This window comes from Chelon labrosus (assembly GCF_963514085.1).
Source record: "Chelon labrosus genome assembly, chromosome: 17".
NCBI classification, from domain to species: Eukaryota; Metazoa; Chordata; class Actinopteri; order Mugiliformes; family Mugilidae; genus Chelon; species Chelon labrosus.
In genome coordinates this window covers 15,444,734-15,584,905 of record NC_140350.1, presented here as the reverse complement: position 1 = coordinate 15,584,905, position 140,172 = coordinate 15,444,734, and the positions used below count along the sequence as shown (strand labels likewise).

Sequence of the window (140,172 nt, the reverse complement as noted above, 5' to 3'; positions counted from 1 at the left end):
TAGTTTCTTTCCATATCCCCCATCATGGTAATAATGAGCCATAGTCAATGTCATTTCGTCTGGAATTTAGAGATCGATCTTCAGCGTCTCCTAGTAGATCCTTTTTAAGCGTGGGGAGCCGCCCCACTAGGTGAAGCGGTCATCTGGGCTCGATCCAGATGCTCTGGACGTACCTCCCTTCCATCAATGATGACACGGGTACCTGCAAAGTGCGCCTTCTTTCCTTCTCTCTTTGCAGCTTCAATCATGGGCCACAGCTTGTTTCGCAGTGCTTTGTCACCAGCAGTTAGATCTTCAGCAAATCTCAGCTTATTGCTTTTGAGATATTCACTTTTTTTTGCCGCTCTCCACAGAAGGTCTCTTGTGGATCTATTTGTGAAGCGGATGTTTGGGATCCCTTGGTGTCTCCCTAGGCGGTGGACGATGTCGATGTCATCTGCAATTTTCTGCTGAGAGCCAGGTATGACAGCACAGCAGATGTTGATAACCTTGATCTTGATGTCTTCTGGGTTGCCTTCAGGGATACCATGGAGTCTGAGGTTCCACCTCCGACCATATCTTTCAGCCTCGTTGACCTTAAGTAGCAGGTCTGCTATTTGTTGTTCATGGCTTTCACAGGCAGTTTTGACTTTTTCCATATCAGTCTTTAATGATTCTACTTCTGCAAAGGCGAAATCAACTGACTTCTTCAGGGCCTCAATGCTCACTGCGTTCCTGGTGATCATGCCTTCCAAGTTATCTGCACGCACATTGATTGCGGTGACAATATTGTCCTGCAAGTCTGCTAGAGACATCTCAGCCTTTTGTTTTTTACCTTTTGGCTTAACAGGTGTATCAGGGGCAGATACAGGCGGAGGAATAAGGTTAGCATCTTGGTTGCAAGCGTGAGCTTCAGAGAAGGCATAGTCGTGGTCGGTGGAGGCTGAAGTAGCATCAGTAGAAGCAGGAATAGCTGAGGAGCTTTCTGGTGTCTTGTTATTATTTACTGGTACTCCGAAAATCATACCTTCATTGTAGATTGGAGGTTCTTTTTCTTTGCGTTTCTTTCCTTGCTCGTTTTGCGTCATGTTGACGGAGAAGGCAGCACACACAGGAGCAATGTAGCGTCTTTTCTTTTTTTTAGTTAGCTTAGCAGAGCTTGTGTGGTCCGGTCGGCAAAACGGGGAATTAACTTCGCGTTAACTGAAGGACGAGTATATAAAAAGTTGGGAGATTGTCTACACACTGTTCATAAGTGTCTAGAGCGCCATGTTAAGAGTTGCAGGGTAAAGGCAAGGGATAAAGATCTGAAAATCCGCTCAGCCACTGAAACATGCGTCTACCGCGGTCGCCATCTCGTGCCCGTCATCACCCATTCTGTCCCGTCCGACTTGAGTCAGACGGGGAGGGACTTACCACTACGTCACCATGTCACATGACCTTAAAATATCGCGGGAGTCTTCGCCTGCAGACAGATCTTGCAGTTGCTCTCCACGAACTGCACGACCGGAAACCCGCCCTCATGACGTCAGTTCAAAGACGTGATTGGGCAGTTTGGGAGGAATCTCCTCATGACGATTTTGACGTTTCTCGCTTCGTTATGTTGGAATATGCGAAAATGAACAGAAATCGAAGGGATACCTTCTTATATGTGATTTCTGCAACAATGGTAGGCTGGCCTACTGAAAACGTTGTACATCTGACTGCAGTTCAATGCAGTGTTCATTTCTTCGATTAAACAGTAAAAAGGCATTTTTAACATGTTGGTAACAGTAGAATAAGAGAGATAATGGACTTCACTCCATTAGACTATAAAATAAAATATAAAAATAACCTGGACTATTGGCTCAACTGTCAGCACGCTCGCCTCCCGATCCGAGGTGCTGCTGGTTCAAGTCCGGGCGTGTGCAGAACTCAACACAACGCAGGTTACATTCTAAGGCTTCGCGTTGGGCCGTTTTACCATCTAGAACGCGTGCATTCAATTTGTAGAAGTGTCGTCCATTATCCTTTACTTATATCGTAGTACTGCTTCTTCACTATCATCCTAAATTGGTTTAGTGGGTAACGCGTCAGTCTGGCGATCGGCCGTCCGTAGTTCAAATCTTGTTAACGGTTAGTAGATTTTTGGGGTTCTTCTTCACACCTGTCTGTCCAAAAATGAAAACAAATGGCATTTAATCTCTATCTCAATATCTTTCTGTGAATTCGTTTCATGGTTGAGTTACAGGTGCTAAACGACTTTGGGTGTAAAAGTAAATATTCAAATAAGTAGCCTAATCAGCAGTTCATTTTCGCCAAGATTGGAGACCAAAGCACTATGCTACTTAATCCTTATTCAGTAGATTTGCTGCTATTCACAATCCTTTGCATGCAGCATGCTTGTTGTAACACGGGTATAAATTCCGGTAACTCCAAAGCTTTATTTCGTCGGCAACAGCGAATGCAAACACCGCGAGATCCGCCATTGTTTACACGAAGTTGACCGTGTCCGACTTGTCTGCAGCCGTTTTATGCTCCACCCCTACAGTCGGCGTAAGATCACGCTGACGTAAGCAAGTCAGACTCAAGCTTGATTTATGCTCGTGCGAAAAATCGTCTGCGTCGGTACGCAGAGAGTCTGCGTCGCCGCGAACCCCCTTCGCAGAGAGTCTGCGTCACTTGACGCGCACCTCCAAAAAATCCTGACTACGCGTCGAAACGACGCCGACAGCAGGGACATGCGACGCAGACCTCAAGGGCTGTGATTGGTCCGCTTTACGTCATTTCCGGTTCTCAGCTTTTCCGGTTCGTTCTGTATACAAGGGCGCCATTTTTAAAATTCTTGGAGCTGCACTTCGAGTTCAAGATGGACCAAGCTGAAGAAAGACTGATCGAAGAAGTGAGGAAGTATGAGCATCTGTACAACTCATCTTCTTCGAACTACAAGGACAGCCAGATGTCAAGTAATTCTTGGAGGGAGATTGCGCAGAACCTCGGTTCGGACTCTGCGGACTGCATGAAGAGGTGGAAGAACTTGCGGGACAAGTTCGTCCGCCACCGCAAGAAGATGGCTTCCAGGAGCGGGGACCCAGGTGGCAAGAAGGTCCCAGCCTTCTACATTTTCATGTCCTGGCTGGAACCGCACGTAAAACATCGTGAGACAGAGTCTAATTTTGGATCTGAGGTAAATATCTCTTCGTGCTTTTTCATGAGCCTTGTGCAGGTGAGCTAGCTAGCTCGCTAGCAAGCTAACCGATTGTAAACACTCGTGGCACAGTGCTTGCAGTTTGCATGTTCCTTTGTTTAAAATAAAATAAAATACGATGTAAAATGACTGGATGGAAGCTGTACTAGCTTTGGTGAAGGGCTGCTACTACACGGTTGGTTAGCTTTATCTGCAGCCTTTGTTCTAGCTAACGTTAGCAGTGACTGTAAACACTCGTGCCACCCAGTGCTTGCAGGTTGTGCAAACAAAATAATAGGTTCGTTATTGCTATATATGACACCAATACTTGTTTTTTTTGGCGTTTTAGTTAGAAATACAGTGTACATGATTAGATAAGAATCTCTGTATAACCTATACCAGTGTAGTTTCTTAACAATGTCTGCCTTTTCTTAACCACAGGAAAATACCACATTCCTCAATTCAGAGACCGATTCAACATTGCAGTCTCTGTCAGAGTCATCAGAGTCACCTTCGCCAGAGACACCCACTCCAGAAGAATTTGCCTCCCCCCAGCCTCAGACTTCATCCATGTCGGACAGCTTTCTGTCTCCCACCTCACCTTCTCCTTCTGCCAGACTGAAAAGAAGAAGGTGCATGGACCAGGGAGACACGATAAACAAGCACTTGGCACGTCTTGATGAACGTCGGCTGGAACTTCAACAGAGGCTGGTGCAGGACAGTGATGAGTGCTCTCGGTTTGCGCAGACGGTGGCAGACATGCTACGTAGGGTGCCAGAGAGCAAGAGGGCTGATCTCATGTATGACATTTATACAAAACTGTATGAAAACAGGGAATAGCGGTGAACACTAAACTGACTCCCTTCCATTGCACATTAACATTTTGCCGATTTGCTGGTTTGCTGTTGTACTTGTTGTAAATAGTTCCATTTTTTTACTTGTCTATTCTAGTTTAAATTGTATATTACAGTTAATATTTATTTAACATTGTTGCTGCGCTTAAGATTGTTAACCAGTTACTGCACCTTATTTTTTGAATAATAAAAACTCAGTTTGTCTGGAAACAGTTGAATTTTCATTTCTCTTACCCCTTTAATGCACAACATGCGTCACAAGTGACCTGCATGATTTTAAATCTTCAATATCTTTGCAATTAATTGATATATCCATTCAGGACTCCATAAATCCCTCAATTAACTTGGTTTGAATTATGAGCTTCATAAAGAAATGGCATGGCATGACATGAAAGATGTACATGCAGTAATCAGAAACAAGATATGTAATGAATGAGAAGTTTATTGGCAAAATAAGTCACTTGTGCATTACAAGTTTACATCGCATCACTGTTCAAGTGTGCCACGAGAAACAATGTCATTCTGCCATGGCACAGAACCATGTGCTGACTGAAAGAAAGACTTGAGGTCATTTCTAACAGCCATGGCAGCTCTGGTGGATCGGGCTCTGCTCATCTGAGATGGAGGGATAGGGTCCAAAAGGTTGTCCCCGGTCACTTCTCTTCGCCACTCACCAGGCCTGAAAGACCCAGCACTTTCCGTGTCTGCAAAACTGGGTGGTATGTAGCGGCACTGTGGGCTGGCCACCTCATCTGTGTAGGCAAGGTAGTTGTGCAGCACCACACAAGCCTTCACCACATCCACAACTTTGTCAGGCCGAAACTCAATTGGTCTTCCAAGAATCCGCCAGCGTGCTGCTAGGATGCCAAAGGAGTTCTCAATGACCCGCCTGGCCCTGGAGTGGCGGTAATTGTAGATCTGCTTGTCTCTTGTCAGATTCACTCCTACATAGAAAACAATATTAAAAATTGTTACTCTTCAATCACGGTTTAACTAAATATCTAGTACAAATTAAATACGACTATTTAATTTTTAATTAAATACTACAACTGTATCTGCACAATACCTGGGAAGGGGCGCATCAGGTTGCAGTGTAGAGGGAAGGCAGCGTCGCCAACAACGACGTGTGGAATCGTGACCGTGGTCCCAGGAAGGCCAGCTGGTGGGGGCAGATTCAGCTTGTGGTCAAGCAGCATCGACCCAAATCTGCTTTCCTTAAAAACGCCACCATCGCTTTCACGTCCATAGGCTCCCACGTCCACCATTGTGAAGCGGTACCTGGCATCGCACAGTGCCATCAAAACAATGGAGTGAGCACCCTTGTAATTGAAGTAGTCGCTGCCTGCCCGTGGCGGTGCCTTGATGTTTACATGTTTTCCATCTACACACCCAACACAGTTCGGGAAGTTCCAGAGTCTCCAGAAATCACCTGCTATGTTTTCCCACTGGTTTGTTGAAGGGCAGGGCAGAAATTCTGGCTGCAGAACTGTCCACAACGCTTTGCACACCTCCGACACAATGGACGACACAGTGCTGGAAGCTAGCTTGTAGCTTGCGGCTACAGCCTGTTGGCTTGAACCTGAAGCTAAAACTCGAAGCGTCACTGAAAGTCTTTGTGCTACATCAACAGGCATACTGTGTGTCGTCTGATGGTGGATGAGAGGTTGCAGACGACGAACAAGATCATCAAATCGACTTGTAGACATCCTGAAATACCTGAAGTGCATCTCATCGTCCAGGTCCTTCAGTGGTCGAACAAGTGTGGCAAATTCTCCTGTCCTTTGCCTTGACTCGTTCAAAGGGCGTACAGACCACCTCCTCACACGTCTTCTCTTTCGTTTAGTTTTAAGCATTTCCACGAGAAGCATTTGTTCTTCAATATCGATCAGCTCCAGCTCCAAAAGTGTCCTCTCTCGCTCAGTCGCCATTGTTCACTGTGCTGTTCACTCTGCCGCAACCATAGAAAAAAGCCGGAACCGGAAATGAAACACTCCACGCACGAATTCAGGAGATTTCGCGACTCAGCGCCCCCTAGCGTTGTGGCTGTAAATTACCACGCACTGCAAAGAAACCGACGCACAAGCATAAATGCCAAGTGACGGCGATCATGTTCGCCGAAGCTTCGCAGACAAATCGGCGCAGAACCCTAAATCAAGCTTCAGACAGGCGCAGACAAGTCGAACGCGCCTATTTACAGGTTTATCTACGCATACAGATCGATGTACGCATTCGCAGATTTTTTTTTACACTTTTGCAAATCTAGTTATAGACACAGATGTTTTTTACACATTTGCAAATCCAGTTACACACACGGATTTTTTTTTACACATTTGCAAATCTGGTTACACACACGGATTTTTTTCACACATTTGCAAATCCAGTTACACACACACAGATTTTTTTTACACATTTGCAAATGTAGTTACACACACACGGATTGAAATACACATTTGTAGATAGTTTTGCTACAATAATGGCCCCATAAGAGTCTGCTGTATAGCTACATCATCATATATCAATATACCACCTGTAACCATGGTATAGAAGCACAGATCCGCTTTACCCACTCTGAATAAAGTTTGTGTTTCTGTGATTTAAAAAAAAAAAAAAAAAATGTTCTTCATGTGTCAGACCACACTGTGATTGTTTTATAATTAATATTAAATCATGTTTTAGTTTTGGATCAGATTTTTACTAACAGACTCAAATCTTATTATTTGTAGAATCATATTCTCACCTCTCTCCACACTCAGATCCATGTGAGATTTCTGATCATTAAATGGTCCAGCTATTAACACTCTACATCCATATCTTCCAGCGTCGTTTTCAGTGATCTTCACTATCGTCAGAGAAACGTCTCCTTGGTCCAGTCGTCCCAGCAGCTGATACCTGCTAGAACGTCTTTCTGTCACTTTATATCCATCTGTGTAGATCAACTGATCGTTGCAGCCGTAGTTTGGTATATCTCCTCGACCCCAACAAACTGTCAGAGCTCCATGTTTCTTTACATCATATGTACAGTTCAGAGTGATGTCCTGACCAGGATGACCAACAACTCTGCTGCTGCATCGAGACACTGTAGGTAAAAGAAGGACAGGAAGTTAAAATTCAACTCAGTTATTGTCTCATTATTGTCTGAGAGCAACTATTTGTTTCATATGGGATTTATTAAAATCACCAGCTGAAGATCTGATAATTAAACTACATAAAATCTGAGCTGCAACATTGATTCAGAAAAAGGGAAGTGTTTTTATATAATTCTGACAATTCAAACACAATATTATATTATATTATTAATCTCAGCAGTAACAGATAGAGAGGCGTCTTTAAACTAACCTGAGAGCAGAGCGAGCAGCAGTACGATCTTCATGATGAACACTGAGCACTGAGTGTGAGTGTGAATACTCAACAACAAATTTCAACACGTCACCACACACTCACTCCTCTTTCTAGCTCTGTGAGGACCCTCCATTAAAACGTGCAAGTTGCCTCCTCAACTTAATAAAAACTTGAAGCACCTGCTGCAGAAAGAAGGAAACCCACAAACAGGATGGGACTCTGTTCTCATGAAAACCACTGAGATGCTGCTGCTTCTCGCTGAGGACCCGTAATCTCTGCTGCTTATTTCTTTGAAGGCCAGAGTCAGAGAGGTGTTTTTATGGTTTCAAATTGAGACAGAAAGTGATTTTATTTCTAACTTTATTAGACTCACCTGTGTTGCTGCTGATCCATCACATCATGGAGACAAGATGTTCACCTTCCTCTACAGGACGCCCAAGGTAAGGAAAGAAATGGAAAAGCAGGCTATGCAACATCTGGGACATCTGCATCATCTCAACTATTCTGAACATCTGAATTTCTTTGAAGATCTGAAATAGCTTGAATGTATGAAGATTTGTAACATCTCAAACATTTCAATCTCCTTTAACATCAGGGGAGTCCCTGTTGTTGTTCTGATGTGAATATATATTAATTCCTTAGAAACCACTCCAAACTACCTAGCTACCAGGTGTCACTATGACAACAAGATGCTCTACATACATTATAATTTAATGTAATGAGAATCCCTAAAAAAAATGACAACACAAGGGAATCTAGAACATTGTCTGACGAGCATTGACTTGAATATGTAGTGATATTATTACCATCAGGGTGTAGTCGGCTGGCCACATGGTTTCAGATCACAATGAACTTGTGACTTCCTGTTTGTAACATTTGCTGTCAACTGCTTGCTGTTTCAGAATCCAATAACTATCTCAAGTTCGTGAAAAAACAAAGAAAGACAGCAATTCTTTAGTTGCACTAGATTATGTTAATAAATCTTATTTTCTGCAACAAGTTAAAAAGACTCAAAGGCTGCAATACCACCTTATTATTCATTTATTTATTTGATGGAGACAGTGCACAGTAGGTGACACAGTCAGACAGTAAAACACGTAAATATGCCGGATTAGCAGAAAAACATGGTAAGACATAGGACCGGACAGGTAGCATCCCCGGCTGAATGATGGTCAGAGGCCTTGACTGATGTTCATAGTGTTTTATTTTATTGAACCTTTTCCATTTATGAACTCATAGTAAGAGCTACAAAATGGGAACAAACAAAAAACATCACTATCCCTTTGTAGACCAATGAGCTTAATAAATCATACCCTTAAATAATCCATACAAACTAAAATCATGAATTGTTTAGTTATTGCAATCACGAAAATCAACCTTTTATAACTCATTTTAAATCACTGACAATCTCTGATAGCAGTTGTTTTTAATTCAAAATTTTAACCTGTCATTTTTATATCAAATAAGCAGTTTTAACACATATCAAATATAGCATAAGGCACACAAGTACGTCTTCCTTTTTGAGATTAATAAAACCACTTGAATGAACTGAATAAACACCTGAATTAAGCACGGAACCGACGAGGTAGCTCAGCTAATGTTGATTAGCATTTACGCTAGCAAAATAGTCGCATTAATAACACCTTGAAAAACTATAAAAAGCACCACGACATGAATTCAGTGTTAAAACTTACATTAAATTAAATTATCACGAACCTTGTGGCATATCAGCCAGGACATCATTGAACATAAATGACGCTTTCTTCTCACTCAATGGACGCGCTTCTCTGCACACAGGTACACTTCCTTACATGCCGACACACGGCACCGGATGTTTATACGAGCGAGGCACTTTCAAAATAAGGGTCCCCTTTTTTCGCGTCTAGTATAAATAATTACAGTTTTTTCTGAATGCTTAAGCGCTAATCGTGATTCTTGTAGCACAATTTCTAAAACTATTAATACGTATAGCAAAACCACTCACTGAGTTTGCAAAACCAAAAGCACAAACACTGCTTTGCACTCTGTTTGCAATTTTGTAGCAGACACTTTGCAAAACTGTAGGCACAATTCACTGCACAACACTCTTTTTGCGGAACTTTAAACACAACTCACTGCTTACACTCAATTACCAAATTTCCAACACACTCCTAGCAAAATTATACACATGTATGGCTATCATTAACACTGTTTTGCCAACTGTCTGGCACACTTTCACATGTGAAAACTGTTTTAGATAATTAGTTCACTTTGCAATCAGCCTAAGCACTATAAATAAGCCACAGGTAAGCTGTCTGTGTGGAGTACAATGGAAGGAGCAGGAAGAGTGAGAAGAGTGAGAATCAGAGGAGGCCGAGGAGGCCGAGGGAGAGGACATGGAGGTGAAGAAGCGAGAGGGTTAGAGGAAGTTAGAGGAAGAGGACAAGGAGGAGCAAGAAGAGCAGGAGGAGGGGAAAGAGGAAGGGTAAGAAGAGTAAGAAATAGAATAACTGATGACATCAGAGCTACAATAGTGGACCATGTCATCAACCATGGGATGACCCTGAGGGAAGCTGGCCAACGGGTTCAGCCTAATTTGAGCCGCTACACTGTGGCAAGCATCATTAGGACATTTCGAAATGAGAATCGGTAAGTACTTTGTAGCACTGCCATATTCTAATGACAAACACAACAGCACCATACATGCAGAAATACTGAACATTGTCTGACGAGCATTGACTTGAATATGTAGTGATATTATTACCATCAGGGTGTAGTCGGCTGGCCACATGGTTTCAGATCACAATGAACTTGTGACTTCCTGTTTGTAACATTTGCTGTCAACTGCTTGCTGTTTCAGAATCCAATAACTATCTCAAGTTCGTGAAAAAACAAAGAAAGACAGCAATTCTTTAGTTGCACTAGATTATGTTAATAAATCTTATTTTCTGCAACAAGTTAAAAAGACTCAAAGGCTGCAATACCACCTTATTATTCATTTATTTATTTGATGGAGACAGTGCACAGTAGGTGACACAGTCAGACAGTAAAACACGTAAATATGCCGGATTAGCAGAAAAACATGGTAAGACATAGGACGGGACAGGTAGCATCCCCGGCTGAATGATGGTCAGAGGCCTTGACTGATGTTCATAGTGTTTTATTTTATTGAACCTTTTCCATTTATGAACTCACAGTAAGAGCTACAAAATGAGAACAAACAAAAAACATGACTATCCCTTTGTAGACCAATGAGCTTAATAAATCATAGCCTTAAATAATCCATACAAACTAAAATCATGAATTGTTTAGTTATTGCAATCACGAAAATCAACCTTTTATAACTCATTTTAAATCACTGACAATCTCTGATAGCAGTTGTTTTTAATTCAAAATTTTAACCTGTCATTTTTATATCAAATAAGCAGTTTTAACACATATCAAATATAGCATAAGGCACACAAGTACGTCTTCCTTTTTGAGATTAATAAAACCACTTGAATGAACTGAATAAACACCTGAATTAAGCACGGAACCGACGAGGTAGCTCAGCTAATGTTGATTAGCATTTACGCTAGCAAAATAGTCGCATTAATAACACCTTGAAAAACTATAAAAAGCACCACGACATGAATTCAGTGTTAAAACTTACATTAAATTAAATTATCACGAACCTTGTGGCATATCAGCCAGGACATCATTGAACATAAATGACGCTTTCTTCTCACTCAATGGACGCGCTTCTCTGCACACAGGTACACTTCCTTACATGCCGACACACGGCACCGGATGTTTATACGAGCGAGGCACTTTCAAAATAAAGGTCCCCTTTTTTCGCGTCTAGTATAAATAATTACAGTTTTTTCTGAATGCTTAAGCGCTAATCGTGATTCTTGTAGCACAATTTCTAAAACTATTAATACGTATAGCAAAACCACTCACTGAGTTTGCAAAACTAAAAGCACAAACACTGCTTTGCACTCAGTTTGCAATTTTGTAGCAGACACTTTGCAAAACTGTAGGCACAATTCACTGCACAACACTCTTTTTGCGGAACTTTAAACACAACTCACTGCTTACACTCAATTACCAAATTTCCAACACACTCCTAGCAAAATTATACACATGTATGGCTATCATTAACACTGTTTTGCCAACTGTCTGGCACACTTTCACATGTGAAAACTGTTTTAGATAATTAGTTCACTTTGCAATCAGCCTAAGCACTATAAATAAGCCACAGGTAAGCTGTCTGTGTGGAGTACAATGGAAGGAGCAGGAAGAGTGAGAAGAGTGAGAATCAGAGGAGGCCGAGGAGGCCGAGGAGGCCTAGGGAGAGGACATGGAGGTGAAGAAGCGAGAGGGTTAGAGGAAGTTAGAGGAAGAGGACAAGGAGGAGCAAGAAGAGGATGAGGAGGGGAAAGAGGAAGGGTAAGAAGAGTAAGAAATAGAATAACTGATGACATCAGAGCTACAATAGTGGACCATGTCATCAACCATGGGATGACCCTGAGGGAAGCTGGCCAACGGGTTCAGCCTAATTTGAGCCGCTACACTGTGGCAAGCATCATTAGGACATTTCGAAATTAGAATCGGTAAGTACTTTGTAGCACTGCCATATTCTAATGAGAAACACAACAGTACCATACATGCAGAAATACTGAAATTGTTACTTTACAGAATTGCTAGACGTCCAGATGTTGGGGGCAGAGGAAGAATGTTCACTCCAGAGCAAGAGACCCATATAGTGAACATGGTGATTGCCAATACAGTTTTTTCTGATAGCTTAGATGCAATTTTTTAAACTTTTGGCTTTTTTTGCAAAACTCTACACACAAATCACAAAACCTTTCACCCAAATAGCAAAACACATTAGATTACTTGCAAAAGCACGTTTTTGCACTAATTGCATAAACACTTTTTGCTAAACTGTTCACACTCTTTCAAAAATAGTATTTTTGTATCCGATGGTGCACACAAGCCATAATATCAGTAAGCACACAAAGCAGCCACTGCACACTGGCAGTAACAATGAAAAACTCATTTGGCTTTTGCTTATCCTGTGTGCAGGGCATATCGGTTTTCAGTACCTTATACAGTAACACACAGGGGTCAAAGTGTATGGATATTTATTTACACACATCAAAATACGTAAACATAAAGTGTGTTTTTCAAGTCAAGGCACAAAAAAAAACATATAATGGAGAATATCACTGAGGAAAAAAAAAATCAGTCTTGTCTTCTTACGGGGTCTGGCCACAAAATTTCATCAACATCACATGCAATGTCTTCCATTGCTAGGCAGCGGGGATAATATCTCCTCGAGTGTCGTATCCAGGCCTGACATGATACCTGGTCAATGTCTACGCATGCCTCCTCCATTGCCTCTAGAAGGGCTATGCGCTGATGGGGGCGACGGTCATAGACCTTCCAGCGCCAAGAAGAGAAGAACTCTTCAATTGGATTCAGGAATGGAGAGTAAGGGGGGAGGTAGACCGCAATGAAGAGCGGGTGATCGCTAAACCAGTTGCGGACCAGAACAGCGTGATGGAAACTAACATTGTCCCATATGACGACATACCTGGTCTGCTCTGGTCTCTGAATGAGAGTGAATATTTCATGCAGGGTGTCCAGGAATGTAAGAATGTGTGCAGTGTTGTATGGGCCCAGATTTGCATGATGGTGAACAACACCGTTTTGGCTGATGGCTGCACACATGGTAATGTTTCCACCACGCTGTCCTGGGACATTGATTATGGCACGTTGTCCAATAATGTTCCTTCCCCGTCTTCTTGTTTTGCTGAGGTTAAAGCCTGCCTCATCCACAAAAATCAGCTCATGACCCATGGCATCTGCCTCTAGCTCCATCACTCTCTGGAAAAGACAAAACAAATGCAGCACAGCAGGCCCATGCACAGCACACAGTATGCACTTCCAGATTCAGTACCAATGATAAGCTTACCTGCACAAATTCATACCGCAGTTGTTTTACACGTTCACTGTTTCTTTGAAATGGGACCCTATAGATCTGCTTCATCTTTATTTGGTTGCGTGCCAGTAAGCGAGATAATGCAGAGATGCTCACATTATTTATGTCCTCGAATGTTGTGTCATCCTCTAGTATGTGCTGCTGTATTTCTCGTAGCCTTATTGAGTTGTTTGCCAACACCATATTCACTATGTAGGTCTCTTGTTCAGCCGTGAATAGTCTTCTTCTGCCCCCAGCTACAGGTCGTCTAACAATTCTACAAAGTAACAATATCAGTATTTTTACAGTAAATGTACAGTATTGTTTCTCAAAAGAATATGACACTACTGTATTACAGTATACATAATGTAAAACTTAGTATGAAGAAGATACTGTACTAACCGATTCTCATTTCGAAATGTTCTTATGATGCCTGCTACAGTGTAGCGGCTCAGGTTGGGTTGAACCCGTTGGCCAGCTTCCCTTAGGCTCATGCCATGGTTTATGACATGGTCCACTATTGTAGCTCTGATGACATCAGTGATTCTATTTCTTACTCGTACTCCTTGCCCTTCCTCTCCTCTTTCTCCTTGTGCTTCTGCACCTCCTCGTCCTCTTCCTCTAAGCACACCTCCTCGTCCTCTTCCTCTAAGCACACCTCGTTGTCCTCTTCCTCTAAGTGCTCCTCCGCGTCCTTGCTGTCCTCCTCTCCCTCTTGCTTCTGCACCTCCTCCTCCTCTTCCTCCAAATTCATTTCCTTGTCCACGTCCTCGTCCTCCTGCTTCTTCACCTCCACGTCCTCTTCCTCGCCCTCCTCTTACTCTCACTCCTCTTACTCTTCTTTCTCCTTCCATTGTTCTCCACACAAAAGGCTTACCTGTGGCTTATTTATAGTGCTCAGGCTGATTGCAAAGTCAAATAATTATAGATAATAGTTTTCACATGTGACAATGTGGCCTGACAGTTGGCAAAATTGTGTAAATAATAGCCATAAATATGTATAGTTTTGACAGGAGTGTGTAGATCATCTGGAAATTGAGTGTAAAGCAGTGAGCAGTGTTTACAGTTTTGCAAAAAGAGTGCTGTGCAGTAAATTGTATTTACACATACACAAAGTGTTTGTTACGAAATTGCAAACTAAGTGCAAAGCAGCGTTTGTGCTTTCAGTTTTGCAAACTCGGTGAAAGGTTTTGTGATAAATATTAATAGTTTTAGAAATTGTGCTATAAGAATCAATGTAAGTGTTTAAGCCATCAGAAAAAAACTGTAATGCAATAAAACTGCGCGAAATACAGCAGCGTATAACTGATAATGAAAACATCTTCCAAAATATACACAGTGTAAGCATTTCTGCACTAAGTCGTGTACTTGCGCGCCACAGAATAAGAATGAAGCAAATTTACAGAGTTCCTTTCGAGAGAAACACAGAACGTGCAAAGCAACTGCGATATGACTATGTGCAGGTAAGCTATAGTGTCATTGGTTCTGAATTTGGAAGTGCATACTGTAGTGCTGTGCATGGGCCTGATGTGTTGCATTTGTTTTGTCTTGTCCAGAGAGTGATGGAACTAGAAGCAGATGCTATTGGACATGAGCTACTTTTTGTAGACGAGGCCGGTTTTAACCTCAGTAAAACCAGGAGACGTGGCAGGAACATTATTGGACACCGTGCCATCCTCAATGTCCCAGGACAACGTGGTGGTAACATAACCATGTGTGCAGCTATAAGCCAAAATGGTGTTGTTCACCATCATGCAACCATAGGCCCATACAACACTGCACACATTATTGCATTCCTGGACACCTTACATGACATGCTCACTGTTCAGAGACCAGAGCATACCCGATATGTCATCATATGGGACAATGTTAGTTTCCATAGGGCTGCTTTGGTCCGCAACTGGTTTACAGACCACCCATCCTTCATGGCACTCAACCTCCCTCAATACTCTCCATTCTTAAATCCCATCGAAGAGTTCTTCTCTGCCTGGCGCTGGAAAGTGTACGACCGTCATCCTCATCAACAGGTAGCCCTTTTACAGGCAATGGAGGAGGCATGTGGAGATATTGACCAGGCATCATGTCAGGCCTGGATACGGCATTCAAGGAGATATTTTCCCCTGTGCCTTGGACTGGAGGATATCGCATGCGATGTGGACGAAATTTTGTGGCCGGACCCAGAAAGACGACATGATGTAGGCTGATTGTCTTTTTTTTCTTTTTTTTTTTTGTGAAATCACTATTTTGTGTTTTGACTTTGTCTTGGTTTTGATGAGTGTGAATAAACACCAATACTTGAAGTTTGGATCCTTGTATGTTTACATGACACTATGACAAAAGTATGACCTCAAATTGACATCTATACACAGAGAAAGCAAAAGCCAGATGTGTTTTGTATTCATACCATCAGTGTGTAGTTGGCACATTGTGTGCTTAGTATATGATGGCTTGTGTTTACTGTTTGATACGAAAACACCATTTTTACGAAGGTGTGAAGAGTTAATCTAGCTGTGTTCGCTTTTGCAAGAGAACTACAATGTTGTGATAATTTGGTGAAAGGTTTTCTTATTTGTGTGTAGAGTTTTGCAAAAATAGCCAATAGTTACAAAAAATGTGCTTAAGCAATCAGAAAAAACTGTAAATAATAACCTGGCTTAAAAGGATATCCGTAAACAAAATTAAAACAGCACACTTATAGACTATTATCACATTCAAGGTAATTTACAGGATAATAGATCACAATAAGAGCACATCACAAGACAGTACATTACTGAGAAAATAAAAGTGGTTACAAGACTGATTTGCTTTCAGTCACTGCTTGAGGTTAGTTTTGAAGGTTTGTCATGTGGAACACTCCCTTATGGAGGGTGGAAGACTGTTCCAGATCTTACTGGCCTTTACAGAAAGCACATTTTATCCAAAGGCTGTTTTTCTGTGTGGGACCTCACAGTCCCCTCTAGAGGAGGCCCTGGTCCTAAGACTGCTGTGAGCCCTTTTTTAAGAAAGTCAGACATGGGAGGTGGGGCAAGTCCATGTAACACTTGTACCTTAGACTTAGACTTAGATAAACTTTATTCATCCACAAGTTAAATTGCTTGGTCACAGTAGCTTAGTTGTACATAAAAAAACACTCTTAAGAACCTCAGATAAAAGAACATTAAATAAAATAGAAATAAAAATAAGTAAAATAAAATCTAGTTAAATAAAATAAAAATAGTATAAGCAAAAGTGTACAACTTAGCATATTAGCATATGGAATCCTTAGGCCACAGTATGTAACTCTAGATAACGGCGCTGTTTCACCATTTTAGCTCATCTGAGTGAGTAAGTACTGTAACTCGGCCAGACGTTTCTTCCATAAAAAATTTAGATTAACTAACCAGATTTCTATTTATTTAACGTAAACTTGTGTTATGGTTCTAGTTTCTATTCTTTATTCAGAAGACTGTATCTAAACATGAATTTAAAAACTAATATGAATGTAGGTTATTAATCTACAGTGTTTAATCAGTATCATCATGTTGGTAAAAATAAATGTAGAATATTGTAGGCCTTCTGTTTCACTAAGTAATTTCAAACTATTCAGAGCGGGAATAACAGTTGAGTTGCGCATGCTCAGTCTCATTCAGAAAACAACCAATCGTTGTCAAGCAACAGCACAGCATGATTTACATGTAGTGGATATAAATTGAGCGCCATGCGCCTCTTCACTATACTTTTTGAGGAAGTACAAGCAGTAATTATGCCTGATCCAGTTAAAGCGCCCAAGAAGGGCTCCAAGAAAGCCGTGACCAAGACCGCCGCTAAAGGCGGAAAGAAAAGGAGAAAGTCCAGGAAGGAGAGCTATGCCATCTATGTGTACAAGGTCCTGAAACAGGTGCACCCCGATACCGGTATCTCCTCCAAGGCCATGAGCATCATGAACTCGTTCGTCAGCGACATCTTCGAGCGGATCGCCGGTGAGGCCTCCCGTCTGGCTCATTACAACAAGCGCTCCACCATCACCTCCAGGGAGATCCAGACCGCCGTCCGCCTGCTGCTCCCCGGAGAGCTGGCTAAGCACGCTGTGTCTGAGGGTACAAAGGCTGTCACCAAGTACACCAGCTCCAAGTAAACTACTTCTGACACCAACAACACAAAGGCTCTTTTAAGAGCCACTCACTACAACTCCAGAGAATCTCTCCTTTTTTTTTTTTTGTTAAAGATGAAGTAAGGGACTGGATGAAGATGCTATATACAATACGCTTTATGTAGAGTTTATTAAATGACATGTTTTACAGTTAGCCCCCCACAGAAAATAAACGCAATATGCTTATTTTATAGTCATATTGCAGGCAGCATGTTTAATCGCACTGAAATGACCAGAACACACAAAACAATCACGTTCACAACAATGCGCTCCCACATTTAAAACAAACACGAACGTTTTAAATATAATAAAACTGGTTAGCGCTTTGGGCTTGTGACCGGAGGGTTGCCGGTTCGAACCCCCGACCGGTAGAAAGCGGCTGAAGTGCCCTTGAGCAAGGCACCTAACCCCTCACTGCTCCCCGAGCGCCGCTGTAGCATGGTAGCTCACTGCTCCGGGTTAGTGTGTGCTTCACCTCACTGTGTGCTTTGTGTGTGTTCACTAATTCACTAATTCACGGGTGCAGAGACCAAATTCCTTGTATACACAAGTATACTTGGCCGACAGACACTTAATTCTAATTCTAATTCTAATTCTAAAACAAAGTTACGCACAAGCTTCTATTTTTAAGAGCCAAGAGGATGGATGACGGGCTCGGAGGCAGAAAGCAGATATGTTGGGAAATGTTATAGTATTATCAGCCGCGTTAAACAAAAAATGCAGCAACTTTTAATTACCATAGAGTTAACACAATCCCCTCATAATAGCACAGTGGTTATGAAAATAAAATTAGAACGCTAGTAATTTGAATTAAATTGCAATTAAGTTACACGCGACCCACAACATAAATAACAAAGGAGGAACAGAAAAAGACGACATATTCGAGAACTTTTCATGATAATAAATCAGCATTAAATACAGAAAAAAGGCGGCAAATTTCAAATTGCTGCGTTCAAAAAATAATCAATATTCAGGATTAAATATACCGAAATCTGTAACGTTTCATTTTGAAAATCTTGTCACGTAAGAAAGACGTCTTGTAGTAAAGACACACGGTTTACCAGAGCTCTCTTCTGATTGGACGATGAAGTTAACGCTCACTGTGACCAATCAACGAGCAGCTCAGTTTCTATATAAAGCTGGTGTGCAGCAGTTGCACTCTCACACTTCTCTTCTCGTTTAATCAACGAAGTCAGAAACTACAAAATGTCTGGACGCGGAAAGACCGGTGGAAAAGCCAGAGCAAAGGCAAAGACTCGCTCCTCCAGGGCCGGGCTTCAGTTCCCCGTCGGCCGTGTCCACAGGCTGCTGAGGAAGGGCAACTACGCTCAGCGTGTCGGTGCCGGCGCTCCCGTCTATCTGGCCGCCGTGCTGGAGTATCTGACCGCTGAGATCCTGGAGCTGGCTGGAAACGCTGCCCGCGACAACAAGAAGACCAGGATCATCCCTCGTCACCTGCAGCTAGCTGTCCGCAACGACGAGGAGCTTAACAAGCTGCTTGGCGGAGTCACTATCGCTCAGGGCGGTGTGCTGCCCAACATCCAGGCGGTGCTGTTGCCCAAGAAGACCGAGAAGGCTGCCAAGAAGTAAACGACTACTAAGAAACTCAAACAACGGCTCTTTTAAGAGCCACCCACTACTACTGGAAGAGCTCACGTTTCTATTATGTTATGTCTATTACAATTAACCACAAAGTCAAGTTTCTATAAAATATGCTACAAAACTTCAAATTTCACCTGCAATAGAACACCACATCTTGCCAGGTAGTTATAGTAAACCAACCACTTTAAGTGTCTTCCTTAAAATAAACTAATTTGTAACACATTTAACTTTCTCAACATTGTTTACTTGCACACATTAAAATTAATGGTTGACAATTATTTTTATGTCTGGGTCCATTGTCAACACTTGTTTGACGCTTTAATGACACATGCATGGACATTTATGGAAAAAAAAAAAGAGAAGATGTAGCTCCCTGTACTTGCAGAAAGAGTAACTTCCCAGACCGTAATCTCACTCTGAATTTGTGGTAAATCCTCAAGAGGTGAGTGGACAAACAAAAAAAAAAAAAAAAAACTAAACTCTGGCAAGCTCCAAGTGTTGATTCTGGAAGAATGAGCTGCCATCAGTCAGGATTTATTTCTTTATTTGATAGGGACAGTGCACATTAATGAACATCTATTCGGACAGCAATAGACGTAAATATGACGGATTATAGCAACATTGCTAATTTGCATCCGCAGTCCCACAGGACAATAAGAGCACATCACAAGACAGTACATTACTAAGAAGATAAAAGTCAATGGTTACAAGACTGGTTTGCTTTCAACCGCTGCTTGAGGTGAATTTTGATGTAACTCAGAATGACTGACAGCATGCCAGGGTGAAGTGCAGAGATTTTAAAAAAGAAGGTCAACACTACAATATTGAGTCTTGCATGAACTTAATGAAATTGACAGTTAAATCATTGATTGTAATTATAATTCTGTTTACCATAGACCAGAAGATCTAGAAACACTTAATCAAAAAACAAAACTCTGTACAAACAAAATGGCTGTATGTTCATCTACTGACTGGTGAGTCTTGTTGCACCGTTTTATCTCAGCTGAGTGAGTAATAAGTAGTAATGGAGAAACCAAACCACTGAATCAATCTGAAGCAATTGTGTTGAAATGGTTCAGTGTTTTGAAGCATTTGATACAATTAGCAGCTGTGTAGCCTTAAGAAAACCACTAATCAGCAAGGCTAATTGGGAAAAAAAGGCTTCAATTTGTTAGGGAACATAAAGATTGGTCTCATGGAGGTCATGTGGTCTGATGAGTCCAGATTTACCCTGTTCCAGAGTGATGGGCGCATCAGCGTAAGAAGAGGGGCAGATGAAGTGATGCACCCATCATGCCTAGTGCCTACTGTACAATCCTGTGGGGGCAGTGCTATGATTTGGGGTTGCTGCAGTTGTGTGACTTTTTTTTTTTTTATTTTATTTTTTTTGGTGGCAACATTTTTTTCAGCCAGGCAGTGTAAAATAATAATAATAAAAAAAAAATCTTTTGATTTGGTAATCATTTTGGCTGCATTACAGCTTGTGGCATGAATTTCTCCAGGAACTTTTCTTTTGAGTCAAATTTTTGAAATCCAGTGTCTTTTACTCTCACATGTCATTTATTCTCCAGTGATGCATTTTGCACCTTCTGGGCACCTTTGATTCAAAAATGTACACGCGCAAAAAAACAGCCATAAAATTCTCATATATCAATGCTTGTTAGGCTAATTGGTGATTCTAATTGGTGATTGGTGATTGTGCATGTGAGTGTGAATGGTTGTCTGTCTCTCTGTGCTAACCCTGCGATAGACTGGCGACCTGTACAGGGTGTACCCCACCTCTTACCCGATGACCCATGACCCGTGACCCGTGACCCTTCACAGGACAAGCGGTTACAGAAGATGAATGAATGGATGAAAAAGGAAATAAGATCATCATCTAAAATTCTAAACTGAACTTTTATTTTTTGTGTTGATGTCTTTATTGTTGTTTAATTTCTTTATCTAGTTATTATGTCTTATTACCATGGACTGCATATAAAAAGGTTTCATGTTCATAATACAGACACTTTATCTTCAGATCTTCTGTTACTGATCACAACAGCTAACATGCCAACATGGCTGTCCCTGTCATGTAACCCAGCTCCTATAGGTGAAAGTCATTCAACATTAAAACACCAGAACTACTGTATATGACCTGAAGGTTCTTGTTCTGGACAACCTAAAGATTGTTAGAGCTTCTAGATGTTATGGATCTTCTGAAGATTTTCCAGGGGAGTTTGTAAGATCATCTGTAAAACTTCTGAGATGATACTAACCATCAATAAATCTGGGGCAGGACGGGGACATAAATCAAAGTGTCTCTATCTGCATAGAAACTGATGCCTAAAAATGTGATCATGTACAGTTAATAAAGCAAAGGTCCTTGTATGAACCCTTGTGTTACTCCACCTACTGAATATGTTTGACATGTTTATGCTTTACTTTAAAATCATCTGACTGATGAACTCTAGCGTGGTCAAAACGAGGAAAAGCTTCAGTAATGAGGACCGATCTTAGAATCAAAATTGGGTCCAGTCCTCCCCCTCTGACTGGTCTGTCCTCCTGTCCATCTCTGATCTCCGTCTAGACCTCCAAACCCCTGGAACACAAAAAAAAAGAGTTCACTTTGAATCTCTAATGTTCTGGATTTATTGAGGGTTTTATGGTTCTGGTCCTCACAGAGATAGAAACATGAGTGTGTGTACTGACTGTAAACAGCAGTCATCAGAGCAGGGATGAAGATGATGAAGGACAATCTCAGTGTGTTTCCAACAAACATCTCCAGAGTGTCTCTGTGCTGCTGGACAGAAGACTGTCAACAAACAAACAATCAGATGAGTCAACAAACAAACAAACCCAGAGCTATGACTGTTCCACTGTTTTGTGTGGAGCTGATGATCATGTTGAATCACCGCTGTGCAGCAGTGCATTGTGGGAAATGTGTTAGTTTGTTTGCAGGCATCTGTGACTGACAAACAAATTCTCAGAGTTCAGACAAAATGGACAACAGTGAATAAAGATGGAAAACAGGAAGTCAGCTACCTGAACCTGAGACAGCACTGGATCTGTGACATCACTTCTTCTTGACTCTGTGGCATCATAGCCTGCTGGCTCTGTGACGTAATTTCTTCTCTGCTCAGTAACGTCACTTCCTCTCGGCTCTATAACGTCACTTTCTTTTTGCTCCGTGACATCACCTGACACATTACATCACAAACAGATGAGAGAGACTCAAAACAAAGCACTCCTTTAATTAACAGCCTCTTTGTGTTTATTGATCTTGGATGACAGCACATATTGATCACTTATGATTCGTCTGTTGATGTCTAATCAATAAGTCTTGTCCATGTTCATCATCATTGATCAGTACCATGCTCCATCCGTTGTTAATCAAAATATAAACAAAGCTGTATTTTGTAAATGTTTTATTTACATGGAATCTGATATGCGAACACTACTGAGCATGTGCAGTAACCTAAAGTAAACCTGGTAGAGATGGATGAAAACTGTAGGTACTCACTAGTTGATTTTTCTGATGAGGACACATCACGTGCTGCAGGACAAAGTTAAGAACAAAATAAAACATGAGCAAAATCTCTCACATGAGCTCAACGGAAACAGGAAGAAGAAGCTGAATGAAGGACATACGGCTGCTGATGATGAGGAGGACAGAGGATGTCTGGTCGTTGAAGAGTCCGGGCACCTGAACTCTGCAGTGATAAAAACCAGAGTCTGACGGCTGAGAGCTGAGGATGATTAGAGAGGAGGAGGAGGACACAGAGTACCTGCAGAAGAAGACTGGTTTCAGTGTGAAGCAGTTTGATTCAGAGGTCAGAGGTCAGAGGTCAGAGGTCAGCGTTACCTGTGAGACTTCCTATAGGTGACTCTGTCTCTGGAGCTGTCAATCAAAGTGTTTTGGCAGGTGAAGAGTGATGGCTCGCCCCTCCCCCAGCACACCTCCACTTGTCCCTGCTTCACGGCCTCACAGTCACATGGTAGCCTCACAGCCTGGCCGGCCATGCCCACCACAGTCTCTACGTTGACCGATGCTAACGCACACAGAAGTTAAAATGAGAATCTGAAGTCAATTCCTCTGATGGGTAACTGCTGAGCTGTTTGCAGCCTTGAGAAAGTAACATCTTCAGAGTCATCTGAACAAAAAACTATCTCTCTGGACATGTCTTCACATGAGCACATTTAACGCTTTCCACCCAACAAACCCAGAACTGGTTCAGCAGAATATTTTGTTCCTAACTACCAGTAAGAAAGGCCATACAAAAGGGTGTGTGGTGTTTTTTGCTAATATCTCTAAAAGATCAGGTTTAAACAAAAAATAAATAAAATAAAAAAACAACTACACACAAACAAATTAGAAAAGTCTTTGTCAATAATTTTTATATTTTTAGTTACAAAATAAGGTCCCCGTAAATATGGAGGTCACAGCATTATCCACAATCCACTCTGCTCCACTCTGCCATGCTGGGTGTCATTTGAAACTAGGGAAGCTACTTTTTCCAGAGAAAACACACAACTATGCACCACATGGTGACTTGGTTGACAGAATCTGATCCCTGTGCCTCATTTTAATACAGGGACCTTTGCCTCCATCTAGTGGGTTAATGGTTTTACTGCAGATAACAATTAGGATTGGAGTGAAAGTTAGTTAGGACTGACATGTAACACACCTTGATGGCTCAATTGCCAGGGGAATTTAATACATGAACAACTACCACATGAATACTGTGCAGAACTGCACAATTTGATGACAACCAGGCTAAATAAAATGCCCATGACAAATTAAATTGCTACTAAGTTGTAAGAAATACAAAGAAAATATAAACAAATCAACCGAACCTGACGTGACATGCCCTGTTCCAACCACTCTCCCCAGAGCGACTCATGTTACAGACACGAAAAGGGAAAGAGAAAACGATAAGAGATAGAAGATGGATAGATTTGTGACTGGCGCAAATCCAGTGGCAAGTCAGTTGCAGCTGTAACAGGCAACACGAGCATAAGTACAACAGCACAAAAAAGGTAAAATTAAGAAAGTATAACGAGGCATAACTGACCCTGGGCTTTACAAGCACTGTGGGCGGCAAAGAAGAGAGATCCCAATCTACAGCGTTTTTATATCATCAAAGGGTCAAAGGGGGACTTGACAGAAAAAGTTTGGGAACCACTGGCCTAGAGGTTTAAGACGTTAAACAAGAACTACTATATTAGCAACATCTACTCTTCTTCATTCACTTTAATGATTAAATGTTAATAGCAGTGGAATCAGACTGACCTGAGGGGACGCAGACCGAGATGAAGATGAGAAGCAGCAGCATGTTGTTGTCTCTGCAGACAGAAAGACAGAAGTCAGACAGTTGACTCAGTGTTTAACTTCTCTTTTCCACTCTTCTTGATATTTATAGTAAGTGGTGATTTCCACAGTAGACTGGGTCAGGGACAACAGAGTTGGATACACTGCTCTGATACATAAACTAGCTTATAACATAAAAGAAAGATATCTAATTCCAATATCCCTCCTCCATAGTTAATACTAGACAGACACTATTCTTATTAATCCTCATTATCTGCTTCACTCCCAGAAGGATAACTTCTTATCATATTGAACTATTGATATACTGAATGACTTTAAAGAGTCCTGAACCGGTGAGGCCTCCCGTCTGGCTCACTATAACAAGCGCTCCACCATCACCTCCAGGGAGATCCAGACCGCCGTCCGGCTGCTACTGCCCGTTGAGCTGGCTAAGCACACTGTGTCTGAGGGCACAAAGGCCGCCACAAAATACACCAGCTCCAAGTAGATTACTGCTCTGAAACAACAACACAAAGGCTCTTTTAAGAGCCACCCACTACAACTCAAGACAATCGCTACTTCTTTTTTTTTCTTTTCTATAATAAACTGTTCATTAAAATTTTGGTAGAGGCTTTAAAGATGTGGAATCTGTTAATTAAGGATGGCACAAAACAGTGGTCGGTGTATACAAAAGCTTTTTTATGTATTTTGTGTAATTTGCTGCCAAAATCGGGGCAGAGATCTGAAATTTGATGGGTATTGTATAAACCAGGGATTCCCACAGTGTGGTGCACGAGTTGAAAAATGTAATGAAGAAGTTATCATCTTCTATTCACTGTATGTGTACACCTAGCTTAGTCACCTGTGACTTTGAAATTTGCCACCTTCTTCCTGCATTTAATGTTGATATATTATGAAAATCCTCAGATGGGTCATCATTTTTTTATATTGCCTATGAGCCTATTCTCTTTGTTTTTTATGTTGTGTGCCGTGTGAAACTTTATTGCAATTTAATTCAAATTACTGGCGCTCTAATTTTATTTCCATAACCGCTGTGTTATGATGAGGGGGTTGCGTTAGCTCCACAGTCATTTAAAGTTGCAGCAATTTTACTATAACACAATACTATAACATTTCCCCCAACTTATCTGCTTTCTGCCTCTGTCATCCTCTTTGCGCTTAGAAGTGGAAGCTTGTGCATAACTTTGTTTTATCATATTAAAAAGGTTAGTGTTTCAGTATCATTCAAATGCGAGAGCTCATTGTTGTGATCATGATTATTTTGTTATGTGTTTTCTGGTCATGTGAGCATGATTAAACATTCTGCCTTTAATATGGCTATAAAAAAGCTTGTTGCGTGGCCGCACATCCCCTTCTAAGTCCCCCGTTGCGGCCAAAAAAAGGTCAGACGTGTCCCAGACCACCTTCACACGTGGGCTGGGTGTGTTCACACTTTTAAGATAGTCACATGTGAACAGATTATCCCGAACGGATGTTAATGTAAAGTCTTTACGGGGGCCTCATACATCGGGACAGTTCTGGGATATCCTACTGTCTGAACTCTCTGCATTTTTAGTCCACGCTGTCAGCTAAGAAGGTGGTTTCACCGAGTTTCATCAGCATGTGGCTTCTTCAGTTGAAATGAAAACCTGCCAACTGTTTGTTGTCCATGACACGTTCGTCTGTGGAAATAAACTGCACCTACAAGTGAAGGACAGTAATGATGTTAATGTGGCTCTGAACAGATCATGCTCATCATCATTGTGAGAGCAATCACTGCTCTCTGAGAAGACCTGAGAGAGAGAGCAACTAAGCCCAGAACAAAAAACAACGTAAATTCCAGCACAGTCAAAACTTAAATGCTTTCCCATCAATGTCTTTGTTATGATAATCAATCAACTTCTAACACCTGTCACAGCCTTCAGTGTAAACATCGCTTGGCCGCCCTCTAGTGACTCAGAAAGCCAATTGCGCTTAAACATATATTATGGCTCTTACAGACGTATGATATTTAAACTTTATTCTTCAGTGATTGTTATATGTTAAACAGAGCTCAAAGTTAAACATGTTAACATGCTCTATTTGATCGTTGTATCCAATAAACTAGTTGGTCTATTAAACACATCTAGTTTTGAAATAGAAAATATGGCCCATTCACAACTAATATCCATTATTCAGAACATTTCAAAGATATGTATATTAATTAAGTATGGATTATTTTTTATAATGTTGAACATTATGATGTTAAGTCTGGACATGATGCTATTTAAGTTGAGATAGGTGGCTCTTAAAAGAGCCGTTGTGTTGTATTGACTGGGGTGGGATGAGATTAAGCCCTCTCTCCGCGGATACGACGGGCCAGCTGGATGTCTTTGGGCATGATGGTGACCCTCTTGGCGTGGATGGCGCACAGGTTGGTGTCCTCGAACAGACCGACCAGGTAAGCCTCGCTAGCCTCCTGCAGAGCCATGACGGCAGAGCTCTGGAAACGCAGGTCGGTCTTGAAGTCCTGAGCGATCTCCCTAACCAGGCGCTGGAAGGGCAGTTTGCGGATCAGCAGCTCAGTGGACTTCTGGTAGCGACGGATCTCTCTGAGAGCTACGGTACCGGGCCTGTAACGGTGAGGTTTCTTCACTCCGCCGGTCGCCGGGGCACTCTTACGAGCAGCCTTGGTGGCGAGCTGCTTCCTGGGAGCTTTTCCTCCGGTGGATTTACGAGCGGTCTGCTTAGTTCTGGCCATTGCTTTCAGTCAATCTTTTCTGTGTCGACAGCTGAAGAAAGAATGAAAACTAAGCGCGAACGGCGGCTTTATAAGGAGGCTGCCGTGGTAAACTCAACGCTGATTGGTCCAGACGGAGTATGCACGCGCGCAGGAGCTGCTGAACTATTGGATTAAAGAAATTCAAAAATAAAGCGTCACTAACGGCTGCCGAAGGAAAAAGAAAAGCTTTATTTTTCGAAGTACTGTGATTGATTTGTTAAAATGAAAGTTAAGCTTTCAGAAATTTAGATTTTTATTTAATCAGTTATTCAAACTTTGATCATATTTTGTCTCAGTTGTAGTTTCTGTCTACTTTGAAGATTTGTTGTGTCATATATTACTGAACGAACACTACCAACATTGAAAACTCAGTAGCTTAATGTGTTTTCATTTATTTTTAAATGAACTGTTTCTGTGTTGTGTACATTGATGTTTAATGTTTTAGATGACCAGTTAAAGGAATCAATAAAATGACAGAATCTGATTTATTACCAGTAGATTCACACATGGAAATAAACTATCTCGGTGAAATAAAGACAATAAGAAAATTTGAAATAAATGTTGAATGGGCCAATGCTTCATTGATGTGATTTCATATGATGTGACGCGTGTATGAGCTACTTTTAACATGTGGGAGGTTTTATTTTCAAAGTCTAGCATTCTTCCAGGATATGTGGATAATTCCTTGTGGGAGGCTTCATTTTGAAAATCCATTGTGAACAAACTCCCATCTTGATAAGTGTTGTTGAACACAAGATAAACTATAACGCACAAGGAATGTTGGGTTTTAAATATAAATAGCACAATAACACAATAAATTGACAATTAACACCTGGAATACTATTTAACCAGAATCAGTATTCTCTTTATTGACACATATGTTCACATATGTGAGGAATGTGTTGGTGAATACAATACACATACAGATAAGTCCAGTAAATAAAACAATATAAAATATACAAAAAATATAAATAGGGGATAAACTGTGCTGTACATATTGTGCATTAAGGTGAGCATTAAATAACAAAAAGGTGCATTATTGTGGCACATTAGCCATATTTATCTAATCAATTATCTCATCCAAACATTAAAAGATAATTTACAGATTAGATTTTGGTTTAATACAAACTACAGCTATTAAGCAACACTATTTCCATTTTATATAACTATATATGTACTTACCTCTATACATTTATAGGATTTATACATATATAACTTTTACTTAGCTTTTACCAGACAAACTAGTTCATTATTCTGCATCTCATGTGTGTGAGGAAGAACTCTTTACTGAAGGATGTGTTGGCTCTGAAAAGAGCCTTTGTTTGGTTGAGGGTTACACGGAGGAGAGCTTTACTTCTTAGCCTTCTTAGCTGCAGTCTTCTTTACTGGAGCTTTCTTGACTGGGGTCTTCTTGGCCGCCTTTGGCTTCTTAACGGCGGCCTTCTTGGGGCTCTTCTTCACCACCTTCTTGGCGGCGGGTTTCTTTGCCGCTGCCTTCTTCTTGGGAGATTTCTTGACGGCAGTTTTCTTTACTGCCGCTTTCTTTACGGCAGCGGTCTTCTTGACGGCAGCGGGCTTCTTAACTTTGGTGGCTGCCTTCTTCTTCACCACCTTCTTTACGGGCTTGGCGGCGACTTTCGGCTCCTTCTTGGCGAGCTTGAAAGAACCGGAGGCCCCGGTGCCTTTAGTCTGAGCAAGGGTTCCCTTGGTGACCAGCTTGGTGACAGCGGTGTTAATACGCTTGTTCGCCTTGGTCACGTCGACGCCTTTCCCGGCCAGCACCTTCTTCAGAGCCGCCAGAGACATTCCCTTGCGCTCCTTGGATTCGGCCACAGCGGCCACGATAAGCTTGGGGAGGGTGGGTCCATCCTTCTTAGCCTTGGGAGCGCTCTTCTTCTTCGGGGCTTTAGCCGGAGCTTTAGCGGGAGCAACTGCTGGAGCTTCTTCTGCCATGTTGAGTGTCAGTGTTCGTCTGAACGTGTCCGAGCTGAGGCAGGAGGAGGGACTTATAACGGCCATGAGAACCGTGGAGAAACAACACATAGCGACGCTCTGCTGCTGCCTCTCCTGCGGCCACACTTGTGTTTTCTCTTCCACTTCTCGGACACAAAAAACACATAAAAATAAAGTTTACACTCACAAGTTGCACCACAGCGGGGAGAACACACGTGTCCCCCCACACCGAGCTCATGTGGGTCTTCCTGGACTCCTCCAGTGAATCCCAGCAGGCTTCAAACCTCTCGGTTTCACGGTGACTTTGTGCATCTCGCAGTGACTTTTCTCTACGTTTCGTCTCCAAAAACGTTTAAAAGCGGTTCGGATTCAGTGGATCAGATATGCTGCTGATAGCAGAGACATCTGGGGACGGAACCAAAGTCCAACAGCGGCTCTGCCGGGTTGTACTGCCTTTGAATTGAGCCACTTTTCAGAGGAAGCAAACACACGGATACTACCGCTGCTCCGGGCGGATATGTGTCACAGATGATCCGCTGGAACAGACTTCCCTTCTCCATTAAACGATGCTGGAACCATTCAGTAACTTAGTGATCATTACAATCAGATGCTTCGATCTCTATCGAGAAATAATTGAGAAACTACGTGTTTATTACGTCTTCTCGGTTTGTCTGATCTATTCCTGGCTGGGTGAGGTGGAACAGCAGATAACAGCATTCATACCTTATCAATCAGCATCAGTACATAAACAGGACTGCAGTTTAGTTTCTTTTGATGTAATTCTTGTTTCAAATTAAAATCGGCTGCTTCTGTTGTGAGATAACATGAGACAATCCTTTACTTTTTAAAAACACTTTATTCAATTTTTAACAACATGATTACAAACGTGATTACAACTCTATAACAGTACAATATAAGAAGGTCCATTTAGCAAAATACATATTTTAACATTTACCTATGTTTATATCTATACATATAAACACCCCACATATAAAAAATGTGTACCTACCCACATACAAGAATAAGAATAATAAAAACCTTTATTAGTCCCGCAATGGGGAAATTGCAGTTCACAACAGCTTACAGAAAATGCAGAATAAAAAAATAGCAAGAGCAAAAAGAGTAGCTATAAAGATAAATAGTGAAACAGAATCAGATAGAAATATTGCACAGATTTAATTGTAATATTGCACGGGTTGAATTGTAAAAAAGTGTTTACACTTACATACCTACGCACCCATACCCGCACCCACCCATACCCATATCCATATACATATATATATATATATATACATATATACACCCACACACACATATACATATACACATACACACATATATTCATACACACACACATATGCCCAAATTCTATATTTATATTTTTGTTTTTTGTTTTACTTATGGCTTGAATCGGGACCAGAGAAACCAATTTTGTTCCTTCCCATATACCAACATGTGTCGTAATGACAATAAAGAATCCTTGAATCCTTGAATCCTTGAATTTACATACCTATACATATAAACACAAAGATAACATTCAACCAAGTGCGACATGATAAGTAAAAGGTCAAAATACAGTGAGAGAAACAAAGAAAACAAAACACCATTTAGGCCTACTACATTAATGCCAGTGAGCAGTCTTTCATATGTTTAAGAGGTTCCAGGGTAGAGGGTTGTTGTTCTTTGAGTCTATAGTCTTCCTCCTCCTGAGATCTGCTAAAATGTTCTTGAAGACATTGGCTATTGATCATCTTCTGTTCGATGACTGACTTAGCTCTTGTCTTCCAGATGTTGCAGTTAATAACAAACATCACCTTTACTGATCCCACAGTGGGTCTGTTTGCAGGATCAGAAGTCAGAATTCATATTTTAAGCATAGAAATATTAAATAACTAATAATGCATCTTGATTACCATTGTGCCCTTCAAATTAGCATTATAAATTTCTTAATAGAAACATAAACATTTGAATATTCAGTAAGAAAATATTCTGGAAAATAGAAATAATGTAAAATCCTCCCCATAAACATTCTACATATTTATTTTTTTTTTTTTATGCTGTTCATTAAACAGTGACAGTGTCAATCAGTAATGATCAGTTCATGAAAGTAGAATATCTCTGAAAAGAGATGTATTTTTTAATTACATTTAACTCACTGTGTGCTTTTTTAAACAATTTTGAAGCAACACTATGTGTGTCTGTTCTGCTACCTGTGTTTGTGTTTTAATGACGTTCGTATTAAACAATAAGTTATGCTCAACAACATCTCACTGTAGCAGAGAGTTAAACAGAGACAGAACAGATTAGACATTTTCCATCTAGACAGAAAATTAAGGGGAAATGGAAGAGATAAATCTGGCATCCCTGAGTTAAAAGAAGAAAAAAAAAATCTGTCATTTGGAGTTGTGTTTAAAAATGAATAGGTGTATAGTTTAAAGTTTAGAACAAATTCATAAATGTTACTTTGAATGTAGTAAAACACTACAACATATGCATGTGATTCAGTAGAATAATTATACATTATTTCCTCCTCTCTCCCAGCCATTTCTCTGCCTCATAGAAGGGAGACTCCTTAAATTCCTTCCAGTTCATCTCCCTGGTCATGCCCTCATCACGGTAGAGAGTATATTTTCGATGGGAAATAAAAGTAATAACTTCGAAGTGCGACAAGTCTTTCAAAAACTCAGGATAGCGCGAAACCGGCTGCCACACGATGAATGAAGTGTCCTGAGAGGGAACGTCTTTCAAAACAGCGCCACACAGTCGTAGTGGTCAAAAGTATATTACATCCGTAGTGGTTTAGCACTACCATAGAGAATGAATGGGAATCCGTTTAGGTTCGTTTAGCTCAACAATCCTCGCTGTATTATTGCGAACTGATAGTAATCAGTCTCTAGTTTTAAAATCGAAAAACAAAAGTGACTCTGTTCCAGTCTCTCAGTTGTGATAAATCATTTTTACTTGATTGTAAACAGCATGTTATGGTCAAATAAAAAAAATAAAAAAAGGCATCACCAGCGACTAGTCCTCATAATTATCTAACACCAAAACACAGATATACGAACGTAAAAAAGTTAGCAACTGTGAAAACAAGCGTCACTCGTGGTTCTGTTTTTCAGACATGTGACGCAGTATGAATCTTCACCACTCCTCGTTAGTATAGTGGACAGTATCTCCGCCTGTCACGCGGAAGACCGGGGTTCGATTCCCCGACGGGGAGTTCCAATTTTTTTCTTAAAAAATTGACCAGCAGATATTTATCAGTGCTATAAATATTCATTTATTTTTGTTAAACGTATCTAGAGCCTGTAAATGACTATTTAAATACAAATCTGCTATTGATTTAATGTCAACTTTTAATTCCAGGATTTTTATTCTATTTTTGTTATGTTTCAAACTCAGAACAAGCTAATACTTGAACTATTATGTTCAGTGTTTACACAGATAGATAGTTTCTTTATTAATCCCAAAAAAGGAAATTTCACTGTTGCAGCAGCAATGTACAGGCACTCAACACCATACATAAATATAACAAAAAGCTAAAATCAACAATAAAAAATAGAGAACTAAAAAAGAACAAAAATCTATACACAATATTTACAAAAATTATAAGATAAGTGAATAAGTGAATATTAAAAGTGAATATTAAAAAAAGTTAAATCAGATTGAGAGATCCGCTGTCTCCTGGATTACTGATTACTTGTCTGACAGGCTGCAGTTTGTGCGGCTGGAAGGCTCTTTGTCCGACTCTGTTGTCAGTAATGTGGGGGCACCACAGGGGACTGTCCTGTCTCCATTTCTGTTCACTCTTTACACCTCAGATGTCCAGTACAGCTCTGGGTCCTGCCGCCTGCAGAAGTTCTCTGATGACTCTGCAGTGGTTGGGTGTATTAGAGATGGACAAGAGGTGGGACACTTAGGATAGGACACTTTGTGGAGTGATCCCAGACAAACCACCTACTCCTGAATGTGGATAAGACAAATGACCTGATCACTGACATCAGGAGGAAGAGGACACCAGTGGAGCCCATCACCATCCAGGGCCTGGAGGTGGAAGTAGTGGACCAGGGCACTCGCAACAGCAGAGTGGACAGTCTGCTGTTGCGAGTGCCCTGTACTTTGCAGTGGTTTGCTGGAAGAGCAGTACCAGCAAAATGGACATCAGTAGAATCGTCAAATTGATCCGAAAGGCTGGACACGTGATCTGCAGAGAGTACCCCAGTCAGTCCAGCTACAACAACTCATCTTTCTGTAACAGATAACTCCATGTTATTAATGTTAATGCACATTATTACACTTTATTAATCGTTCCCATGTATGCATTTACTTCAGTTTCTTATACATTTGGTCATGTGCAAATGTTGTACATTTATACTATTTCACTTTATTTTACCAGATTTTTACTTTAATCATCTTCATCTTTTACTTGTGGTTCTCCAGAGTGTTTATGTGCAACTGAGCTACTATGACTGCGAAGTAACTGTTAAGGAGTCACTGCAGATTGATGACATTCAAATAATACAGGAAAGTAATGATAAAGCATACAGGCCTCAAGATAATGTGAGATTCTGCAAGTGTTTACGTACTACTTAGTGTATTATACATAAGACGTGAGGTTTAGGCACAATAAGCGTTTTGTATTTTAATAGAGTTAGCTGTTATTGTAGTTTAATTGTTAAAGACAAGGTTGTAAAACAGAAACTTGAGCTCTTCCAGTAGTAGTGGGTGGCTCTTAAAAGAGCCGTTGTTTGAGTTTCTTAGTAGTCGTTTACTTCTTGGCAGCCTTCTCGGTCTTCTTGGGCAACAGCACCGCCTGGATGTTGGGCAGCACACCGCCCTGAGCGATAGTGACTCCGCCAAGCAGCTTGTTAAGCTCCTCGTCGTTGCGGACAGCTAGCTGCAAGTGGCGAGGGATGATCCTGGTCTTCTTGTTGTCGCGGGCAGCGTTTCCAGCCAGCTCCAGGATTTCAGCGGTCAGATACTCCAGCACGGCGGCCAGATAGACGGGAGCTCCGGCACCGACGCGCTGAGCGTAGTTGCCCTTCCTCAGCAGCCTGTGGACACGGCCGACGGGGAACTGAAGCCCGGCCCTGGAGGAGCGAGTCTTTGCCTTTGCTCTGGCTTTTCCACCGGTCTTTCCGCGTCCAGACATTTTGTAGTTTCTGACTTCGTTGTTTAAACAAGAAGAGAAGTGTGAGACTGCAACTGCCGCACACCAGCTTTATATAGAAACTGAGCTGCTCGTTGATTGGTCACAGTGAGCGTTGACTTCATCGTCCAATCAGAAGAGAGCTCTGGTAGCGCGACTTTGTTTACTGCGAGACTTCTGCCTTATATTGAAAAGATTTTTCAAAATAAAATTTGTTACAGATTGATACGCACATTTCGGACACCAGCTTCATGTATAAATTTTATTATATTAAAACACTGGCTTGTATTTGTTACCGTATCCAAATTTAAAGGATATATTTACTCCTGAATCAAACAAAATAAAGTGCTCTACAAACACCAATAAGCACACTGGAAAACATACTTCACATTCAAGCAAATAAATTACATTTAAGGATTAGTAGTTTAGCTGCTAAAATATATGTTTATAACCTCATATAAGTTTACTACAATATACAATTTCCAATTTACACAAGTTCAGTATGTTTTTTGTATGTTTTATTTTTTTCTTAAATGTTTCTTGAATCTCGAATCACTTCCTTCCAGTAATTTGAAATTCGCCACCGCCTTTCTCCTTTTAATGTCGATTTATTATCATTAATTAGTCTGACTGTTTTCTCTCTTTTGTTGTATAGAAATAAAGGTATTGAAGTATTTGAGTATGGCTATACTTTGGGAACTTGTAAAAAAGATTTGTAAGAATTAAAGATTTCCTGTACTGAAAGTAAATCAGATTGTTCTTTATGTATATTGTCATCTCTGATGCTTAAGTTTTTTTACTCTTTAGTTCCAAAAAAAGATTCTGGGTGATCTGGGCATCCGAGTATGGTGAAGATGACTATAGAACACAACATATTACATGAAATAAACAGAAAATGTAACCATAAAACATTTAACTTGGAGGATAAACTATGTAAATAAGTGAATCATATGGTCTGTGTGAATATTAGTGTTAGATACACTGACCCAATTGAAGCTAGAATAGATTTAAAGCAGGAACTCCACACAACAGAAAGAAATGGCAAGCATTCTGTATGGATAGAAACTCAACATTTACACTCTTCATGAAAACAAACCTAACAAAACCAAGTTCTGCCAGACATTACTGAACATATGTGTTGTGTAAAACATCTTTATTCAGGCCTCTATACTAGTTCTTATGTATTGAACAAAAAACAATTCTCTTCAAGTAAAGTGGGTGGCTCTTAAAAGAGCCTTTGTTGTTTGCTTTAGAACAGCAGTTTACTTGGAGCTGGTGTACTTGGTGACAGCCTTGGTGCCCTCAGACACAGCGTGCTTAGCCAACTCTCCGGGCAGTAACAGGCGGACGGCGGTCTGGATCTCCCTGGATGTGATAGTGGAGCGCTTGTTGTAATGAGCCAGACGGGAGGCCTCACCGGCGATCCGCTCGAAGATGTCGCTGACGAACGAGTTCATGATGCTCATGGCCTTGGAGGAGATACCGGTGTCGGGGTGCACCTGCTTCAGTACCTTGTACACGTAGATGGCGTAGCTCTCCTTCCTAGTCTTTCTCCTCTTCTTTCCGCCTTTAGCGGCGGTCTTGGTCACGGCTTTCTTGGAGCCCTTCTTGGGCGCTTTAACGGGATCAGGCATGACGATTGTTACCGACGTTTCACTCACGTTGTTGTCAAAAGCGCACGGTGCTCTATTTATATTCACTACATGTAAATCACACTGTGCTGTTGCTTGAAGACGATTGGTTGTCTTTGAAGTGAGACTGAGCATGCGCTGCATAACTGTCATTCCCGCCTAGGGCAGTTTGACATGGGAAGTTTACTGCCAGTGATTCAATACAATATTGATTATTAATTGTTGATATTATTGTTATACTTTGCCTTTAATTCACTTTCCTATTCTATGACAGGGTTTATATATATATATACACACACACACACACACACACACACACACACACAACCGGACATAGTGGCGGAGGAACGAAGGAACACAAAAAGGTTGAAAAGTACCAAGGGTTGAAAGAACAGCTGGAACAGATGTGGAAGGTCAAGGCGAGCGTGGTCCCCGTGGTAGTAGGAGCACTCGGAGCAGTGACCCCCAAACTGGGGGAGTGGCTCCAACAGATCCCAGGAACAACATCAGAAGCCTCAGTCCAGAAGAGCCCAGTCCTAGGAACAGCTAAGATACTGTGCAGAACCCTCAAACTCCCAGGCCTTTGGTGGAGGACCTGAGCTTGAGAATGACCGAAATACCACCCCAAGAGGGTGAGAGGGAAGTTTTTTTTTTGTTTGTTTTTGTTTTTTAATAGTACTAGTACTATATATAGCACTATAGAGAAGTACTATGTATAGTATAGTAAACAGAATTTTTGTCTCAGAGAGAGTCAGGACAACTGTTATGTTGCCATAACTTTAAACATATCATTGTTAGGATGAATAGTAAATTAAACTATTGTAAATTTGGAATTTGGAATTGTAATTTGTTTATTATGTCTGGTCTTTCCCATTATTGTTCTCTGCTTTATAAAGGGGAAATTTCACTGTGTCTTCTACAATGGGTACACTCTAATAAGCCTCACTTAACATACATAAGACCAGCATTAACACAAAGATACTGTACTTTGAAAATTGTTGCCCTGTTTATTAAACCATATCAACAAATTATGCAAGATTCACTTGGGAACATAAGTTCATCTGGAAGGGTTCAAAGGTTGAAATTTAAAATTATGTTTACAAAAGCAACACAGCACTTCCCAGGTTACATTGAGTATCTTTTTTTCTACTTTAAAATTGACATTATCAATGTTATTATCTCTGCGATGACTGTTTCAAAAGTGTTTTTCTCAGAACTCTCACGTCAAAACTTGCCACACAGTCTTATGTTACAAATACAGGAACTTTGTGGCTCTGTGGCAAATGAAAAAGCGATGCTGCTTACTGAGGTATGTCACTGCAAAGCTATTCTGACTGTAGCTGACTTGGTGGTGTTAACGGACTCTAAACCGTTTTTTTAAGCTATATATATTTTTATGTTGAACTAACTGAACAATTTTAACTGTGTAGGTTTTATGTGACTTGTATGTTGGGTGGAGAATAACTCTCTTCTGGTTTGTAGGTGCTGGCTGACAGGGTGAATACTGTGGCCTAAAAGAGGAAGTGAGAGACCAACAGACAGGAAGTGACCTCATTAAAATAACAGCGACGCTGATCCCTGATTGTAAATGTCCCGCCTTCAATAGAAACTATTAGAATTATAATAGAAACTAAAGCTTCAACACATTTCACATTTTCATTTTCTTGCTGGTTGCCAGCATGTTAGGGTGCTGATTTCTGAAAACAAGGTGGAAGTGGTGGTTCTTTTAATCACTAAGGCCAATCTGTACTATAACACATTTTTTGTTTACTGTTGCTGTGTTTTTTACTGTTGCCCTCAGTCCTCGGGGTTAAGAATATAATAGACTGTAGTAAAAGTGGACACCAAGACAGCTCCTCAAAGCATGTGGTGCTCCCCCTGGTGGCTCTCTGCATTATAGGTCATAAACTCCATGTCTTAGTTTGGCCCAAGTCTGATCCACTAATGTGGAGGGGGCCACTTCAGTGGATTGGACTTGGGCCAAACTAAAACACTAAAATACATGTTGTATATATATATATATATATATATATACAACATGTATTTTCTAGTTCTAGTCTCTATATATACATATATATATATATATATATATATATATGTGTGTGTGTGTGTGTGTGTGTGTGTGTGTGTGTATAAACGTCCCTCTCACCCTCTTGGGGTGGTATCTGTGTCGTCCTCAAGCTCGGGTCCTCTACCAGAGGCCTGGGAGTTTGAGGGTTCTGCGCAGTATCTTAGCTGTTCCTTTTCGTGTTCCTTCTTTCTGATTTTGGCGTCAGCTGGTATCGCCACATCTATCACCACCGCCTTCTTCTGCTCTTTGTCTACCACCATATGTTGGTTAGCCAGGACCTGTTTGTCAGTCTGGAAGCTGAAGTCCCACAGAACCTTGGCCCTGTTGTTCTCAGCCACCTTCTGTGGTGCGGCCCATTGGGGTTTGGGTACTTCTATTCCATACTGGGTACAGATGTTCCTGTACACTATTCCAGCCACTTGGTTGTGTCTCTCCGTGTACGCTGAACCGGCTAGCATCTTACACCCTGTTACTATGTGCTGGACTGTCTCAGGGGCATCTTTGCATAGTATGCACCTTGGATCTGATCTACTCTTGTAGATCTTGGCCTCTATGGCTCTTGTACCTAGGGCCTGCTCTTGTGCTGCCATGATCAGTGCCTCTGTGCTGTCTCTGAGTCCAGCCTTTTCAAGCCATTGGTAGGTCTTCTCGATATCAGTCACTTCTTCAATTTGATGGTGGTACATGCCATGTAGGGGCTTGTCCCTCCAGGTTGTGCGGTCCTCTTCCTCTGCACTCTCATTTGGTTTCTGTTGCCTGAGGCACTCACTTAATATATAAAACTGATGTATGTTCAAGTGGGAGAAGTTTCATTTTAATTATTTAACTCTATATAAACTGGACGTGACATCGTCATGATTGACAGTTTCCACTGACAACTGCTCTGGGAAGCAGTCCTGTAGAAATGTCAAAATAACTGTTTGTCTGCTACTAAATGAGCAGCTGTGGTGTAATCCACGCTAAATGACCTCGACAATCGGTAGTTAGCAATTGCCTGAATCTAGCAATGATGCTTGCATAAAAAAATGAGTGCAGTGTATAATCCAACATTTCTTTGTAACTGACGGAGACAGAGTGCAGTATTTACCTTGGCTCCAAACTCACAAGATGTCACCACCTGTATCCATGCAGTTCTAGTCTCAGTTTTAATATTTGGAGGAAGTGGGGACACATCATCCAATTTTTTCTATAGTGTATGGTTAAGACTGCTATCAAGGGCAGCTCCTTCAGACATGTCTGCAATTAATTCATAATGTTTTTATCTTTTACATCAATGTACAAACAACCAGTTCTTTATTTTGAGGAAAGAGTGAACGGAAGTGTGAGTTTTCTGCGTAGTGATGTTTTGACTAGTCATTGTCTGCTCCTTGAATAGCAACCTCTGCCCATGATACATAGCGGTTCACATTTGTCAGCTTCTTTCACTTTGTTCGTATTAAAGGCACTGTTATTAGTGTGAAATCTCGATTAACATGCATATTTTTTTCTTTGAAGGGTGTGTTTGTTATATTACGACATGGCTCAGTTTTACATTTGCCATGTTTTCTCCTTTCGATGTACCTCCTTTTACGCTGTTTTGCTCACGTTTAATAGACTTTTAATTATTTTGTGTGTGGTTGTTTTAACAGTTAACTTATGTAGTACTATAGCAAACATAAGTGGCAAGTTCTGCATTGTTCTTGAGTGTGCACTGAATCATGAAGTAGCTTGTGATGTTATCAAATTAATTTCATGTTGCATTTTGTCTCATCACTCAGCTCAACATGAGTTTTTAACATCTGTGTTTTTTGTGGGGCCTATGAAGAAAGTGATGCACTATCGTACATTTTCCCGACAATGCTCTCTGAAATAAAGAGATGACCAACAAGAGGTGTTTCAACTTATTGTCATTATATGGCTGTGAGAATTACTTACTACAACTACACAATTGTGAGACAACAAGGTAGAGTTTTTAAGCAAGAAAAAAGGGGAAGCTGTACTTTCAGAGGAAGATGTTGGTTTTAACATGTTTATGGTCGGGACCACAAGTTAGGTTTTAATGTGAAAAAGGAAACAGCTAACTGCTGCTTCGCCAGTCTAAAAAAGGTACCACAGCAGTCTCAGTGGTGACTCATATCAAGACTAAGTCAACAGAGTTGTCTGTTGATATTGTAGCATAAAACTTGTTGTGTGTGATAGCGCAGAAAAAACGGGATGCAGTTAGTTACCAGGGATGGAGTATTAAAGGTTGGACAGAGTGGACCATGATCTCATTACTGATGAACAGACATCACTTACAGTTCTTTTGTCTTTTCAGGTCATCACTTATAATAGTCGTTCTATTTTTTTTCTGAATTAATGACTTAAATTCCACTTCCACAGATCACCCCTGTTGAGTAGGTGGTAATGTGTCACAGGCCACCTCCAAATGTGGTCAGAGATAGGATCTCTCATATGCAACCTCAATGTGTCCTGGGTTTGTTCACACCTGTGCTTCACACTGGTGCAAATGCAGCGTCTAAACAGGGCCTTTGAATTTATGGATATAACAGCTGTTTGTGTTATACTGGAAGTCTGATATAACATGGTGTACTATCCCCCTACAGAAGCCTCATACATGCACCTTCCCCCCACCAGTCCTCAGCAGTAGGACAATCACACACCCACAACATCTCATAGACTGGACTCGCACCTGAAATAATTAAATGTGAGGAGTGATCTACTGTACTAATAAGGATTGTGGATGTAGAGGGGATCCAATTTTGGCACATTTTACTTTATACTGGTAACTGACAGTGTATTATGCCACATACCAGGTCATAGTACTGTATCAAAAACAAAGGCAACTGGATCTGTTTCGAGTTTCTTGAAAACGTTTCACCACTCTGCTGAGAACTCTGGTGCGGAGTTTGCCTTCTTATTTTTGATCATCTGCGGAGACCACCTGAAACTCACATGACCCAGGTTTGTGAACAACCGAATACTCCATACTACAAGTAGATGATTTTATTCGGCTAAACCTGAGTGGTATCTTCTATTCACCATTAATGGTAGTGATGGTGGGAAATTATGAAGACTGAAGCTGGGAATGAGAGTGAAACCTTTTGGGTAGAGAGGATGCTAAAGATATCTCAGTCCTCTGTTCAGAGAGGGTTTTTTTTAACTTTACTTAGCTGTCTTGACATATCCGACTCCTCTCTGTAAATTTGTACAATTTCCTCAGAAGAGTCTAATTTGTCATGGCCTATGTTTAAGAAGTTTTTGTTTTGTTTCCACAGAAGACAGATACACTTTTATAAGTTTACGCACTTAAACACCTGCTATAGTTAACAGCAGAGTTGGTGTATGATCTGCTCATGGACACATGCAGCTAAAAAGCTTCTTTCTTAACTGGGTGGACTGTGTCTGACAACTGTCTATCGGTCAGCTGGCAGGATATATATATGGGACTAGATTTAGTTTTTAAATACACTATAAAACTAAAATATACAGGACTAATTTCAGAGAATGATGTCTACTACCGGAAATCTATATCGCTGCCAGCTGAGCATGTTTATTACTCTGCGTCACACTCACATGGATCATCTGAGGGTTTAAACTTCATATTGAACAGTATCAATGGTTTTGTTCTTCTAAGTCCCAAGTTCAAGTTCTTTGTTTGTTGTGTGTGATGAATGGAGCTATTTACTGTAGGATCTGGACAGTGCAGTAATTGGGGCATTCATAAAGAGATTATGTCTGGGCTGATGGAAAACAGGCGTATTTAAAACAGACTGACTCACTAGAGACACAACACATTAAACTCAAATTGATTTACATTTTAGGCTCTGTGAGCTCATTTGTGCTACGCTTAGTAGACCGTGCAGAGGTATGTAACTGTATCTTGCAGACATCTACATACTGGTAGGGGTGGGAGGGCGGAGAAGAACATCTATACTCGGCCAGGACTGTTTCACAACAGTCAGCAGGGGGAAGCTGACTAGCTGGTGTCAGAGGGTCAGACGTTTTTCTCACACAGCTACTCTGAACATAACAGGAGTGAACTCTTACACACAGGAAGCCTTTGAACGCATGAAGAGAGAGAGATTAAAAAAAAAGAAAAAAAGGACAACGCCTGCTATAGTTAACAACAGAGTCGTCGTATGATCTGCTCATGGACACATGCAGCTAACAAGCTCCTTTCTTAACTGGGTGGACTGTGTGTGACAACTGTCTATCGGTCAACCGGCAGGATGTCACGACGAGACCAGAGGTTTCGGAGAGGAACGAAAGGACGGTAAGTACTGTGGTTATTTTTTAAATTTGACTGTGCAAGTGAGCGTGAAGGAAAGGAGAGACACAATATAAAAGAGTGAAGCGCGCGAGAGAGAAAGAGAGTGAAAGAAAAGGAATATAAGCAAACATTTACACAGACTGCATCCACTTCCTCAAAACCCAACTCTGCCACGACAAACTATCACACATAAGGAATCTATGCCGTTACTTACACATCAACTATGACCCTGTGTGTAAATAATTTACAAAACCATAGCCACCACCAGCCTTGTAATGTATCCAAACTACCTATGGTAGAACTCCCATCCACTACAATTCTCCCTCAAGCTGAGAGACTTAAAAACAAATGCTCACTTTTATACAACATACATAACATCATTGGGGCTCTCTAAAACATGCAGAATTAACATTAAGATAAACAGATATTTCCTGCGAAGAACTGTTTGTAAAGAAAGTCTGGCTGGACGACACAGACGGAGGAAATCGTGGCAAAGGATTATGTCACTAAATTCTTAGCGCTTGACACAACAAAACATGTTTGTTTGGTCCGTAGGTGTCCACAGCTCCACTTTTATAGACACAAGAGGAGGTGAATGTGTGGGTACAGACACTTTCAATTAGGGCATTAGGAAACAGAGAGAGAGAGAGGACGCATTTTCTGGATCTGTATAAGTCCAGGTTCAGGTTTTTCTCGCAACCAGATGTTGTAGCGGAATCGCAGATGTCATACTGGATCCGTTGCCAGCAGTATAATAACAATGACAGGAGGCCACAAATAAAGCTGCAGCTGTCTGAGGGTTTTTATTACTTAATTATTTCCTCAACAATGAAGTAGAAGCCGGTCTAAGGGAAGTGATGTTTAGAAAAAGTGATCTCACTTTTGGAGCCAAAATCTACAAGAAGTAGGTTCATGATTATCCCTTTAGGTTGTTTATTTAGATTTAAGACTGCACTGGTGACACAAATATCTACTTTCTAAAGTAATAATAAATAAACTCAAATGTGTGATTCCGGTGATATGCTATCATTTGCTGACGAGTCTTTTCCTTTTCAAGTGCTTCATTCTCAATATTAGGCAAACTTTTCACGCCCTGTTGTAAGAACAGCATGACATTTACAGTTGAGTTTGGGAGAGAGGAAACATGGACCAGCACTCAGACAGGAAGTCACCTCCCACTCCGGTTGTATTGTTGGAGAGATAAGGAAGCAGGCTTTTATTGTATAAAGGTATTATTCCGCTTTAGGCAGGATGTCACTGTGTGTTTGACTTTTAAGATTTTACAGAGAGCTGCATTTACAGATCAAGTGTTTTTTAAACTGTCATGATGTTTTCACTTTGTTTCATTCTCTTGTGCAATCTTGAGTGGGTGTGCCCGCAGGAAAAATTAAGTTACTGTTTTTGTGAAAACATGTGACCGACCAGTGGCCCTACATGAGTAATCCTTTTGTAAGAAGACATACAAATCAGACTTCTGGCTTAATTTGCTCTCTGTCGCGTGCAGCAAAGGTAACTATTTCCTCCAGACATGTGCCTGATAAACAAGAGTAACTTGACGTCTTGGCTTCAACTTTTTTACAACTATTCATCTCAGGAGAAGAAAGGAGTTGGGTGTCAGTGAAACAGTACACTATGTTAAAAATAGATTAGAATAAATTGTGGTCCAACTGACCTGGAAGTTTGAACCCAGCCAGGTGCGATGAGCTAACGGGTCAACTTCCCTCACAAGTCTCATATGTTCCATCACTGATAAGGCTCATGTTACTTTCCAACACATCGGAAGTATCCATTGTCTCACATTTATAGCTGTATTTCGCTTGTTTTTCCCTTCTACCATCCCATTGTTTCAGCATTAATATCCCTGTCTCATCCATTTTTCTCTCTTCTGTAGATGTAGTGAATGTAGCTGTATCCTGTCTCACTGGTACTATGAAAGAGACGGACAGCTCTACTGTAAGAAGCACTACTGGTGCCGTTACGGAGAACACTGCCACGGCTGCAAGGAGACCATCGCAACAGGACTCGTTATGGTAACACAATAATCACATTACATAAATGCTCCACGGTATGACTGCTGGGTGGCAAAAGTATAACTATACAACCAAATCTCATCAAGCTACACCAAATGTTTTCTAGATTGAAAGCATTCTTGCCACATTGACATAAAAGTAAATGTTTCTTTTTACTCTCAAACTGAAGACATGCTTTATGCAGGAAGAAAAAACGAAAGAACTCTTATGTTTTACAGCTGCTCTTGGCCTCTGCGTTGTGTTTTACCACATTACCCCTCTGCATAAACAGGTTGCCGGAGACCAAAAGTACCACCCTGAGTGCTTCACGTGTTTGAACTGTGAAATGGTCATTGGAGATGGAGACACATACACGCTTATCGAACGCTCCAAACTCTACTGGTAAAACTGACTTGGAACGAAATTAATGAAGTGGATAAGGTATTATTTTAATCCTACAGATTAACTATGTGTCTCTTGTTTGTCTCTGCAGTGGACACTGTTTCCGTCAGGGATTTGTATCAACTGTGAAGCCCACCTCACCACTCACCAGGAGTCCCCACATGGTGGCGCTGGTGTCTCTCCCTCCTCATGCAGTAGGTGGACGAGGCCTGACTGTAACCATTGACTTAAGTCAAGACAAAAGCCCTCATGTCACTGTGACAGGGTAAGTATAGCTTCAACGCATGAACAAGGGTGAACCTGGCATTTGACCATCGCTAACCTCCATCCCTTCCTCCTTCTCTGTCTTACAAAATTCAATCATTGTCTGTGCCTCAGGTTAGACCCAGCTGTCCTCAGTCATGACCTGCTGTCCTCTGTTCACGCTGGTGATCATGTACTGGAAGTCAATGGCATTCCAGTTTGCAATATTTCTCAAGACGAGGTAGGTTTCGAATTATCCGGTGACTCTTGATAACATCTAATAAAATCAACAGATTAAAAAAATAAATTGCTGCACTTGTTTTGAGAAAGAAGGGGGAAAAAAACTAACAACACCAGCTTTATTGTTTACTCTAGATACACCGTGTCATTCAGGACACAAGCAGACCACTGCAGCTGACCATTGAACACAATCCACAGTCTCCCCATGAAAACCTTCACTTGGACAATGCCCCAGATAACAACGCCTGTCCTGATCCATGTGCCCACAAAAAGCTTGATTCAGCCCAAAAACTCCCAAGCCTGGAAGAAGAGCCAAGTCCACAAGAAGAGAATGGTGAACAAATCAGGATTAGTCTCTCACCGCCTCAGCAGCAAGGAACCACAGGAATACGATCCAGACAAATTCTGTAAGTGATGACTTTCGACTTAATTTTATCATTTTCATAATTTCATTACCTGGCTTTTTCTAAGTTTTCTAATCTTTCTCAGGCGGAGCTGTAGTATAGATAAGTGTCCCCTATCCCCTGGATCACTGAGCCTTTTATCTCAGAAGAGAGACATGGTTCGCTCAGAGTCTCTCCGTGTCGATCCTGGAGAACGGATGCATCGCATCTTCAGACCTTCAGACCTGATCCACGGGGAAGTGCTTGGAAAGGGCTGCTTCGGACGGGCTGTCAAGGTACCACTATTCCCCATCATTAGCGTAGTTGTAAGTTGTATTAGTTGTGTTAGATTTAAATCAGTAATGTGATCAACTTGATGTTCTCTAGGTAACTCATCAGGAGACAGGGGAGGTGATGGTGATGAAAGAACTGATCAGTTTTGACGAAGAAACACAGAAGACGTTCTTAAAAGAGGCAAGTGGTAAAAAAGTAGTGGCATGAATTAACTTCAGCAAAATAAGCTTTAATACAGAACAAATCTTAGGGATGCATTTTAAATCTGAGGTGTTTCTGTACCTGACTTTGCTTTCAATTTGTACAGGTGAAGGTGATGCGCTGTCTGGACCATCCCAACGTCCTCAAGTTCATCGGTCTGTTTTATAAAGACAAGCGAATACATTTTGTCTCTGAGTACATCCAGGGAGGAACTCTCAGAGAGACTATCATAAAAATGGTGAGAATTAAAATGTATTCATGTTTACTGTCAGAAAACACAAACACAATCTGTGGTGGTCAATAATGTTGTTGCTTTTATAGGACAAGGATTTTCCTTGGAACACAAAAGTTGGTTATGCCAAAGACATTGCAGCTGGAATGGTGAGTCTTTCTGGCAAATGAAAATAAAAGGTTAAAATCTTAAATCACTCCGTAATATTTTAAAATCTTTACCTAATCTATGTGATATCTGTTCTTCAAAGGCATATCTACACTCCATGAATGTTATCCATCGAGATCTGAACTCATACAACTGCTTGGTCAGAGAGGTAAGCTAGTATTTCCATCACATCCATGACATCTACATGTATCTACACTTAAAAAATAACCAATAGTTTTGTCGAATCGAGCCTTATGATGAATTATTTTATTTATAATTTTTTGTATATATTTATTATCTATTTAGTTAGTTAACAGCTACGAGGACACAAGATATAAAAGGGATAAGAGATAAAAGGCTCTTATTAATATTGAACAAATATCACTTGGTTCTTTTTCATTGGGCTTTTTCTTTTCAGGCAGTCATTCAAATAGCAGTTGTTGTTTCTCTGAATGAATGAGACGAGCACACAATCGAGTAGGGGGCCCTTAATGTGGTCAAGACAGATGAAACAATGTGGGCACTTATGGCCACGACAAATGTGGCCTGAGTGATCTGATCTCAAATGCATCCTGGGTGTGTTCACACATGTTGTCAGAGCTGACCACTTGTGATCTGACCAGTGTCAATACACATTCACAACAGCTGCGCCCTAGACCCTGATGTGTACTCTATACTGGAGTAAGAAATAAAACAACCGGAATAGCTTAGTTCCATCACATTGTCATCTGGCTGAAAATGCCAAACAAATATTTGTATTTCTTTGAACACTAACTTTTAAATATTCAACCTAAATCCAACTTTAGTTCCTTAAAATTACAGTACACGATAAAACCATCCACTTATTGGCAGTTGCTGTGTTTCATTATATTTTTAAATTGTGAAATTAAAAAACGCAACTCAACTCTTCAATCGACATCATTTTTCACCACATGTTAGCTTTTCCTGCTTACATGACTGATTTCAGCTGATTTTGTTGAAACACAAATGTTGCACATTCGAGCACTTTAAAACAAAAACCAAGCAACATAACCAACACGAAACATCACTGTGCAGCTAAAAACAAAGGTGTGCAGCTCCTTCGTTTAAAGATTACTGTATCTCTCTCTCTGCTTGTTCAGAACCAGTCTGTGGTGGTGGCAGATTTTGGACTAGCTCGGCTGGTGATGGAGGAGCGGAATCAGAATAAAACATCTTCTCTGGAACGGCCCGCGAGGGGCGCGCTGTCAGAGCTCCGCAGACCTGACAGGAGGAAGCGCTACACTGTGGTGGGAAACCCCTACTGGATGGCACCTGAGATGATCCACGGTGAGTGTGCAGTGATTCATGCTTTACGTTATAGTGGCTGGCAAACAAGGACCCTGTTGTCGCCCTAAATTAATGGGACAAGTGTGTATCCTGTGTTTGTGTTTGTTTCTAAATTTTGCTCTGGAGATGACAGAAAAGGAGATCTGATTTTATTCTAAGGTACTGAAGAAGATGTAATAAGACCTCTATGTCTCACATTTTCCTCTGCACATCTCAGGAAAAACCTATGATGAACGAGTGGACATCTTTTCCTTTGGTATAATGACATGTGAGGTAAGAATGTAAAGGCAGAAAAAAAAATATGTTTGGAAATATTCAGCACTTTATTTCTAATACTAATTGATCAAACATCACTTTTAAAGCTGAGTGTGATTCTGTCTCTCCAAAGATAATTGGCAGAGTGAGTGCCGACCCTGACTACCTTCCACGGACAAATGACTTTGGGTTAAATGTGGCTGGTTTTCTGAAGCAGTATTACCCTCCACAGTGCCCCTCTACTTTCCTGCCACTGGCTGTCCTCTGCTGCGACATGGATCCTGATAAACGGTATGATTGCTCAAATATTCATAGCCTACAAGTAGTTAAGTATGTAATGCCCAACAGCCTCTTATTACTGCAACTCTTTGCCTTGCAGTCCTTCCTTTTCAAAGCTGGATGAATGGCTGGGGAACCTGGTGATGCACCTGGACATTGGCCTCCCTCTGCTCTCTGAGTTAGAGCAGCTCGGTAGAGCCTTCTGGAAGAATAATAATCATCAAAATCACATCCAGGACCAGACGCTCATTCCTGAAGAACAAACACAAAGTTCAGAGCCACACAGATTGTGCTCCACCCCGAAGCAATGTTCAGACAATGGAAACCACACTGAGACCAATCACTTTTCTCAGGGCCAAGATAAAAAAAGCACACCTGGCAGCCATTCAGACGGGGAACAAAACACATATGACACCTTTGATGTGAGGTCTGGGTCACAAGGCACAAGCTTGTCATGTCGCAGGTCTACAAGCTCGAATTTGTCCAAGAATGGCTCTGAAAGTTGTGAAACAGGACAACTAAAAGAACAGTTCCAGGACAAGAACTCAATACCATGCCTTCCAAACAAGCCTAGTTTATACAGTGCAATGTGGGACTCATCTACAGAGGACAGCTCTTTCCTCTGACTGTTTGGTCAAAACAAAACACATCTGCAAAACCTCAACATTGAGGGACAAAGACATTTGTGCATTTTCAACTGGGAGACAACAGAAACTGTCATAAAGCTGCATGGATAATCTGCAGGGCAATAGACAGTGTATGGGATATTTTGGATGAGAATGCAGTAAATATCTGTGGTATATTTGGGTACAGAGCCTTGTTTGTATGATTAATAACGCCTGCGGTTACAGACTCATGTCAAAACGGCTGCTAAACAAAAAGGACTTCTGCTCTGTGAACTGGTATTTATGCTAGAGTCCAAATAATATTTGATTAATTTCTTATCTATATTGGCATTTATTCAATTTTTGAAATATAAACAGACAACACAAACACGTTTTCTTAGTTGTTATAATTTAATATGTAACGTGTCAGTGCTCTCTGGTGGACAGAAAGTTTAACTGAAGCACTGCTTTTAAATTACCTCAAATTTACAGCATCGTTAGCATTTCTGTATCATACTTTGTATACATACTATGATATCTTTGTATTAGATGCCAGGTTGTATTATAATTATATAGTATAAACTGGGTGATTATTTTATTATCTGGGCTGTAGTTTCAACTTTGTAAAGAAGCTGTGAAACACGTGTCACTTTATAAGCTACATTACATTATTTATGAGAACGCCTTAAGTATTTTCTGTTAACAAAAGTCAGACCATGTCCAACACACTGAGATGTGAAACAACAACTAACACAATAAATGTATAAACCCATTTGGTTTATGTTTAAATCAGTAAAGAGATTGCTATCAAATACAGTCCTTGTTTACCATTTAATTTCTTAAATGATGACTACACATACACAATGCTATTATCTCAGCTATTATAAAACACCTCATGTTGAGTGGCTGAAGTAAACTTGGCCGCAGTGTGCGCTGCATTAACAAACAATCTCTGAAAAACAATCAAAAATACATTGGAATGAAGTCTGGATTTAAAAAAAAAAATAAATAAAAAAAATAAAAAACATATATGGCAAAAATAAATGAATAAATAAAATAGAAAAATAGTATTTATTACCTACTGGGATAATTCTCAAATGATATCAGCCTTATGTTTGACTCATGTGTCACCACAAATTTAACCAAACTAACAAACGCATTATTATTATTATTATTATTATTTATTTTATTTTATTTTATTTTATTTTATTTTATTTTTCTCTTGTGTGGCGGATTCCTTTAGCCTACTTAAGCTAACCTAGCTTGGTGTCGAAAGATAGCTTACTAGCCTGAGAAAAAATATATATATATATATATCAAACGTGGCAAAAGATGCATAAAGACTTAATTAGCGATAGCATCCACATCCCAGACATCATTTTTGTAGCATACATGTGGCAAAAACACACAACTCCATGTGTGGATACTTGCTTTAGCATTTACAACCGTTAACGACAAGAACCAACGGTTAACGGTCAACATCAGCTCCTGCTTGTGTCTACAATGCTACATGTAGCAACCTAGCATACAAACACAGTCTACAGTTTCTCTTCTGGCTCTTCTTTCCTTCGTTGTTAGATGTATTATTATTATTATTATTATTATTATTATTATTATTATTATTATTATTATTATTATTATTATTATTATTGTTATTATTATTATTATTATTATTATTATTAAGCCCTTAGGGGGCGGGGCCATTACCGAGGGGACGTGAACTACACAAGGAGCTCAGTCAGCGAGAGAGTGTGTGTGTAACGCCGTAATGTGTCCGTGCTCTGATCTGGAGACAGTTTGGAAACCGACAGTATCATGGAGCACATGTCCTCTCCGGTCAGATACCGCAGCAATAAAAAAGGTACGTCTAAGACAATACACACCTGCATTTACAGAAAAAAAAATACCCATATGCTACATTTCTTCCAGTTGACTGAAATTATTGATAGTTTCAACAATTAAAAATCACTGTAACAGCCTGTAACATTTTTGCAGGGGAGAATCTTTTTTATTATTATTATTATGTTTTTCTATTGCATTGCAAACTTAAGTGTTGCCCATTATTTTATCATATAAAGCTGTTTACTTACCTATAAATATATCTTCATTTATTTATTTTTGCATGGTCTCATTGAGCTTATACCTCAAACCTGTCTGCATTTGTTTTTTGTTTGTTTTTTTCTGTTAACACATTCTGCATTTTTTTTTCTTTTAAATGTATTATGTCTTAACAAAAAGCTGCGACTTTATCAGAAAAGGAGGTAGGACACATTTGTAGAATAGTCTGTAGATGGGTTGTTTGTTACAGCTTGTGTGTGTGTGTGTGTGTGTGTGTGTGTGTGTGTTTCAGAGTTAAATCTCCTAACCCCCACCCTGTCAGAGCATTAGAGGCTGGGTTAAGCCTGCTGCAGAGCTTTGTGGGTAATGAGAGCTGACAGGTAGATGGTGGCCAGATGAACCTATGTTAGACAAGCAGCAGTGTAGGCCGTGCTGCCTTGCTGTCTTTAGAGCAGGTTGTCCTCGTGATAGGGAGTAGTAGTATTCACTCTGTGGGTAAGACACATGACACCATAAATGTAGTTCTGATTATTTATTAACTGCTAGATGAAACTTCCACACTCCAGCCTAGTGACTAACATCCAACTCCTTGTTGTGTGTCTCTGCACCCTGCCTAGACAGATGGATGAGGGCCTTTGTAATGGTATAAAGGGATAACAGGTCAGATCTAATCAGTGAAGAAAGGGTGAGGTCAACCACTGCAGCAAAAGACACGCTCGTCAGATCATGCATTCAGCAGCCAATTAGTCAATTATTTTCATAGATATTTCTTTGACCTTTGTTTTCCATGCATATATGTAAACCTGAAACATCCCTTCCTGTTTAATTGTAATTAAGAGGGAATCATAGTTTAAAGACTTCTGATCATCACAATAAAAGCATATGTAACACATTTGCCTTCTGTCCTAGCTGTCCAGTCTGTCCATTGACGACCACGAGGAGATACCGTTTCCTTACGCCATGAGGGATCTGCCTCCCGTCTCTCAGTCTTTCGAACACCGCGCGGCAGTGGGAACTGGGACGGCAACCAACGGAGGATACCCCAGCCTTCCTGGGACCCCACGTCTGCCCCGTCCCATCCCGTGCCACACCGCTGGCTCTCCGACGATCCCTCCAAGGCGAAATCACGTACCAGTGGACGCAGACTTTCAGCCCCTGTTGCTGAGGAGGCAACTCGTCTCCCAGGTGTCTTTTGACGCTCCGCTCAGCCCGGCCTCGCGTCCTCAAAGCCCCTGGGGACGCTTTGATCCCTATGACTGTCCAGAGGTCAGTTTCTGTTTGTATGTCATACTAAACTTATGCTATATGTTTGTTACAAGAAAATACCTTTTTACTAAACCCTTACACTCTCCACCAGCATCTGTGAGATTGTTTGTAGCTGCTCCGTCAACAATACAGAATTAATACAGAGGTCAAACTTTAACTTTCACATTCAAAGCCTCGTGTCGACGTGGCCGACAGGAACTGAAACTTAGCTGAGCACTAAAGCTGAGAGTCTAGTCTGTCTCTACCCTGATGCTACTGGGTGAGAGGGGACAGTGAGCCTCATGATGCTTTGCAGCGCAGCTCATAGACACTGAAGTCAGGGGATGCAGATCGTGATGATGGTCAAATATGGGATGAAGTCTGGCACAGCAGTCATAGGGTTTACTGTGACCACCATCTCATGTATTATATCCATCTATTGAGCTTATCCTTAGAGGATTGGGGGTTGAGGCCTTACCCAGCTGGCATAGGGTTAGGGTTAGTTTAGAATCATCAATTAATCTAATATTCATGTCTTTGGGACGTAGGAGGAAGCTGAAGAGAATACAGGGAGACCAAGTAAACTAGATGGCCAGCAGGTTTAAACAGTCCTGACCTGGCATTCATTCATGTGGATGTTATTTAGACATGTACCACACAACTAGACCAGACCAGACACCCCCATCCCATAGCAATGACACTCCTTGATGGCAGCAGCCATCCCCAGCAGGATGCAGCCTGACACAGACACACACAGACAAAAACGGTTTAGGAACAACTAAAAAAAAACATGAAGAACAGCACAAGGTGTTGACCTGGCCTCCAAATTCCCTAGATCTCAAACTAATCAGATATCTGTAGGATGATCCACAGAGGCCCCTCCCCTCAACCCATAGGAACCAAAGGCCCCCACTAACATCATTCTGTTACCAGACACCACAGGACACCCTCAGAAGGTCCATGTCCATTCTCTGATGAGTCACAACTGTTTTGGAGGCACAAGGAAGGCCTACACAATATTAGGAAGGTGGTCATAATGTTATGCCTCATCTGCGTATTTGTGTTTTCTTTCTGCAGGACCAGGACAAAGAGTATGTAGGTTTTGCCACGTTGCCCAACCAGGTTCATAGAAAGACGGTGAAGAAAGGATTCACATTTACGCTTATGGTCGCAGGTGAATCCACTTTTTAACATCTGTTAATGCATGAACTCTTAAAAGTCTAAGATGTTATTGTGACTGAATGTTTCTTCTCTTCTTTGGGAAGAATTGTAAAGCAAACGTGTTAAGAGTGGATGACAGTATAAACTAAATATATCTGGTTAGTGGGAGTGTGATGACGTATGAAGTGTGTACCTCTATGTGTTATTTACTTATTTCTATCTTACTTTATTCCACTCTGTAGGGGAGTCGGGCCTCGGCAAATCCACACTAATCAACAGTTTATTCCTCACTGACCTCTACAAAGACAGAAAGGTCCCTAACGCCGAAGGTGAGCTGAGTTTTAAAATTTCTCTGAGTTTAAAACAATCTATTACAAAGTAGTTAAATGAAAGCATGATAGTCACTTTTCACATGTCTTCAGAGCGAATCAATCAAACAGTCGACATCGTCAAACACACCGTCGGCATCGAGGAGAAAGGAGTCAAACTGAGGCTCACCATCATAGACACACCAGGGTTTGGAGACGCCGTCGACAACACCCAGAGGTAAGATCATCAAACTCAAGACGCTGCATGGTTTAAGATTTAACTTAAAGTCATAATTAGTGTGGAAAATAGACTTAAAATAGATGTTCTGTGTTTGCATCAGCTGGAAGCAAATAGAAGACTACATTGACCAGCAGTTTGAACAGTACTTCAGAGACGAGAGCGGGTTGAACAGAAGGAACATCCAGGACAACAGAGTCCACTGCTGCCTCTACTTCATTTCTCCATTTGGACATGGGTACGCTGACGTGTTTCATCGCTGCACTTTAACATAACGATGCTGCAACAACAGCAGCTAAAACTAAAGAGAAAACTGTGTGTGTGTGTGTCTTCTCTCTCGTTAGTCTTCGGCCTCTGGATGTGGAGTGTATGAAGGCCTTGCATGAAAAAGTCAACATAATTCCCGTACTGGCTAAAGCTGACAGTCTGACACAAGCAGAGGTCTGCAGGAAGAAGATGAAGGTAAAAGAACACCAACGCACAACGCCCACACTCGGATGTGACGCACAAAACTCAAGTAGATGTAAAAAGAAGTTTACAACCGTGCCACCATTTCTGTGAGGCTAATGTGCTTATGTCAGGCCAGTTTAATGTTTAGGAATCAGGAATTTAACATTTTAGCGTGCATACATTTGAGGACTGGCAGTAAGTACAGCTGAGGCTAATGGAAATATTTGTTAACTACATCTAGACAAACCAAAATAAGTAAAAGCATCTTTAAAGTTGCTACACTTCATCCTGAGGTGGGGCAATAGTGTGCGTGCATGACAGTCCGGAAATGTGGCTGTAATGGCGGCATTTCATCCTCACCGTAAATCCAAAAACTGGACCCACTTCCCACAGTGCAACATATTTTATCGAGCCTTCCCTCCATGGTGAATGTCTCCTTAGTCTTTCTGCCATGCCCTTCAGGTAGAGTTCAGGTTTTTAAGCTCTCCAATTCAAAAAGAGAGGAGGTTTATTTTGTCTTTTGCGTCTCAGACACAATTGTTTTGATGCGCTTCCAGATCAGAGAGGAGATCAAGCAGTTCGGGATAAACATCTACCAGTTTCCAGAATGTGATTCAGATGAGGACGAAGACTTTAAGATGCAGGAACAGATACTCAAGGTTGGTTAGGATGACTCATCAGCTTACTTGTTGTTTGACCTGTTACCCTGTGTTAAGGCTGACAGTTTCTCTCTGCAGGACAGCATCCCGTTTGCTGTAATAGGGAGCAACGTACAGGTGGAGAGTAAAGGTCGCAAGTTCAGGGGTCGGGTTTATCCCTGGGGCGTAGTAGAAGGTAAACCCGATAAGATACTTTCTTACTTTCAGACATAACTTTTCTAGTTCTGCTTTGTTTTGCTTTATCTGCTTTAGCACGTTGGCATCATATCAGTTTCCTGTTGTTCTGTTTGATGACGATGTTGTCGTTGTTGCGTCGTCAGTGGAGAGCCCGGCTCACTCCGACTTCTTGCTGCTGAGGAACATGCTGGTGAGGACGCACATGCAGGACCTGAAGGACGTTACGCGGGAGACGCACTACGAAAACTACAGAGCCCAGTGCATCCAGAGCATGACGCGCATGGTGGTGCAGGAGAGGAAACGCAGGTGGGTGGAGACGGCCCCACGCAGAATGATTGATTCTCATTAAGGTCCTGACGTTATAAAATACTGAGCTGGTTCTGGGTTTTTAGTTTGCGTGAGAAGTATCAAGAGAGGAGCGAGGCGGATTTTCCATTGCCGCTGGCCGCCGTTGACTGTGAGAAGGAGAGACTCATCTTTGAGAAAGACGAAGAGGTGCGTTTCTCCGCCTCACTCACGCATTCATGCATTCGCTCGATTGTTACAGAGCTAATCAACAGTCCTTTGCTTGTCCCTCTCTGTAGCTGAGGAAGATGCAGGAGGTGCTGGAGAGGATTCAGGAGCAGATGCAGCACAGCGAGAGCGGTGGCTATTGATGACAGAGCGACAGAGATCCATAAAGGAGACACTGGATATTGAAAAGAGATGGACATCAGCCATAATAAGTTATGACTTTCCAGTCCAGTCATACATGTTAAACATTTCAGCGGGTCTGCGCAGACCTGAGCATCTACAAGCCGAGTAGTTGATCCAACTCCTGTCAGAATTTGTAAGAAAAAATGAATAAATAAAAAATGTGTGAACTAGGGGCTGCACAACTTCAGATATTTTAAAGTCGGCACAGACTAGTCGCTGATGACGTCACTAATAAAAACACAGTAAAAAGTAATGCTTTGCAACAATGACATCTATATTCTTCACCTGAATACATATGCTGAGACACATACATACTGTGTGCTGCAGATATGTATAGCCTGTATAAAAACAGGCTGCAACTCAGCACCATCTATAGCATTTAATAGTACTCCACAGCGTGTTGTAAGGGATAGTGTAGCCGGGGTTAAAGGTCTAATAACTTGCACCAACAAAGCCTCCTTCTCTCTGTTACCACAGTGAAGTTGTTAATTGCTGTCGAGAGGATTTGGACCATTCCTCTGCTAGTGTTAGCGGATGCCTTTTCAGATGCATTGCAGTAGTACATTAGTTGTATTTCAAGACTTACATATTGTACACATCACTGTAGTATGGGCTTCATCTTAAGTGAAGTATTTCCACACACTTGATGAACCACAACCTAGTGGGCTCCTCATCTGTCTTCTTGGAGGCGTCCGTGTTGTTGTCACGTGATCAGCGACTAGTCGACATGATGCTTAAAGTGTCATAGCAGTGAAGCCGACAAACTGACTCGTCGACTTGTCTGTACAGCCCCTAGTGTGAACTCAGGAGGGTTGAGTCTGCTGGAAAATGAAGAAGAACATTTTTTCTCCTCCGACTGAGACAACACTGAGTTCATTCAGTAGAACACTTGTCTGAATAAATGGCTTGCTTTCTTCCTCCATGTTTCTGTCCCTCCTAGAAAACCCCTTCATCTGACGTTTACCCCACGTGGGGCAAACATGCACAAAATGCATGAATTCATTCCAAACACACAGAAATAACCGGATCAAGTGGTTTTAGGAGCTAACATTTTCCGATTGAGCGGATTATCAAAGGCCTTCTGATCGGGCCACTGGGGCATTTTTCAGATTATTAGCGTTCCAAGGTGATTTGTTTAATAGTAACTGCTACGATGCAACACTGCCATCTAGAGGTCGTTGTAGATTTTACTATTGTTTTTAAATACGTACTTTTGTGTGTTTTCCTACTTATGAGTTGACTGTTTTTCTTTCATTTTCTATTTTTAATCGTTCATTTTTCTGTTTTGTAATAATAAAAACTAAAAAAAAAAATTTACAGTGTTGATAGTTTTTCTCGGGCGCCACAGTGGAAAAGGTGGTTAGCACGGATGCCTCACAGCGAGAAGGTCCCGGGTTCGAATCCATGGGATGACTGGGCCTTTCTGTGTGGAGTTTGCATGTTCTCCCTGTGTCTGCGTGGGTTCTCTCTGGGTACTCCAGCTTCCTCCAAGGACATATTCATTAGGTTCATTGGTGATTCTAAATTGGCCGTAGGTGTGAGTGTGAATGGTTGTCTGTCTCTTGGCCCTGTGATAGGCTGGCGACCTGTCCAGGGTGTACCCCGCCTCTCACCCCAAGACAACTGGGATAGGATCCAGCAGACCCTGCGACCCTTAACAGGAACAAGCGGTTACAGAAGATGAATGAATAAATGAATGATAGTTTTTCTTATAATCATGAGCACAGAAGCAGGATGTGTTGTAAATGTAATAAGATTTATTAAGAATCTTTATTATTTTATCAGCATAATTCTTCATCATTAATATGTTTTTTATTTATCATCATCATCATTGTTATCTTAAACAGTGGACAGTTAGATCTAAAAGGCAGCCCAAAGTGTACAGGCAATATATAACTTAAAACTTTCTCCATAGGGAAAACATTTGTTTTTATATTCATATATAATATCAATGTAGCATGAGGTCCAAGTGTCTGCCCACGTTATACAGTATTGTACATGGTCCCAAAAAAAAAATAAAAAATAAGAATAAAACAAGAAAACAAAACTTTTAAAAAACAAAACCTAAACGGCAATCTACATGCAAACCCACTTTTAAAGATGCCAAAACGTGCGTACAATCACAAATTTACAAAACTTTCATACGTACATACAAATATTACAAAACTCAAACTTAACATTAGACGTTATCATGTTATCAAGGAAAGAGCGACAGCCTTTTTTTTTTCTTTAACTTTTTCCACTCAATGTCCGCCTCACAAAATGAAAAAAACAAAAAAAAAAACAAATTTTTTTAAAAAACATAAACAAAACAACAACGAGGACAGTAAATCTTTGTCTCTTCCATTCGCTCATTGTGTCCGTGTTCTGCCAGAGTTGTCACAGTGTTTCAGGAAAACTGAGTTGAGGCACACACGATACCATAAATCACCTCTGTGTAGAAAAATAACCTGCTAGCTACACACACACACACGCACGCACGCGCACACACACACACACACACACTCCGTCATGCACAGGGCAAACTGTATTAACCCAAAAATAAAAAATAAAACAGAGCCATGCTACAGGTACGATAGGATTAGCTATAGTACAGAATATAAAACATATCGGATACGGTCACATATACGGACATAACATATAGAAACAGCAGAGGAGGAAAAGGAGCAGCAACACGGACTACATACACTGATGGGGGGGGGGTTCATGATTAGGCTGGAGAGATAGCTGGCTGAGAGGATGCGCACACATGAGATGAACGCACAACGAATCACAACACGTTTTCCTCTTTGAAATTAATTTCTCGTCTCTGTAGGATAAGATTTCCAAGATTATTCCTCGCCAAATCTTCTGAGCAGTTTCGCCACTGCATTTAATTAATTTTTTTTTTTCTATTCCTGATTTAGAAAAAGCCTGTGTTGTGGCAGAAGTTTGAGGTCTGAGGTGAAGCAGCAGAGGGAGCTGTTGCATTAGACTGAGAATGAAAACCGGCGTTAACAATCACTAACCACGGGGGGACTGAAGCAAAACCCATCACTGAATGTCTGAGAGCAGGATTCAGGCGTTTACACCGTGCAGACGACTTTTCTGCACAGTCTCGGTTTGGAAGGATGGTTTGAATGAACAAATCCCTCACGGCTCAGCTTTGGAATGAGCGGCGTGTTTCCAGAGCGCTCAGTTGTCCTTTCTGACTCAAACATCAGCAGCGAAAACAGATCTAATATGAATTAAATGACTCAAATGGACTGTAGGTGTTTGAGTCGCTTTGATTTACGTCTTTAATTGGACTAAAAATAGGAGTTTTTTCAGCGCAGGACCAGTAATCAAAGCTGGAGTGCACTTCCTGGATGAATAGCTGGAGTTCCTCAGACCTCAATCTGACTGAACTCTCATCTGCTAAAACTGGTTGCTCTACTTTTAACGTGTGGTACGGTCGCTGCATCTGTATGCTGATCAAACCGAGAATTCATAACCTTAATTCTTCTTCCTGTTTAACCGTGTTGCTCATAGCTCCACTGCTGCACACATGATCAGACATAACTATCCCTCCTTTACATTCAGTTTTATTATCGTGTTATCATCCACAAATTCTTTTTCCATCTACGGAGCGCTGTACTTCCCTCGTCCTGCTCTCAAACACGCCGGTGATGTTGTTCCACCGACACGTCCCACGTGAAATCTATCGGTGGGAAACGGACACATACTGTACCACTACAGTATCAGCCCAGCGACAGCTCTCTCCCGCGCGTTCTCCCTCAATGAGTGACTGACTAGTTAAGGTAAATCCTTGATGCCTGAGTGTGAAACTGAGCTTATTGTGTTAGTGCTTCTAGTCGAGAGGGAAGGAGAGGAGGAAGGAAGAAAGGTCAAACAGGGTTCCTGTCTTTGCAGAGGAGGCGAACGTCACAGTCTCGTGTTCACAAACAATGGCCCGACCCACCGCGTCTGCTTTAATGTTATTGTTCACAATCTAACAAGAGCTGTGTAGGAAATATCTCAGAGGATATTCATCACAAACTGTCTGAAAACAGCTGATGCTTTTTTTGTAATTTATCACCGTCGGAGAGTCTCTGCTATTGATTACTGACAGGACTGTCTCATTCTCCCGTCGTTCATTCATCAAGTCCATCTCATTTATTTTTTTACTATTTCAGGCCAGTTTGAGAGTGCTGACAGGAAAGGTTGGGACAGTAACCATGGTGACAGGGTTGAGGACAGTTGCCTGTCCAACCAGCTGCGGATGGGGGGCTAGTACAGCTGTTGGTTTCCCTAGCGACGTGCTCCCCTGGCTCACCATGGTCGCGCTGTTCACCTGGGCTCCGTTAGTGTTAGCTTGAGGGTTAGCCTGGACATGCGGTAGGGTGTGGTGGGTGAAGGTGTGGGTGATGTGGCCCACCATGGTCGGCTGGGACACCGACACGCCCTGGGGGTAGAGAGTCGGGATGTGGGACGTCAGAGGAGGTCCCAGGTGAGCAACCGGGTGGACGGTGATGTGTCCGATGGGCTGGGCGGTTATCGACTGGTGAGTGGCGGTGACTGGGACGGCCGGAGATACGCTGATCTGCTGAGGGGTGGAAGAGGTGGGGCCAGGCGAGGGAGCGATATGAGTCAGGTGTTTGTGATTGGCCGGAAGGGCGTGATTGACGGCCTGGATGACTGACGCGTGGGAGACGGCGGCGTGAGCGATGACGGTGGGCTGCACCTGCACAGCCGGGGGCTGAATGGGATGAGGCGGCGGCGGAGGGGGCGGACCCGGGGCCGGGGCGATCGCTTGAGGGAGAGGGGGACCCGAGGGGGAGGCAGCAGTGAGCACACCAGAGAGAGGCAGAGTGGCGTGCTGGATGGACAGGTGAGGGGCGAGGATCGGCTGCGCTTGCAAGATGGGAGGCGCTGGTTTGGTAAGGGGCGTCGGAACGGGAGGAGCAGGAGCTTCCTCGTCCATGTCCTGCTCATAATTGTCTTCTCCTTCTGTGGACGGGAGGAAAAAACGGTTAGTCGTCATCATCATCGTAACTCCACAGAGAGAGCGGAGAGGTTAAGTGAAACTAGATTTAACGCCAATCTTTGCGGTCATTTACCTGAGGCGGTGGACGTGGACGCCTGGTCGTCCTCCGGCTGGATAGTCTGTCTGAGGACTCTGTCGATCTCCAGGACGTCAATACACTGGCTGAGCTCGTTCTTCAGCTCGGCCAGGCGCTGCTGCATAGCAATCTTCTCTCTGGCCAAACGCTCCATCTCGTGCTCGTACTCCTTCTCCTTACGCTTCAGAGTCTTCGAGGGGGAAGAAGAAGAAGAAGAACAGAGAAGAAGGAGACGATTGTTATTACATGTAAAAACAACGTCAAATGTCAAGTAGGAGCTTTTATTCCACAGGCTTCTGTCTACATAAACAAATAAATCCTTATTTCTGATTCACTGCCGTTAAATAAACTGAATGGATGTTTTCAGTAAGAGAGTTTGAGTGGAAATAGAGGGGATTACACAACCCTCAAATACTGGGGATCAATTTGAAGAGGGAGAAAGAGATTTTATATGTAGCAACAATTAGCTTTAAATAGTCACAGTCCAAAGAGCTGACATCTTAGCACCCACGCTATCCCAGTTTCACACACTGCCATTTAATTAAGATCCTCCCATTTCCTGGATCTGACGCCTGTTTCCGAGGAAGCGGGGTCAGACAGTGGAAGAAGAAAAAAAAAAAACTCCCTGCTGTGCATCCAATCACTCTGAGTCATCGTTAACCCCGGATTACTGTGATCTGACTTAATTAATAACAGTATTAATTCCTAACACCGTGTCGTCGGGTGCCGAGTAGAAAGCGTGTGTTTGTAACATGAAATGTGCAAAGAGATGCGACGGGACACAGAAACGGAAAGGAAACTTTGTGGAAAGATTTCGAAAGCGAGAAAGAGAGCGAGAGAGCACGCTGAGCTTTCCTCTGCCCCACCACACCGTTTCTGTGACCCAGTTTCGGTGTGGGTCAGCTGATGCATGAAAACCAAACAGTGCGAGAGGCTAAGGACATTAACGCAGATTACTAGGGAGGAATGAGAGAAGGGGGAGGAGGGAGAGGGGGGGGGGAAGCTGAGGGTGAAAGAGGGCAGGGGATGTAGAGGTGGGAGAAGAAGGAGCCTTAAGAAAGGATTTGTGTTTGGAAACGGAAACAAGTCAAAAGATCGATTTCATTATAAAAACTAAACATCCAGTCGAGTTGTTGAACAGTCAACAAGAATACTGACAATGCACAGAAAGAAAATAAGGCTGCAAATACAAGAGAGAAGACGGGCATACAGGGACATGGGACCCTTCAGCAAGCAAAGCTGTTCAGTCTCTGCAGACACGTGGCGCGGCCTCACACCACTTTCCTCGCCGCAACCAGTCCAGACCTGCTGAACTCTTCCTCCATCACTTTATCGCTCAACATCTCTCACCCAACACCCGCCACACAGTGAGCCTTTCTCCCCCCCCCATCGTTGTATGGGAGTTGGTGAATGAAGAGAAGGTGGTTTTTGGTAATCACCAAGAATCAGACACAAATCAAAACGACGTCCAGACATCTGAGAGCACAGCTGTTGGCTCTGATTAGCAGAAACTTTCAGACTTTTCCGGACAAGTCCACGTTGTTTTCTCGCCTTTGATTTCGTGTGTGTGTGTGTCTCTGAATACGCTCCACGATGCACAAGCAGCAACACGACTAACTCATACAACTGATTTCCTGAGCCGGCTACAACTGCGTCTGAAGTGCCTCCGCGAACATCAATTCAAGGTCCTCCCCATAAAAACCTAGACACCATTATTCCTGCAGTAAATCACCAAGGAAACAGCTGCCACCCATAGCCGTTTCCTTGGCAACCTCATCTGTGAGGATTTGGCAGCTCGACCAGTAGTTTGTAAGAAAAAAAATAAAAAAAACACAAGGAGCGATCTAATTGGGTGGAAGCGTTAAGGGCAATTACATATAAGGAGTGATGTGACTGGACGTTCGCCAGTCGGGGGTGCTTTGGATCGGTTACATCCCCCTCCTCCTCCTCCTCTTCCTCCTCCATCCTACGCTCTCCCTCTCCTCATACTCCCCCATTCATCGCTCCCTCGACACCCTTCCCCCGTTTTTTTTTTTTACCCTCCACCCCTGCTTAATCTATGGATCCTTTATCCTTGCCCTTTCAACGCGTCCTTTTCTAATGAAAAAGGTGAAAATGAGTGTGAAAGTGAGATGACATTTTCTCTGACAGGTGCCTTCGCCTTAATCAGACATGCATCTGCTGTCTCACACGAGGACACGACAGAGACAAAGAGAGTTAACCGCAGTAACATCCGACGGGAGTGAAAGGAGCCATCGGCGCTCCATCTTCCACAGTCATTGACAAAAAGACCGATACAACCAGAACAAGATTGGTTTAGCCTTCGTCACCCCCCCCCCCCCCCTCACAAACACTCCCCGCGTTGCAGGCGGACGCGACGAAAAACGGACTCGACTACGGAGCCCTGGCCACCTGCCGCGGTTACCAAGGGTGACACAGAACGAGACGGGGCCGATATGGCGAGGAGCAAAGGTTGAGGCAGACAAAAGAAAGGCTGATATAACTGTTGCAAAATCTGCATCGAGGCCCACTGTTATTACCATGGAAACGCTGCTGCTGTACCGCTAGAGTAAGCGGTACCTGCCGCCGCCCCCCTCCCTCCCTCCCTCCCTGCCTGCCTCCCTCCCTCCCCTCCCTCCCTCCCTCCAGAAGTGCAGCGCGATGGTAACGTCATCGGGCTTGTGCGAGCCATGTGCTCAGATCTCACATGGCTCAGGGAGAGGAAGAGAGAGAGGCTGAGGTTGACAGGTTTACATGAGGAGAGGTGACGAGAGAGGGAGGAGAGCAGGGTTACATGCGCGCTAGCATCCCTGTTATGAACGGGTTTTTTTAAAAGCATCTGCTGCACATTTTCCTGCTTTTGTGAAATCTGGACAAAACAAAAGATACTGTGACATATGTACGTCACAACGTGGTTTCTTTGAGGACAGAGACAGAAAACTGGAAACGATCTTGCAGGGGCGTGAATAACCAAACTACTTACGCACATTTAAACACTCATCTATAATAAACGGCTCCAACTATAGCCCAGGTCAGATGAGAAGGCATTCAGCTTCACTTTCTCAATAACAGCGGTTAATAAAACAAATGACAAACAAACAGGTCCTACTGAAAGCTGATCATAATCACTAGTCAAGTCACTGTCAGTGGGTGGGATATTTTAGGCAGCAAGTGAACATTTTGTCCTCGAAGTTGATGCGTAGGACGCAGGAAAAAACTGGGTAAGTGAATAGATTCATGCGACTTTGAAAGGGGGAGCGAGTGTAATGGCCGGGCTAGCTCCTGCGGGCTGTTCCCTGTCTGCAGTGGTCAGCGGCATCTATCAAAAGAGGTCCAAGAAGAAAGCGGTGAACCGTCGACGGGGTCACGGGCAGCCGAGGCTCGTTGATGCCCGGCGTCGCCTGAAACACAGACGAGCTAATGCAGCTCAGATTGCCGAGCGGATAAATGCTGATTCTGATATGAAGGTATCGGGAAGCACACTGTGTTTGTCTTCTGCATCACATGGAGGCATCAGGATGCAAGGGACAGCCCCTTGCTGTTGCCATGGGGATGTTCAAATGGTGGTACGTGTAAATGTAACATCCACATAAAGGAGATCATCAACGTCATTGACTTGTAGCCGTGTGTCTACTAGACTGAAGATTATTCTGTAGCCCACAGAAACACCTTCACATGTCTCGCTGCCTAATTTAACTTGCACTAACTTTCCAAACTCAAAAATTTTGAGGCGCCTACTTCCTCTGCTTTGACAGTAGCTCCAGGCGAATACTCATCTCTGCCGAAATCCTCCCTCATCTACTTTTGTAGATTGAAAACTCACCTTTCCAGGCTACATAGCCCCCTCCCCCTCAACGAGCTCCATCCTTCTCGTTACTCAACTACAGCATGATGCAAATCTTTCCCAACAACAATACTTCCATATTATTTAGTTCTTGGAACAGACAGTTCCTTTTCTACTTCATGCTGCAGTCACTACAGGGTGGAGGTGCTCAACATTTCAACGGGATAAGCACAAGGTTCATGCAGACTAATGTTCTCAAGAAAAGTGTGGAATAAAAAAAAAAAAAAACGTTGTTACACTGCACAGACGCAGAAGAAGACTGGATATATTCATCACTTTCTTATAGGATGACTCAACGCCATTTGCCATATCATAGTCACAAGACTAACTAAACAACACAAAACGGTTTAACGGAAAACAAAACAGTCATTGTGCATCAATTACTCTGGACAAAAGTCTTTGCTGTTCCCGGAGCGAAACAAATCAATTCAGAACCAGAGGAAAAAAAGATGAAAAACAAGAAGCGGGGAAGTATCCAAGACACCGTGGGCCACAACAATTTGGAGATTGTATGGAAACCCTCCTTACCTGTATGTAACGCAGAGCGCTGCGGAGAACACTGAGGTTGGAGGTTTTCTTCTCGTCAACATTGGGAACGTTCTTCTTCAACGTCTCAAAACACTCTTTGAGGTGCGCTCGCCTGAGCAGTCAGAAATGAGAGGTCGAACATTAGCTTCAGAGGCTACAACCAAGGAGTTGTCATTTAAAGAGACCGCACAGCTCAAATGTTTCATGCTTGAGGAAGGATTTCATGGTTTTCTGATTAGTTGGAGAAATGCAATGACCTTTAAGGTAAAGACACACCAAATCAACATCAAAGAACTACCGGCAACGGAGGCCGACAGCGTCGACGACGCCCATGTCTGAGCCAAAAAAGGTTGCACTTGAACGCACCACAAAGACTACAATCCAGGAAATTACTTTACCGGGAAAACCAGAAGCGCCACGACTAGCAAGAAAGCTAGATAGCAAGGAAGAACAACAGAGCTGAATCATTTAAATCACAGCTGATCAGTTGGTCTACAGTTCATTTATTCTAGATCATTGTGATGTTGCGAAGGTACTTATGTATTTAAATGAGATGAAGATGTAAAACAAGAAAAACCTTAGCCCTAGGAGTTTTTGTTTAATTTCATCACTTCTATTTAACTTCTTGTGCTGAACAGCCAATCAGAGTGATCTCCTCCTTCAAATGCTTTTTAAACATAGTGAATCGTCTGGTGACAGGGGGCCAAGTAGCGGCCAGGTGAAGGACACCAGAATAAACTACGGCCACAGATGTTCACCAAGAGCCCGACACCAGAAAATGGCCGACCGTCAGCTTATTGTGCACGGTCCTCATGATAAACTTTCATTACTCAAACTACCGTATATTCCGGACTATAAGCCGCTACTTTTGTCACTTGCTTTGGACCCTGCGGCTTATACAACGGCGGATGGATTTTTACAGCTAACGGTCACCAGGGGCGCACTATCATGTCATAGACGACGACACGAGGATTAAGAACTGACTTTTCTGGTATAGTAGGCTGGTTATTTTGATACAGTAAACGGCCGTGTTACTGCACCTTTACTGCTGTGTTGGCTGTTTTCGAAAAAGATGCTGGTTATTTTGTTGAGCAGCCGGGTTACTGCACTTTTGCTGCCGTGTTACAGGCAAGCACTTTTACAAACGAATTAAATTTAGCCATTTAACGTTATTGCCTCGTCAAGCGTTGTAAGCTTTGTTTTTTGTTATACTGCACTACTACGGTACTATGACTGCAGGAAGTGCGCTAGGAGCTCACCGTTGTATTATGTGTGCACTGAAGTTTGATCGATTGATTTTTTGTTTGATTGATCGAAAGATTTATGTTTGTCAAATGTAAATAAATGGGACACTTTGCGTTTCCAAACAGTCATTTCTGTCCCGACAATCCCCTCCGTGGTAGAAGAAACCCTTACGGTAATTAAACATTAAAACACCAGCGGCTTATATTCAGGTGCGGCTTATAGTCCGGAAAATACGGTACTTTTTGTTTTTCTGATGATTTAGCACCTACAATGGAGACTATCACATTATTACAACTGACCTGTTCTTCTCCAGCTTATTATGCACCTCTCTGGTCCCGGCCCTGGGAGAACAAAATAAAGAACACAATCAAACACAACCACAAACTCAGCTATGCTCTTAAATCAGCTTGAACATACACACTCACACACAAACTGACCCTCCTGGTCTCTTCTTGCCATCCACCCCCCTCATGTCGTCCATCGTCACTCCGTTGGGCCGTGGCTGTGATGTGGGTGGAGCTTGATGGGGGGCTAGTGCATGTTGAGAGCCAGACCCGTTAGTGCTGATGGAGGTCGGGTACTGGAGCTGAACCTGAGGCTGTGAATGGTTTGGCTTTACACCAACCAGCTGCGGACTACTTTCCACCTTCATCTGGGAAGCGCACAGCAGGTGACGAGGCGGCGGCGCCGGCTGCTGAGGGGAGGAAGCGTTCTTGGCCGGCGGGGAGCCGTTGAGCGTCGTGGCCGCCGCGGCAATCGCCGTTGTGAGCGGCAGGGGCGGGACCGAGGGCGTAGCGGTGACGACTGGGACCATTGGGATGACGGCGATGGGGACTTGAGGAGGCGGGAGCGAGGGGGGAGGAGGGGCTGGAGGGTGAGGCGGCGGTTGGGGGTGAGCGTCATCGCCCCAAGCGATGTGATTGGCTCTGACGGGTTGAGGCGACGCAGTCACGAGCTCCACGCATCTCGACTCCGCCTCCCTGTGAATGAGCTCCTTCTCTTTGCGCTGCTCTTCCTCTGCAGGAAACATAAAACAAATTGCTAAAGTGAAATGATGGACGACAAAGGATAACGACATCAGTTCAGATTTTTTTTTTTAAAATATATCATGACTGAGCATTTCAGTAGAGTTGTGTTGCATCAGCCATACTTTGACAGTCCCATTACAGTCAGTGGGTCAGGCTAAATAATAATAATTTAGTTTTTAATGTAATATATCATTAACACAAGAGCCAAACAATATAAAACTCATTACGTAATGAAGGATCTTTTCTGTATATCTGTATATCACAACATAGTTTTATTGTTTCGTTATAGAGCAAAGAACTAGAGACTAAACGATTTATTAATGTTGAATCTTTCTATTTTGGGAAAAGATGTATATACATATTCTAACAAATCTTTAATCTAACCCTAACTCTAGCCACAACTAATTGACATATGATTCTGTAAAAATGCCAGGAAATACCCAAAGCACGGTCCACAACTTTTTTGTAACTCCTAGATTTAGTAAATGCCCGAAATCCCCAAATATTCAGAGGTGACATAGATATAAAGTGCTTTAATATATAGCAGAGAAACAAGAGAAACTGTCAAACTAAAGAATCTGTAACCACAGAAAGATCAACTTGTTTTAATCAACTGTTTCAGTTCTATTTAATCTATTGAGATCTTGTCTAGTCCCGCTAAGAAAACCGAGTCTGTTGTGTTGTCTCACAGAAATAGGTAATCATGTGATTTTCATTCATTTTTTCCCCATTTGTAGCTCTCATATTTATAAAAAAAACTAAAACAAAAAACCTTCTACTTCTACTGGTCACTTTATATTTTTAACAGGTTACTTTATATTTTAACATAGTTTATAGTTGTATGAAAGATTTTAATTCTAGTCACTTTCTATTTTTTTATATAGCTTTTGTATTGTATGTTCAATGTATGTTACTGCTACTGGATGCTTGAATTTCCCTCGGGATTAATAAAGTATCTATCTATCTATATATCTATCTATGTGTCTATATATCTTTTTCACTGCTTGGCTACGATCAGAAGACATGTGAACATATTAATGATTAATAACACCAACATCAAGGTAGCACTGTCCATAAAGGAGGCCTGACTTAAGTGCTTCCCAATTCTACAAAGTAAAAAAAAAAAACAGTATCACGAGGGCCGTATTTAACTAAAAAAAAAAAAAAGGACTTTGCGTCATGTAGAGAAGAAGCGAAAGTGTTACTTAATGCTCAGCCGTCGCGTTCCTATTTTGTTGGAGAAGATCTGTTGCTGTGTGTTGGCGTTGCGCTGGTTTGAGGAAACCCTGGGATCTTCTCTTTCTAACGTTGCTGTTTCCATGGTAACAGAGGGCTTTCCACATTAGTTCGAGTCTGTCGGCTACGGTGTGCAGTAACTACTCACTCACATCGTTCAGTTTGTGTGTGTGTGTGCCTCTGCAACACTGGTTTTCTTTCATTTATTTCTTGGCTTTTGTCTGCTTTCTGTTTCCTTTTCACTGTGTTGTTGTCATGGTGCCAACTCGAGCTGACCCGACTCGGTGGCTCCTTGACAGCCGGTCCTCTGCCGCTGTTGGTCGGACGCCCTGACGTAGCCCCCGGGGCTAAAAGCATGCTTAAACGCTGGAGCGGTCCAAACACGGCGCAGACTGAGGGGTGTTCCCTCCAGACGGGAAACGCACACACACACACGCAGACACAATCGATGTCGTTATTTCCCTCTCCCCCCCCCCCCCCCCCCACGGGTTTGATTCCCACTAATATTGGGAATTCTGTGTATGGGCTTGTGTTTAACATACAAATAAAATGGGCATCTATTATGACAAAGTGATTTGGGACAGTGATGGGGCCAAGACTTGCCAAAACATTAGGTACACTAGTGGAAACGAATATATTCTAATATAATAAGAACGTGAGTTTTACAATACAAGAAGTACCAAGGGAAGAAAAGAGGTAGCGAAGGTTGAATTAACAACATTGACATCTTAAATATCATCAATATTGACACCTTCAGTTGGCGTATTGCTCTTGATAAAAACTAATACTATTATGGCACGATTTAATAATAAATAAGTAACATTTATGAGATGTGGCTCGGTATACATACGGTATATACGGCATACACTAAGTTTGTTGGTTCATATGACCTATAGACTCTATATACAGCCAATGGTCTGACCAGTGAGTGAACGTTAAATTCCACAAAAGATCAAAATAGAAAGTGAAAGGTCTTATTAATATCAGCTGCTTTAACCGTGTGTCCCAAATGGTTAATCCAGCTCTTGTAGTACAATCCACCGGGCTCCTTATTGCCAAGCGCACGCAAACGTAAATTACATAACTTCTGCATTGAGAGAGGCCGGGGGTGAGGACGGAGCGGGGAGTTGCCCAACTTACCCCCCCCCCCAACCCCTCCCCTCTCTGTCTCTGACCCGCCACTGTCAAGTAGTCTGAATGGGAAGGGCGGGGACGAGGAATGAGTGTGCGTGTGCATGCGCGTAGGTGTGTATCCATGGCGAGGAAGGGGGTAGTGTGCACGTGGTCGTTGTGGGCGGACCCTAGCACGCGGTAGGGTATGTGTGGGGTGGGGGCTGGTTTGTCTGACACGTCATCGGAGGGCAGAAGCACAAAAAACAACCCCCCTCCTAATACCCTCCTCCCCTCTCTTTCTCCTTTCACCTGATCATTGACCAACACGTCGATTGATAACCGATCGGTTTCAAAGAGAAGAAAATCCCGCGAGGTAGTGTTTATTAATAAGCTCACGCACGCACGCACACCACCGCGATTGGGACTGGTTGAGCGCGTGAGGGCCCGCCCCAGTGTGTGTCATAAGATAGCTGAGCAATGTCAGGGTATTATGTAAAGAGCAGCCTCTGCTCGCCACCGCCCTGCCGGGGCTCGACGGACACAAAAAAAAAAACTGGGGCAAATCGATCCAGAGAAGAGGAGCTCTTTTATAACCGACGTTAAAAAAAAAAAAAACTCACATCATCACCATTTAATTTCCATTTGTATGAATTACACACGTGATTCAGGATTTAAATGTGTGTGATACAGATATAAAGCGCGCATTCATTCACATTTAAGAGCTCGATGGGATGGATATTTAATATATGGATCAGTTTCTGACAGGAACTCCTCTGTAGCTCTTTCGTGCACACACACACACACACACACACACACACGCACACATATACACGCGCGCGCGTACGGTGAGTCACTGGTGTTGAAACTGTGACACATACACACACCGAGAGCGCGCAAAGTAGTTCAGAATAACAACTTTCAGCGTTTCCGCATTAAATGAACACACTGTGTGCAGTAACTACACACTCAGGCTCGGTGGTAGTTTGCAGTGAGCCGCTTTTTTTTTTTTTTTTTTGTGTGTGTGTGTGTGTGTGTGTGGCGAGAACCCAGTGAGATAAACAAAAACCTACAAACGTTTCCGCTCCCCATAGGCGGGTCGGTTAAAAATGCAAGTCCAGCCTTTGGTTACTAATGGGACTCGCTTCCCCAAAATGCAGCTTGGGACTCGGCTCGGGTTGTTGGTGGTGGTTGATTTATTCAGCGCGGTGTCCCGGTCTGAGGTTCAACTTACCACGTGTGATCTGTTGTTGCTGGGCTTGCCATTCCAGGTATCTGGCCGCCTCCAGAAGTGTATCGATGCTCATTGCGCGTAAAAAACCCTCACGGCAGGAGACCCGGTGGCCCGGGACGGAAGGAGGAAAAAGACCGAGGGGTAGGTAATGTCCCGGTAGTAAGCGCTGCGTGCACGGTGTTCACACCCGCACGCCTGAGCCGTTGGTGCCCTGCGTTTCTCCTGAAAGCAGTCTGGCAGTTTTTAATCCGGCCGCACGGAAAGTAGATCCTCGCATACGTAAAAAATAGGATTGCAACAAGATGGCGATGCGAGCACGGGAATACACACAACAAGGCGAGTCGTGTTCTGGTTAAGACCCGCCCCTCCTGGATTCCTGCCCCGCCCTGTTACTACGGCCTCCGACAAAACCCGGTGACCGCACTACTCCGTGTTCCTCCGCGCTGCCAGCCGTTACACGCTCCAAAACGTAACGTTTACTCGCACAGCAGTCGCCGCAACCTCCGTTAAACGCCCCGTGGATAAACGGACTCCCCGTTGCGCCGGTGTATTTCGGTGCGATTCAAGCACCGGAAGTCCCGTTAACGTCAACGGCGCTCCGTGTTTTCGGTCGCGCAGTTGGCCCGCAGCGCATGAAGACCGAGCAGGCGCCGACGAGCCAATCAGCGCTCAGAACAACAAGGCATGGTGCTGGTCCACATGGGCACCCGCCCGGCCCGAGCGCGGCTCATTTGCATGGCGAGAGCGTGACTGGCCACCCTGCTGTCTCGGGATCAGAGCTGTCAGTCAAACAGTAAAGGGGCGGGGCTTAGCACACTGCATGTGGGTGAAATGTGCAGTGATTATTGTTCAATAGATTTATGATGAAGGACTTACTTCATAATTAATCAGGATCTATTTTACACCACAAATGGCGAAATGGGGAAAACAAATGCACTCTAATATAATAGTTCTGTCCTATAGTCCATTAATATAATAATAGTCCCTTAATAACTGTTATAATGACTAAAACTGACGTAACATGTCTTGGTAACAACACCATACAATTCAAAAGTACTTCAAACCACAAAGTCTCAGGTTTAAAAATTAGATATGTATTACATTGTAATTGCGGTTTAAATCTTTTCATAATTATGTATTTAAGCATCTCACCTTTCTTATTTTCATCTCATACCCGCTCCTATTGTCTCTGTGACCACTTGTTCCTTCTCTTTGCTATTGTGGATTTATATATCTGCTTCTTTTATTGCACACTGTGACAACTGTGTTGTACATCAAGTGAGGTAATGACGGTCCATGCTGCACATCTCTCTCAGGGGGGAAACTAAATCTTATTTAAATGTTTTGATTACATTTCAGTGGTGTGTTCTGTCTGATATAATGTATATACGGAGGTGCACATATGGAGTCATATGCGTGGCTGCATGGTAACAGTCTTTCATTGGACGCCGCTCAGTCGTATATATCCTCCGCCACATCACAGGGTATGACAGCCTCGGCCAATCAAAACAGCAGCTCAGAAGTAAATTAGAGCTGCCTCTGTCATGCCGTGCACCCTGTCTGCACATACAAACCTACTAACACCATTACGATCCAGGCCGATAAGCTACAAATGAGGTTTGAATGGGGGAAAAAATGACACTCGGGATGGTAAGAAATCAATGCAGTTGAGATAAGGTGGGAGTGTTTTTGCAACAGGCTGAGACTGTATGAGAGGAAATGAATCAGGCGGAAAAAGAGGAGGAGAAGAGGGATGAGAGAGCTGCTGCAGCACATGGTAAGCACATGAGCTGCATGAAAAAAGCGCTCTATAGGGGTGGATGCATTTACAGGGAAAAAAGGAGGAGGAGGATGGGGGGGGGGTGGTCTTGGAGACACATAGAAGGTGGGAGGGATGAGAAGAAGGGACGGGCTGACCCAGTTAGAAGTGCTGCATCACTAGTGGATCTATAGATCAGAGACAAAGAGGAAGGGATGCAACACTGGAGACTTTACAAAGAGAACAAAAGACATGATAATTTCTACATCTCCTAATTATATACACCCACTTACTAGTTCATTAGGTACACTAGTTAAAATGTTTACATTCTAATATAACAGTCCTGCAGTAAATCTTAGCTACAAGAAGGTTATGGTATTCAACGTAACTGGAAGCTGTTGATTCAACTGGGTTTTAATTTTGGAAATTTGGTTTGTAGTACTGTTGAACGGTGTGGTGTCGTAATGTCATGTTTCTGTTGTTTTGACGACCCCAATACATCCTCCAAAAAGACCATGACGGCTGAATCACCTCATTTCTTTAGCTGTTACAACATAAACTGAACATTATATCAGTCATGAGGGGGGGATTCGGTGCAGGACTGTTGTATTAGAATGCATTTGTATTCTCTAGTGTACCTAATGTTTTGGCAAGTGAGTGTAAATATGTATTTAAGCCCAAACTATTTAATAATAATGATCCAAACTGAAACTCAACATTCAGCATCTTAGAGAACGACTGTTATTATCATTTGATAGTGATCACCGTTAGTTTCATCAGCTGTCATGAACATGTGAACTGATATTTAAATATAATCAGATTCTGGATTAATCTGTGATGAACATTAATTTCCAACAATAAGAGTCGAGCAAATATTTCTTGGTGTAACTCTGAGAAGACAACCGAAAACCAACTCACATGCTTCACCTCTGCTGCCTCTCTTAAAAACCAATATGTTCAAGTTTATTATAGTGTCCATGACAATCATGTGACCACTGCTTACTGGTACAGGGTGCAGGGAAGCGTCTCATTTTTTCCTTATAGGGACAGGAACCTCTCAAATCCTGCTGCCACTAGAGAGCGCCACATCCTCTAGATTTAGAAACAGTTTGACTCGAGCTGCTCCAGACATCCTCACCGGTCTCCCCAGGCTTTGCAGGGATTACAAACGCTGGTCACGTGAACCATATTGAGACTCATGTAAGCTATACAGTGGGTGACACACAAACCCATATATATATTAACCTGCAGCTGTCTGTGCCCCAGTCTGCACTTGAAATGTTAGAATTTCACGACACAGGTCGGTCTGCAGAAGATAAGTTCAGAATTTAATTGTTCAGTCCTCTCCTGAGACAATCAATACTGCAGCATCTGACAGCACCGTTGCATCCACCGACCTTGAAACCTCTCAGCACCTCCTTATTGCTCCAGCTTATTTGAATCAATACCAGGTTTATAACTCTCTGCAGCTCCTTTTACTTTCTCTCTGTGAATCAACAGTCATGCCGGGGAGGGGAAATGGTTGACCTAGAAGCAATATAAATGAGAAGTGTTTTATCTACCGTTTGGATGTCTTCAGCGTGCACTGGGGAGAAAGCGTGCACAAGGCCTTAGAGAGAGGAGGCGGCGGGCGGATGTAGGCCAATGTTTCTACTCCAGTGCTTCAGATGAGAAACAGGAGTTTCATATTAAGACAGGTTTTATTTCATTTTCTCAAAGTCCTATTAAACCACATCTCCTGTCTAACGTGCCGCGTCCCTGTTATTGCCCTTTTTTACGACGTGAACTTTGTGCCGTAATCACGTTCCTCTTCCGCATCTGCACCCGTCCTTGCACTTTACCTCGCCGCCGCCACCACTCCATGCTCCTTTGCCCCGCCAGGCCTGCAGGACGGAGCAAGGTGTGGTGGCTGCTCTCACCGTCCTGGCAACTGTTGCCAAGATACCGCAGAGCACAGAGGAAAGAATAATTGCCGTGTGGGTGAGTGAGCAGGCGTGTGCGTGAACACAGGAGTAGGCTGAGGGTGCCATACATAATTGATAAGGGGGCCTGAACTGTCCCTGCTGTCTCATGAAGTCTTTGCCTCTCCAGTCTGGATGCAGTGTGACTTGTACAGAGCTGTACCTGAGGAATAAATGTCAGAATCCAAATTCTCCTTCCTCCTCTTTACAAAAACCCCAGAATATCAAAGTGTTTCTCCTCCGTCTGCATCAGTTATCATTCAGTGTGTGACCAACGCTCAGATGGAAGACACCCGAAGCTGCTACGAGGCGATAGTGTTGCACCAGACCGACATCTTTGCAGCAGAGCCCGATAGTTATGCATAAATAATATTTTGTGTCTAGAGCAGAAGTTTTTCCCAGTGTCTGTCTAGTGACCCATTTCTTTCCAAACACTTCAGTCTGATGGTCTGAAGTTATCAGACTCGGCGTTTGATTCACCGTTCTCCAAGAACACAAAATTTAACCAAGTCGTACTTTCCAACGCCAGCATTTAGTGTTAACCGTCACAGCCAAATAGTTTTCCACGGTGGCACTGATTAAAAGGTTTAGCACGCTAACTTACATTAGCCTCGTGTCAAACCAAATTAAATGCTTCCTCATCATTAGAAGAGAATTGCCACACTAGCATATGTTTCTTCACACTCTGGAGAAAAGGACAAAGAGCAGCACAACACGACTGGCCTGATTGTGCTACGTTCACACCTGTGCTCCTCACAAGAGCTAAATTTAATAACATTACTTAGGAATGAGCCTCACTACAAAAGGTTCGGGGCAGTAAATCCCGTCCGACTCTCCTTCCCTCAAAGAAACCACACAGGCGGCTGTTATATTTACAGAATTTTATTTCATTATGTTGCAAACAATGACATCCAGATATATTGATACACAACTTTTACTGTGCGTGTATGTGCATTTTGTGAGTGTATGTGTGTGTGTAGAGAGAGCAGTGAGAGACCACAGAAAGCAGAATGAAAATCCCGTGTGAGGGAGCCCTCAGTGGGGTAACAAGGCAGAGATAGCGAGCGAAGAGGGCACAGGGCGATTCTCTGGGGCGACATACATACACGCGCACACACACACACACACAAACCTCATAAATGGTGAGCCGACTTTTTCCTCTGTAAAACACACTTTTGTTATGGGATGTGTGCCTGTGCTCTCAGCAGCTTATGGATCATTAAGGTCCTGTGAGTGTCTACTAGAAAAGCAAGTTTGTTAAAAGAGATGAAGTAGAATGAATGAACACAGTGGGTGAGAAGCTTTGCCTCCTCTCTCTTCTCCGACCGTTAGATCAGAGACAGTGGAGAGATTCTCCTGTCGTAACGTACAAACGCGCGCGCACACACACACACACACACACACACACACACACAACGTATACACACGTACACGTGCACTCGCCCACGAAACCTCATGTGATTCGACTAGGGAGCTGCGTCCTTCGTCTGCTTGTTATCGTCTTCTCCTGGACAGCTTCCACTTTCTTACTTTCCTCGCACCGTCTCTATCACCAGCCACGCAGTGACAGACCACAACAATGGAGGCATGGAGTTAAACAAAACTAAACAAAAACCTAAAACCCCCTTCAACGAGGGGGCGCCGTTTCCGTGCACTGTCAGTTAACCAGAATTCGCCTGCGCCAGCACACAAAGATATTTACCCTTTGACCCGACGGGAAGTCATGACGACAGTATGCAAATTTAACAGTATAGAATATTTTTTTTTCTCGTTGGATTCACCATGCAAGGATACTTCTTATCTTTTTGAGTGTGTTTATGTGTCAGAGATTGCGTGACATTTATTAAGCGTACCCTACATCCAGAATAATTTACACAAAAGGACAATAGTCATCTTAATAGGGCTGGACCAATGTAGGGGAGAAGGTAAGGAGAGGGGAGCGAGGAAAAGGGACGGGGGAGATAAAGCGCCTTGGTCGACTATGGTTTGGAGTGCGAGAGGTGAGGGGCTGGACTCGGGGGTCAGGGCAGGGGGAAGAGGAAATGGAGGGGTAGGGTGGGGCTTTAGGGCTGCTGCTTTTGGAGCTGGGAACGGGTGGGCAGGAGACGGAGGCAGTCTCAGCGGCACTCCCAGACTTTGACTGTCTGATCGACACTGCCCGTCACCACATAGGGAGCGGTCTTGTGGAAATCTGCAAGAGAGGAAAGTATTTGTTGAGGGACGTGCAACAAGTTCACCATTAAGCCTAAATAATCTGAAGCTTGTGTCAAGGTTCAAGATGCTAAATGAATAAACAGCGCCTCACCCAGAGAGGTAACAAAGTGTTCATGGGCACTCAAGGTCTTCATGCAGCGTTTGTTCTTGTAGTCCCAGATCCTGATGGTTTTGTCATCGGCACAGCTCACTATGAATCGTCCTCCAGGATGAAACAATATCCCACGCACCCAGTTGTCATGTCCCACCTAAAACCACAGCACCGATTACCCACCACACCCCTCGCTCACACGCAGCGACACAGAAAACTGTCATTTGTTAATACTCACCAGAGTCATAAGGCAGATCCCAATGCTGACGTCCCACATCTTAATCGTTTTATCTCTGGAGCCAGAGAGGAGGAAGGGGCCAGGCTTTCCACTCTTCTTACTCTGCAAGACAGCCATACGAGGAAGACGTGACACAGTGCGGTGACATCCAACACAAGCAAAGTCTGTTATGACAGAGATGTTTTCTTAGATACGAAGCAACAACTTACAGCCACAGTGCCAGAATAACTGCAGCTAGGATAAAGGTGTTTATCTAAATATGGATAAAAAGCTAAAGGGGTTCTCGTCAGCTTGAGATACGGTTTGTATTTACTGCACGTTAACAAATGAGCATGCTAACATATTAAACTACAACAGCAACCACGTCATCTGCTGAACATCAGCATGTTAGTGTCGTCACTGTCTGATGACTGAGCCTCTGGGGGCAACACTGAATGTGTCAGAGCTTTCGTTTTAGCCGCCAGATATCCAGATAATGGATCGTCAAGTGAAGACTACACACATCTACAATCCTGACTAGCAGAAGCAAAAATGTAGCTTGAAAAGACCAGACCGTTCATACTCATTGAAGAGTTTAAAACCCACTACACAGATTGTCTTTGCTCTCTACACAAACAGAGGCAACCAAAGCATACTGTTTCTTGCCCACAGATGCTGCACATTCAAATCCAATTCTCTGTGTATTGCAAATTATGCACAGCCTCACAGAGCTAGCATGTCTGCACACTCAGCTATAAACATGTCATGCTCTGTTTTCAGCAAATAATTATATAAATAATCCAGACAACAATTCAAAAGACTGCCTCCTCTATAAACAACTCCGCGACACCCTGCAGCTGAAACATACCTAACAGTCGCTGGAGGTAAATATTAGATCCTGCAGCCGCCATATTTACCTCTGAGCCTGTAGCCTCCAGGATGGTGGGGTGAGCGCTGTCAGGGGCCCAGGCGATGCACTCTACCACGTGTTCATGTTCCCGCAGCTCAGCTTTACACTCCTTCGAGGCGACCACCCAGACGCGCACCGTCTGGTCGTTGGAGCAGCTGGCGATCAACGAGCCGTCCTGGTTGGGACGCACCATCCTCACCCACTCCCTGTGGCCAGTAAATGTCTTCACACAGTACCTGCAGATAGAAATAATCTAGGTTAACTTGGAAAACAGTTTTAGCATAAATTTATTGCAACTATTGTGTTACTATGACATAATTAGAACAAATAATGAAAATAGTACACGTAGAAAACAACAAATTATAGTCTCTATGAGAGCCTGAGGCAAAGACGGCTCAAACAAGAGTCCCCCATGCTTACCCAGTAGCCACCTCCCACATCTTCATGGTCTTGTCTCTGGAGGCAGACACTATGTGGTCACCGTTTGGCATGATGGCTACAGACGACACATTGTGATCGTGGCCTGGATGACACAGTCAAGAGTTTATTAGTTGCGTAACCTCTTTGAAGTGATCTTAATTTTTTTTTTTAAACTATCAATCAAGACGTGTGCCAACAAGTATCCAGACACCGTTCTATTTATACATCAGCTTGTATATAGCAACGGTTATTGTTTAGCCATTGTTTTTATTTCCGTAAATGTGTCTTACCATGCATTGTTCGGATGCACTCAAACCCCTGAAAGTCCCAGAGTTTGATGCTCATGTCAGCTGAACATGAAGCCAGCAGCTTTCCCGTCTGGTCAAAGGAGATGTCCTGCACAGAGTCCGTGTGGCCTTTGAGGGTTCGCTCAAAGTCTCCTGCCTCGTAGTCCCACACCTGCCAAACACAGACGAGGGTCGGTGAGACGATTAAGTATTCACAATTTAGAAACATACATACAGGGTTCCCACTCCTGACCTGAAATTATTTTCCAGGACTTTTCCAGGACATTTTTTCAGCTGCTACAGAGACAAGTTATCATGTCATACACCAATACATTCCCCGCTCATTCTTTGGAATGATACTAGTGACACTGGCACTTTTCAATTTACCGTAGTCCCGAGTTTTGTCTAAAGGCGCGGGGTCTGAAAAGTCACTAAAGCCAGAAACTCTCTGCTAAAGCTAGCGACAAAATCAAATTTGATTTGCTGGTAGTGTCACGTGGGGGCGCTGGCTAGAGGCAGAGAAGCTCTGTGCCTTATGTTGCCCAGAAGACATCCATGCGCATAACTTTTAACCCGTATGCATTCAGGATAAATAATTTTCCAGGATAACTTAATAATTTCCAGGACATTTGACCTTTTTTCTCATTTTCCATATGTTTTCCATGACTGGAAAATTGGTCAATCATTTTCCAGGTTTTCCAGGTTTTCCAGGACGCGTGGGAACCCTGACATAGATAACAGATGTTAACTTGACCTGACAAGACCGGTTAAATTGTCATCAATGAGTAGGAGCATGGCTGCATGATACACAATAGGTTTTCACACTATATTCAAATATTAAGACTTGACTCCTTGCCATTGAATCCAAAGTATAAAAATCAAGCAATGTGCCGACACTGTTTAGTTGTTTAATCAATAAAAACGTCCTGAAACAAACAAAGACGGGCGGGTTGAACGAGAAACCCATTTGAATTTTTTTTTTTCCAAGGTGCTGTGCTCTGGGAGTGTTGCCTCTGACAACACAAGCATCAGCCCATCGCCACATAGATGAGCAGTGACAAAGCAGAAAAAAGAAAGAGTGAGGAGGAGAGGAAGAGAAGCAGGGAGGGAGGAGAATAAATGGGGGAGGGGGGGAGGAGGAGGGGGGGGGGTGCTTGAGCAGAAGCACAGAGGATAAAAAGAGAGAGAGAGCAGCCTCAGATCCGCAGTACAGCTTTGATCTAAAGGGTCAGAGCTGCAGAGGCTACGCTGTGCTGTGCTGTGCTGCAACGCTCCTTGATTTTGCTTATAAGATGCTGCAGCACACAGTCAACACTGTGCTTTAATATTCCCGTTAAGAGACCACACATTCAAAGTGGTACTCACTTCAGATAAGACAAAGATATTAGGCTAAAGCATGTCCACATAAGAAAGGAGCACTGGCATCACGAGTGGCACACATGGGAGCCTGTGATGGAAAAATGAATGCATAATTTATCTGTATGATTCTAATATTGCATGCTGTTTGAATCCTGTTTATATGCCGGATGCATGCTTTATCTGCTGTCTTCTGTCCCATCTCCTGATCTCAAGTCTCTCTACCCAGCCAACCTCAAGCATATGAGCCAGGTCCTGCTCAAGGTTTCTTCTTGTGTAGAGCTTGCCTCAGTGGTAAGATGCTCTGGATGCTCTAAAGCAGCGTCTTTAGATAATCTGGACTGTATTTGACGCTACGTGAATAAAACTGATTGACTTTGATACCCAACACAGGTAAAACATTATTCAGTCGGTCAGGTTTACACCGTGGAAAACATTTCTCCCCGAACATTTAAACACCTCTTACCATTTTCCCTACTGTACTATGATACAGACTCTAATCTCACACAAAAGCCCCCAAAATAAACCATTTTATATCAACTGTGTTAGAAGTGTTGATGCAACTCTAAGGGTATTTTTGTTGTTCCACCACTGACATTAAGATGCAACACGTTCAGAAACACACACACGCACCTTGATGGTAGCGTCCTCCGAGGCTGTGACCATGACAGAAAACACAGGATGGAATATGACACGCGTGACCGGAGCACGGTGCCCACTCAGGGCGTATCTCTCCGGTGGACGGGGGATCCACTCCTTGGGGTCTCTCTTCTGACCCACAGGTCCTCCGTGCGTCATCTCCTCCTTCGCCTCATTCAGCTTCGACTCCAACTCCATCACCTGAAGACGGCAAACCGAGGACCAAAGAAGTCAGAAGTTAAGTTTTCCAAATACAAAAAAAAAAAATAGATTAAGCACCAGAAAGCTGCTAAAATCAAACTTCCTTTGCCACTTAGATAAGAATAGGTTTTCTCATTGTACATGGACACTAACAAGATTATCCTGTGCAATATACAGCTCATATAAAAGAATCTGAAAGCATGCTGACATTACTTACCTTCTTCTGTAATCTGATAACCGAGGTCCATTTCTTTTCCAAAAGCCCTGCATACTTCTTATCTACCTCTTCATTCTGTGACCAAAGAAAAGACACCGACACTGAGAAAAGGATTCCTCTGTGTAACAAGATATGTACAGTTATTTGTGATGTACAAAGTTGTATGCATCCGTTTCTCCTTACCATATCTATCTCTGCTTCTTTCTTGAAGGTGGAATAGGCCTCCTCATAACCATTGGAACGAAGATAGTCGGCTATAGCGCGGTTTCTGAGGAAAAAGCGAAATAAAATTATTTTATCAAACGTTATATACACTCATTGGCAACGGACGGTGGCCAACTTCCGTGATTATTTCATAAACTAATAACATCGAGTCAAAGTGATGATGAATATTTGCTCCACCTTAACATAAATGCATGTTCCTCCTTAAAAGAGAGGAGACCACACCCTGTCCAACAGACGGGAGCAAGGGGCTTCAAGTTTCACAGTTCCACCTTAAATGTCGAGTCAACGCGAGCCGAGCGCCACAAGAAATCATAACCCTTCATTGAGGAAAACAAAACGTTAAGGGGCCGAATCAATGGGAAATTGTGTTTTGTGCTGCTATGGAAACCAAAGAGAGCTCGCTCGCTCGCTCGCTCGCCACAAAGGGAGCACTGAACACACCGAGCATTGCATGGCGACGCAAAACCTCACACACACAGTTATATAAATGAGTGGAACAGCTCTTTTATGAGATGATGGGTGAATATTTCATGAGTAACGGCACTAAATTTAGGCTTCAGCTTTAAGGCCTACTCTGAACGGCTGATAACTGTTACCCTGATACAACAGTTTGTTATAGACTTTCTAAATATTAGGCCAATGCACGCAGCAGGATTTCTACAGATCCATCACAATTAACCCTTTTTTCAATTCCTCAGAACACAAACAGCCCCGATCGTCTCGACACATAAAGGCAACGCCGCCGTTATATGATTAGAAATGTGCTATTTGGGGTTTTTGTGCTGTACGATCAGCCAGGCAGTAACGACTGCTCACATTAACCAGCCATCACTTTGCTAAGTTGTCCTTCCTTACCCATCCCCCCTCGCTCTCCTTGCCCCCGTCATGTGGGTTATGAAATATTCACTAAGCAGCTATCGCGTGAAGCACCTTGAAGCTTACATCTCTCCGCTGATTACACACTCCTGTAAAGGAATGCACTTTATCTTCTCACATGTGCATTAACATCTTCTGCGTGACTTATAAATATGTGACGCACGTCTGTTCTTGTGGACAAACTTCGAGGTACTGCTGCACGTAAACGGACTTTAATGCAAACACTTCTCTTCACAAGCGCTCGGCGTGTTAGTCTACATGTCTATTCTTGTTTGCATGTGTAATGAACCTGGATTCCCATGTTTATATCAGGGCCACTCACAGTTCATCTCTTTGTCTCTGCGACAGCACCATGGCGGCGGCTGCTGCTCTCTCCCTCTCGGGGAGGTGAGGATGAGGTGACACGGGGCGGGGGCGGAGGGGGGGGGGGGAGTAGTTTGGCTGGGAATGTGGCACGGAGGCGTCCGGGGTCCCTCGGTGGTGTTTAGCCTTCAGTGGTGGCACAAAAAAAAAAAAAAAAAAAAAAAGAGCGCCACGCGGAGGGAGGTGACGTGTAGTTACAGCTGTCAAGCAAATGTCAGGACGAGGCTCCGCGAGTGTTCACAGTGGACAGAATCTCGTTCACAAATCAGACGAGCCCATCACCTGATAAAGAGAAGAGAAGACAGAAAGAAGTGGGTTAAAAACAGGCAAACAAATACATATATATATATATATTCTGGCACTTAAGAAGAACTAACTACAAAACGAGCTATAAAATTACTCAAGAAGACACATAACTTGTTTGACATACGGAGAGAAGCAAGGAACTAACCAAGGCTGGGAGGTAAAAACAAAAATAACACCCTTAGAGTTCTCTTTGTCATCGTCCTGTTTATTTATGTACTTATATGCAAACATTTCTAAACCCATCACTTCTGCCTCATTACATTAATTACTACACACCATGAGGAAATAATACGGTTTACAGCGATTTATAATCAGACTAACAACTCTATACCCTCTAGTCCACTCCTGCTGAACCTCTGACTATTACACAACATCATATTTTAAAAGGAAGATTAAGCTCAGATAATTGCACTGATATTACCTGTTTGACTTTGTACCAATTATCTAATCAAAGACGTAATGACTCAGAGAAATGCTGACTTGCAGTGTGAACCTTATTTTCCTTGTTCGCGGTTTTAATCTGAATTTGGTACGGACGCACAAAAGAGAACAGATAAACACTGACAAATCAGAACGCAACTCTCAGTGATTGGACGCTAATAAGACGATCCACTTCTTGAGCTTCAACACGACGGCACCTGGGGTCACAATAGCACTAAAGCTGCTTAGCGGCTAGACCAGACAGGCTAGAGTCTGTATGTGTGTGTGTTTCTAAGTGTTAGAGACCACAGGTCCTCCTTATAGCTGACTGTGCAATGTTAAAATAAAAAAACAAGGGGGACTGGACGGTAGCTAACAGGATTAACTCCAGACACAGAGAGAGAGGACTTCAACAGCATGCTGCTCTAGTCTGGTGCATTGTTCTTCACAAACCAGACCGCTTCAAGAAAATAAACAGCATAAACATGATGCTCCACTGGAAACCAGTTATAACATTTTTTTTCAACATATCTACTTTATTATTCTCTTACAGAGGAAACATGGTAACGACAACGGCGGCAAAAGCTTTTCACATGGGACAAGAACTTTCTGAAAACATGATGAGTGACCGACTGGACAGGATAGAAAAGATTTGACCGAACGGGCCGACCGTTACGTAACCCAGACTGTCTCTAGCTTTTCTCACCTGCCTCAGATTCCCGAACGTCATCAGCAACAGTGACACACGGGTAAAGAACTGAGCTAAATAAACAAGTGACACATTGACGTCTGGTTTCAGTCCCTAAAAAAAAAAAAAAAAAACGGTATTTAAAAGTTTTGCAAGCGTCCTTTCAGTTATCACTTCGTGCTGAACACAGGGAACATGGTGACAGTCGTAAATAAAGAAAAAAGGGGTCAAGGTCCCGTCTATGAATAAGGCTTATCAAACAGAAATAATGCACAGAGTATTTGATTACAACCTCCTGTGCGATTGTCTCAGCATGTTTCCATTTCTTTTAAATGCAACGACTGCTTTCAATAAATCTGTTAATCTATAAAAAAAATAAATAAATAAGGTTACCCACAGTTAGGCTTGGGTATCGAGTATCGAGAAATCGATTGGAACCGGGACCAGCTTTGCGATTTTCCCGTTCAAAAGTTTAATTTTCGATTCCCAGTCCGCCGACCGGAAGAAGAAACCGCTGAACACCAACGAAGAAGCGTCCACCGGAAGTGTTGGCTTAACCGAATGTCTATGGCAAAAAATCTCGGCAAAATGCAACATTTGCGACAAGATTGTTTCGTGCATAGGAGGGTGCACGTCGAACATGATAAAGCACCTCCGAGTTCATGGAGTAGAAATAAATGTGTGCCCCGTCTTTGACGCGCTGCGCCGACCGTCCTCCGCCGGCCTCTGCCTACCGTCCTCCGCTGCATCCGGTAAGTAAAACAATACATATACATTCAATAATATGTCTTGCGCCAACATTGAGGCAGCTAACAAATTAGCCCACGTACTATAGAGTTCATAAAAAGGAAAAAGTTCATAGAATTAAAATAGATGGAGAAGGTCAGACTATTTCCTTCAGAAAGACCGTTGGCTAGCTAGCTCGTTTAAAATATCCTAAACTTTTTTTTTGACCCTGCCTCTTAAAAGAATCGGAATCGAGAATCGTTAGGAACCGGAATCGAAACAAGGAATCGGAATCGGAATCGTTCAAATTCAAACGATACCCAACCCTACTCACAGTAGGGGAAAGCCAAGAAGCTGTATCTCTTCATGAGTGGACAGACGCACCTCTGGTCAGTTCCTAATGAACTCATACAATGAAATAACTTATCATCCGCCCATGAAGTCACAAATCCCCCCCCCACTCATGAATACGCCTTCTGACAACTTTACAGATTACGTAGTCATGAGTTTGGCTTTGAGAGATTGTATTAGTATTTAAGTCATTTATCAGGCGACGATGTAATGCTCCATTTTTCTACTTTTATCTCGTAAATGGAACATCTTTTGGATTTTGGGCTGTAAATCCATACAACACTGGTCAATGTTCATTCTTTTCTGACAATTTCTGAACCTACACACTCAAAATGCGAAAAATAAACTGTTTAATGAACGAATCAAATGATAAATAATCTCACATTTGAGCCTTAACTTACCTACAAAGAGAAGGCTGCATTACAAACTGGTCAGATAATGAAAACAACATGCTAACTATCTCATTTCAAGAAAGTCTGCGCTCCAAGAACCACCAGACTAAAGTAGCATTCATACATTCAAACAACCACAGCAGAGTTTTAAGTAATTAATAATATATATATATATATATATTTTTTTTTTAAGTTATTCTTATTGTCCTGTTTTTCAAAAATAGACCATCCATAAAAGGTATGGCCTAGATGCAGTGAAAATATATCAGAGGGCTCATTTTGATATGTTTGTTCATGACACCATCCTACACTATGACCAGGCTGAAACAAAGGAGAACAGACTATTCTCTGTTCTCCTTTTTCTTCAATACATTATTTAATACAGTGTTCAATTTCTGTGTTTGAATGCGTTGTGCAACCGAGGAATTACTGTCATATTCTCTGGTCAGTTAAGGACAAAGACTGACAAAGATATTGAAAGTAAAGATCCAGGCCAGCTGCAGACGGAGAAAGATCAAATGATTTCAATCAACTAAGTTTGAAGGTAAGCCACGTGATTCTTTTTCCAGTTATTTAACGTGATTCTGTGATAGAGGTTTCAATTGTTTTTTATTATCCATTATTATTTTTCAATAATGCTGCATCACGGTTGGTTAGCCAAACAATGTGACGAGCTACACGCGTCCATGTGGTGATCGGTGATGAGGCCGTACGCAGAACGACGGTCGTAATTTATTTAGCTGCCAGTGAAGACGACAGACGTCACCAGAAGATGGAGCAGCCTCCTGTCGCTGTGCAGCCACACACACACACACACAATCACAACTATAACGCTCCTCCTCTTGCTCATACAAGAAGTACAATATCAGACTGTGACATTAGTTTTACAACAGATTTACGTTCACTGAAAAAAGAAAAATATACGTGCCTCCATGAAATCAGCATTTAATTGCATCCTTCTCCAAAACTATGCAGATATCTTTTTGTACATTTAATTTTCTAGCATCTACCAAGCTCTCACATTGGATGTTTGCCCCTACTTGTCGACTATGAATCGCTGCTTCCCTTGTTTCATACGATTTAAAACTAAATACCTTCAGACACATTGACTGCAGTCAGTTTTTGGTTATGGTAACGTAAGTGCACATAATAATAATCAATCATTAGTTTAGTAAAAACAAAAAAATAAGGAAACAAGGTGCATCACAGTTTCCAAGATCAGTCCACAACATTCAGATCACAACGTCAAAGCATAAAAGCCAAAAAAATAATTAGCAAACCTTCCCTTTGAGGATGTCGGGACAAGAGGATTGTCATTCTTGATTATTTACTTAAACGATCAATAAAAAGAAATGATTCTATGTGTAGATTATATGTTTTGAAATCAATTTAACAATTGAAAACATGTACATTTCAATACACTGGTGGAGCATGAGGATGAACATCCCCTGACTGATTTTTGTGAGCATATAAAAATGTAAACCAAAACAAAACCAAGAAAATCAAACCATCCATTGGCATTAACTGCGTCTGGATACCACGCTTCCGGTCATCGTGCTCAATTTGTGTCATGCTACTCAGCAATGCCCCTCCTTATGGTTGCCCTTCAGGCCAAACAACTCCGCTGGTGCCAGTACGAACTAACCCAGGACGCAATGTGTGCTTACAAATCAAACACCGTGACAAATCATTGTTTTATTTGACTTACAATCCATGATACGACTACATTTTGGTTTGATTTTAGTCGAATACATTGAATTCAAAACTTAACAAGACTCAAAACATGTCTTATCAATGTCCATAGTCAAGGAGTGGATCTTAAAACCTGGTACAGCTTTGATTTTAGGTTTATGTGTAGTCGTTTGATGCTGGACTGAAAAAGTTAGAACATGAAATATCTTTACAACCAGAAAGACCGGCAGCCTATTCTAACATGGACCTTTACATTCAATGCTATGCAAACAGCAGCTACAGGAGAATTAGTAAGCATTTATTTAGTGAAATGCAGTACAGAGGACAGCTCTGTCAATCTGAAATCAAAATATCAGAATATCTGATTACCACAATTTCGTGTTGATCCTTTTTCAGTCTCCACCCTGATTGTTAATTCCTCGAACCTAGCTTGCAGTGAAGCATGAAAACGATCACAATTTCCCCCAAATACAAGCTTCACTGTTTCGGGGAACGTGTCTGAGTTAAAAAAAAATTTTTTTGGCCCGGATGACGTCTTTCTAGGCTTCTGTGGCCACAAGGGCAAAGTTGCAGCAATGGCTCAGCAACGCCCTTTCCAGCTAACGCTAGCTTAGCACGGTAACCGGAGCTGTCAGTTTGAACACACTGGATCCACACCACCACACCGTCACCTTAACAAAAAACACACAAAGGACGTCGCTCTACAGCTAATCAAGATAGCCCCTGTTGAAAATAGAAATGACGGTTACATTTATAGGGGAATGGGATGTGTAACCCAAGTTAGATTAACGTTATAAGGCTACTAGCTGCTCCAAGACAACACTGCATTCGTGTAGCATTATGTACACAAAGTATAAGATTCCCCACAATGAATGCAAGTTGAAGCAATAGTAGACTTGCACCCGGTTGTGAAAAATATGGCAACAAGCTCGCAGCATCTAAGTTAGCTTTAGTCGGCTAACATAAACCACGCTAGCTCATCTTCACTGAACTTCCATAAATAGGCGTAGCTAACGTTAGCCAAATGTCCAGCTGGGGTTCACAACAAGTGCCTCCGTGTTAATCATACATTGACCAAAAAGGGCGGGTTTCGCTTTAAATTCGCAGCTGCATTTAGTGTTGATGAACAACGTCGCAGTGAGATTATTTGCAACGTCCCTTCTCTCCGTCGAAGGTCCCCGGGAACGCCAACTTTGCCACTTAGCTTAGCCTAGCTTAGCGTTCGGCCTCTCCGCCATTTTGAGATCAGAACGGGAAAGCGCAGACACTGCAGGCAATTCGTCGTCAAAATAACAAGTCTTCCTAAGTGCCAAAACAAAAATGCGGACACGCGTAAAACACAGCAACTTACCCGCTGGCTAAAGGCGAGTCTCATATCCACTTGGCTGGTCAAAGCACGAGACGGGAGACCGTGGTTTAGATGTGGTATTATGACTTTTTTTTTTTTTTTTTTTACATCACCCGGCACGGACGGTCAGATTTTTCTCCTCTGGTACCGCCGCATTCGCCCGGCCCCAGCTAACGGTCGCGATTGGATATCGGGAGCGCGCACGTCGAGATGGGCGGTGGCGCGCAACATGGACGTCCCACGCTCTTGCAAATTAAAGGGAAATTGCCCCATTTATATGAATTAGTTGAGTTTATTATTGTCTGCAGCCACGTTTTAATGTGAACATTTATAACTGTAGCCGTGTGGACAACAGGAGGACGGACTAAGGAAATGAATATAATAATGATCATAATGAACAAATCTCTGGAAACTGTAACAGAGTGTGTAATCCTTTTATTGTATGAGTACAGTTACAAACCCACAGCCATAAGCCACATATGAAAAAGTTACACACAAATTGTCACTTAATAATCAAAGTCTAACATCCCATTGTATAGCCTACATAGCCACTGAAGTACCACTAAGTTGACTTGCTCTTTAAAAACATAAAATGTGCAGATGTTCATGTTGTGTGTGTGTGTGTGCATGTTGGATATCGTTTTAATGCAGTTAAATAAAATACACTGTTTCTACTCATTCAAAACAATCAATAGAGATTATTTTAATATCCAGACATGGACAAATCATCAGTTATGTTTTCAGAAATGTTGGTGGCACAAGTGTGAAGCCCAGTGGACACACAGAGCATTGCACGCTGACGTTCAAAAATGCAAGAAGACTGCACTTTTAACACCATTGTTGCTACATTTATAGTCCGAAATATACTGTGCTCGTTTGTGTCTCAAAGATATAGCTTGTATTCATGGATCCCATATGTTCTTTAAACAAAAGCGATATCATGGCACAGATGATCTGCACCTGGATAACCTATACATTGTGTTCACACAAGCAGTTTGTCATCATTTGCCCTTGTTGCTCATTGTTCATGGCCACTGTAGTCCATTCTTCAGTATTATCTGCGGTCTGGAGTTTCCAAGACTTTTTACTTTAATAATAATAATTGACTTTCCAGCTCTTCCACATTTACCTTTTCCTTTCTTTTCAACTCAGCCTTCAGGTCTGAAAGTTCCTTTGCACTGGAAATGAAGAAATAAATCATGAAATATGAGCAGGGAAATCATCGTGCATTGTTAGGTGAAATAATCATAAACAAATAAACAACAGCGGTGTTCACCTGAGAGGGATGAGAATGATTCCACATGTCAGGTTGAGCTGCTGAAGGATTGTGGAAAGGCTTGGTGTGGAAAACTGCACGGAAACACAACAACCAGGAATACATGTCAGTGTTTTTTTTTTTTTGTCTGTGTTTGCATTCTTGTCTGCGTGTGATTGTTCACATACGAACAGAACTGTGCAAACCTTTGGAGGTGGCATAGAGGCACTAGGTGTGTTGCTGTAGATGTGGTTGATGGCTTTCTGAAGGATCACGGCCTGCTGCGTGAGGTTCTTCAGGTACTCAGAGCTTTCCTTTGTGTTGTTATGGTTCTCACCAACCTTCACATGTGTAACAATGAAGTCTCTCAGTCAAAATTATGAGCATGTCTGAAACATATCATCAGCAAACACCAGCATTTACATAAAACACACCTGGCACTTATATATTGAATAAGCCTCTTTCTCGTGTTGTAGAGCTGCTCGATACTCTCCTTTACTCTCGTACACGGTGGCAAGCAGATGATGGCTGCACAGAAAACAGACACGGGTTGTCAGTAATTGTGATGTGTTGCAATCTTCGTGTTCGGCTTAATCATCTCAACCAGATTAAGAAAACTATGAAATACGAACACAGACTGTATACGCACCTGTGTGCATGCTTCACAGATGTGGCACCGTGGTATTTTGAGGTTAAAGTTAAGGCATTTTGTAGATACTTCAGAGAAAGGTCATACTCCATCAGACCATGAAGAACTAGCCCCAGCATACTCTGACATAGAGGAAGGAAACAGGGAGATTAACAGGGTTTTCAGGGTGGTGTTCAATGTATATTTTCAATTATTATCTTCCCAAACTTTGTATTGAACATTTGTCAAAGTATTATCTTGTGAGTTCTGAAAGGTTTTCCCAAGCTGTGCTATAAGACAGTTTTCTTCTTTCATTTTGAGAATTTGTTTTTGTATTTATTGTCTCTTTTATCTCTTTTATCACAGTCAGGGTCATTCTTTTCAATTGTTTGAAGTATGTGAAGAGAGAAAAGTCCACATTTGTTCCATTTCTTCTGATTTGCTGTACTGATTTTATAAGACCACATTTAATACAGAATTTTTTAAAAGAAGAAAGGAAGAAAGGAAAGAAGGGAATAAAGGAATAAAATATTTTCCAGCTAGGAGCTCTCTTACATCCAGAAGTGCGATTTGTGGATGGTCGTCGCCACTAACAAGGAGGGTGAGGTACCGAGCACGGTACAGCAGCTGTAGGGACGTCAAGTGCCGGCCTCCAGCGAAGCAGTACAGGGCCAGATAAGTCTGAATCACAGATTGAAGAATAGTTACACATGAAGCATGCACAATATGACAGTAAGATTAAAAAAAAAAATAAAATGAAGGAACTCACATAGTCCTGTATCGTCTGTGGATGGTCTATACCCTGAACTCTCTCAGAACTCATAACTGCCTTTTCCTGGTGGCTGAGGGCCTGTGAGACACAGTCAGAATAAGAGATAAATCATTTTATATGTCTTAATAAAACAGATCTGGATCCTGGTTAAGGGTAAGTAAAACATGGGGATGAATTGCATTTTTGTTTTACATCTGCATTTTCCCCCAAGATGTAGCTGAGGCGTCCCAGGAGACGCAGGCACATGCACACGTCCTCGTGCAGGACGCCACACACGCTGCTGAACAGGGTCAGGGCCTGGCCAATCAGTTCATATCCATCTCTGAGAAGCCCTAAAAGCAAAACATAAAACATTAATGATGAGCACGGAGCGTACAGAAGTATTTGGTCATATTTGCATTTTATTGTTCTTCCAACTTCCTCATACATGTCTGGGGAAGTCACCTTTTTAAAAAGTATCGCCATCTACCACACAATGTTAGCATCTCTCACCCTGCTGCACTGCAACCTGTGCTCGTTGCACAAGCCGTGTGGCTTCCGTTGATGTAGATTTGAGATGGTTCACCACGGGGAACATGTTGACGACGTCTTCCTCACTGAACACGGGCCTGTGTCGAGACTCAAACACGTACTCCCTCAGCTGCACCTAAATACGGAGAACGAAAGAAAAGCAGCGTTTTGAAGCGGCACTGAATAACTTTTGCACATGCTCTAAGTTACTGGTCGATAGCCGTAGCCCTAAACCTGTGAAGCTAGGATCTGTATCCATTAATGACTGGCCTAAAAAACATGACCTCAGACCTAAACCCTTGTCTTGGCCTCAGGAAGAGGAGAAATTCACGGGAAAGAAAGATTGTGCAGGTTGAAACACATCAAAATAGAATCTATATCACATAATAACCAATTGTTCTGTCTATGACACCTTCAAATAAAGCGTAAGGGGTGAGTATCTTTAATCTATTACACCTCCAGATATGACTTATGTAGAGAAGCATGGTCTGACCTGGATGCCCGTCTTGATGGCGATCTCTCTCAGCAGGGAGATCCTCTGAAGTCCGTGCTTTTCTATCACCTCATCTATACTTTCACTGAACACAGAGAGGATCACAGTGTAAAATCCTGTTGCACACTCTCAGTCACACACATGCACAGAGACACACACACACACACACACAGACACACACACCTGTCGATTGCGTAGTGGTAATAATCTCGAGCCTCGGCCCTGATCCTCCCCCACAGCTCACTGGAAGTCAGTCTGGCCCAGACACTGTCTGTCAGCGAGGCCACTCGGCTCCCGTGGCTCCGGCGGCGGCGGCTCCGGCGACGGGAGAGCAGCTCGTCTGAGCAGGAGTCGGGGAGGCAGGAGGATGAGCTCAGGAGGCAGTTTAGGAAGAGACTGACAGCTGCGGAGAAAGCTGCTGGTTCTACGCCCTGGGAGAACATAAGACCTATCTCAATATTAGTGAAATGAATGCTAGATTGGGAAGTGTTGTTTGCTAATGTTAGACTTTATTCGAGCACCTGTAGATAGGTCCTGAAGATGTGTTTAGCACTTCTGATGATGACTTCACTGATGGCAATTCTCTGTGAAGGAACATGTTATTATTTATATGATCAGGACTTCAACACAGGCTTTATTTCCTTAGTTTGAGACAGAATTTTCACTTTATTCGCAGTGCACTGTGTTTCATTACAAGACATCTTCCTTCTCACTGTGGGAAATATGTTGTGTTAGCTTAATGTTTAATGTTAAACCTGCCTCAGACCCTCTTTTTAAATTTGAAGCCTCTGTCCCGTAGTCGGTGAATACTGAAGTTGCAACTTTCCACTATATTAAATAAAACTTTAATAGGATGAATTTAAACTTTACCTTTATGTGGCTCAGTCTCTCTCTCTCGTCCACCTTGTCCAGCTCCCTCAGTATGGAGCCCAGGTATCGTACGTTGACGCCCCGCTGGTGCAGCACTGCTTTCAGGGTCGACCCATCCATCGGCACCGCTGTGTGGTCAAGGCAGTCTCTCAGCTATGACACAAAAGACACACACATCTTCTTAAACTTCATGCACAGTGACACACCTGAACCTTGTTTCTCCGCTCCACACATGACTCACCACTGCTGGAATCTGATTGGACAGAAGAAAAGCAGCAGCGTCCCACAACAATCGTCTCTGCCTCCGAACATCATCAACACACTCGGGGGAGAAACGAGCGCCTGCAGCAAAGTCACAAAGGTTTAACTTCAGTCTGATGTTATATGTACGGTACATGACTGTATGTATGTGGATTCAGCACCTGGAGAGCAAACATTAGGATTGAAGCGCACGTCAAAGGAAGAGCAGCTCACGGATCCAACAGCTTCACAAGCTTTCTGGATCACATTTCTTCTCAGAAGTTCTACAAAAGAAAGACGTGAAGACATTATTAACTGATTACAGTCAACCTATATGTACAGCTGTTTTATCATGTTATTTTATTCATCTGGTCTCATTTACCCATGTCAGCAGCTCTATCTCCAGTACTCGGCTCAATGTCGGGCTCCTCACTCTGCTCCTGCAGGTGGCTGAGCTCCTGGGACACCATCTTTATAAAAAGGTCATACCTGAAGCAGAAATCACAAGATAAGAGCATGATACATAGTTTCCAAAGCTCAAGTCTTCCTGCACGATGTCTCCTCCTCTTGCTCATCACCTGTGCTCGACGAAGGCCTCCATCAGCTCTGGTCTAAGGCTGGCCAGGCTATGAGGATGTACCCGAGGGTACCCAAAGCTCTGACACTCCTTCGGCACCTCCTCCTTTTCCTCCTTTGTCTCTGTGAACTGGAAGTTTAGATCTGAGGGGAAGGTCCTCAGAAGGTCCAGGATGTAAGGTCGTCCATCATTACCCAGGATGCCTATGGTCTCGATGCCGGAGCAAAGCTCGACTGGACTGTTGTTGTGGTCGAGGACCTGGTGGCGTAAGATCCTCAGTGGTTTGCTGGTTTTATCCAGAAGCTCCAGAAACCTGAGGAGTGTTAAGAAAGCAACGTCTTCACAGCATGTTAAAAGTGAAATACCAAAATACTTCAATCTTTCATGCTGTGTATTACCTTGGATGTGTATAAATAGTTTTTCCATTATCATTGGAGCCATAGACGACGCACTGCTCATGATTTTTCTCCAGTATCCCAGGAACGATGGACTGAGCAATAACTCGGACTCCACGATAATCCACCACAGCCGCCCCGAGAGTGTGAAGCCCCTCTATATCAATGGATGCATACGCCTACAGCAGAGCAATGACAGTATTTCTGATTTAATCACAAGAGCATGAAAGTCTTTTTATAGATTATATGTGGTGGAGTGGATTAAATTAGACAAGATTAATGTCTTTGAGTATGACTGTTTTTCCTTCAATATTCAAACTACACTCAGCAAAATGAAAGGTAAACTTCTACCTGTGCTCCTCTCAGGTCACACCTGGCGGCAGCGTGAGCAGCAGTGTTGCCCCCTAGTGGTCGGTAGTGCTCTGACAAGTCGAACCCCAGGCTGAAGAAGAGGTTGTTCCACATGAACATCTGCATGTGAGGCGACTCCCCTGGGTTTAACGGCATGATGTTACCGTCAACGACGGCCACAGCTCCCCGTGTTGCAGCAGCAACAAAGTCACTGTTGGTCTGGATGGAGGGATTCAAACTAGTTAACAAGGTTTTCTTCCTTCCTTTAATAAATAGAAATAATATTTATAGTGCCAGAACAAGAAGAAGAAAACAGGAGTAAGAGCTGTTTCATTAAAATGCTGAATGCAGAGAAAGTATGAGAGGACACATGAATTCCTTTAAACTTAACGTAAACTTAACTATTAATCAGAGACAGAACTGGAAAGAAGATGTGTGTAAACCTGTTGTCTCACCTTGAATATGCTCCTCTCTCTGTGAAGTCGCTCATGAATTGAATTTCTGGGGAGTTCCCTGCATCCCTGCAGCTCCTCGTTCCAGTCCCGACTCTGAGGTCATAACGCACAAGATAAACCTCCGCTTCATCAACATGATCAGTTTTTCAGATTTAAAATTAAGCCTCAGCTTCGTGTGCATGTGTGTGCACATGCCCTGTCCTTTACATCAGTGTTATATTTGTCTGCATTTACAAATTAATATGGTTTCCTCTATTTCAAGTCTGCAACCTGCCCAGCGTTGTGCTCGTCCTGGCCCATACGACTGGTGTGAGTCTCCTCCGCTCGGACACAGTCGAGGGTGTGGTCTCCAAGAGGGGCCACCCAGGTGAAGACCTGGAGCGGTGCTGCGATCCGCTCGTAAGGATGCTGCTGAACCCTAGTTCACAGAAAAAGACAGAAATGTAATGTCACGTTGCTGTCAAGCCAATGCAGACAAAATCACTTAAACGTAAAGATAGTTTCCTCACCTCTTCTTCTGCAGGGCACTGAAGTTTCTCCTGAAAGCAGGGCTGACTTGGTTCAGCAGCTCGACCAGAGAGTGGCAGAGGACTTTGGGAGCTGCAGGTTTAGGGTTGAAGTTGAAGGCAGTTGACCTGGAACAGTCAGAGAACAGCACAAACTGAATCTAGGTGAGTTTCTACTGTCCACGTTTATCAGGATTGTTAGTTTAGTGAAAAACAATAATAATTAGAAAACAAGACAGTGTCGTGCTACCGTCTACATTCATGCAAGCAGCTCCATGACCGTAGATAGTTAGATGTATGGTGCTTTGAGAAAAATGCAAACATACCTGCAGGTATGTGGTCATAAATCAAAGCACAGTATTGAAACATGATTACGGTGCTAGAAGAGTTGAGGGACCACCATGGTAATTATAATTCCTCCTACGGCCCACACAACTGTATAACCAGTATAAGACTCACTGGTTGAGGTAGAAACCTCGTGTAGAGGATGTGATGTTGAGTTCTCTGTCTTCCATAGTCACGACGTTGAGGTACATCAAGTCCCCGTGCATCTTCCTGTTCCCTGGAGGAGGGTTCCAGCTGCTCATGGTCAACACCCGCAGGCACTGCAGAGGCTGTAAGTCCAGTGTTGTGTCACTATAACAGAATGCATTTATTTATTTCATGTTTTAAATGAGAAATGCTGATCTCTCACCTTCCAGTCACCCCTGACAGGCTGCAGTGGAGTAAGCGGTCGTTCCTTACATCCAGGGAGGACGTATTCTGGAGGGCTGCGGTCAACAGACTCTTTTTCAGATGCTCGCTTCTTCCCCACGTTTTCACCATCTGAGGGGATACATGTGGAGTTGAAAGGGTTGAATGAATAATTCCTTGTGGAAATGTTTAGATATAGTTGCATGTGAGGAAGCAGAGTCAGCGGACCACATGACCTTTGTCTTCCCTGGTGTAAAAGCTGAGGTAAGACAGTGAGCTGCCGTTCACTCCATTATAGGCGTCTGCAGGGTCGACGCTCCTCAGGAGATCACGCACATGTCTGAGATGAAGACGGGCATCACGCACTGAGTAAGAATCTGCAACAAAGGGCAATTGTTTAGGTGGACAATTTTCTTGCATGCAATCAGTTGAGTTTAGATTACAGTTCATGATTAAATAAAACTAGACTGACCCTCCACCACCTTGATCAGCGCTCCGTCCTGGATGCCCTGGATGGACCGCAGCTCTGCGAGGCTGTCTAGCGGCGTGCCTCCCAGCTGGAGGGAGAAGCATGTGCGGTGGCAGGTGACCTCATGATCCATGAGCACCTGCTGCAGCTCCACCACCAACATCTGGCCTGACACCTGAGAGGGGAAGACAGACTGAGAGCTAGACCAGAGCGGCATGAAGACACAGTGAAGTATATTTAAGAAAACACTGACAACAGAACCTGGAGCTCAAAACTTTCTGCTCCAGGAGGCTGAATTTTGACGGTAAATGCCGCCTCTTGGAGATCAACTAAGTCCCGGACGCTAAGTTGTTCCCTTTTATCACACTCAGACTGCAAAGGATCATCACTAGTGTCCTCTTCTGTTTGACTTGGAGGTGCTGTGGACAGAAGAGACAAAGAAAAGGCGTGAAAACATAATATTTTAATACAGAATAATCAGGTGATAGATAAGTGTTAATCAGAAAATGTAGAAATTATACTGAAACCTCAGCATTTATGACCTAATTATCTCTTGCTACAACTTTCTTGTCGTACACAAGCTGAATTTTGGATCAGACGGCACATAAACAAAAGAAAATACATGACATGACAATACAGAGATGCGAGACAGTCAAATAAAATCCACTCACCTTTGACCTGTGGTGCTGCCAGAAACAGTCGGTCAACTAAAAACATGGTCATCTGCTTTATCTCAGCCCCTTCTTCATCCTCCAACTTTAAAACGCGCTGCAGATCAGCCTCTTGATCTGCGTTTAAAATGGGCCGACCTACTGACTGACCAGCGCCAGACATGTTTGTCTCTGTGTGGACTTCATTATGGTCCTTTTCACTCACAGTCCGATATTCTGCTTGTTCATTATCCTGCTGTTTCAGGTCCACATGACACTCGGCAGCGGAGTCAAGTTCCTCCACAACTTGAGAACCATCATTGCTGCATTTTGTCGTCTTGTCGTGCAACCCCACGGCAGCAGTGTTGCCGTCGTCGTTGTTTGCCTTGCGTTTAGCCAGCATCACAGAGGGGCATGCTCCGTCAGTGTTCTGTTCTTGCTGCCCAGTCCAGGGTAAAGCAGTAGCAGCACTGTGTTGCAATTCCTCATCAGGGTTAAACTCATCCTTTATCTTTGTGTCTTGCTCTGTTTGTAATGTTTGGTTTGTTAAAGTCACTTCAAACTCATGTGGTCTTTCCATCTTCCCTGGCAGCTTTGACTCTGCAAACGCTTCCATTTTAGACCAGGATCCAGAGTCTTTACATTTCTTTTGCCTCTTTTGTTTAGTGTTGATTTCTGAATGAATCTCTTGTGTCTCTAAAATCACTTGTTTCAGTTTCCAATCATCCACATCTATCACTTCTGTGGTGTTTTTTTCTCCTGCATGTACTTCTCTTTCCACTGTGTCATTATTACATTCAGGTATTTCTGTTTGTGTCTGAACTTCTGCCTTTGTCTCTGTCTGAGTCTGAACCTCCATCCCAATCTGTGTCTCAGCTTCGGTCTGCGTCTCAACCTCAGAGTATCCCCTTTCTCTCCCCCCGTAGCTCCTCGGTTGTCCTTCACCTCCTGCCGGCTCATCCACCCTCACGCCGTCACCTCCTCTCTCCTCTTCCTCCTCAGACACCAGCAGACACACCATGGGCTCCACCAGAGTCACGTCTCCTCCTGGGTTGCTGCTCAGGATGATGTCAGGAAACAAGAAGTGCTCCGGCTCGAGGGCTGGGTTCGTCAGGCCGGTGGAGACGGTCAACAGGTCGTCCTCCAGGTACTCCGGCAGGCTCGGAGACTCGCATTCGCTCTCGTCGCTTGATAGCAGAGGGGACCTTTCCGCTTTACCCAGGGATGGTGTATCCTTAAACGTAAAGTAGTTTGACAGTGTCTGACAGCACTGGAATACATTTCCCATGGTGCCTTGGTGCTCAAAACGTTGCTAAAACTGTGCAGGTGCCCTGAAGGACAAAAAGTGACAGCAACATTGACTATTAAGAGACACAAAACTAAACAACTTTGTTCACAACGATGCTAAATATTACCAGCACTGAGCAATTAACCTGTTAGACAAACCAAATTAGCAACCACTATTTAGAGCTGAAAGTGAGTTTCACGTGAATAGTGTGTGAAATACTCACTGACAAATATTTTAATCTGAACTGGATGTCAGACAGTTTGGATTATGGTCGAAAACTTCTATTCCAAATAAATCTGACGTATCTGGAGGTTTGTTTACAGCCTGTACAACTGTCTGACCTCATGTACTTGTTGCCTGAGGTGGCTGTATTTTTTTTAGCACTTAGCTGCCAAAACATTAGGTACAAAAACAAATGCATTTTACAGTCCTTCACTAAATCCACCGTCATGACTGATAATGTTCAGTTTATGTTGAAACACTGTCAGAAAGGCGGTAATTTCAACTGTATGATGTAGTTTGTGCCGCTGTTAAGCTGGATTGTGTTTCAGTTATTTAGCCCAGCTTATAATGGGGTTGTCAAAATAATAGAAACATGTGTCGGTACAACACAATACAGTTCAGTAGTACTACAAACCACACTCTCCAAAATGAAAACATAGTCGAATCAACAGCTCTCTTAGTCGTTTTGTTTTACCAGGGCTGAACACGAACACCTTCATGAAGCTAAGATTCAGTGCAGGACTGTTATATTAGAAACTAGTCTTTGTATCTGATGATCTAGCAAGTGAGCATACACATACCAGTGCAAAAATTAAACTTGTTGCAACCTTTAATGGAGCCTAAAAACCTTGCTTTACTGTCCTACAGTGCTTTATCTTCTCAGCTTTCTGCAGTGATACAGAGGAGTTCTTTAGAGAGTGGTTACTACGTCCCTGTAGTTAAAGGTGCAAAACAGCACACTTCTAATAAACCACTGGTGAAACTGACTCAAAACCTTCATCACATGAAACTCTGCCCGTCCAGCGTGGTCTTAAGTCACTCTTTAAAACTTCAACGCGCAATTTATTTGAATTAAGCAGCCAAGTGCGCGCTGAGACAGGCTTTGTCACATATGTGTGTGTCTGTTTTGTTCGTCATGTGCGACTGCAAGCAGCTTAGAGCCTTAGACGACAGCTGACGACCGGATTATTATGAAGTGTTCTTGCAGCGGTGTCACCTTACACTGGAAAGGCTCGGAAAGGTCTAAATCTCATCAGATGAGAATGGTGTTGAACAATTGGGTTTCCTGTAAGACACATAAATATGTATGCTTTGCTGAGGTGCATATTACAGTTAGTTGGAGTTACATACAAATATCCAAAGCAATACAGCAAAATATCCTAAATGGACAACATTTTATTTTTATACATGTACCACACCTTATACAAACTCGTGCAGTAGAAAAAGATGCATAAATGTAAGAATAAATACATTTTCAGACATATAGATATAAATCTATGAGCCTTACCAGCCAGAGTAGAATCAGGAGTAGTCGGTCAGTCTGTGTCATCTTCTCCAGATTCTTTTCATCCTGCTGAGTTTTCCTGGGTTTCCTCTAGAGCAGGAGGCTTCCCTGTCCTTGCTGCAAAACCACGTTACACAAACTGTGTGTCACTGCATGTGTGTGTGTCTGTGTGTGTGTGTGTCCTTCATGGGTGGGGAGGATCTGTGACAGAGCCTCTAGGCCCTCTCCTCGCACACATGCACACACATACACACACATAGTTCCCATCCAAGTCCAGGAGAGGGCAACCTCTCTGCTGCTCATGATGTAACTTCCTGTATTCAGACCGGTCCACGCATATCTCTGTCAACCTTGGCCGTGAGCACGTGCAGTTGGGTGTATAAATAGCAGCAGCAGCAGCAGCAGCAGCAGCAGGAAGTCCCACCTGTGAAAACTACACTAAGCGTGACACAGCACAAACCCTTCCTTTAACACAAAAGTGCTGGAAAACGTTCTTCCCCCGCACACTTTTTGGCAAGGGCTGGAAAGCAGCCCTCTGGTTGCCATGGCAGCGCTGCAGCCAGACATTAGCATTCTGAGCACGGTCGCCAGGACAACTGTGGGAACGTTCTAGAACGGGACGGTTTTGCTAGGCGACCAGTTGCGAGCGTTCCGACACGTGTAAACAAACGACGACAATAAAGGTGGTTTGATGACTAAGTGGTCGTGTCACTGAATGAATCGATGAAACATAAACACATTAGAAATGTTGTCGTTCCTTCACAAACTCACAAGACCAGCCTGTCCCTGCAGTTTGATTCAAATTCTCTTTCCGCTTCCCCACTAAGTACGCCACTCCTGAGCTTCTTGTGTGTCCATTCACCTCCATAAAGACTCCTCCAAGGTTTATAGAGAAATGAATCTAAATGAAGATGAAGATTTTTTGAGTCTAAACTCCTTGTCTCATTTCATTTTGAATGCAACAAAATGTGAAAGTGTGAATCTGAAATAAAAGCTATAAAAACAGCAATACATCATGAGACGACAGACACGTGAATGTTTTCTCTGTCTGCTTTTTACCTCTCAACACCCACAGCAGTGTTCATACCAATCAATATGAGGTTGTGCTGCCCCCCAGTGATGTGATCTGACTCGAATGCTTATGAGGAACTCTTTAAATGCCACCATTTATATAATTTATATATAATTTATAAACGGTACTTGTTACAGTACGTCCCTCTGTACCCCTCACTGACCTTGCAGGTACAGTGCAGGTGTCTTTGGGTGGCACATGGGCTTCATTGTAGCCCTGCAATGGACTGGCGACCTGTCCAGGTTGTACCCCGCCTCTCACCCAATGACAGCTGGGATAGGCTCCAGCCACCCCCACGACCCCTCACAGGACAAGCAGTTACAGAAAATGATGAATGAATGAATGAATGAATGAATGAATGAATGAATGAATGAATGAATGGGCTTCATTGCCCTGACCAGGAGTAGACAGGACTCAGGAGACACCACTCTCTTCTTATGAGAGTGGTGTTCATCATAGCTCACCCATTCATTCATTCATTCATTCATTCATCTTCTGTAGCCGCTTATTCCTGTTCAGGGTCGCAGGGTCTGCTGGAGCCTATCCCAGCTGTCTCCAGTCTATCACAGGGCTAACACAGAGAGACAGACAACCATTCACACTCACACCTACGGCCAATTTAGAATCACTAGTTAACCTAACCAGCATGTCTTTGGACGGTGGGAAGAAGCCAGAGTACCTGGAGAGAACCCACGCAGACACAGGGAGAACATGCAAACTCCACACAGAAAGGCCCAGTCGTCCCATCTTCTTAGCTCACCCATTGTTAATTGTTTAAGATTTTTTATTTTATTTATTTAAGTTATTTAAAATAAATTATTTATTTTTCTAACTCTGATGTCTAGTTTCCATTTTATGTTGCAGACGTCAAGCCTTTAATACATGTGACATCGCGTTATGGTTTTTATTTATGTACGTAACTCAATTGTATATGCACGCAAGACAGGATGCTGGCGTATATGATAATATAATGAAAACACTGTTGCATTCATATTTCCAAACCATTCAAGTAACGGATAAAATAAGTTTAAATAACAAAATGTTTCATGATTTAAATTCTGTTGCTTCAGTCTCAGGATACTGGTATCATGTATGTCGCCTTCTTGTCACACTGTCACGTCCATCACTGATGTTATCGCTAACTCCTAAAAGTCAAACAAAGAAAGCAGACAACTTGACAACAGAAATGCAGTTTTGCCGTTACTAGGCACATTGCATGAATTTAATAAAGTGCAAATCATACAAAATGTCCCTAAGCCTTACGAGTGACTCTCTCTGAACCTGGAATACGTGTAGTGAAAAAGTAGACGGCCTCTTTGAACGGTACGGTGCCAGTGTTTATAGACCCAGAGGCAAGGCTACTAGTTTTAGGCAAAAGCTGTGAACAGCAGTGTTAAAATCAAAAGGCATCCATATGAACCACTGGTCAGTCTCGTCTGACTCCCGTCTCGTGCTGTCCCATCAACGTGACATATTCAGTTAATACGTTTATGTGTAGACTGGATCACACACACTCCTGTGCAGCTAACTCTAAATATCTAACTCACTTCCTGAAATCTACAGACAATCACACGGTTACATCTGTCTCGTCTCATCAACGAGATCTGCTGGAAGACAACCTCATCACAGGGCAGTTTCTCCCTCCCCTGCTCCCATGTCCACCCTCCTGTGCACCCTGCTGTCCTCTATGTCCTCCCACTCGTCCTCCAGCCCCTCTCCATCCTGCGTTCGGATTGGTTGGTTCAAGCGAAGGAGGCGGTATCTAAGCGGCACCAAGAAGAGGGCCGGGTCGGGCATCGGGTGTGGTCTCTGAGGCGACGTCACTCTCTCCTGCGGCACACAAGCTCTGACTTTTTCCTCCCTCGCACTGACACGCCTCTTGTGTCTTGCCTCTGATTGGCTGGGTGCAGCTGGAGGAGGTGGAGACAAGAGCCAGTCTGAACTTTCCCCTCCACCATCTTCATCTTCTTCATCTTCTTCATCTTCTTCATCTTCTTCTTCTTCTTCTTCCTTTCCCCTGGCTTCCCCCTCTCCCTCTGCAGCAGGCTCCGTGCTCTGCCGCTGCTGGAAGAGTTTTAACCGTGCGCTGTGGAGCTTGTGGCAGAGGGTCGTCGTGGTGACATTCTGTCGTTGCAGCTCACGACTGAGCAGCGTGATCTTGTGGCTGCGACGTTTCAGCTCCTCCAGGAAGTGCCGCTCTTCATCCCTGAGGCTCCTTCCAAGCGACGATGCTCGGGCCCGGCCGGCCCGCAGTTCCCCACGTGCGACGGCCATCATGCATTGCTGGTCCTCCAGGAGGCGCTCTGCAGCCTCACAACGCGCAGCTAGCTCTGCTTCCTCGTCTGAGAATGACACATGAACACACTGATGTTATATGTTCACATACTGCTCAAAAGTCCAGCAACACCTGCAGTAGGCTCAGATGGGGCAACTTAATTAGACTGACGAGTTTCCGCCTGTGATGGCTTGTTCCCACAAGATGAAAAATGGCAGTCTAATAAAGAAAGTCCTGCAAATTTTGCTGGAGTTTTGACCACTTCGTATTTCTTTCCCTCTTCTATTCACCTTGGAAGTAGGTGAGAAATCCCGACTCCACTACATGTTTACATGCAACAAAGATACGTAAACCATCTATCTATCACAAGACAAACTATCTATCTTCCTTCTCACCCTACACCCAGTTGTTATACCTCAACTCACAGTATTTTTCACTTAAAACAAAATATGAATCAACTTTCAAATTTGTACATACCTGCGTGCAAATAAATTTGGATTTTTTAAATGTAAAACAATGGTCTGCTCTGACAATATGATTGTGGACTGTAATTTAATGTGGATAGATTATATCACTGCTGATACTCAGTTTTCTTTCTAGTAATTTAAATGCATCTAAAGTTTTATCTCAGTTTCCTTTTATAACATTGTACTTCAGTGAATTCATCCCCTGATCCGTTTGTGCTTTCCTCTCTGCAACTATAATATTACATTTCTCCCACATATCATTTTCTCCCTTGTCAGCAAGGAGTTCTAATTTCTTACCTGCTGTGTTTCTGTCGGGAAACCTGGAGTCCAGCTCACAGCTTAGCTCTGCAGAAAGGAGGAGGAGAGGAAACAGCAGGCAGAGAGAAAGAAATAGATGAGACAAAGCGGAGGAAAGTGGTAAAGGATATCGACAGCTGCGGGTCAGCAGCCGACTGACCGTGACAGCGCCTCTTCAGGTGTGTGATCTCCAGCTGCAGGCCGGCCAGCATGGCCAGGTGCTCCTGCTTCAGGAAGGCGATGCCCCTCTCCACACTGGCCACCTGCTGCTCTAACCTCCCAGCATCCATGGCTCAACCCCTACACAACCTGAACAAATGCACACTTAAGATACTACAGCTCTTTACATCCAGTGTGTCAGTTAGCGCCTTGATATTGAACAATATCAGCTCCATACAAGCTAATTAAATAGTGATTATATTCTATTTTGCAAAATCACACTAATAATACTACATTAAGGTGCTTTTCTGCAACATATTGGTTTATTGGGTCATTCCCTGATAAGGATCTAAGAGCAGCGTCCTGTCATTCATTCTCTATGAGCTTCCTGATTTCTGCACGGTTGGTCAGTGGTGCTCAGAGTCTACCTGTAACCGTGCATCTACCATCACCACCACTGACCTGTGGCCTACCGTGATACTGAAGCGGTATCCTATCCAAAGCGGCTCTCATGGATCCACGTATCGCCCTGGTTCCGTGCGTCTGTCCTTGATGCAGCACAATTGCAGAAAACAAAAGAGCCGTGCAAAAGCTTCAGGCTGCAAAACGACCGGTTCCCTTTTGTGCTCTCAGCCTGACTGCTTCGCTGTTTTGCGCTTTTCTGAGAGTGAATGAATCCTGCTGCAGAGCAGGAATAACCTCCTCATAACCTTCTGGTTGTACGTGCAGTGCGGTGCCGTATTCACAACAAAACAGCCTTGGTATGAGGTGTTATTAGTGCCACCAGGCAGCAGCAGTAGCAGCAGCTGCAGCAGCAGAAGGAGGGGGCGGAGCTTCTTGGATGAGACGGTAACAGCTGTTGCCAGCATGAAAGGGAATTTTAATTTATTAGATGAAATTAAAAAAAAATGTTAATGAGCTACAGTCCAGTCTGCAATAAAAGGTGCGTTTTCATTTAATCTTTTCTGAGACAGTAGAACTTAAGCTTTACTTTTTTTGTGATCAACTTTTCATGTTGTTCATGTCACATTAATGTCAGTCTTTATCGTTTGTAAAACAGTTTTGCAGTTTCATCCCTTTTTTTTAATTGATTATATGCAGAAATGTGGGGGAGTAGAAGCATAGATCTGAAGATATCTATTGAATATTGCATGAGGTACGTGCACAGGCAGGAATCATGCCCGCCTTTAAAATGAGGGTTCTGGGATTCACATTTTGATGAAGACTGCAAGTCATTTTCATCACTGACTAATCTGCTGATTATTTCCTCAGTAATCATTTTATGTAGATGTAGCCGGATGTAGTCTCCCTCCAGGCCACTGTTGGGCACTGTGCCAGGGTCTCTGTGCTCTTATCTTTTGGGCGGCGCCATACGCACCTTTATAGTGAGGTGCATGGCCACTCCCCTTCCCTCTCTCTTCCACTGATCACCTCTGTGGTGGTGGCTGCAGCCTGGTGTGCGTCTGGCGTGACTGAGGTGTTGGCCTACAACGTGTCCTGTTCTTCGACAGGTAATCTGTTTGGCCATTTTCTTCTCGCCATTCCTGTGCATAATCGGCGCGAGGTGTGCTTTGGTGACACCGGTGTTTACTGTGTGCAGTTGACTGTTAGTGTTGCGGGAGACGGATTGCCCCGCTCGGAGCCCTGTTCGGCTGTTATCCTGGTCTTCGTGGTAGGTTGACGTTGCCTGCCTACCCATATCGCTGGCACTCGGCTCTCAGCTGACTGACTTTAATAACTTTTGGTTGCAGTGGGTTTGAGCTGCGGACAAGTTAACCTCACCCTCCTGTCGCCAGTGAGGCTGTACCTGGTATGTAACAATCTTTTATGAATGAGACTCCATTGAAATAATTTGATAAATTATTAATTGCAATGTTTGATTTTTGTAGAGGTTGCAGAGGTGCGTGGCTCGCTCTCCGGCCACTGCCCCTAATTACGGCTGCTGCTTTTGCCGGCGGCGTTCCGCCACCTTGTCGGACGCTGTCCTGTGGTTCGTTCAGGCGGCTGTCCGCTATTTGTTTAGGCCGCGATTTGCCATTTCCCAAGCGGCGTTCGGCTGCTTCCTCGGCTCAGATTACTTGCCTGCCTTAAGGGCTGAGCCGCCTCTGATGTTTCGTTACCAATAAATGTTTAGTTTCTTTCTTTATAACCCTTCTTAGTCTGTAGTTATTTTTACGTATTTTGTGTTAAGAATTATAAAAGAAAATGATTTGTTTATTTTGTTTCTTTGCTTTGTGAATATTGTTTTGTGTTATGAAGGGTTAGACTGATTTTATTCTCACCACCAGGGTTTTGTATTGTGTTTATTTTTGGCAATGTGTTAATTTTTCTTTCTCCCTTTTGACAGGTGCTGTGGGCTTCGGCAGCAGTACACTCCCCAGGTGGTGGGCTTTCTTCGCACTTGTTTGTTTGGTTTGCAGTGTCACAGGTGATTTTAGTGGTGGACCCCTTCCCCTGTTTCGTTTCCTGCTGCCGTGGTAAGCCTCAGCCCTGTCTGTATTCTCTTTTTAGTTAGGTTAGTTTTGTAGAAGCTCTGGTGGTTGCTATTTTACTGTTGTGCATTTTTGTGTATTTTGCTTTAAATAAATTTTCCAAACCAACACGTTCTCTAGCCAGTGGAATTTTCTTGAACCTGTGTTTCTGAGATTTGGATATAACCTTAATCAAACTAATTTCCTGGGGGCGAAATTCCCCTGGGTGGCGTTGTCGCAACCAATCCTCTCACCGCTCTGCCACATAGAAAATGCCGAATAGTCGGCACAGTGACGTGGTGGTTAGCACTGATACCTCACAGCAAGAAGGTTCCGGGTTCGAGTCCATGGGCTGACTGGGCCTTTCTGTGTGGAGTTTGCATGTTCTCCCTGTGTCTGCGTGGGTTCTCTCTGGGTACTCTGGCTTCCTCCGTCCAAAGACATGCTTGTTAGGTTAATTGGTGATTCTAAATTGGCCGTGAGTGTGAATGGTTGTCTGTCTCTCTGTGTTAGCCCTGCAGTAGACTGGAGACCTGTCCAGGATATACCCTGCCTCTCGCCCGATGACAGCTGGGATAGGCTCCAGCCCCCCCACGACCCCTCACAGGACAAGCGGTTACAGAAGATGAATGAATGAAATGCCAAATAGTGACTTGTGGTTTTTTTTAGAGACCAAGCTGACATCTTGTGTTAATTTGTTTATTAAAGTCATTTCTTTAAAACTGATCACACATATTCATGTTCAGTATAAAAAATAATCTCCCAATGATGATTTAATTCAAACAGTATTTCATCGGACTGCCTCTCTTCTCTTCATTAGTGAGATGAAAGAGGATGTGGAGCTGCAGACGGAGAGATGAATTCAATAAACGTTGGATGGGTTCCACCCGCCCAGAGTTCGGTATATGATTTAACATATAAATCATATAAAAGTTTTTATTTTAACAATAAGCTGTAGACGCAGGCCGGCATGAACTTCAGGTAGACTATATTTATTCAGTGCAACACTTTGTGACATAGTGGTTGTTAGACATAATAATCTGGTCCATACAGAGGTGAACTCAGCAGGCAGAATAAAGGAGTTTTCATTATTTGTGTCTGCTTCCTGTGAATTGGTTGACGAGGCTCAGACGCTCTTGGCTGCACTCGTGCTTCTCACCCATGCTGGGCAGGGGAACCGGCTCACGGCGCACAGAGGTTTCGTAGTAAGGACAGACTTTTAAATGAGCTGATATTGGAGGGACGTCCGTCATGTGCCACGAATCCACTGGGGAGAAGACATGACTGAACTCCCATACCTGCGGAGAAAAAAAAGTAGCGTCAGGGAACGTTCATAAGAGCTTGTGATTGACTGGAAGATTTCAGCATTTATATCTTACAGGTTTGGCTCTCCACTTGGCCCCTCCATGTGAGTAGGTCTTCCTCTCCCAGCGGAGGGTGACCATCCCCCTCTCCTGCAGCAGAGTCGAGCACACCTGCCTCATGAGCTGGGACACCAGAGCCAGCTGAGACAGGGACAGGCTGTCCAAGAAACTGGCCATGTGGCACAGCACCTCGTAGGGCAGCGAGCTCAGAGGGTCCGGTCCTCTGTCTGCTGTGCTCCTGAGTGAGTTGTCATCCAGCGAGGCCACGAGAGTTGGGCGCAGGTTGAAAGTCCTCAGCTGTTTACTGTAAGGAAGAAAAAAAACAGTGAAGGCATTCATTCATTCATTCGTCTTCTGATACCGTTTGTCCTGTGAAGGGTCGCGGGGCGGCTGGAGCCTGTCCCAGCCGTCACAGGGCGAGAGGCTGGGACAGGTCACAGTGAAGACATCATTCAGTAAAACAAATCAGGTGCAATATATGTTTTAAAACTCAATTCATATCCAAATGTATCATTGTGTTTGGTCAAGAACTTTGGCGATCTGTTGGGAGAGATGCTTCATAAATTTTAATTAGCGTACAAAGATCTGTAACAACAAGCAACTGTGTATATGTTAGCTTTAGTGTCCGATGTTACACCACCACCACCATCACAGTGGCCCAGGAGAAACAAACCAGTAGCTATAAAACAGACAGAGATACGAAAGATAAACAGATTTCAGGCACTAATTCGTCAGCAACAGTCACAGCGGACATGCTGTCGCACCCTGGAGGGTCGAGAACGATGACTCAGATTGGATGAGAAAATAAAACAGAGGAGTCGACCAGAATCACTGAATAAATGTAAAACAAACTGATGATACCTGGAGCAAAGGAATTAATTGTTTTCAGCATAAAAGTCTAATTCTGGTTTTAGACCACACAATATGTTTTCTGTCTTTTCCAATGATAAATCTGGTCATTGACCAATCAGAGCTACCTGGGTGACTAATCTGGACTTTGTCATGCTTTGTCGGTTATGATACAACCAGAATTATTTCAGAAAAACAAGCTCATGAGCACTGACATATTACCACAGCTGCTTATACACTGAGCCAGTATTAACATTTGACTGGAGTGGTCTTAAATGGAGCAGTGTGGTAAATGTCAGACCCAAGTATTGTACTCTGTGGTGATGAATGTGCTCACTTGTAGGTGACGGTGGCTTCATGTGTGGATGGCTGAAACCTCCTCTGGTTGTAGGTGCATCCTAAATACGCAAGAGGACATCTCTGCTGGAACCATCCGTTCAGACACGTCTGGATGTCGCTGTGCACGTTCCTACAACAGAGATCACAGTTCATACATTCATTAACAAGAGCAACATGTCCACCTGCAGCCTCTGAAACTATAAACTGACTGCGTGCTGCAGTGAGGAGCTTAATTTGGTTCTCATTCAGACTCAGTCACACTGTGGTTTTCACAGACACCTGACATGTGTGGCGAACTCCCTGCGGTGGAAGGTGTGACCACAGATGAAGGTGAAGGCACAGCTGGCTCTGTTGTGTCTGCTGTTCACGCTCTCTGCCTGCAGCTGGAGCTGAAGCTTCAGCGGCCTGTCCACCATCACCTCCGCCAGAGTCGTCCTCCCTTTAAACGGAGCCGAGCGGAACGAGTGCGTCTGTGTTCCCACGTCCACGTAGAGCCCATCGGACCCCTTCGACTCGCTGATCTGCGTGGACACCATCAATCAATGGCTGATTTATTAGGAATTAACCTCTTCACTGTCCGTACTGAGAAACGTTTGACTAAATATTCTCTGCTTGTACTTTTATTCTACCTTGTGGCCCATGATGTCCCTCTCAGCGTAGCCAAGCAGGGTGGCCGCTGCCTCATCAGTGAACCAGTCTTCTTCGTTGGCTCCGAGGTCGGACGTGTCCACACTCCGAGGTTCACTTTGAGCCCGAGCAGCCACGTCGTACAGATGAACACGCTGCCTGTAGTGATAGCTGACTGGGACCTTACAGAAGAAATATTTGAGAATAGATCAGATTACAAGACCACTGAATCTTTTATTAACTGTCAATTAAAACGAGATGCATCACCAAGGTTCCTAAGAACATGTGAGGGTTTGTTATCACCACAGACCAAAGTAAGGTTTAGAAGAACTACGTATTATGATGAGTTTTTGTCTGATGTGTGAAGAGGAAGATAAAAATGCTTTTTTATAGAGATCCAAGAGGGATAAATCAATGGCGCGTTCTTCACAAGAAGTGACAGACTGTCCTGATCGTTGACTTCTCTGTTTTGTAAATTAAAAGGTGCCTGTTCACTTTATTCTTTTGATTCGCATTAAACAAATAAAGCTGTTAAATCATCACCTTGAAAGAGTGCAACGTCTGCACTGGAATAGGCTCCAAGCTGCCGTAGACAAAATCTTTCTCTCTCGGAGTACAGGCCTCGATTTGCCCAAATCGGAGCAGCATGCGACCGTGATGCACCATATACATGTTGTACTCCTGCGGGGTGAGCTCCTGTCCCAGGCGCTCCAGCACCCCCTCCTGCCACGGAGCATGCCCAGACTTAGTCAAGTCCTGTGGAGGGCAGTTTTTGTCCTCAGAAGAACCAGCTGTGTCTTTGTGGTCTGCAGATGTTTTGCCCTGCCTCTTAGCCTCTTTTGGATCTCCCTCACTCTGGGTTCTCCCCTTCTCACCGGGTTTTGTGGTTTGTTTTGTTTTGTCTAGGTTTTCCTGAGCAACAGCACATCCGCCTCTCTCCTTGCTGAACATCCTCTCGCACAGGTTGTATTTCTCGCTGCTCAGACCTCGTCCCTCACCGTTCTGTGGAGTCTCTTCAGCGGCATTATCCTCACACTCATAGACACCTACCGGAAAAAATAAAGATAATACATTGGAATATGTATTGTTCACATTTGCGTTCCTGTAAAGTTCTTGGAGGTTTCATTTAGGTTTTAAAACTATGATCTAAAACTATGATTAGGTTTTGAGGCCTCCTTTACTATTTGGCCTCAGCTGAGAAGTAGTTATCTCATGTTGTACCCAAGCAGCATAATGGTTCACCTTCACAGGTATCTTTGTTTGCGACACCATTGACAAACCCTCCAGCTGCCGTCTCCTCTTTCCTCTCATCTTTAATTTCCTCCTCTTCTTCCTCCATCAGTTCTGGATAGAGCGGCTTCATCTTCAGGCGGCCGTAAAGGTCTGACTGATCGACCAGAGCCATGGCCAGATCCAAGGCCTCCTCCTGCTCCTCACTTTCCCTCAACACCTTCTCCTGCAGGACTTTGTCGCTGTGTGGGTTTGTGTCATCGGTCGGCCAGCGGAGCCACTCCACGGAGCAGCACACCACGCTGGCAGGACACACCTGGAGGTGAGCTGCCTGTGCAGAGCGGGACAGGTGGAGGGGGCAGCCGTACTGAGCGTTGAGGCAGGGCACCCTCACGTTAGGGCAGAGCAGCAGGTGATCCTCCTCTTTGCACAGGTGGAAGAGAGCTCCACAGTGCAGGCGGCAGGGGATGACCGCACAGGACACGGAGACCTCCACCCGAGCCCTGCAGCGTCGGCTGTAGCAGGAGTCACAGTGGACATGCTGCCGCACTCTGGAGGCTCGAGAACGATGACTCTGAATGGATGAGAAAACAAAACAGAGGAGCCGGCCAGAGTGAAAGAATGAATAAACAAGAAACATGTCTGTCTCAATGATATTGATATCTGTTAAGCCACAATCTGTCGCCAAATGAAGAGACAAAATAATGATTTAGCCTTCAACCCACTGATGAAATTATATCTTTGCATTTAAAGTAATTACAACTGTTTGTCTCTTGAGACATTCCCACTTAAAATCACAAGCTGCACTTCCATCACCCAGTTATATTTCTACGATATTTCACAGCTGGAAGTGCCAAAGTTCACCTTACTGACGATATCACACAGGCTATGTGTCTGGATCTCTGAAAAGTGAGGTGTTAGGGAGGAATCTGTGCTGATGCCGATGAAGAAGAAGAAGCACCAGAGTCCTGTATGTCTTACGCTGGAAGGAGTTTATTTAGGGCCGTATACGAGGACAACAGAAGCTTTGTCATCACAACATAAGTGCATGAGTCCACCTCAATTCTAAGGGTCAAACAGGAAAGCTCAGATTCTTATACTAGAAAGGTGGGCCGAGGCAGCAAAGGGGAGATGTGTCAATATCCCATTGGCTATTGTACATAAACATGAAGATAAGGACTCACACCAACTAGGAAATACAAATTGTCCGACTGTGACGGAGGGCGTTATAATCCAACTCCACAGCTGTGCCTGTAGACAGCCAGAGAGTGAGATTGAAGACGCCAAAAGAGGGACCATGGCCTTGGCATGCTCCTCAGAGAGAAAATAGGGCAGATAACTGACCCCAACAGTAGGTTCAAAAACTGTCACCACCAAAGAGAAGAAAACTGAGATCACGGAGAAAGACGGAAATGTGCACCATATAAGCTATAACATATTAATGCTAAATCTTTGACTGAACACCAGAAATATAATGTGTGATGTATACGACTCACCATAACCACAGGAGTTTGAATCGTCTGGTTTTGTTGGCCTGCAAGAAAACTACAGACTAAATAAAAAACTAAATAACAGTAACAAGAACTGTTTTTTGTTTGTTTGTTAGGTTTTTTGTTACACCTCTTTGAATGGAAGTGTAATTTCCAAGAAGCAAAGAAAGCCTGCAGCATGCTAGCAGCTAAGCTAAATCCTAACAGTATCATGCTACCTTTATTTTACGGAAAAATAAAAGGTAAAACAAACCTGGACACGTTTGAAATCGTTTCACTATTCATCCAAGTGGCTTGTTCAGCTCTAAATGTCTGGTGGGGAATATTAGGTTTTATTCCTATTATTGTTTTTTAGTAAAAAATATAAACCTGCCACCGGTCATTTAGAGCTAAAACGTTTTCAGGCAACCTCAAACATGCTGAGTCACCTTTGTTTTACCTTTGCTTTGACCTGAATGGCTGAAAATCTTCACAAACATATCTAAAACTTGACCTGATCATGGCACTACAAGAACCAGGTCATCAAATAATTTATCACCAAATTTCATGGCTATCAGTTCAATTAATAAATTTCAGTCAGAATTGAATGACACACAGCGTGTCTCATGTGACCTTTAGAGCCATGACATAAGCAGTAACATTATTTAGGTTGTTGAGACTTATTTTTCCCCTATTCATGTAATCATGTGCAAAGCATTTTTGCACTAGTGCAGCTTTTGCTATCGTTGCTATCCATGCACTAAGAACAAAGTTACTTACTCTCAACAGTGAGTTAAACGAGCACTAAAAGCAAAAGAAATATTAAACTTTACCTGTTTTATTACTCGTCACAGTGGTTTCACTTTGCTGCTTTCAGTTTAGATAAATAAAAACAACAACAGTATATTCACAAGAGGATCAAACCCCCTGGACAAAATGTCTTACCGGGTCTCCACCACAGACTTTCTGTTTTGTCTCTTTGCATTTATAGCGTTGCTTTCTGTCCTTGTGCTCTTTGAACATGCGGGTTAAAATTAGCCAAGCAGCACGGAGCAGGTTGAGAAGGAGAAATTACTCCCCCCTCAGTTTCTCACTATGGTGCAGCTGATGCAAACTTTAATAAGATCTTTTAGTTCTGGCGTCTGAACACCTGATTTAAACACAGAATTAAAAGTTCACCCATTGTCGTAATTTCTGTTATAAAACTCACACTAATGTTGTTTTGAATGCAGTTAAATCTCCACCAGAGGACACTGTTTATATATTTACACCGGCTTCCTTATGCACTCAATGCACAGCGGCACAAAATAAATTAGGGCAAAGAAGAGACTTTCTGATGTAAGAGGTCGCCTGTAATCTAAACCATGTTTCTGGCCACCTGCGTAACATTTCTCTGTCAGTGCTCTTGCTCTATTTATAACACATTCACATAACACACACACACACTTAGGCACTTGGTCAAGAAAATCACAAGGCAAAGTGCAAGCAGCACGTTTCTCTCCTTTCCAGCTTATACAGTGGTAGGTCAAAGTCTCTTCTGCTCGTCCCTTTGACTTTAATGCTGTCCCAGTGTGTTTACATTTATTCCAAGAGATTTATGGTTTCCTCATTGTTTTCAGCACAGATCTGCAGCTTCAGATAAAGAAGCTTGGGGCCGGACGAGCTGAATGATGGTATGGTGCTTTTTCTTTGCAGCTCTAACATCAAATGTTGTTAAAAGTACTGGGTTTTAAATCCCTCGAAGAAGCTGTAAATGTCTTTTGCATCATATTGTCCTACATTTTAGAGTTTGGCAGCACAAGTTCGTAATTAGTGATTCTTGGACATTAAAGCCTAAAATATGCAACATAAATGCCAACTGACCATGCAAGTACACTTGTAATGCAAAAATAATGTAGTTTAAATTAAATTCAGACTTGGAGACTGGATTATGACAATCTCTTTCCTCTTTTTTTCCGCCGTAATCTAATTCAGAGTCATCGTTCTCGAGCCTCCAGAGTTCGGCAGCATGTCCACTGTGACTCCTGTTACAGCCGGCGCTGCAGGGCTCGGGTGGAGGTCTCTGTGTCCTGTGCGGTCATCCCCTGCCCTCTTCTCTGCGGAGCTCTCTTCCACCTGTGCAAAGAGGAGGATCACCTGCTGCTCTGCCCTAATGTGAGGGTGCCCTGCCTCAGTGCTGAGTACGGCTGCCCCCTCCACCTGCCCCGCTTTGCACAGGCTGCCCACCTGCAGGTGTGTCCTGCCAGCGTCGTGTGCTGCTCCGTGGAGTGGAACCGCTGGCCGGCTAACGATGCCCATTCTCATCCGAACACAGAGCTGCATGATAACCTGCTCAGAGAGAGAGAGGAGGGAGGATGTCTGGACCTGGCCATGGCCCTGAAAGACCAGGACCGCCTGTTTCACTCCATAAAGATGAAGAATCTTTTCCCTGAGCTGACCCAGAGTGTGGAGGAGGAGGAGAGAGAGGAAGAGAGGAGGAGGAGGAAGAAGGAGAAGGAGAAACTGGCCATCATGGAGAAGGAGGCAGCAGAAAGGGCGGCTGCAAAAGGAAACAGCAGTCAAACCTGGGAAGCATTTAATATGTTTAACATCCACACACCTGCTGAAAGAGGGACTGAGGATGAAGATGAGGGTGAGGTTACGGTTGAATATGAGCGGGGACTAACTCAGGAGGAGAGAGAAGCTCTTGCCAGAGCATCAGTAGTGGATGCAAACCTCTTAGAAAACTACAATGCCTGGGAGCGCATGTTCAGTATGGAGATGGGCGGCTGCAGGGAAGCTGGAGGGACAGCTGTGGCCGGCAGGGGACAGGGACTTGGTAAAGGGAGGGGGACAGGCCTGGACACTCTTAGTGAGGAAGAACCCTGCATGGGAGCAACAGCATCCAACACCTGCATGATTAGTGCATGCACCGCTCCTTCCACATCCTCCTCCTCCTGTCTAGCTGGAAATCTGAGGAAGAAGAAATTTGTGTATGGACACGTGGAGCCGATGAAGATTATCACTGTACGGACTTTTAAAATCCCAACCAGCTTCTCTGCCAGGCAGGGCCGCATCCGAAACCCTGGTTTCTACAAGAGAGAGAGTGAAGCTGTGGACACCAGCGACCTCGGGGTGGCGCTAGAGGATATGCCAGTATGGGAGGAAGTTCAGGTCAGAAAAAAATCTTTTTACATCTACAGAAAAAAGCTGTGTCACACAGAAATGATGCATCATCTATCAAACACCAGAAATCTGCATGCAAAAATCACATGCAGACATAAAGCAAAAGCACAGGCATTTATTTGCAGCAGTTTCTCTGGTAACCTGGTCAATGTTAGTCCAGTAACTGCCTTTTTGCTCTGATTTTGGTCCCCTACAGCTCCTGAGGTTAATGATGAGCTATTTAGTGCTAAAAGCGGCATTGTGTTGATAAGATAGCTGCTAAATTTGAGCAAAGCAAGCAAAAGCAGCACTATGAAAGAAGAGACTGGACCAAAACAGCAAATATGAGGAGAGAAAAAAACAAAAAGATAACCTGGAAGAACTGTGTTTTTGCACTATATCAGCCAGCATCAGTTTCTATGACAGATTTTATGTCAATATTAAAAAAAAATGAACTGATTGTGACTTTTTTTCTGCTGTTGAACAATATTATTTCACTAGTTTGGTCTTTTAAAGACATGTGTCCTACAACATCCTGATAAAAACGTTTGATTTGCCTCTCAGGCCTCTCTGCTGTGCTCCCTGGAGAGGGAGCAGCGGGGTCACCTCATTGCAGAGAGCAAATGCACGGACGGTCTGTTACAAGACGAAGGCACGCAGACTTACGACTTCCTGTCCGCTCCTTTCCGGAGGAACACGTCGCTGGCCGACCTGACCGAAGGAAAACCGCTGGAGCTGCACCTTCAGCTGCAGGTGGAGAGCGTCACCAGCCGACACCACAAGGCCACCTCCGCCTTCACCTTCCTCTGTGGACACACCTTCCAGCGCAGAGAATATGGCAAACATTATAAGTTGGTTTACTTTATTAGCAAGTTTTTAAATCCTTTCTTCACAATCGGAGGATGACATTCACATAATGAATGTTAAGCTGAGAAAAATAAGTAATTTAAATGTTTGAATTGGCCTCAATGTAACTCCATTTGTCGTGCTGCATAAAACACAACCGGTCTGAGGAGATGAAACATTTTATTCCTGTGATGTGCAGGAACATTCACAGTGACATCCAGATGGGTGTGAACGGATGGTTTCAGCAGAGATGCCCGTTGGCGTACCTGGGATGCACCTACAGCCAGAGGAGGTTTCAACCGACCACACATGAGGCCTTCGTCAAGTACAAGTGAGATAAAACAAAAACAGTTTATCTGAATGTAAAATGTAAAAACATAACAAAGAGAGGCCGTTTTAAAACTTTGCCACCTGGGGGCAGCAGAAACAAGCTGTGATCACCACTGTAAATATTGCCAGTGTTTATAATATCTCTTACAGATCGAGAAAAAAATTTGATTATTTTTATTCATATTTTTAGGCACCTAATCAAATATTCTTTCTGCTCTTTGAGGCTTTTAGTTTCTACTAATAAATGAAGAAAATCAATGCTGCTTCAGCTGCTAAATGCTGAAGTAGTATTTTGTTTGCAGTTCTGTGCTGAGCATCACTGGAAACCAAAACCACTGTCAGAGAGTGAATGAAGACAGTAAAGTTAAACACGTGAAAGTAAAAACAAGGAGCTGAAAGATGCTAAAATGTTGATCCCAGTTGTTCATTACCAATGGTCTATTGATCAAATGTAGTTTTAAAAAAATATGGACCGCAGCGGCTTTACTTTTTAGTTTAGATTCACATTAATAATCTGCATTTTAATTCGACTTACAGGTAATAAAGAAGCCCTTTAAATAGATACAGACAAATTTGTGTCACGAAGGGCAACACAAACCTGGTGCTCTTTCAAAGGCTTTAGCTTCATCTTTGCTTACAGTGAGGAACTGGGCTGCTTCAGCCTGCACCCGGTCATGCCCGCCTCTCTGAGTGACGCCTGCCGGCCGACCAGTAACACAGCTGACTCCTCCAATACTCAGAGAAGGAGAGGAGGCAGAGCAGGAGGAGGGGAGGACTCTCTGAGCTCGCTGCCCTACGAGGTGCTGTGCCACATGGCCAGTTTCCTGGACAGCCTGTCCCTGTCTCAGCTGGCTCTGGTGTCCCAGCTCATGAGGCAGGTTTGCTCGTCTCTGCTGCAGGAGAGAGGGATGGTCAGCCTCCAGTGGGAGAGGAAGACCTACTCAAATGGAGTAGCAAAGTGGAGGGTGAAGCAAAAGGTAACCGCAGGACAAACGAATGAATAAGTAACACGCGTCTTTCTCCTGTCTGAGTTTTGAACAGTCAAACAACATAGCAGGTTAGATTTAAGTAGCCTGAGCTGAAACTGTAAAATATCTGTTCACAGTTACAATCTTTCTTGTCCATCTCCCTCTGCAGGTATGGCAGTTTAGCACTTTGTTCTCGCCTGTGGACACTTGGTGCTTCCAAAACGGGCCGTCCATGTCCAAGCACCTAAAGGTGTGTCCTTACTATGAGAGAGAGTCCAAGACGGAGAAGATCCGCCTGCCACGCATGCGTGAACAAATCCAAACTGGCACGAGCTGCAAAGGTCCCACTCTGGTCACCTTGTTCCACCAGAACAGGATCATGATGTAGAAGACCTGTGTTGACATGTTTTAATTTTTCCTCTTCTCATATTCCTTGTTGCTGCTGTCCACTGTCACTTATGAGTAAAAATGGCATCAAAACAGTTTGTATTGACATTAATGCTGCGACACTTTGCAATAACTTTGCTGAAGTTATCTTAGTTGTGTGAAATTGCTGTGAAGATAATTGTGTCAGAAATAAATGATGAATTACAGTCAAAGACATCTACTGTTTTCTTCAGATGTTTCTATTACAATGACAAACATGAGCTTGGGGAAGAAATTTAATGAAACTGTTCACACTTCGGCTTTAGGTGAGGATGAATTAAAAAGATTTTTCTTCATTTTGTCAAATTAGGGATAAATCAGGAAAGGTTTTAGACCAGAAACAAGTATTTCTGCAGTACTCATACTTCGCAAAGATGTTCAGATAGGACAACATGAATGAAGACTTGTCTCTCATAATGCACCTTAGAAAATAATTTATTATTTTTTATAACAGTGAAATACTTTTAAAATAAACTGTAAGAAAAGAGATCTGGGACCTCAACAAGTGATTATAAAACAAATGTAAAGATCACGCTATGACCAAGATGGATCTTTAGAATAAACATGCTGCACCAAATAATGTAGCTTTTCCAGCTTTTTTTTCTTGTGAATTTCAGGAAAATGTAAAAAAAAAAAAACAAAAAAAAAAAAAACAGTGAGGAGGGGTCAAAGTTGGCGTAGCTTCACTGACCTTGTCTCTTTCATGTTACATGTAACCTGATGGCCCAAAAAGCAAATTTTGCTTAATGTTTCTTTCCATATTAAATATATAAAATGCATGTGACAACCAAGCACCATCTGTTACTCCGTAAAAACCACATCATGAGGTAGGGAGCTGAATCAAGTCTTTTAGAGGAGTGACAACAGAGTTCCCAGGTGTTAGAGAATAATTTCACTTCCCTATAGATAGTTTGTGTAGTTAATAGTCAGTCCATCTGTGTCATAGTGACTTTCTGTTAGATTACTGCTGGGGTCAGTTATCTGCCCTATTTTCTCTTTGAGGAACATGCCAAGGCCATGGTCCCTCTTTGGCGTCTTCAGTCTAACTCTCTGGCTGTCTACAGACACAGATGTAGAGTTAGATGATAACGCCCTCCGTCACTGGATGACACTTTGTATTTCCTAGCTGGTGTGAATCCTTATCTTCATGTTTGTGTACTATAGCCAATTGGATGTTAACACATCTCCCCTTTGCTGCCTCGGCCAACCTTTCTAGTATAAGAATCTGAGCTTTACTGTTTGACCCTTAGAATTGAGGTGGACTCATGCACTTATGTTGTGATGATGAATCTTCTGTTCTCTCGTACGAGCCTAAATAAACTCCTTCAGCATAAGACATACAAGACTTTGGTACTCCTTCTTCTTCATCGGCATCACCACAAATTCCTCCCTAACACCAGGCTCTCTCTAGTCGTTATTGCTCGTGTTAATATCTGCTCTGAGCAGTCTGTAAAACAGCACTATGTTCAAGGTGGAGATGAGACTCAGGCCGGCTGTCCCCAGCAACAGGACATAGCGAGACATCTGTTCGCGGTGACCCGCCAGCCAGTGGGTCATCCAGCCCAGCGTGCAGACACGAAACACCAAAAACCTGCAGAAGACACAGACAGAATCAGGTCAGAACATAGTATACCATAGTGCTATGATCCAAAGTGAGCCACTGTGAAGGGTCTGATGACTGAAAGGAGTTTGAGGTTCAATAGCTGACGTGTGGACAGGAGTACGGTGGCCCTGAAGGTCAAAACACAACGACATTTCACAAAACACACTTCATAAAACACGTCATGTCAGAAAACACAACGACATTTTAGAAAACACAACATTTCACAAAACACGAAATTTCAGAAAACACAACATTTCCGAAAACACAGTGAATTTTTGAAAACACAACAACATTTCAGAAAACACGACATTTAAGACAACACAAGATTTCAGAAAACACAATGACATTTCAGAAAAAACAAGGACATGTGAAAAGTCGCTGTATTTTGTGAAATGTCGTTGTGTTTTGACCTTCAGGGCCACCGTACAGGAGCATCTGGGGTCAAACCAAACCTGATTACTTGACGACCCACTCTACCTAATGAGCCACAGACTGGAAAACAGAAACAGAATAAAGTGCAGGTGATTTCTGCTCGCTGCCTATATCACACCTTGGAAATGTAGGTGTGTATGTTGGATGTTTAACATGTTTGTGAACTTTAGAGCGAAATAAAAAACTCTCTTTAAAGTTATAAAGCTTGATTTACTTTAGCTATTCACTCTCAAGCACTATATCAGAGCTATGCAAACCAAAGGTACTGAATGTAGGGTGATCAGCTTACTAATATCATATGTCATGTAAAGTTGTGAGAAAATTAACATGGATTTACAATGTGAAACATGCTCTTATGTAAACAAATGTCACTTTTCACTGCAGAAGAGTGACTGATCTCCTCACGTTCCCAGGTTGAGCCAGCTGATGATGCTGTAGGCGAGAGATGGCCGAGGGGTCGCGTGCTCAGTGTCCGGCCTGTTCCTCCGTCCCGACAGGAGCATGAGCTGTCTGATATGTAGGAAAACAGAGTTGATCTCCACCAGCAGAGACAACACGGCAAAGCCCAGATAAAGGCGGGATGTTACAGCCAAAATGAAGCACAAGATCACCTGAGGACAGAGTTTGAACAGTAAATTCAGCGCATGTTGAACATATTCAGGTATCGGTGTAAAGAAGAGTCTCTAGTAATGTTTGATTCACATCTGCTTGCTGTGGCATGCTTAATAAAGGGTTTGCAAGTACTAAGGTGCAGCGCTCTCTCAGACATTGTACTTTCACACATGTGCATACACACAAACACAGGTCAAAGTTCACTACCACAGAGTGGTGAAGGAGCAGCTCCCAGGACCGTTTCAATGGCTGGTTCAAGGCCATGTCTAAGAAGTCATGGATAAAATAACCTGAAGAGAAAAGCACATGTATGTTGTATGTGAGCACACACCATTATCTGACAAATATACAAAACACGAAGTAATAAAAACTTTTAATTAATTTGGTGTGATCAGTAGTTTGTTTGCAAGTGAATTCAGCTCATATGAATTTTATTATAAACACGTGTGCATGGACGCCACCTGTGGAAACAGCTACGAGGCCGTGGGAGGTCAGGGAGTAAAAGCAGTCGAGGTCTTCCACCATCTGAGGATGACGGTGTAAACTGCATGATGAGAGAGAGAGAGAGAGAGAGAGACCACATTAAGAGAAAAACTCTAATGAAGTGTAAACAACTCTAACACTTCCTGCTGTGTGACTTTACTCACCACAAAACAGCCCCTGCTCCTGTTATGAGGCTGTGAACCAGAGACGTGCTGATATTCCTCCACTTCCAGGCTTTATTTTGTGCCGGCTGAACCGTGGCCGGCTGGAATCTCACAATCGCGTTCAGCAGCCTGAAAGAGCAGACGGATCCTCCAACGAGGAGAAGTGTCGATCTCAGATCCATAACTAGACCGTCGCTCACTCCGGATCACTTGTGCCCCTGCGTTCAGTTCACATTTCAGCTGAAATACTCTGAGGAAAGACGGGATGAAAGTCTCTTTAACGTACAGAATATCTGCCCTCTAACACACTTCCCTGCCTTTGTGGGAACTGATAAACTGATTGCAGGTGAAGGGTCATGGCTACGCAATGATATGACACCTGCACAATTTAACCCAAGCAAAAAAATTGCTAAATTCGCACAGTTTTCTTATTGCCACTGTATTTATTTCACTCGTGTTTGCTTCACCCTCTACACAGAAAGCTTTACATTATACATATTATATTATCAGTATTCAGATTATATACTCACTTACCAGTTCGTTATATGCACTAGCGACAATGAACGTATTGTAATGTGACAGTCCTGCTATTCTAATGATCTCTGTGGCAGCTTCACAAGCAAGTAATGATATAATAATCAGCTGCAACATAAAAGGGACCTACATGAAAACATATTTTCTCAACAGGACCAGTCTGAATAATGAGTAGCCTGCGTTTATTGTTAATAAGTTACATGCTATATACATTTCTACCTTGTAAGTGTTCCTGATATTTTGTCCACCTGATAAGAATGCATGAGGAGATGTAATTAGGAATTAATAATAATAAAAAAATAGCTGTCACAAGGCCTCAGTGAGTGTATTTTATCCAGATGTCTTCATTTAGAAGCTGTCAGGTCAGAGTTAAAAGATAAATACTGAAGTAAAAGTCAAGATTTGTAAATAAGAATAGTGGTTAATTTACCTTTCCCCACCACTACTTGACATATGGAATATTTGTTAAGTTTGTAGAACCAAACTGAGTGACTTTCTCTGTTGAAAAACTTGACAATGAGTGACAGCAGCCACCTCTGGTTTTGTAAGTTGCTGCTGTGTCGCCTGTCCTTTCAGCGTTCAGCCTCGTCAGCCCTTTCTCTTTGCTGCCATTGTTGGAAAACAAAAAAAACAGCTTTCGGCTTTCTCTGCAACAATAACCGAGAGGGGAGGGGAGAGGGGGGTTGAACATGAGCGGCTGCAGCACCGAAACCGTTCATTCACTGCAGTCACAAAAGTAACTTTTTGGGGTGATTTTCTTCCATTTTCTGACTAAGAATCGTCCACTTTTTTTCCCTCCACAGTCTCAGGAGTGGAGGGATGCGGGTTGGGGATGGACCGGTTGCCTTGGAAACGCACTGCCATCATTCAGCTGCTGAGCAGAAAACCTCTGACTGCGTCGTAATCTGCTTCTGACTGACTTTTAATGTTGCTGCAGGGGGTCTGAGCATCTGTGTGTTGAACCTGAGACATGTCTGGGACCAAAAAAACACGTGAGTTTATATTATCACTACTACATTAACTGGACAGCTGTTGGAGGACTTGGTGTTGTTTTTTTTTGTTTTGGTTTTCTGTTGACACTGTGATTTAATCTGTTTGGTTTGTTTGCTTAGCCCGTCATGAGTTTCCGGACTCTGATTCAGAAGACACATCAGAGGAGCTGACACAGGAGGTGTGTCTGGAGTCAGACCTGGAGGATGGACAGTAAGGAGTAACCAGCTATTTATTTATTTCTGTGCAAAACCATTTGTGAGCCATTCATGAACAAACAAAACCTTTCTTCATTATCCAAAAACAAAACAAAAAAAGCACAAGTTAAATAAAGCCAACTGAACTTGTCCACTTGGCTTAGCTTTGGTTTTTGGATAATGTTGATAGATGACTGTCTGACATACTTACTCCATTATAAATAATAAAACAAATAAAAAGTTGCCTAATTCACAAACAAAAGACTTAATGGGCCATTGATCTAGTATCCGCAGTCATGCTAGCAGGTCTGTTTTTCTGTGGTTTGAGCTAAATGCTAATGTTAACAAGCTAACACGATGTTACTTGTATATTAGCAGGCTAGCATGCTATTATTGCAATGTTAGCATGGTGTGTTAACATGCTAACACTGAGCATAAGATGATGCTAATGGGAATATCAGTATTTGAATTATAAAACAACAACATTCACTGAAAATGTTAGCAAACACGTAACAAGTCATGATCTCGGACCTAATCCAGAATTCTCCAGCAGCCACAACACCGTTCATATGGAGTTTTCTTGTAAACATTGCAAACATTTGAAGTCAGCAATAATCTACTACTGTAGAGCCGTGATGCTAGCGTGGCTAAAGGTTAAGGTCACAAACAGAGGCCTGAAAATACAAGCTTTCTCCATGTAGTTTACCATTTCAGTAAACAATCTGAACCACCCCATTTCTCTCTTTGTGTGCGTGTGTGTGTGTGTGTTATCACAGGATGTTGGAGGTTGAAGTGGGACATCACAGCGTGCTGTTGACACGCAGCGAAGGCAAATTTAGTGCCATTGGTAACCAGTGTACACACTACGGCGCTCCGCTCAGCAAAGGTATGGAGGCAGCACGTGAGATCATATAACAGGATGCACATCACTGTTTGATATAGAGTACTTAACTGGAAGAGGTATTGCAGTGTTAAATCTGTAGCACCATGAATCACAAACAGATAAAATAGTGAGGTAGGAAAACAGCAAACCATGCAAATAAAAGTTAAACTTTTAGTCTAAAAACTAAACAAGCTGCATCAAGTACAAGGGAAAGAACAAATATAGAAAATATACCTTTGTATTTTAATCTGTTGCAGATTAACATTAGCATGCAGTGTCATATAGAAATGTAAATGATGAGTGTGTGTGTTCAGGTGTAATTTCAGGTCACAAAGTGCGCTGCCCGTGGCACGGCGCCTGCTTCAACGTCCATACAGGAGATCTGGAGGAGTTCCCGGGCATGGACTGTTTACCTTGCCACAAGGTACGAAGTAGAGAGAAACAAAGAGAGTTTCATCTTATGAGGACACTGTCACTGTCATCCTTATTTGCCTTTTTTCCTCTTTTGAAGGTCAAAATTCAAAACAGCAAAGTGTATGTGTCCGTAAATAAAAAGGTGAGCAAGTCAACTGTTCTTTTATACATTCCTATCCCAGTGTGTTACTCTGCTCAGAACAACACCTGTTATTAAAAGTAACCTCTGAAACCCGACCTAAGAAATACTTTTAAGTGGGTTAGCAGCATCTGGTATGATTTATGCCCTTAAAATAACATTATTCTTACTGATGCTGATTGCATTTTCCCAGATTAACTTACATGAACCTACCCTGGAAAGTTTTTGTTGATTTAGTAAGTAAGCAACTACATTAAAACAGAGTCTTCAATCACTCTTCAATTCACCCGCTTAATAATAATCAACAACAATAATCCCAGAATAGCAGGCACTCAGAGGTGTAGTTTATAGAGAGCAGTAAATTGACGTCTGGTCATGTTTTTGCTCCACTGTGGGAATTATGAGAAGCACAGAATTAGATTTATTACTGCAAGTCTTCACATCTTCACAAAACGTTTGTAGAAGGTACGAATATAAAGTACTATAATAAATAAAAGTGATGACAGGTCGGTGATGCAGTGGACACACTCGACTCTAAATCATTTTATTATTTTGTCAGAATTGTGCGAGAAGGTACAATGTGACATAATATATATATAAAAAACCTTTCCGTGATTGGACCATAAATGTGTTATGCACTTTTGACCAATGTTTAAAACCAATAATGAAAAGACAGCTAGGATGCAGTTTTGTAAAGTAATTTAACTCTAATCAATATCGCAGAGCACACATAGTAATGCATAATACTGTGGGATTTATCATAAGCAACTAAAAACATATCCTTTACACTGTTTTCATTTAAAGATAAGATCTGAAATCTGAAGTGTCGCAGCAGCACACAGTTTCTTTCTGTAGATAAGTTTATAAAATACTGTGTTTAAAAACATGTTTCAGAGTCTCGGGCAGGAAAAAAGACTAAAGCAAATGGGGACTGCAGTACCAGGAGTTACTCACACTATTCTGCTGCTAGGAGGAGGTAAGTGTGGACCTCAGTGTCTCTGTCTGTGTGTGATGTTACCATATGAAGCTAAGCTAAAACTAAACTAAACTAAATCACTGCAGCTTAATCGAAAATTGGAAAATTCTAGTAAAGCTAAACCACAGGATTTGGTATTAATTTTCTTCCTCAGCGTGTGTGACTGTTTGATAACTCTCTGTAAGTGCAGGAGCTGCGTCGCTGAGCTGCGCTGAGACTCTGCGGCAGGAAAATTTTGGAGGCAGGATCATCATGGTGTCCAAAGACGACCTTTTACCTTACGACAAGACGCGTCTAAGCAAGGTGCTGCAGAGTGAGTGACATGTCAGCGTGTTAGAGATGATTTTAATTCACTCCTCGTGTCGTAGGTGATGAATGTGCAGAGTGACAGTATTCTGCTGAGGAGGATGGAGTTTTTCCATCAGTACGACATCGAGGTGTGGCTCAGGAAAGAAGTGAGTACTGATGCAGATGTTCATCGTGTCCAGGGACTGACCTGCTGTTTGAAGAGTGAACATATTTAGACTTGAGCGTGGACTGATTCACGATGCTTCAGGCTGTCTCTCTGCTCACAGGTGCTTTCGGTGGACACAGACAAGAAGACAGTCACTTTTGATGATGGTTCAGTCCAGCACTACGACCAGCTCCTCATCTCAACAGGCTGCAGGTACACTTACACACACTTTAAATAAGCATTTCATTTGAAATTTCATTGTTACATACATGGAGCTTAAGACCTCATTAGGATTTAAGCAGTTATAATAAAATGTTCTCAGAAAATAGTAACACAGTTTATTAAATTCAAATCAAATGATGATCGACAGATGTGATAACTACACGTATGAGGAAAGTGGTCGTTGTTGTGTCACCACTACACTGCACTGCATTGCTTATGAACAGAATCATGGCCTGTCCTTTAGAGCAAAGGGTCTGGACGTGCCTGGCATGAAGTTGGACAATGTCAAGATGTTGGAGACACCGGAGGACGCTCGTCAAATCCACGCAGCCAGTACAGGCAGCAACGTGGTCCTCGTGGGAACTTCTTTTGTTGGTAATTGACAGTTCCTTCAATTTTTATGCAGACCTCAGACCGACCAAACTGAGTCGAAAACGATCAAAAATCAAAATAAAACTGATTATAAGAACAGATCGAAAATAAATATGCATTCGTCTTACACCCAGCTGCACATAGAGACCAGTTTTGCTTATGATCCAGGAAGTTTGGTTTGGTGAAAATGTTTCTAACGTTGCCAAAATATTAAAACACAAAACTCTTGCAGCAGGTGTTGTGAGAAACTGTGGCCTGTGCTGGTTTACTGATTTCACATTTATCATGTGTGGACTCATTTACCAAAAAGTGGGAAAACATTTTATCTTAGGCTTACAAACTAATTCAAATGTGGGAATGAATTCATCAAAATGTGGGAACAAAGAGCGTCTGCAGTGCACACAATGACATTTCAAACCCTCAGTGTAGAAGTGTAAAACATGGCCTTGATATATATATATTCTTTTCTCCTTAAGTTTGTATGGATTAAAACTTAAATCATTAACTACGTAATTTGTTTTTCAACTTCATATTGTTTGGTGTCACCCACTTTTAATCATTTAACTACAGTTACTGTTTCTGATTCTATACATACACAGTCTGGTGAACTTTTTGTACCTTTTGACACTTTTGGGGCTTCTATGAAATGTTTATTTGTTTTCTTTTTAATATTCTTGACCTCTCGAATTTCTACGGCGCCCACAGTGACATATTTGCTTTTTCAGGTATGGAAGTTGCATCTTATTTGATAGACAAAGCCTCCAGTGTCACAGTGATCGGCAGCAGTGAGCTTCCGTATCAAAACACATTTGGTCCTGAAATCGGTAAATTCACCATGAAGGTAAAAGAGTTAAGAGAGAGGCTTGCGTTGTGCCGCATCACCTGATATTTCATTCAAGGTACTCCGTTGTTTCTGCAGATTCTGTCAGAGAAAAATGTGAGATTCTACATGAACAATATCGTGACAGAGGTCAGAGGTGTGGACGGCAAGGTAAAGCTGTTTTATCCCTTCAAATTAAGACTTTGAAAATAGGAAGTCTCTTTTCCTCCTGTTGTCGGTCTCACCATCCTTTTCTTCTCAAGGTGAAGGAGGTCGTGCTCAAAAGTGGAAAAGTTATCCCAGCTGAAGTTTTGATCGTTGGCATTGGTAAGTTCAGCCATGTGATTTTTTAAATGATGCAGCACATTTGAATGACCCGTGGAGAACGCTGGAGTATCATGGACGGAGATGAGGGCGCAATAACACAACTCAGGAAACTAAGATAGTACAAGAACAAACAAAACAGGGTTACATGGCTAAAAAAACAACAGACGCAAGGTTCAAAAAGCAAGCAGGAAAAAAGAAAACACAACAGTGGTGATTAGCTGAGTGGGTCCAGGTGACACAACTGTCAGGAAAGGTAAACCACTGAGAAAGGAAACACTAACACATTGACAGATTTTAGAGTATATGAAACAAATAATTCAGTAACTGTATAATGATAATTTTTTACTTTCACTGCCAGATGCCAGTGAGTTTTCATCTAAGCAACCACAAATAACTCAGCGCAGATTTGATTTGACAGAGCGTCACTGAGAAAAATGACTCAACCACACACTCTTCTCTTTCCTCCACCAGGCATCATGCCTAACTCAGAGTTCCTGTGGGGCAGTAAAATACAGATGAACCCCAAAAAGTTTGTGACAGTCGACAAGGTCGGTCCTTATCCACATCTCATGTGATTTTCAACACAATCCCATGACTGTTTTTATTTATTTTACATCCTCGCTGCAACTCAGTATTGAATCACAATATTGAGATCAGGAGCATAGTGTCTGTACCAGGACTTGTTGGTTGTTGTTTAGGATCAGCAGACATGTGCTTCCTCATATTAATCAGTGTATTCTGCACCATAGTACATGAGCACCAACGTCCCTGGGGTCTTCTGCGGGGGTGACATGTCCGTCTTCCCACTGGCGATGGCCAAAAACCGGCCGGTCAACATCGGACACTGGCAGATGGCACAAGCGCATGGTACTGAAGAAACGAACTTATGCAGACCCACGGCCAGTTTCGCAGAAGTTTACTGATAGACTTCAGAGAGATGTCCAGAATCATCTGTGGCACTGAGGGAGTTGTTGTTTTTTTTAGTTTTTGAGAGCGGTAGTGCCAGAACTTTCAGTAGGAGAAACTGTCAGTGCAGTTCAGACTTGTAGCAGATCTGAAATGCAGTTCAAACTCACGTAGTGTCCTCAGATGAATGGCAACGACTGGTAACGTCCTTTCTGCTGTATATTTCAGACTGGTTACGGGGGTCTCTAAAAGTCTGAAAATTAGCACGTAGAAAGGTGATATTGTAGACATGTTAGATGTTTTTAAGAATGATATTGTCTCAAAAAAAATGAAAAGTAACTTGTCAAAGTCATGATAACCCTAAAAAAATTAGACGAATTGATAACTCAGATTGAAAATTACTCGTATTTAAGTTTTAATCTGGTAGACTTATTTTACTTATCATTGACAGTCTATCTGTAACTGTATGTGTATCTTCTCTAGTTGTATTTGCAGTCAAACTGTACCTGTTTTGTTGTTTTATTGGTGTAAAGGGAGGATAGTAGCTCTGAACATGCTGGGCAAAACAGCTGAACTCAACTCAATTCCTTTCTACTGGACCGTCCTATTGGGCAAAACCATCCGATACACAGGTAGCCACATACACTCACACCTCCATGCTCATGTTTGTTTCATGCAAATCTTAGTCCCACGGCCACGCTGTGTCTTTCATGGTCACATGACTGAAGTTGAGACACAAAACATGTAACTCAGAGCAACCAAAAGAATTCAGATGTTTTACTTTTCACTGCTACTTCACCACTAACCATGTTCAACTTCTGATTTACCCGCTCTGTTAAACGTAACTCATGGCTGCATTCAGGCTATGGGGAGGGATACACTGAGATTGTAATGAAAGGAACGTTTGAGGACAAGAAGTTCCTGGCGTTATACATCAAGTAAGTTGATGAACATTTGTTGCTGAAAACAATGAACACATACGATCCTTTCCTTCCAGTCAATGTTCAGATATGTGTGTTTTTTGTTTTTTTATTGTTGTTGTAGGGATGATGAAGTCATAGCAGCCGCCAGCCTAGACTTTGATCCAGCGGTGTCCGCGGTGGCCGAGAGGTTCGTAGACGGAAAAGTCATCACAAAGAAAGAGGCTCAGTATGTAACATGGTTCTGTATATTTCACAAATGGTCTGATTGCTTCTTTACGTCTGTATAATATGAACTTGCAGCCTGCAGCCAGGACTAATTACTTGTAATTAACATAAATAATATCATAAATCACACACACATAAAAGAACGTTTGACAGTCAGAGATAAAGTGTTAGTTCTAGTTTGAGGTTCTTGTGTATACAGACTGTGTGTGTTACCATTAGGCCTATATGTGTCACAGAGTTTTGGATCTTCTGAATAATAATCACCTGATGATCTTTGAAGGGTAAAACAACACCTCAGGCCACAGTCAGATGTTCAAAATGTCATTTCGGTAACCTTCCAAAACAAATTATCCGACGTACACATCCGATTCTATTGCTAGCCTTGCAAACATGAGGACTTAAAGCCCCAACCACATCTTTTCATTTCATACACAATTGCATCTTTCACTCACTTCTGGCCGTTGCACAAGCAAAATGAATGTGCATGAGTTGGTGGAGACCAAGAGCATAGCTAAAAGAGAGAACCCCAAATGATCAGACTACAACAAAGTACCAAACTGGTAACCATGCCTTTTCTTTTTCCCCTTCCTCCTGGCAGATCAGATGACCTCAGCTGGCTGCAGTTGTCCTGATCCACACTTTCCTCCACTCATCCACTCAGCACATCGTACAGTGTTCACACGCAGCCAGGAAGTCCTCCAATGGGTCTCTTTGTCACCACCAGAAAACAAAGAGTTTGGAGACCAGAGGAGAAGGCTGGACTTCTGATACAGGCTGTGTGGAAGTATTGGATTTAAACTCTACGTCACGCAGTCGGTGTTCATGTGAGGTGGAGTTCAGCATGTCCAGCAACAACAGATACCTCAAATAGATGCAGCTTTTGGGACTTGTTTTTTTAAACTTAATATTTGTCATTATTTTATTTATTTATTTTTTTTATTTCATGGATTTATGTCTTTAGGAGGGCAGAGACTTCACATTTAAGATGCCTCATTGTATTCTCTGCTGCTAATACTTATTAAAAGGCAGACTTTTACTTGGATGGGGTAGCTGGGGGTAAAGAAAAAAAACAAAAAAACACAGGTGACCTTAATGCCCGCTGCAGCCGCGTACGTGGTCCGGTCAGTGAGTCGGAGGGGGGGATTAGGAGAACAGAGGCAGGGGAGGGGGCTGTTCAGCTCTTTGAAACAGAGATGCTGAAACAGGCAACAGTAACAAAACAACACCAACAAAAGGCCTTCAGCAAACAGCAAAACAAAAGCACTGTGACAAAAGAAATGCTGCGTCTTTCTCTCTTCCGCCCCGCGTTCTCTCTGCTGGTTTAGCGCTGTCTTTACTTTTCACCTCAGCTTTTACTCTTAGGCCCCGTTCAGACCTGGTGTTAAAACGTGCGTCCTGAGTGTCCAAGCTTTAAGTACGAGTGTTCACACCTAGCGTCAAAATGTGTCTCCAAGTGCGTTTTGAGCCACCGCATTTCGAGTTTTCAGTTTTGGGGTCTGTATGCAAATAAACCATGACGTTATTTGGACACACATCTAGAGGATCCACTGTATCAGAACCAGAACCATGAACGACGCTGTCCGTTGTCTGTTGTTGGAGCAGTCCCTCCTGCTCACTTAAAGTTAAGGTTATTTATTTATTCATCTCCATCCATATATATAAGCTCCAGATTATAACTCTACACGCACAATAATGTCACTGCTGAGTCGTTTGCAGCAATGAAAGAAAAATCTCTGGTAATCAAGATTAATAAAGACACCACTCATTATTATAACTTAATTCCACATGGCTCACATCTGGATACAGCAACCCAGTCAATCAGGACGTGTCACGTTGACACCAGGTCTGAACATCATGCCTCAGTTTCCGGGACTCCAGGACCTACTTTATGGTAAAATGTATAATTATTATCTGTTATTTTATATCACTGTATGAATATAACACATTGATTCTAGATGATCATTTAAGTTAGTGTTAACTGGAAAATAAAAACAAGAGAACATGACTTTTGGGATAATAGATGAAATTAAATGCGGAGGAAATTGTGGTCCTTCAATATATTATGGAAAAAAGATAAGTGGTTTTAGGTCATAGATTGTAAAAGACAGACTGGCCATTTTCATTGGGCACCTTATATACCACTTTTCGCATTAAATGCCAAATATTTTCCATTTTTCTGCTTATTTTATTGGCAAAAGTCAACTGTAACTCTCCTTTTATTACTGCATTTACTGCACTATATCGCTCTATATATATCAAGAACAGCTTTAAACATTAGTTTGAACCCAAACACACTGTTACAGTAAGTAATTTAGCTAACTATGAATTATTCAGTTCTCTCGAGGGACAAGTGAAATATGTACTTTTACTTATATGACATTAGGATGAAGTTACAATGATGAATATTAGTCTGAACACCATTGTTATCAGTGCAAATTGATCCCTGATTCCAGGAGTGAAAGAGCAGCGATGTACTTGTCATTTAATCCTTGTCTTGTGTGTTTCACTTTGTTCATACATTAAAGAAAAAAAATCTCAGGCACAACTGTGAATTGTCTAGCATCTATCGCCCCCCAGTGGCACCGTGTCTGTAATTTACTCAAAGCGTGGTCAGGAAGATTTAGGTCGTATTACATAATCTGTCTCCTCAGTTTCAGAGCATCTTTTTATTGAACTTCAAACATCACAGAGACAGATGATCGATTTACAAATGTAGAGGCAAATTAGCAATTAAAAATTTTAATTAAATATTACACAGTTCAGACTGCATGTTGAATTTCAGTCTTTCTGGGGATGTAATTGTCTGCTACTGTATAGAAGCCGAAGACAGCGAGACATGGAGCTGTAAGACGCCTTTAAACATGTTTTATTGTGTTTAGTGTGACAGCATTGAAGCACATTCTTATTGTCACATTTCAGTTTCCACTTCACCAGCCCACTCTGATGGATGATGGACTCTTTCTATATTTTGACACTGTAGTGATGTAAAGCAGTAACGTGACCCTCCGTCCATTTAACCCTCCTCTAACCCCACTGACAGATATAAGGGGAGTTCAGCGGTGTTATCCTGATTGGGTTTCAGTCAATTCACTTTGGGTCTTTTCTGGAGGCGTTACATAATTTAGAAGCAAGAGATAAACTGTGCAAATCCTCTATTAAGATTTTAACAGCCCTATTCAGCCCCTGTCCTTTGTGGTATTGTGGATATTATGGAAAAGAGAGAATTACTTCTTCTCAAGATCTCCACTGTCTCACAGCTGCTAAATCCATTTTAACAAATATAGCCTGAGACGATTAACGGCATAAGAGTTATTTTTTTTCTTTTTCTTCTTCTTAATTCAGCCTGTGCTCAATAAGGACACAGTCTCTGTGCTCTCTTTAGTATAAGTCTGTCTCAAGGCGCCCTGAGTGTCTTTTAACAGAGCCTCTCTATGTGTGATGTAACGCTGACGCCTGTTGGCCCTGTACACCTCCAGTCTCTTTGCTTCAGCCTGGGGGTCCTGCAGCACTCCTTCCCACCTCAGGCTCTCCCTGGCCTGGACGCTGAGCTCCTGAGATCCGCTCATATTGGTTTTCTGGGTCACCGGCTTTACCGTTAATAAGGCCGGTGAATCCTTGTGCCGTTTTTTGCTCCTTCCACTGCCAGGGAGTCCATTCTTCTTACCGGCAGCCCTGAGCTTGAGGAGCTGTCCTTGGGGCTGACCCGGACGCTGAGGGGACATCGGTGAGGATCCAGCCTGAGGTTTCTCTGTAGGAAGGCAACATAAACATGTAGGCCCCAGACAAAGCGGGTGGTTTACATTACTAATGACTCCCACGGAACCAGAGGGCTATTGGCTTGGTTTACAGTAATGAGCTGTAATTGTGAAGTTGACACGGGGGACCTATTCTCTAATGACCTATTCAACCCTGTCGGAAATGCTAGCAGCACCACACAGACAGAAAGACGTGCTTTTAATTAAAATAAAGTAGCAAATCTATTTTTAAACCTTTCATTTTTCTACACAAAGTTTTCCTTGTTGCACATTTCAAGCTGGTTTGTCCTCGACTCGAGTCTTGGCATAGCATGTACTTTGTTAAACATGGTTTTTACTGGAGTGTACTTAAGAAAGTAAACATTATAAAATAAAAGCTGCTGTAAAGGTTTAAATGCAGGACTTTTACTTGCAACTAACTGTAGTATTGCATTGATCTGTGTATTCACCTGTATTTTCTAGAGCAGTGGAGGAAGCAGTGGCTTTCTTTCTCGTCTTCTTTGTCTTCTTCCTTTGGTCAGAGCCCCTGTGTGGTTGAATCAGCTTACAAGTTTTGTCTTCTGGCATGATGATGCTTTGGCACACAGTCCTGATAAATACTCCCGTGCAGTCTAACAAGTGTATGAGTCGATTCCTCTCGCTCACTGCTGAAAAGAAAAGAAAAACACACACACACACACTTGTAAATCCTCGGTCACTCACAACAAAAGTGGCTGCACTGCAAGTATCCACACCTGTCCTTCAGCACAGAGGCAAACCACATTACTGTTTGTGGTTTTAGAGTACGTATGTTCCACAAAAAGCCAGAAAACAGCGAGAGAGGCTGGACGCCACATTTCTGTACTGCTTTAATGTTTCCCTTTTTCTTCCCGGAACAAACATTTCAACAATCACGCTTACACCGCCTCGTTGCCCAGTGACGCGTCTCCATGGCGACATCAAGACAAGACACCTCCTCGGAGTAGAGCAACGTCTTTTAAATATAAAAAGAAAAAGAAAACATAAACTTGATATAGCCATACAAACAAACAATCCTTTTTTCCCCCCAACAATTATTATTATTATTATTATTATTATTATTATTATTTTTTTTTTTTTTTTTTTTTTTGGTAATGTCTTGAATTGTGCGGGCAAATTTTTACAATAAACGGGATTTATAATGTTGCTAAAGGACTTGTGACTAGTGAATTAGTGATCAAGCCTGTATGTTTTCCATTTTGGCAGAAAAGAAGTACACCGAGTTTGATATAAACACTTTTTTTTTCGCTATGCATCCCCGGATGTGATGACAGCTATGATCGTAATATTGCGGCGATGAAATATCACGGAAAACACGGTTCTGAAGCGTTTCACTTCCGGCCTCATTACTGAGAGTGCGTCACAAGTTGCCTGATATGCTGTGAATGCAATTTAACCCATAAATGCACGTTGGTAAAGTTCAGATTCAAGCACTGGAATAAACAAATACACAAAATAAGGGCGGGTTTGAATTGCAAGAAACAACTTGACATAGTAAGAATGTTTCACGCATTACGAAAGGAGTGCAACGAGTAAATTATGTAAGAACGACAGATTCCGTTAGAGACATGTATTAACGTTTAAGAGAAAACTTTGACCCCGACGTGATTTGAACACGCAACCTTCTGATCTGGAGTCAGACGCGCTACCGTTGCGCCACGAGGTCTGTAGTGGACATTCCGCTAATAGCTTTACAGCGGGACATGTCCTCGTAGTCATACTGTAATACTGTTATACTGCAGTTTATTACATTGTATTGTACACATCACCTTTATGTGTTTCGTCTCATCTCATTTGGTATCTGTGGAGGGAAGTCATGAATAGCTCCCCGTTGTATTTTGTCCCGTATAGTCCACTTTATGGTTGTATTCTGAGTTTGATGAATGGGGGCTATTGGTGCTGTGGGATGATAAAGTAATTTGTCACAATGTGATAGTGTGCTATAAAATATGTATTTGACTGATGTCAAATGTCAGTAACTGGGGCTAACTAATAATAATAATAAAAAAAAAAACTTGCTTCCTGTTTCACAATGAAATGAAATCTCAAACTGCACATACATGACCTTCAGATAAAACCAGAGAGACTATAGTTTTTAAACTATTTTAAAAACTGGGCAATGGCTGGAGCCAAAATAATCAGGAACAAGAAAGTAGAGATTTGAAGTGCACACTTATTATAACATTTATGTATGTTGTACACACGTAACTGTATATTTATGCAACTTAATTTCATTATTCTGACTCTGCTTAAAGACAGACTGTTATTTACAAAAGAAGAAATCTGTACTGTAGTACACCGGTGCTGTTTTTACCACAGTATCACCTCATCACATGACCAGGTGGTTATATGGTGGATAATGTCAGCTGACTTGCAGTAAATTTGCAAAATGACACAGCAGATTCAACTTATTGACTATATATATATATATGTCTCCTCCAGCTAAAGTAACACTATCTATTTACATTTATGTATTGTTTGTATAGTCTGCTTGTGGCCACATCTTTATATACAGTCAGAGGTTTAAGCACAAGTGCGATAAGCTTAAACTTATCCACAGTAGATGATGTATCCACTCAGTTTAGAGAAGTAGAGAGGAGAACTGGCACAGAGCAAAATGGGTCGTAGTCACCTCAAACAATGGTGTGTTGAGAATATTATTATTACAGTCAGGCAGCCTTTACTAACAGGAAACTGAAGCTCCAGACTCCTTTGACAAAATATGCAATTTCACCTTGCAGTTGTCAGTCTACCACTGTGTGATTTTGGTGTTTTAATATATTAGGTTTCAGGAGCTGTGTTCTGTTAATGATTGTTACCAGAGCAATATAAATAATAAAAAAACTGAAACTGTTAGGTCACATTCAACACAAAATGTTAAGGCACCAAAGTCACACATTAACACAAACAGCTGATCGAGACGAAGCAGACCAACGACTTCTGCCCTCTGCCAATTTACTGTAATTCTGTCTGTCCCACTGAGTCAGGTGCTTTTGAAGAAAGCATAGATCGATATAACGACTTGAGTTCCTCCATCTCAAGGTAAGGAATTCTAAATAAAGTGCACAATTAATCTGTGGCTGAAATGAGTTCTGGTGCTGACCCCATCCACAGCAGCTCACTGCGGGGCTTCTGTCCCACTGCAGATGTGCTGATGACCCTTTTCTACGGTATAACACACAGATTGTGGATAAGTACCTTGTGCAACTGTTATTAAGGACATCAAACTATATATTTAAACCATATTTAAGCTTCCAATAATTATGGTTTTGGCCACTTGGGGTCAGTGGAAACGCTGTGAACACGTCTTTGAGTTTATGTCCAATATCCACTCTGCTTTTAGCTCTGTTTTGGTCTCTACCAATATTAAACTATCTCTCTTTAGCTGATAAATACACCAGCTTCTAACTTTGTCTGTGTCTTGTCTAGTGCTGTGCAGGTAGTACTTTTTAGAGCTTTTTGGTGAAAGGCAGCTGTCTTTAAGGCCAAAATCCACCTTAGAAGAGCTCGAAGCAATATTAAAAGCAAAATCAAATCCAATTTCAATGCAAAAAAAATCCAATTCAAGAAAGTTGTATTATGTACTGCACACTTGTTGTTTAATCTTTAAACTGTAAAGTTGCACGGAAAATGTGAGCTACTTTGATTTTACTGGTGTTCAAGGAAGTGAATCTCTATTTATGAAACTGCCCTCTTAAAATCCCGTATGGGAACTTCTCACATGGCCTCAGACAACAAATGCAGTGTGGCATTTCCCAGGGAGTTTCCATCCTGTTCCTGTCCCAGTCTGGTCCTCAACAGGTTCCTCACACGATATCACATGTATGTACACACACTTTCACAATATATTATTGTAAATTTTTAATAATCCTTTGTAAAGTTCTACAATCACAATGACCTTTTTTCATTAATTGCTAAGTAGCATAATGTGTCCCTCGGATGCTATGTTCTGACTGCTATTACACATACCAGTGCTAAGAATAGGCTCAGTGTCTGAGCTCAAACAAGTCTGTCCTGCTTCTGCATTTCCCCCCACATGTCTAAGCTCTTCCAGTAAGAACTACAGGAAGAAAAATGATAAATCATCGTGCTGAGTCAGAGAGGACACGTAGCATTTATCCACGCAGGAGTGACAAAGTTCGCAGTGAGATGCAGACGAGATACAAGCCTCCTTTGGAGTTGGCTCTCAGGAATTCACAACAACAAAATCATATTTCACACCTGGATGCAAGCAGCACGGACAGTTTGCAGCCAACAAAAAATGCCTCTTTATGCTTGATTGCTAATATCCTTGGCATTTCTTCAGTAAATCATGTGATATTTCTTTAGTATTTCTACGAGTTATGTGACCCATGCCTCAGTCACGTCTTGTTCTGATGAGCTTGCGAGTCACGGAAAGCGTGACTTGCACGCTTCTCCATCTGCTCTGAACATTATTACACAAACAGCTCCTCTGCTGCAGTAAGTGTATCGGCTTACAGAGCTGTTGCATACATAAAAATACATTTCAAGCCACTCGTGGTGAATATTTTCTTTTACTCTTTTCCCTTCAGGCACTCCAGATATGTATAACAGTTACAGTTTAGGGGGCAAATAGATCATCTTACAAGCTGAAGTAGGTGATACTGTGTTAAAGATATCAAGGTACAGCTCAATTTGCAATCTTTATTTTAAATATAAATCCTAGTTCTTAAATATAATCCTTATATATAATCAACATGACAACAGTTTCCTCCTAAATGCCTAAAAAGGACATCATGTATTAATCAGGAGGCAGGGGGAGTTATGGGCAACCAGCTAGAAATCATTTCTAGAGAAACATGACACATCTGTTTGGTAGATTTTTTAGAGGCTTAGGAGAAGTGTATACAAATCTGAAACTCACAAAGAGCAGAAGACACGCGAAGACTGTGGCTTTGGCCTTGTGTGGATTTGCTGTGTGTGCTCAGTTTGTCAGGTGACAGTGAGGAAGCTGCTTCTTCACTGCAGCAACCTTAAAGCTGCAGAGTGACAAGCCCAGGTTCACAGGAGAGACAGAAAAGAGAGAACGGCCTAACAGCCCATGCTGCGTGAGCGTCTGTGTGCGTCAGCACCGAGAGGGTAACAAGTTCATCTTGACCTGCTGATGTCTCTGGAGGCCATTTGCAGATGCTCGTATTGTCCTCATAGCAGCTCAACTTCTGTGCAATTTGTTGCAGGTTCAAAATGAAACTGCAACATGTTGTGATTTTCATTCTTCCCGAGACTAAGTCAGTTGCACTGAAGCCACACATGTAGAGTAAAATTCTAGATGCAGCATAGCTGACTCCATCCAGGTTTATTAAACCAGGGGATGAGAATAAACTAACAAAATGAATTTAGCTAATACCAGAATTTATAAAGCTTTAGCTGTAATAATAATGAAAGCCTTAAAACTAGATTTTGAAGCAGAAGGCCTCAAGATAATTCAGCGAAAGAGGACGCAGTTAAAAACAATGCTATATGACTTTAAACGGTCCAAATGATCTCTCTTATAAGTCAGCAAACCAACGCACCATGACAATGACTAAAGCTAGCTTGTTAGCAGAATAGCAACTAATGCTTCTGAATTATTTTGCTAAGTAGATTGTTCTTCTTTGATAACGTGAGACATTGTTTTAACATCTTAGGGACGAATATTTCAATTTGTGATAAACTATAAAAAAATATTCTTGTGTAAATCTTTTATTTTATAAAACAGATGGATAAATAGATCCATATATCTTTAAAACACTCTGCCTACTGCAATAGTAAATCCTGATTGTATATTAATGCTTAAATTCTAATAATTGTTCATGTAAGTTTCAGTCACAGTGTAACACTGATTACTTTTAATTTAAAAAGTGTAATTTATTAAGGTATATATGTGTATGTATGGGGACATGTATATATATATGCATGTTTATGTGTATATACAGTATGTATGTATGAATATATTTATGAGCATATGTATATGTGTGTGTGTATACCGACAATCTCTATACTAGTATATTATACTATTTTTATATATTATTATTGTAAACTACTTACTTAAT

General features: G+C 42.5%; 19 protein-coding genes and 1 pseudogene across 23 annotated transcripts in view; 7 read left to right on the top strand and 13 right to left on the bottom strand.

Annotated features, from left to right (window-relative positions):
* The window catches only part of LOC311502994 (uncharacterized protein), a 1,806-nt gene extending 479 nt beyond the window's left edge, over positions 1-1,327 (bottom strand). The window contains exon 1 of the mRNA XM_084565476.1: positions 1-1,327. This exon is cut by the window's left edge and continues 1 nt beyond it. Within this exon, the coding sequence (XP_084421602.1) occupies positions 105-1,067 (963 nt within the window). The 5' untranslated portion in view covers positions 1,068-1,327 and the 3' untranslated portion in view covers positions 1-104.
* A 1,500-nt stretch (positions 1,328-2,827) lies between these two features.
* On the top strand, positions 2,828-3,985 carry LOC311502878 (uncharacterized protein; the record flags this gene model as incomplete). The annotated part of the gene is made up of 2 exons (XM_084565308.1): positions 2,828-3,145; positions 3,587-3,985. 2 exons carry the CDS (start codon positions 2,828-2,830, stop codon positions 3,983-3,985), a joined length of 717 nt encoding a protein of 238 aa, XP_084421434.1.
* Positions 3,986-4,485: 500 nt separating this feature from the next.
* Positions 4,486-5,927, bottom strand: LOC311502877 (putative nuclease HARBI1; the record flags this gene model as incomplete). Its single annotated transcript, XM_084565307.1, has 2 exons — positions 4,486-4,943; positions 5,066-5,927. 2 exons carry the CDS (start codon positions 5,925-5,927, stop codon positions 4,486-4,488), a joined length of 1,320 nt encoding a protein of 439 aa, XP_084421433.1.
* A 10,855-nt stretch (positions 5,928-16,782) lies between these two features.
* Positions 16,783-17,524, top strand: LOC311502411 (histone H2B-like). Its single transcript, XM_084564624.1, has one exon. It carries the CDS (start codon positions 16,983-16,985, stop codon positions 17,397-17,399), a length of 417 nt encoding a protein of 138 aa, XP_084420750.1. The 5' UTR covers positions 16,783-16,982; the 3' UTR covers positions 17,400-17,524.
* A 1,096-nt stretch (positions 17,525-18,620) lies between these two features.
* Positions 18,621-19,495, top strand: LOC311502414 (histone H2A; the record flags this gene model as incomplete). The annotated part of the gene is made up of 1 exon (XM_084564627.1): positions 18,621-19,495. One exon carries the CDS (start codon positions 18,621-18,623, stop codon positions 19,002-19,004), a length of 384 nt encoding a protein of 127 aa, XP_084420753.1. The 3' UTR covers positions 19,005-19,495.
* Positions 19,496-20,982: 1,487 nt separating this feature from the next.
* On the bottom strand, positions 20,983-23,054 carry LOC311502185 (uncharacterized protein; the record flags this gene model as incomplete). The annotated part of the gene is made up of 5 exons (XM_084564311.1): positions 20,983-21,810; positions 22,041-22,195; positions 22,432-22,484; positions 22,601-22,783; positions 22,861-23,054. Coding segments are annotated over 5 exons (903 nt in total), but the record flags the coding sequence as incomplete, so codon positions are not given.
* A 3,500-nt stretch (positions 23,055-26,554) lies between these two features.
* On the bottom strand, positions 26,555-27,049 carry LOC311502412 (histone H3.2). Its single transcript, XM_084564625.1, has one exon. It carries the CDS (start codon positions 27,044-27,046, stop codon positions 26,636-26,638), a length of 411 nt encoding a protein of 136 aa, XP_084420751.1. The 5' UTR covers positions 27,047-27,049; the 3' UTR covers positions 26,555-26,635.
* A 1,265-nt stretch (positions 27,050-28,314) lies between these two features.
* On the bottom strand, positions 28,315-29,020 carry LOC311502410 (histone H1-like; the record flags this gene model as incomplete). Its single annotated transcript, XM_084564623.1, has 1 exon — positions 28,315-29,020. One exon carries the CDS (start codon positions 29,018-29,020, stop codon positions 28,418-28,420), a length of 603 nt encoding a protein of 200 aa, XP_084420749.1. The 3' UTR covers positions 28,315-28,417.
* Positions 29,021-32,717: 3,697 nt separating this feature from the next.
* On the bottom strand, positions 32,718-34,325 carry LOC311502413 (histone H2A). The gene has a single exon (XM_084564626.1). The coding sequence runs from the start codon at positions 34,170-34,172 to the stop codon at positions 33,789-33,791; it is 384 nt and encodes a 127-aa protein (XP_084420752.1). The 5' UTR covers positions 34,173-34,325; the 3' UTR covers positions 32,718-33,788.
* Positions 34,326-35,318: 993 nt separating this feature from the next.
* LOC311502415 (histone H2B 1/2-like) lies at positions 35,319-35,803 on the bottom strand (the record flags this gene model as incomplete). The annotated part of the gene is made up of 1 exon (XM_084564628.1): positions 35,319-35,803. The coding sequence occupies one exon, from the start codon at positions 35,801-35,803 to the stop codon at positions 35,432-35,434; it is 372 nt and encodes a 123-aa protein (XP_084420754.1). The 3' UTR covers positions 35,319-35,431.
* A 5,981-nt stretch (positions 35,804-41,784) lies between these two features.
* Positions 41,785-49,467, top strand: LOC311502416 (LIM domain kinase 1-like). Its single transcript, XM_084564629.1, has 15 exons — positions 41,785-42,126; positions 44,015-44,153; positions 44,425-44,534; positions 44,626-44,799; positions 44,913-45,018; positions 45,153-45,424; positions 45,507-45,696; positions 45,788-45,874; positions 46,002-46,133; positions 46,217-46,276; positions 46,378-46,443; positions 47,396-47,582; positions 47,800-47,855; positions 47,971-48,128; positions 48,217-49,467. Exons 1-15 carry the CDS (start codon positions 42,083-42,085, stop codon positions 48,740-48,742), a joined length of 2,307 nt encoding a protein of 768 aa, XP_084420755.1. The 5' UTR covers positions 41,785-42,082; the 3' UTR covers positions 48,743-49,467.
* Positions 49,468-50,536: 1,069 nt separating this feature from the next.
* On the top strand, positions 50,537-55,866 carry LOC311502184 (septin-5-like; the record flags this gene model as incomplete). The annotated part of the gene is made up of 12 exons (XM_084564310.1): positions 50,537-50,557; positions 51,689-52,045; positions 53,102-53,198; positions 53,428-53,514; positions 53,608-53,731; positions 53,835-53,969; positions 54,076-54,193; positions 54,739-54,840; positions 54,919-55,015; positions 55,161-55,323; positions 55,410-55,512; positions 55,602-55,866. The coding sequence occupies 12 exons, from the start codon at positions 50,537-50,539 to the stop codon at positions 55,671-55,673; spliced, it is 1,476 nt and encodes a 491-aa protein (XP_084420436.1). The 3' UTR covers positions 55,674-55,866.
* A 1,584-nt stretch (positions 55,867-57,450) lies between these two features.
* Positions 57,451-71,319, bottom strand: mntb (MAX network transcriptional repressor b). 2 transcript variants are annotated; one of them, XM_084564614.1, is made up of 6 exons: positions 71,020-71,319; positions 66,837-67,428; positions 66,711-66,752; positions 65,167-65,278; positions 60,792-60,984; positions 57,451-60,681 (listed from the first exon to the last, which is right to left on the bottom strand). In XM_084564614.1, exons 1-6 carry the CDS (start codon positions 71,090-71,092, stop codon positions 59,864-59,866), a joined length of 1,830 nt encoding a protein of 609 aa, XP_084420740.1. In that variant the 5' UTR covers positions 71,093-71,319; the 3' UTR covers positions 57,451-59,863. The 2 variants fall into 2 exon arrangements, with proteins under 2 accessions (XP_084420740.1, XP_084420741.1); XM_084564615.1 differs by having other exon boundaries at positions 66,849-67,428.
* A 4,273-nt stretch (positions 71,320-75,592) lies between these two features.
* Positions 75,593-89,651, bottom strand: LOC311502407 (lissencephaly-1 homolog A-like). The gene is made up of 11 exons (XM_084564617.1): positions 88,682-89,651; positions 82,715-83,037; positions 81,475-81,559; positions 81,292-81,366; positions 80,868-81,074; positions 78,882-79,050; positions 78,592-78,694; positions 78,179-78,407; positions 77,283-77,384; positions 77,045-77,201; positions 75,593-76,930 (listed from the first exon to the last, which is right to left on the bottom strand). The coding sequence occupies exons 2-11, from the start codon at positions 82,744-82,746 to the stop codon at positions 76,857-76,859; spliced, it is 1,233 nt and encodes a 410-aa protein (XP_084420743.1). The 5' UTR covers positions 82,747-83,037; positions 88,682-89,651; the 3' UTR covers positions 75,593-76,856.
* A 299-nt stretch (positions 89,652-89,950) lies between these two features.
* LOC311502183 (clustered mitochondria protein homolog) lies at positions 89,951-100,245 on the bottom strand (the record flags this gene model as incomplete). The annotated part of the gene is made up of 27 exons (XM_084564309.1): positions 97,564-100,245; positions 97,154-97,311; positions 96,896-97,067; positions 96,660-96,800; positions 96,425-96,555; positions 96,190-96,344; positions 95,734-95,859; positions 95,504-95,642; positions 95,225-95,317; positions 94,770-94,988; positions 94,422-94,597; positions 94,025-94,336; positions 93,829-93,935; positions 93,629-93,730; positions 93,448-93,548; positions 93,207-93,359; positions 92,858-92,920; positions 92,520-92,767; positions 92,337-92,421; positions 91,826-91,979; positions 91,526-91,665; positions 91,331-91,411; positions 91,117-91,242; positions 90,583-90,704; positions 90,368-90,461; positions 90,140-90,274; positions 89,951-90,028 (listed from the first exon to the last, which is right to left on the bottom strand). Exons 1-27 carry the CDS (start codon positions 98,828-98,830, stop codon positions 89,951-89,953), a joined length of 4,878 nt encoding a protein of 1,625 aa, XP_084420435.1. The 5' UTR covers positions 98,831-100,245.
* A 2,263-nt stretch (positions 100,246-102,508) lies between these two features.
* On the bottom strand, positions 102,509-105,370 carry LOC311502408 (coiled-coil domain-containing 92B-like). 3 transcript variants are annotated; one of them, XM_084564619.1, is made up of 4 exons: positions 105,070-105,370; positions 104,609-104,757; positions 104,449-104,496; positions 102,509-103,751 (listed from the first exon to the last, which is right to left on the bottom strand). In XM_084564619.1, the coding sequence occupies exons 2-4, from the start codon at positions 104,736-104,738 to the stop codon at positions 103,033-103,035; spliced, it is 897 nt and encodes a 298-aa protein (XP_084420745.1). In that variant the 5' UTR covers positions 104,739-104,757; positions 105,070-105,370; the 3' UTR covers positions 102,509-103,032. The 3 variants fall into 3 exon arrangements, with proteins under 3 accessions (XP_084420745.1, XP_084420746.1, XP_084420744.1); XM_084564620.1 differs by having other exon boundaries at positions 105,081-105,370; XM_084564618.1 differs by having other exon boundaries at positions 104,609-105,370.
* Positions 105,371-105,899: 529 nt separating this feature from the next.
* LOC311502182 (F-box only protein 40-like) lies at positions 105,900-112,991 on the bottom strand (annotated as a pseudogene). Its single transcript has 7 exons — positions 111,473-112,991; positions 110,801-111,369; positions 110,260-110,439; positions 109,910-110,151; positions 109,606-109,760; positions 108,458-108,746; positions 105,900-108,376 (listed from the first exon to the last, which is right to left on the bottom strand). The product of its transcript is annotated as an F-box only protein 40-like (transcript).
* Positions 112,992-114,820: 1,829 nt separating this feature from the next.
* On the top strand, positions 114,821-118,632 carry fbxo40.1 (F-box protein 40, tandem duplicate 1; the record flags this gene model as incomplete). The annotated part of the gene is made up of 6 exons (XM_084564308.1): positions 114,821-114,826; positions 114,871-116,109; positions 116,665-116,951; positions 117,146-117,277; positions 117,917-118,253; positions 118,414-118,632. The coding sequence occupies 6 exons, from the start codon at positions 114,821-114,823 to the stop codon at positions 118,630-118,632; spliced, it is 2,220 nt and encodes a 739-aa protein (XP_084420434.1).
* Positions 118,633-119,452: 820 nt separating this feature from the next.
* LOC311502417 (TLC domain-containing protein 2-like) lies at positions 119,453-122,406 on the bottom strand. Its single transcript, XM_084564630.1, has 5 exons — positions 121,965-122,406; positions 121,779-121,861; positions 121,525-121,607; positions 121,111-121,316; positions 119,453-120,261 (listed from the first exon to the last, which is right to left on the bottom strand). The coding sequence occupies exons 1-5, from the start codon at positions 122,144-122,146 to the stop codon at positions 120,078-120,080; spliced, it is 738 nt and encodes a 245-aa protein (XP_084420756.1). The 5' UTR covers positions 122,147-122,406; the 3' UTR covers positions 119,453-120,077.
* Positions 122,407-123,468: 1,062 nt separating this feature from the next.
* aifm5 (apoptosis inducing factor mitochondria associated 5) lies at positions 123,469-131,019 on the top strand (the record flags this gene model as incomplete). The annotated part of the gene is given in 20 exon segments (XM_084564616.1): positions 123,469-123,490; positions 123,611-123,701; positions 124,462-124,571; positions 124,883-124,992; positions 125,080-125,124; positions 126,016-126,097; positions 126,288-126,400; positions 126,466-126,552; positions 126,673-126,764; positions 126,998-127,004; positions 127,007-127,148; positions 127,871-127,986; positions 128,065-128,136; positions 128,229-128,292; positions 128,764-128,840; positions 129,042-129,159; positions 129,732-129,830; positions 130,061-130,136; positions 130,243-130,347; positions 130,945-131,019. Coding segments are annotated over 20 exon segments (1,662 nt in total). The 3' UTR covers positions 130,979-131,019.
* Between the last annotated feature and the right edge of the window lie 9,153 nt (positions 131,020-140,172).

What these genes read in the sequence shown, in the direction of transcription:
- LOC311502411 (XM_084564624.1), top strand. Translation starts at nt 16,983, where the DNA reads ATGCGCCTCTTCACTATACTTTTTGAGGAAGTACAAGCAGTAATTATG.
- LOC311502412 (XM_084564625.1), bottom strand. Translation starts at nt 27,046, where the DNA reads ATGGCCAGAACTAAGCAGACCGCTCGTAAATCCACCGGAGGAAAAGCT.
- LOC311502413 (XM_084564626.1), bottom strand. Translation starts at nt 34,172, where the DNA reads ATGTCTGGACGCGGAAAGACCGGTGGAAAAGCCAGAGCAAAGGCAAAG.
- LOC311502416 (XM_084564629.1), top strand. Translation starts at nt 42,083, where the DNA reads ATGTCACGACGAGACCAGAGGTTTCGGAGAGGAACGAAAGGACG. An exon ending in AAGACATTGCAGCTGGAATG is followed by an intron (nt 46,277 to 46,377) that starts GTGAGTCTTTCT and finishes TGTTCTTCAAAG; the next exon opens with GCATATCTACACTCCATGAA. An exon ending in ACAACTGCTTGGTCAGAGAG is followed by an intron (nt 46,444 to 47,395) that starts GTAAGCTAGTAT and finishes CTGCTTGTTCAG; the next exon opens with AACCAGTCTGTGGTGGTGGC.
- mntb (XM_084564614.1), bottom strand. Translation starts at nt 71,092, where the DNA reads ATGAGCATCGATACACTTCTGGAGGCGGCCAGATACCTGGAATGGCAA. An exon ending in GCAACAACAGATCACACGTG is followed by an intron (nt 67,429 to 71,019) that starts GTAAGTTGAACC and finishes TGTTTCCTGCAG; the next exon opens with AGGAAGAGCAGCGCAAAGAG. An exon ending in GCGCTCTGCGTTACATACAG is followed by an intron (nt 60,985 to 65,166) that starts GTAAGGAGGGTT and finishes TCCCCCTCGAAG; the next exon opens with ACTCTGAAGCGTAAGGAGAA.
- LOC311502407 (XM_084564617.1), bottom strand. Translation starts at nt 82,746, where the DNA reads ATGGTGCTGTCGCAGAGACAAAGAGATGAACT. An exon ending in TTATCAGATTACAGAAGAAG is followed by an intron (nt 81,075 to 81,291) that starts GTAAGTAATGTC and finishes TGCCGTCTTCAG; the next exon opens with GTGATGGAGTTGGAGTCGAA. An exon ending in GTGCATCCGAACAATGCATG is followed by an intron (nt 78,695 to 78,881) that starts GTAAGACACATT and finishes TGTGTCATCCAG; the next exon opens with GCCACGATCACAATGTGTCG.
- LOC311502408 (XM_084564618.1), bottom strand. Translation starts at nt 104,738, where the DNA reads ATGGATGCTGGGAGGTTAGAGCAGCAGGTGGCCAGTGTGGAGAGGGGC. An exon ending in CCTGAAGAGGCGCTGTCACG is followed by an intron (nt 104,497 to 104,608) that starts GTCAGTCGGCTG and finishes TCCTTTCTGCAG; the next exon opens with AGCTAAGCTGTGAGCTGGAC. An exon ending in TCCCGACAGAAACACAGCAG is followed by an intron (nt 103,752 to 104,448) that starts GTAAGAAATTAG and finishes TGTCATTCTCAG; the next exon opens with ACGAGGAAGCAGAGCTAGCT.
- LOC311502417 (XM_084564630.1), bottom strand. Translation starts at nt 122,146, where the DNA reads ATGGATCTGAGATCGACACTTCTCCTCGTTGGAGGATCCGTCTGCTCT. An exon ending in TGCTCCTTCACCACTCTGTG is followed by an intron (nt 121,317 to 121,524) that starts GTAGTGAACTTT and finishes CTCTGTCCTCAG; the next exon opens with GTGATCTTGTGCTTCATTTT. An exon ending in AGCTGGCTCAACCTGGGAAC is followed by an intron (nt 120,262 to 121,110) that starts GTGAGGAGATCA and finishes TGTCTTCTGCAG; the next exon opens with GTTTTTGGTGTTTCGTGTCT.